The sequence below is a fragment of the Pseudochaenichthys georgianus genome, chromosome 21 (assembly GCF_902827115.2).
Source record: "Pseudochaenichthys georgianus chromosome 21, fPseGeo1.2, whole genome shotgun sequence".
Classification (NCBI taxonomy): domain Eukaryota; kingdom Metazoa; phylum Chordata; class Actinopteri; order Perciformes; family Channichthyidae; genus Pseudochaenichthys; species Pseudochaenichthys georgianus.
Genome location: NC_047523.1, coordinates 6324445 through 6459895, shown reverse-complemented (window position 1 = coordinate 6459895; position 135451 = coordinate 6324445). Strand labels below are relative to the sequence as shown.

Below are 135451 nucleotides of genomic sequence, written 5' to 3'. Positions count from 1 at the left end.
TCCACAAGTCAACAGCTGGTTTTCGGTCGAAAGTCTATGTTGTCATCTTAGACAAGTGGATGTAATCAAATAAGTATATGTGAACATAACCAATAATCAATAGCCAATAACAAATGAATGTAACTTATTTTATTTGTGTTGTTCATTCATATCTTATTTTACCTTAACATTGATTTATTTATGCATTTCTTTTTTATCTCTCCAGTTTTAAAAGGATATTTTTGGTTACTGTCCTATAGTATACATTGGAATGATTTCAAACCTGTTTATCCCAATAATTATAAAGGAGTGCCTTGGAAATATGTGTTTACATAAATTGTGACCAAACCGTTTGAACTTAGACTAAAGTGAACTATCTAAACACTCAAGAGTCCTTTACCTCACTGAGCTGTAGTTATCAGCCTCTCAGTCTGACTGGAGAGGACTCTCCCTCCACATTATTGTAGAAACATCTTCTTCTTATATCTGAAGTTACCTACTGTAACTCCAGCTTCTATGAGTATAGGCGTAGCCCTCTAGGGCTATCGCTATTGGGTAATCCCCTGCACACTCGTGCAGCACTGAAACACTTGTAGTCCACGCCCACCCACGAGGTGGGCCCCACCCTCGGGCTCCCTTCCGGTATAAATAGGAAGGAGGCCCGACAATCTGCTCCCACACAAACAACTTTTCTTCAGCTATTCGTAGAGCCAGTGGGGCCCAGCACTTAGAGGGCTACGCCTATACTCATAGAAGCTGGGTTGCAGTAGGTAACTTCAGTTCTATTTCGTATATGGCTTCGCCCTCTAAGGCTATCGCTATTGGGTTAAGGGCGAAGCAAGATATAGTCTGCGCCCCACTGGGTCTGCCCGGTACTACAAGCACAGACACACCTGCTCAGATAATAACCCATGCCTACTGCGCCATGCGAATGGCTCATCACAGTCCCTGGAATATAGCATAACACGAATATTTTCCATGAGGGGACGAAGGCTGGGAACAATACAAGTCTGCCGCTGTGAAAAAGTAGAGACGAAGGTCACACTTTGCCCAGCGACAAAAAGAGGGGGAACAAGGGCAGCTCTCTGCGTGTAGACAGGCAGGAGAGCGCACAGCTGGATCCCTGACATCACTCACTCTGAAAAGACACTCAGTACAGGGTGTGTCAGAGAGGAAAGTGAGACATCCCTCAAATAAAATTGAAAAAATGAACAGGGGGAAGACCAAGATGCAGCAGTGCAAATGTCTTCCACTGACATTCCTCCGTGCAGAGGAAATTCCTCTGGTGGAGTGTGCACTGATGTTCCCCGGGTGATCCACCCCAGAGGAGACATATGCCTGCAACACAGCCTCACACAGCCAGTGGGACAGCCGTTGTGCAGACAGAGGCTGCCCGATGGAGCGCTCTCTATAATGCACAAACAGGCGCTGAGAACGGCACAAGGCAGCCGTGCGCGCCACATAGCAGGACAGCGCGCGCACAGGACAGAGGAGATGAGATGTGGCTTCTTCCTCCGACCTGTGAGGAGGGGGAAAGAAGCCATCAAAGGTGATCACTCTTGACCTAAAAGAGCACAGGTCTGAGTCTCCGTACTCCTCGCATAAAACGGCTGGGTGGCTGCTGATCGCTCCCTCCGCCTGGGAGAGAGCGTCCCCACGCCACGGAATTTTCCCCACGGCCCCATGCCTGACAGCATACGCTGTAGGCATGGAAACCAGGACGCTCCCGTGCGCTCCGGGGTGAGGGAATGCTCCAGTTTTGGGACAAAATTAACATGGGATCACTCCGGTCATTGTACCTACTTTGTCTCACTGGAATATCAGTGTGAGAAAAAGTTTTTAGAGAGTACTTGTCCATGGACAAGTGAGTTTGGCAATTTACTTGTCCGAATACATTCTTCACTTGTCCAGAATGGACAAAAATTGGGGCCACTGGAATCTTCTTCTTCGTCATCGTATTTTACACTTTCCCACGGTTTTTACAACACCGCTAACGTAAGTGAGCGGTAAGATGTTACTGCATCACATATAGGGTTGGTTATCGTTTGGATTTTAACGATTCCGGTTCTGCTTTTCGATTCCGGTTATTTTCGGTTCTCGATTCCGGTTCTTTGAGAGGGTAAAAGTAAGTCCCATGACAAACTGGGAGAAAAATATATTTATGAAAACATTAAGTCAAATCTGTATTCCTATTTACAAATCACTTCATATTGTTTAATTTCTTACGGTTATTGAATACAATTATTTAAAAATAATCTCTGCATTGTTTAGTTAGTTCTAAGTGGTGCAGTTTGAGAATGTACAACTGGCCCAGTGTCCTCTGATATAACACTGCAACCTGCCTGTGAGACAGAGTCCAACCACACATGTCCAACACATAGGCCTAATAATAATAATAATAATAATAATAATAATAATAATAATACATTATTATTATCTCAAAAAGAGAGATGCTAACAAATAATCTAGGAAGTTTAACCACTTGGATAAAACCGGAGGTGACAAGTCTCAGTGTCATCCTGGACTCAGATTTGAACTTCAACGCCCATTTAAACAAAGTGACCAAAATAGCTTTCTTTCATCTCAGAAACATAGCGAAGTTAAGACCATTCATAAATCAAAATGATGCAGAGAAGCTAATTCATGCTTTTATATCTAGCCGACTAGACTACTGCAATGCACTATTCACTGGTCTCCCCAAGAAAGCTAGACTCCAGCTCATTCAAAACTCTGCAGCTAGACTACTAACGAATACCAAAAGGAGGGAACACGTTAGTCCTGTTTTAGCTACTCTACACTGGCTTCCTGTAACTTTTAGAATTGATTTTAAGGTGCTTCTCCTCATATACAAAGCTCTAAATGGACAAGGACCAGCTACATTGCTGACTCTCTAATGAACTACACACCCACCAGAACACTGCGATCATCAGATGCAGGTCTATTAGAGGTCACCAGAAAGAGTCATAAGAAGATCGGTGATGCAGCCTTTGTAAACCACGTTACCCAACAATATTAGGGAAGCCAATACATTAGGCATTTTTAAAAGGCAGCTTAAAACCTATCTCTTTACCAAAGCATTTTTACACTATTATACTGCTCTATTCTCTGTGATTGACATTGCACTATTTCACTGTTTTATTCCCCATGTTTTTATTTTTAATTATTTTATCCCACTTTATGCTTTGCTCTTGCTGCTTGTTTTACACTGATTGTATGTCTTGTTTTTTACTGATGTAAAGCACTGTGAACTGCAATCCCCTGCATGAAAGGTGCTATACAAATAAAGTTATTATTATTATTATTATTATATTTATAGCCTATAGGCCTAGCGCTTTTCTACAACTCAAAAACGCTTGCACATGTCCTGCAATACACCTGCTGCAGCTGCCCAGCTGCTCACTGTTTGTAAAAGTAAATAAATAGTATTTTCATTTCAATAATGTACTTTCTATACCCTGCTTCATAAACAATACTAACATGACATCCCTGTGCTCCTCCGAGTCTGGGGGTCCGGGGATGTGAGGACAGCGCGAGGACACAGACAGGGAGGCTGCTTTACTTCATAAAGGAAATGGCGGTCAATATTAACGACACAGGAGCTAAAACGCTTAATAACCTTCATTATGTGTTAGAGAAAGAACATAAGAAAGTTTGACAAAGATGAGGCTGTCAAACAGGCAGCGGATCCGCTGTGTGTAGAAAGAGAGAGAGAGATAGACGCTGAGCTGCACCGTGCAGCGATCAGCTGACACGGAGCATAGAGAGAGAGCGCTGCGGTCCGCGGGGCTCGGCCTCGCCTCCTGTCCTCACTACTCTTAATCCTGGGACCGGACAATTGTTATTTTTTCCTTCCTACTCGGAACCGAGTTTTGCTTCCCAACCCTGCCACTGTGCTACACTTCCCGCCCCGCCCCCGTCTAACTGTACAGAAAGCGGCGAGATGCATTTCCTTAGGAATCGACAAGCAGAACCGAAACTAACATTTCTAAACGAACAATGGCGGACACGGACAATTTGCGAATGAGTTCTGCCTTTTGTAAACTGAATGTATCAATAATTTGTCAATAAATCGGGGCGAAAAACATCACTTGTCCACCGGACAAGTCAATTGAAAGATCTACTTGTCCGATATTATAAATAACACGTCCCGGACGGTGGGACGTGTACTTTTTCGCACACTGAATATTAAGGGTCAGATTGAATAGAACATCAACCACATTTCTCCGGCCAATGACGGGAGAGTTTTGAAAGTGACAAAACACTGTTCCACACATTTAAAAACAATTAAACAATGTTTAACCAGGATTCAGGCACCTTCCCTGGCTTGTAAAATGTGGTGATGCGCCCTGGAGGTATCAGACTATTTAAAACATGCATACCCAGGATTCAATCACTTTTCCTGGCTTGTAAAGTGCTGGAGCAGCCTGTTCTCTGGGTAAACTCTCTTTGCATTGTAATCACTATTTCTGCTATCACTATCACCACTTTTCCCCACGTTTCAAACACTTATTCCTGGGTAGAAAAGCCATGTGCTGCATGGTGCTCTCTGGGTAAAATCTCCTCCTATTTACAACACTTTTCCCCGCGTTTCAAACACTTATTCCTGGGTAGAAAATCCATTTGCTGCATGGTGCTCTCTGGGTACACTCTCCCTCTATTCACACCACTTTCCCCCACCTTTCAAACACTTATTCCTGGGTAGAAAAGCCATGTTCTAACTGGCACTGCTTCTAACAATACTTTAGCCCACATCAGAGCCCTGTTCCCTGGGTAATAGAGGGCGGGTGATGTGCCCTGGGTGTCTGTGTCTGGTCTTCTGGGTGATTTTGTCAGTTTATAGAGCTTTGGTCACAAATCCTGGCCGAATTTGGGTGCTCATAGGCGGCCTGCCATGCGCACCCACCCGTGGAAAGAAGAAAAAAGTAAAGAAAACGGTCAATTATATCTTAAAATAATCAAAAATGAAGTTTTAAAAGTTGCACGACTGAGTGCCAAATGGAGAAGGGGCTCGAAAAAGCTCAACCCTTTTGCGCTTCGAGCCGAAGCCCTGGACACTTTTCCACTTCTCCGTCGCAACTTACAACGGAGAGGGGAAAGAAAGTTTCCCCTTCTCCGTCGAAAAAATTAATTCAGCCATTTCAGACTACTGCATGAAATTGGAAACCCGGTTTTTTGAGAGGACTCAGGAAAAAAACGGCTGTCTGATGTCCTGGAGGAATGTATCCGCTCCATGTGCACTCTGGCTCGGATAGATGTGTTGCCTGGAGACCCCCCAGCCTGGTTCATACCAAACTTTAAGTTTGCAAACTGGTCTCTGGATGAATGGAAGGGGAGCTTGAGGGGACTGTGAAATGCCCCCCTGTGTAGCGCCTTTGTTGTCTAATCCTTTGATGTGAGGGTTGAGGTGTTATAACAGGCAGGTGTGATTTCACACCAGCGTGTTATAAGCCTCTGATGTTAATCTAGGTGTTGATTAAGGCAGTCTCTTTGAAGTTGTGCGTGAGACTGTCTCGCCCCCGTCCCCTCACAGCCCTTTGTTGCCTGGTTGTCAAAAAACTTTAAGTTTCCAAATGTGACTCTGGATGCATGTCAGGGATGTGATATTCAAGTTGTTGAATTTCAGTTTAGTTTGACAGTATTTTGTTTTCTTATGCGCCGGTTCATCTGACATGTTTGCAAGTTTATCTATCTAGGTCAGTGCTTCTCAAAGTGTGGTCCGTGTGTATATTGGTAACATTTCATATTGGAAATAAATGTATTTATTTAAGCTTTCCGCACTCTCGCGGGAATATCTCCACAATAGAGAACCGCAGTGACGCGTCCTAAAACCCGGAAGTAAGTTAGCATTTTTAGCACTTCCGGTTCCTTCGTCAAAAAGCAATGCATTTTCTCCCTAGGATTTTGGAAAATAGCTCGAAATAAGGTCTGTGGTTGACACAAATTGAAGAGATAAATCACGTTTTGTTCTATGACATTAAATACATCAGCACTGCTGATCTTTGAAGAGTTTACATGTCTGAAAAACGATGGTTGTTACCGAGTGGCTGAATAGGACAACAGAAATTGTCGCGGCCGTTGTACTTCATTACGCCTGTGACGACCCCTCCCCCCTTCTGCCTGGCTGTGCTCCCTGCCTTGCTGTCTTCTGGCAGGTACTGGGAGTGTCGTCATGTTTGTGCCCGCCCATCTAGAGGCGGAGCCACCAGAAGGCATAAAGTTTTCCCAGCTGCAAGGATCAAGCTCTCTGATTCAGATCCTGGCATGCTGCAGCAACCTCAGCCTACAGCCTGTGTTAGGTTTGATGCACCCTCCAACATGCTACAACACCCTTCCACACACTCACACACTGCTCACACTACTGACAGTCTGATTCTTACCACATTATACATCAGAGGTGTTCTTCAACAATCTGTTAACTTCCGGTGCTGGATAAAGGACATGGTGACCTATTTCAGTCAGGGAGTGTTCACACAGCTGGTTGGTTGACTCTGAGTTTTGTAGGGGAAAATAGGTCAGGTTGATCTTACTGTCTAAGTAACTGGTCTTACTCACAGTTGTGTTTCTGTCCAAGGCAAGCTATGTTTTCCGGTATTGCTGTTTTGTGTTAAAGGCTGTCAAATGTTTGGAACCCTTATTCCTGTTAGGTATAAGCAATGAGAGACACAAGCTGTCTCCATTGAACCTTTTTTTGTTTTTGTTTGTTATTATTGTGTAGTAAGTGGCTAGAGCATTTGCTCGGGTGCACTCCATGACTGCCTAGGTGATTTTCAATTGCTGAGAATTAACCGGGTCACTGGGCTTTTGTGCTTAAAATCCTACCACAATTCTACACGAAGACTAGGGGTGAGTGAGTCAGTAAGCATTTGGTAAGGCAGTTAGCCAGAGGAGTGGGGTCTCCATATGTAAAACTGTCTTTCACTATCAGTACTGCTGGAAAAACCTTGCCTTGGTCGGTAAACAGTTAAATGGCTTCTATTGAAGATTTTGTTGAGTCCCCAAATGAGGATTTGTTGGGTACTTATAAAAAAGATCAGCTTTTGAGAGTGGCTGACCATTACGGTCTTGAACTTCCCAAAAAGTTGAATAAAGAGGAGTTGTTGGTAGAAATAAAGGCACAGTTAGTGGAAAAAAGTATTTTGTCTGTCTTTCTGGGGCCTACCTCCCAACAGTCAATTGAGTCAGGTAATGTTTCAGGTGTGGCTCCAGTCCTGTCTGGACTTGGGGTTGGACTGTCATTTAAAGAACAGAAGGAGCTTCTCATGCTACACTTGGAACGTGATGTGGAGATAGAAAAGTTGAGACAAAATGCCCGTCTTCAGGAAGCAGAGATCGCTCAAGTTCAGGTTAGACAAAAACTAGACTTGGAGCGCTACAGATTGGAGCTGATGAGTGAAGGTAAGCTTCCAGCTGAGACCAGGAGAGCTGCAGAGACTGCAAATCAAGCATTTGATATTGCTGTTAATTTGAGGATAGTTCCGAGGTTCAACGAAAAGGACCCAGACATTTTCTTTGTGTTATTTGAGCGTCTAGCTGAGGCACGAGACTGGTCTGATGTTGAGCGCACCCTTCTGCTGCAGTGTGTCTTCACTGGAAAGGCCCAGGAGGCTTTCGCTGCCATGACTGCTGAAGACAGTAGCAATTACCAGTTGGTGAAAGCTGCTGTACTTCAGGCATTTGAGTTAGTACCTGAAGCATATCGACAGCGTTTTAGGTTACTCAGAAAAGAGAAGCAGTCACATATGGAGTTTGCTCGTGATTTAACCACTAGTTTCAACCGTTGGTGTGTTTCCTCACAAGTAAAAACTCTGGAAGATCTGCAGGAGCTTATCTTGCTTGAGCAATTCAAAGGTACCTTGCCTGACCGTGTTGTTACCTACATTAATGAACAGAAAGTAAACTTAGTTTCAGAGGCAGCCAAGCTGGCAGATGAGTTTACTCTGACCCATAAGGTGTTTTTTGGCGACAGCCGTAGTCGTGGAGATGCAGGATACAAAGAGAGTAGTGCGGGGGCTCACTTCAGTAAAGGTGTTTCAGAAGGAAAAGATAAGTTTCCAGCTAGTATTGACCATGGGAATCGGGGTAAGTTTGACCCCAATCGTGTCTGTAATTACTGTTTTAATAAAGGACACTGGAGAAACGATTGTCCTGAGTGGAAGAGAAAGTCCAGGCCTGGGCCTGTGTCAGCAAAAGCGTCTGGGGCTGTAGCATCGTTACGTGCAGTAGAAAGGGAAAATGTCATTGTGGCTGTGCGGAAACACACTCAGTCCTCCTTATCTGAATCGGTAATTCAGGCTCTTGTCAGTGAACATGAGGAGATAGACCCTGGTTATAAAGCTTTTGTGTCTGATGGTTTTGTTTCACTGGTCGGGAGTAAAGAGAAAGTACCGGTAAAGATATTAAGGGACTCAGGGGCGTTGGACTCGTTTATTGTTGGTTCTGTGTTACCTTTCTCTCCTAAAACAGACACCGGTTCCAGTGTTGAGGTCCGGGGGATGGGATTAACCGTCTTCTCTGCTCCACAGCATAAACTAACATTAGTCTCCAGTCTGCTGCAAGGGGAAGTGGTCATGGGAGTGCGTCCTTCTCTACCTATGGGGGGCATACAGATCATCTTGGGAAATGACCTGGCTGGTGATCGGGTATGGCCTGAGTCTCCAATCTCCCAGGTAGAAGGTGCCAAGTTCCCCAAAACCACTTCTGTGATGCCTGCCAGCGGCGCAGTAACACGTGCTGCCAGCCGTATTGTTTGTGACCTTACAAAAGATAAGAAAAAACAATCTGTATTTCCTGTGCCTACCTTTCCTTTGCCTTTGTCTTGTAGCGACCTTGGGAAAGAGCAAAAGAACGATCCCACCCTGCAGGCTCTGTACAGCCAAGTTCTACCGGATGAGGAGTTCAGAAGTGCAGCCCGTGGTTATTTTCTCCAGGACGGTTTGTTGGTGAGAAAGTGGGTTCCCCAGGGAGATTGTTTTATGGGTGAGGAAGTTGTGCAAGTTGTGTTACCCAGTAAGTTAAGACTCACTGTGCTTCAGACTGCTCATGATGGCATTGCAGGTCATCTCGGTGTGAAGAAAACATATAATCGGGTTGGCCGTTATTTTTACTGGCCACTTCTGAAGAAAGACATTGCTGCTTTCATTAAAACTTGCAACACTTGTCAGTTGACTGGCAAACCGAATCAGGTCATTAAACCTGCGCCTCTGTATCCAATTCCAGTTGTTGGTAATCCATTTGAGCATCTGATTGTAGATTGTGTTGGACCATTACCACGCTCCAAAGCAGGGAACAACTTTTTGCTTACAGTCATGTGTCAGGCTACACGTTATCCTGCTGCCTATCCCCTTAGGAATATCACCACCAGGTCAGTTGTAAAAGCGCTGACACAATTTATAACTATTTTTGGTCTCCCGAAGATCATCCAGTCAGATCAGGGGACTAACTTCACTTCGAAGTTGTTTGCCGAGGTGTTACAGCAGTTGAATATCAAACATTCACAGTCAAGTGCCTATCATCCTCAGAGCCAGGGAGCACTTGAGAGGTTCCACCAATCCTTGAAGTCTCTCCTCCGTTCATATTGTACGGAGTTGGAAGGTGACTGGGAAGAAGGGTTACCCTGGTTGATGCTGGTGGCAAGGGAGGTTTCACAGGGGAGTTTGGGTTTTAGCCCTAATGACCTGGTTTTTGGTCACAATGTAAGGGGCCCGTTGGCCACCCTACACGAGTATTGGCAAGCCAAGAAGGCCCCGTCAAGTTTGATAGACTATGTCCATGGTTTCAAACACCGCTTGTATCGGGCTAATCAAATGGCAAGAGAAAAGCTACAGTCTGCTCAAACTAAAATGAAAAGCCTCTATGATCGACGTGCAGAACTTTGTGAGTTGAGTCCTGGGGATCAGGTTTTAGCACTGCTGCCTGTAGTTGGCTCCCCGTTTCAGGCCAAGTTCTCTGGCCCTTATACAGTGTCCAAGAAGTTGTCAGACCTCAACTATTTGATAGCGACCCCTGACCGGAAGAAGTCGGTGCAGTTTTGCCATATAAACTTGCTAAAACCGTAAACCCGTGCCAGGTGTGGTTTGTTCTGTTTCCTCAGATGCTGCAGTGGTGACAGTGGGTCACCCGTCACCATCTCTGGATGTGGGGGCAGGGGTTAAGGTTGAAGAGGAGTATTCCCCAGATGATGGTCTGTTGAGAGGACGGCTTAAGAATTCGGAGTCACTGGCTAATCTGGGTGGAATGCTGGGTCATTTAACCGAACCGCGGCGCACAGAGTTGGTCGATCTAGTTAAAAACTACCCATGCCTGTTTGGAGACACTCCATCTCGCACCCACCTTATAGAACACGATATTGAGGTGGGTGATGCTAAACCGGTACGACAGCGTTTTTAGCGCATGTCTCCGGACAAACGAGAGCACTTAGAGGCAGAAGTTAAGTATATGCTGGAGAATAACATTGCTGAGCCGTGTGCTTCTAGTTGGTCTTCTCCTTGTTTGCTGGTTACGAAACCAGATGGTACATTTAGACCATGTATCGATCTCCGCAAGGTGAATTTAGTGACCAAACCTGACTCGTTTCCACTCCCTCGCATGGAGGACTGTGTGGACCAGGTCGGTTCTGCTAAGTTTGTCAGTAAATTTGACCTGCTAAAGGGTTACTGGCAGGTCCCGTTAACGGCAAGAGCTAGGGAGATCGCCTCATTTATCACGTCCAGTGGGTTGTACTCATACACCGTAATACCATTTGGGTTACGAAAGGCCCCAGCCACGTTTCAACGCCTGATGAACCAGGTGGTGTCAGGTCTTGCTGGCTGTGCTGTGTATCTGGATGATGTTGTGGTATACAGTGACACTTGGAAGGAACATCTCCAACACATTAATGCGCTGTTTGAACGTCTTGCCTGGGCTTGTCTGACCGTTAACTTGGCAAAGTGTGAGTTTGCTAAGGCAACGGTCACCTACCTGGGTAAAGTAGTTGGCCAAGGACAGGTTAAGCCAGTGAGGGCAAAGGTGCTGGCAATTGACCGGTTCCCTGTTCCCACAACCAGAAAAGAAATCTCTCGTTTTCTGGGCATGGTGGGGTACTATCGTGGGTTCTGTCAGAATTTATCTACGGTGGTTGCGCCCCTCACCTCTCTTCTCAGTCCTAAGGTCAAGTTTGAATGGTCTCCTCGATGTCAACAGGCTTTTGAGGCTGCGAAAACTGTGTTGTGCTCGGCTCCTGTCCTAGCAGCACCCCAGATGGACCAGCCCTTCATTCTTCATGTGGATGCTAGTAAGGTTGGAGCTGGGGCTGTACTCGCGCAGGTTGATGAGAGCGGCTCCGAATGCCCGGTAAGTTTCTTCTCTAAGAAATGTAACTCTCATCAATTAAACTATTCTATCATTGAAAAGGAGGCACTGGCACTCATCTGGGCGTTAAAGCATTTTGAGGTGTATGTTGGGAGTGGAGTTGGGCCCTTGGTGGTCTATACAGATCATAACCCCCTAACCTTTCTGCACTCGCTCCAGAATCCAAATCAACGCCTTATGCGTTGGTGTCTCTTCCTCCAGCCTTTTCATCTGGACATTAGGCATGTCAAAGGTGTGGATAATACAGTGGCTGATGCCATGTCCAGGGCTATAACCTCCTAGGTTAACTAGTGTTTTTCTCCCTGCAGGGGTGTCTGTTTTTTCTGTTTTGCCCTCTCTTAAAATGCTTCTTAGGTACCAAAGTTGCTGAGGGGTTGAGCAAGAGGCTACAGATGTGCTTGCAGGTTGTACGAACATTTGAAGGTTAACTTTTGTTGTGTCTATTGTGTTTGGTGGTTGTGTTTTTGTGCCTCAGGTTGGAGAATCCTAGTGGGTCCTCCATTTGAAGGGAGGGGGTGTGACGACCCCTCCCCCCTTCTGCCTGGCTGTGCTCCCTGCCTTGCTGTCTTCTGGCAGGTACTGGGAGTGTCGTCCTGTTTGTGCCCGCCCATCTAGAGGCGGAGCCACCAGAAGGCATAAAGTTTTCCCAGCTGCAAGGATCAAGCTCTCTGATTCAGATCCTGGCATGCTGCAGCAACCTCAGCCTACAGCCTGTGTTAGGTTTGATGCACCCTCCAACATGCTACAACACCCTTCCACACACTCACACACTGCTCACACTACTGACAGTCTGATTCTTACCACATTATACATCAGAGGTGTTCTTCAACAATCTGTTAAATAAATATATATTTGGCATTAAACTCTGTGTGGCCTCCCTGTTTGTTCCAGCCTTTGGAAGGTTGTAACACGCCGAACACGTAAACACTCCCGCTAAGTTTGTTTCCCCCTGTGTTCTGCTTGAAAGCAAGTACCTGCCTATCTTTAGTATCTGTATATCTATATCTGACCATTAGAATCTGTATTTTTGAAATTGTCATTTTTAACACTAGTTTTACAAATTATAGAATAATTAATTTTCAGTGTTTTCCAATTTTACTCGGCAGTTCGTTTCGTTGGCTAACGTTAGCTAAAGCTAGCGCTACTAGTTAGCTACGCAATGGTTTTTTGCTTTGCAGCCACAGGTCTTCGCATGAAACGTGCTCGTTCTATCGTTTCCCAGCCAATGTTTTCCAAAGGAGAGTCTGGATTCGTGCTATGAGGTAAGCTCACGTTACATTTTTGTCCATGTCACGGTGAAATTTAAATGATGGGTAGTGACTGTCTCCCCGTTTTTGAGATGGCGCTGCTGAAAAGACCGCAACATAAGTAAAGATAATGAATAAATCCTGTTAAAACCTGTGTGGCTTATATGATAAGTCTAATTAGTACAAGCAGCATAACGTTTCACCATGTAACTAAAGATTGTATTCAGGGAAATCAGTTTGACATATTGAACTAATAACAAATCACCTCTGGCGGCAGAGAACTCTCTGCTCCATAGCTTCTCTTGGACGTAAAATCACATGTACATTTTACATTTATATTCAATTTAATAATTAATATTCCATCCCTCACATACTTTTGTATATATAATAACTTATATTTAATTTTTCTTGTTATGCTGCTGCAACACAAACATTTCCCAAATTGGGATCAATACAGTAATATATTATCTTAATTAAGAAATATAACTATTATAATTAGTGTAGCAGCTGACACCTATTTTCAATATGGATTAATCTACCATTTATTTCTTTAGTTCAATTTTGATCTATAAAAATGTCAAAATAGTGAAAATGTTCACGAGACTTATCAAAGTGCAAGGTTATATCTTTAGATGTTTTGTTTTAGCCTGTGTACTGTATGTCTTAATGCTCTTATTTGTGACGGTGTGACTTCCATGAAACTAATATTTTATATCTTCCCAACAGACGAGCTGACAGGAAGCCCAATGCCTGTTCCTGCATCTGCAGCTGTCATTTTCTTTTACAAAAGAGAAAAAGGCCTGTTTCATTTGAAGCACAGAATGTAGAAGAGCATTCCTACTGTCTGAGAGGGGTAATTGATGGAATGGAGGAAGAAGCTGCGTGTCTAATGACTGAGGAGGAAGCAGGTCCATCAACACTGGCGGCTGCTAATGAAGATCCTCAACCACTATCTGAGAATGCAGAGGAGCAAGCGACCACAGTAGAAGAAAAACTTCAATATCAGCAAAGACACATAATGAAGCTAGAGATCCAGCTAGAGGAGTCCAAGGCAAAGCAGAGTTACTGCCGTGACAAGTATTCTGCCTCTCAGCTGAGTGAAAAGGTTATTCGGATGGAGACATGATTGCCAGATAGACACATTCAGTGCTGTGTGTGAATATGTTGCTCGTTTTTAGGGTTCCATTACATACCCAGAAGGTTGGTTCCCCAAAGCACTGAGTCTTGAAGACCAAGTTGTCATGACCCTCATGAAACTGCGTATTACACACACCTTCATCTGGCTGCACTCTTTCACTGCGGTGAAAGCACTGTCATACATGTGATTGTAACATTTATAGAGGTTCTCCACAAATTACTTTTTAAGGACATAATGAGTACTGTTCCTAGCTTGCCTTCTTCATTTCGGCACATCCAAAACTGCAGAATGATAGTGGATTGTACGGACATCAAAATTGCTATCCCCAAGCAAATGGATATCCAGAAAGAGACCTACTCTACTAACCGTGGCATGCACTCCTTCAAACTACTGCTCGGGGTAGCACCAAATGCTGTGATCACATACTGCAGCAAACTATACCCAAGATCAACAAGTGACAAAGAAATAGTACGGGATTCTGGTGTTCTTCAGCATTTCAAACATTCTTCCTGAAGGAATCACTGTCAACATTCCCCCATTCCTCTGTCATGGCCAACTGACACACAGCGAAGCACAGGCTACAAAGCTTATCGCACAAAATAGGATTCACGTCGAGAGAGCAAATGCTCGTTTGAAAGAATTTAGGATCCTAAAGTTCATTCCATCTCACCTGAGGCCCTTCGCAGCTAAACTGGTGCAGGAATGTTGCGCACTAGTGAACTTCCAACGTCCTCTCATAAAAGAGGTGGCAGAAAGATAGTGTCTTTTCACATCTAAACACATATGTTTCATACACATCTTTTCAACTCTGTAAGCTCCCCTCTCAATCAACTTCCTCTTGACTGACTTTTCTGTTTATTTTACTATATTTATTTGTTTGCCTGTCCTTGTTTGTCTACCCTCCCTCATACTATAAAGCGTCTTTGAGTTGTAGAAAAGCGCTATACAAATAAAATGTATTTGTAGGAGCCGCATTTAAGTTTATTTTGTTTTGATTTATTTGGAACCTTTATTAATGCATTCTTCTGTTTCAGTGAGAGGTGTGCTTTGCTCAGGTGAAGGGGGCGGGGCTAAGGCTTTAAGTTGGAGGTGCGGTGTGTGACGGGAGAGCAGCAGGCAGCAGCAATACCGTCATTGACACGCAGACGCAACCTTATACTTAGTCAAATACAGATTATTAGGATCTGCTGTTTAAGTTTATGTTAAATATTGTTTTCGTATTTTGTTTATGTTTTGCTGGAAATAAACGTTGAAAAGCAACTGAAACGTCCAGTGGATTGTGTACTGCGAGTCTGACACTGCTTCCGAGGCCCAAGCTCTACATGTGGCCAAGAACAATAACTTTTGAGGTGAAGGTTACAAGACAAACTTTTTGGGATTTTGGCCACTACAGTTAGTCAATGACGAGCTGTGATTGTTAACACGAGGACTATTGGAGGATCAAAGGGATCGTAGGAATCTAAGACAAAGGAAACGCCGGCCCGACGCGTGGCGGACCAAACAAAGAAACACTTCGGAGGAGGTATGCGCTTTCAGATCAAACATCACTGAAGGATTATTCATTTGAAAGAAATACCTGAAGTGTTTAGAAACAGATTTCACCGCTGATATTTGTGTTTATGGGCAGTGAATCTTTTATTTGTCAATCTTTTATTTGTCAACTTTTCTGTGACGAAGAAAAAGAGAGCAGCGGTGAAATACAGCCTCTTATAAATGAACGTATGAAGTAACCTGAGTTAAGTGTTGAAAATACAAGGATAACGGAGCCACAAGAACTGTTTCTAAACATTTTGAAGACTTTTTGGAAGTTTATATTGGATTAAAATGGCGAGTTCTGATGAGGCGGAATCGCCACCTGTTAAAGACATGGATGAGGCTGCGGCGCCAACACATCCTCACTCCCAGGTCGGCCTATGTTGACGTTATGTCAAGTCCCCTGCCGGCTTTTTCCAACGCAAGGGGGGGGGCCTTAGCGTCCATTTTCAACGCAAGGGGGGGGGCCTTAGCGTCCATTTTCAACGCAAGGGGGGGGCCCTTAGCGTCCATTTTCAGCTTTCCGGGATGTCCATGTGCTTCTATGGACGCTCATGGAAGCATGGCATTTGATTGTGTCAACTGCCCTTAAAGGCAATGAAGACACTACACTACCCAGAATCCCCAGCTATCGTTTGGACTACACCATGTGCTCTGTTTGACAAACCCGTGATAGTCCTCAAGCTCTGTGATTGGAGAGTGTGCTCCGAGGGTTACCGAGCCTCGAACAGCACTTGAAATGGGATGGAACCACGGCAGACTGTTCAAAACTGGATTTGAACGGGTCCACCAATATAAAAGTGAGCCGAATTAGTGTTGATACGGCAAAGAGACGTATTGTGTGAAAAGAAATGTAAGATGTTGTTTAATGGCTGATATATTTATGATCCACGTCACGTTTTCAGTTCCTCATGTTTGTCTTCTCATCAGGGCTCTATAAATACAGAACTACGGCAGATATGTAATATTTAATGCAGCCGAACCGTGTATTACAATGCCGTTATGTGATGACTTTCAAAGAGAAAAGCAAGCACACTCGGAATAAGGTATTATTTTATTTTCTTTAAACGTTTTCGGTCTGTTTCCGGTATTTGTTAATGACGATGTGCTGTGAGATGTGAGACTGGAATTGCACAGGGGGAAATAACGTATCTTTAGATGCGGATTTTGTTAACTAATATGTTTGCGCTGTGGACCAACACTATACATTGACGGGGAAGGGGGTAGCAATAAAGATAACACCATTAAACAGTTACACAACATAACAGAAATAATATCGATAGCAGCGTCCCTAGCAACCACCTTGGTAACAATGAAAACGTTGGACGCAATTTCCTGAAGTAATCTTCGTAATAACTAGCAAACTAAAGATCATGGACATCCACTGCACACATAATCTGAAATAACAACTCATATTTCTCGCATCAAATGACATCAAAACGCATTTTAGTGGCCAAACTAACTTTAAAATAGGCATTTTACACCCAGAATAAAACGAAGTTCGGCCATGTTTTCTTTTTCTGCAGGGAGAAATGATAGCTGGGGATTCTGGGTAGTGTAGTGTCTTCTGCCATCATTTACTCCGAAAAAAGATTTGTTTCTCCGAATCGAAGGGGAAAAATACAAAAGCATTGCACACAATTTAAACCAATCAATGTTGTGTAATTAACAAGGATAATCTGGTGTTTTTTAGTCGATGAGTAGTGCAGATATCACTGTAAAATCAATCGTCAGTAAGGGGAATATTTACTTCCGGGTGTACAATTCTCCGCTATCCAATGAGAATGGACGCTCACATTGCCTTTAAGGGCAGTCGACACAAATGAATGCCGTGCTTCCATGAGCGTCCATAGAAGCACATGGACATCCCGGAAAGCTGAAAATGGACGCTAAGGCCCCCCCCCTTGCGTTGAAAATGGACGCTAAGGCCCCCCCCCTTGCGTTGGAAAAAGCCGGCAGGGGACTTGACATAACGTCAACATAGGCCGACCTGGGAGTGAGGATGTGTTGGCGGCGCAGCTGCGCTCATCAAGATCAGGAAAAGCTTCGCATTTAACACGGAGAATGAACATTGTGAACAACCTAATGACCGATAAGGAATATCTGGATGAAGTCAAAGGGAACATGTTCAAGTTTAACGAACTTTCGGTTGATTTTAAAGCCTTGCATGTCTCATATGCGCAAATGTTGGATGAGAGCGCAAGAAAAGAGGACGATGAGAAATGGTATCAGCCAGAGATGTTCACAAGTCTTTTTTTGCAAGTCCAAGTCAAGTCTCAAGTCTTTGGTCACGAGTCCAAGTCAAGTCTCAAGTCTTTGTGGGGTGAGACTTGATCAAGTCTCAAGTCTTTGGCCACGAGTCCAAGTCAAGTCTCAAGTCTCTAAAAAAATAAAAGTCTCATGTCTCTTCTGGTTGTAATAAGCCTTCTATTGTCTGCTGCTATCCAGTCTGTTAAGAATACTGCACAGCTATATCTAAGACATGCAAAGCATTTACTGTGTTATTATACACTGGGTCTCTAATGACATATTTTAAGTCTACTATTAATAAACATATTCCTCTATCCTCTCACTCAAAGCCAGTGTCATGGTAACCTGATAAACCTGTAACATTAACGTTACGTGGTCAACAATAAACCTGTAACCTGCCTATAAACCCACAGATGTATTTATGTATGTAACTATGTATTTGTCTACGTTTAACGTTAGTCAGTAGATGGTGGCAGCGGGTAATGATTAACGTTACCGACCGATGTCAAGAGTTGGATGTCAACGCCACTCAACTCAAACAAGTGTGACAAGCAAACATTCACTCATCTTTTCAAATGTTACAAAGCCAGTAGCGAGCTAAGTTAACATTACATAGCTGATGCTGAGCTAAACATGTTTGCTAACCGTCCATATGCGTTAATGTGACTGACCTCTCCGGGTGACTTTTCAAGTGCCTGATGAAATCCGACGTTGTTGCGCCAGCATCCTTGATTTTGATATTGCAGACTTTGCAGTGTGCGCTCCTTTTGTTGGTGCCGCCAGCGTTTTGTTCGAAGTTTTTGTAGTTGAACCTAATTACAAGCGGTACAGCCGCAGGTGTGCCGCCGGTCGCCATGGTGTTACTACGAGGTAGTAACAGAGGCGCGCACGTCTGCGTAATGAGCCCGGCTAAAGTAACTGGATGGCCTACCTGCCTGTCAGCCTTCCATCTGGGCACAAATTTATCTCGTGCCCTCATTGGTCATGTGCGCGTTCGTGTGTGTTGGAGGAGGCGGGCTCTATAAGGAAGTAGCAGCCTCTAGCAGATTATCTCCGGTTGTGTATTTTCAAATTCTAGCGATCTCGAGCCGGTTTCTCTCAAATGTACCTACCCCACCTTTAATACGCCAAAAATAGAAAACACAATGATTGTTCACGAGTCCCAACACATGAGTCCAAGTCGAGTCTGAAGTCTTTTGGTCACGAGTCCAAATCAAGTCTCAAGTCTCTGTGTGTGCGACTTAAGTGCGACTCGAATCCGAGTCGCAGACTCGAGTCCCCATCTCTGGTATCAGCCGAGATGTACGCACATAAACTCATTCCTTGCCAAAGTTACGAAATGGATAACTGACATAGAAAATGTTGATTCACTCAACTTGACTCAAATGGAAGGTCTGCCAACTGAAGAAGGTGCATATGCAAATGAAGACGGCGGTCTGAGCAAGGTGGATACACACTCAACGAGGTCCATAACATCCAGCCACTCTTCCTCCTCCTCACTACGCATCAATGCTGAGGCAGAGAGAGCAGCCTTATTGGCCAAAGCTTCTATGTTACAAGAAAAACATGCCATTGAAGAATAGGAACAAATATTACAAAAAAGAAGAGAAACACTAGAATTACACACAGAAATAGCAGCCAACGCAGCCAAAATTAATTATCTTAAAGACAATGAATTAGCTAGGCTTGGCCCTGTACAGGCTGAAGCAGCAGCTACCACACTGATGGATACAAAGCCAGATATTTCAGCTCATCCTTATGACAGAGGTGCTCCAGTTGTTAGGAGCAAGGCAGGCGCCACGCTTCACTTTCCCTTTTTGAATGTCCGTGAAGATAACGCACACAGTTTGCCTGATATTCATCATGAAGACAGCATTAATGATCAGCATCAGCCACAACCAACCTCAGTGCACAATATTCCACCTGTCATACCCCAAAGCACACAGCCAACTCTGCCACAAGGGCAAACCCCCCTACGCCCAGCACAGCAAAGAATGACCACATGTTTCAAATACTGGAGAATCAAAGCTTGACGAGGATACTTGTGAAACAACAACTTCTCTCGAAGCTGCCGCAAGGAAATATTCCACCCTTTGATGGACAAATTCTGGTGTACAAGTCCTTTAATCACTCCTTTGAACATTGTATTGAAAACAAAACAGACAACAACAGAGACAGGTTGCAGTTCCTTATACAGTTCACCAGAGGCCAAGCTCAGCGGCTAGTCAAAAGCTATGAATACATGTCTCCAGACAGAGGCTATCAGAAAGCAAAACGTTTACTGAAGGAAAACTTTGGGAACGAATACAAACTCTCTTGTGCTTACCTGGAAAAAGCTCTATCCTGGCCCCTAGTTAAATCTGAAGATTCAAGGTCGCTGCAGGATTACGCCATGTTTCTAAGGAGTTGCTGCAACACTATGGAGGAAATGGAGTACTTGGAGGAACTAGACACAGTGTCCAACATGAGAAGCATTGTGCTTAAGCTTCCATACAAGCTCAGGGAGAGATGGCGCAGCAAAGCTTACGCACTGCAAGAGGAGCGCAGTCGTAGGGTCAGGATTTTAGACCTTGTCTATTTCATTGAAAGGCAAGCTCGCATAGCAGCAGACCCAGTTTTTGGTGACCTTCAAGACAAGTCAGCTGCCAAAGGAAAGGTGGCTGTAAAGACTAGATTTCCTGTTAAGTCGCAGATCTCAAAGGTGTATGACAGCAGTTTTGCCACAGGTGTCATTTCCCCAAAAGAAACAGAGCCTGAACCCTCCTGTCCCTTCTGTAGGTGCAAGCACACATTGGAACTGTGCAAACGGTTCTTTGAAGAAACGCATAGGAACAAGCTGAACTTTGTAAAGATCAAGGGCATATGCTTTGTCTCTCTATAGGCCACATTAGTAGAGACTGTAAACAACGCCTCATCTGTAGAGTTTGCAAGCAAGCCCACCCAAGTGCCCTGCACATCTATGTTAAAGATGGTCCGACTAAACAGACTGAAAGGCCCTCTGGTGTAGCAGGCAGAACCACAGCAGAGTTATGTGGCCACATAGGGGCCGGAGAACAACAGAATGTGCTGTCCATTGTCCCAGTGCAAGTTAAGGCAGCAAAAGGCAGTCAAGTCTTTCAAGTCTATGCCCTCCTGGACCCTGGTTCCACCGCTACCTTCTGCTCCGAAGCGCTGATGTCTAAACTCAATCTGAAAGGCAGAAAAACACATATTCTGTTAAGCACAATGAATCAGAAAAAACTGGTGCCATCTCATGTCATACCTGGAATTGAAGTTTCAGCACTGGACAGCGACAACTTCTTACCTCTTCCTGACGTTTTCACCCAGAGAGAAATGCCAGTCACCTCCAGTAGCATTCCCAACCAGAATGACTTAACGCAGTGGCGTACCTGAATAAAGTCAAACTTCCCAGTATCAGTGCTAAAGTGGAATTATTAGTTGGCACGAATGCTCCAAAGCTGTTAGAGCCATGGGAGGTTATTAATAGCCAAGGTGAGGGCCCCTACGCAGTAAAAACTCTATTGGGGTGGGTTGTAAATGGGCCACTCAGAAATGGCGATGAGGGCAGTACGGCGAGAGTGACTGTGAATAGGATATCTGCCACAAGTTTGGAAGAACTTCTAATGTCACAGTACAACCAGGACTTCAACGAAGTGTCATCTGAGGAAAAGCCAGAGATGTCAGTTGAGGACAAAATGTTTTTGAAAGTAGCCAGTGAGGCTACCCTGCAAAACGGACACTACAGTCTAAAGTTGCCTTTCAGGAAAGCCAATGTCAGCAAGCCTAACAACCGCCAAATTGCAGAACAGCGCCTGCAGGGCTTAAAAAGGAAGATGAAGAGGGACCGGCACTACAAGCAGGAATACGTTGCATTCCTCAACGACATCTTGGAGAACAACTATGCAGAGGAGGTCCCACAGGAAGATCTGACACAGTCACCCGGACACAAATGGTACATACCACACCATGGGGTGTACAACCTCAAAAAGAAAAAGCTTAGAGTGGTTTTTGACTGTGCAGCCTCTTACCAAGGCATGTCCCTGAACACAGAGCTACTGCAGGGACCTGATCTGAATAATTCTCTTGTGGGAGTCATTGTGAGATTTCGCAAAGAGCCAATTGGATTTATGGCCGACATAAAATCAATGTTCCATCAGGTCAGAATGGATAAATCTCATGTGGACTACTTGCGGTTTCTGTGGTGGCCATAAGGTGATACCAGTAAGCCCCCAAAAGAATACTGCATGCTGGTGCACATTTGTGGTGCTGTGTCCTCCACAAGCTGTGCAATTTTTGCTCTACAGAAAACGGCTGAAGACAATGAACATGGGTTCCCACCTCAAGTAGCTGAAACTGTCCGAAGCAACTTTTATGTTGACGACTGTGTAAAGTCAGTCGCAAAAGAAACTGAAGCCATCCAGCTAGTAAAGGACCTCACTGCATTATGCAGGAGAGGCGGGTTTCAGCTGACCCAGTGGGTTAGCAACAGCAGAGCAGTTCTGGCCTCCATCCCCACAGAGCAAAGGGCAAAGGATGTTAGGACTTTGGATCTCGACAAAGACAGTCTCCCCATTGAAAGAACATTGGGTTTGCAGTGGGGTGTGGACTCTGACAATTTTCAGTTTAACATCCATCTCAACCAGAAGCCACATACACGAAGAGGAATACTTCCAGTTGTAAGTTCAATCTTTGATCCACTCGGCTTTCTGGCTCCTCTGATTCTCCCAGCCAAGCAGTTGCTACAAGACCTCTGCCAGAGAGGTTTTGGGTGGGACGAACCTGTGCCCCAGAGTATATCAGATAAATGGATCGAATGGATAGCAAGTCTGGAGAGGATAAAACACTTCCAAGTGCCTCGCTGTCTGAAGCCAAAGAGCTATGGAACAAAAAGTTTGCACAGCTGCATCACTTCTCAGACGCCAGTGAGAATGGCTATGTCTCAGTAAGCTACATTAGGCAGGTTAACATTCAGGATGTTGTTCATGTTGCCTTTGTCCTAGGGAAATCCAGAGTCCTTCCTTTAAAGCACATCACAGTACCGCGGCTGGAGTTGGCAGCTGCAACACTGTTGGTGAAGGTGGACAAAATGCTGAAGAAAGAACTACACATGGACTTAAACCCCTCAGTCTTCTGGACGGATAGCCAAACAGTACTCAAGTACATTGGTAATAACTATACTAGGTTTAAGACATATGTTGCCAACAGAGTGTCACTGATTCGTGACAATAGCGAACGGTCTCAATGGAGATATGTAAGCAGCAAGGTAAATCCTGCTGATGACGCCTTGAGAGGAATGAGTGCAGTCAAATTCATGCAGCAAAAAAGGTGGATACATGCCCCAGAGTTGCTATGGGAGCCAAAGGAAAGTTGGCCTGTGGAAAAATCATTGACCTCCGAGCCATTGTTGCAAAATGACCCAGAGGTCAGGAAAAACGCTGCTGTATTCATAACAGTGGCACGCATTGAAACTCCCACAGACCGCCTTATTTCATACTTCTCTGATTGGAAGAGGCTACTTAAAGCAGTGGCATGGTATCTCAAGGTGAAGAATGCTCTGATGTTGACCGTCAAAAAGCGTAAAGAGCTTTCCTCAGGTCCCATCACCACCCGCTCGAGCAGCCAAAAGGTGAGCACTGAGCTAAGCGCTTTCAGGTCCACACTTGGTGGACAGCTCCTCACAGTGGAAGACCTCTCACAGGCAGAGAGGTCAGTCATCACCTATGTTCAAAAGCAATCCTTCCCAGTGGAAATGGCAGCGCTGGAAACCGCTCCATTTACAGTGCAGAAGAGCAGTAAGATCTGTAGGCTCGATCCTATACTGGATGAAGGCATCATGAGAGTAGGCGGCCGCCTACACAGATCTGCAATGCCTGATGAGACCAAGCACCCTTATATTCTGCCCAAAGATGCTCACACTTCAGATCTCCTACTACGACACATCCACGAACGCTCTGGACACAGTGGGAGAAACTACATGCTTTCAGAGCTCCGTAAAAAGTACTGGGTTTTAAAGGGAAACTCAGCAGCAAGGAAAATAGTTCTTCCTTAAACATCAATAAGGGATGTAATGTATATACTTTTAGTATAGTCAAAGTCATTATTTGTTGGTCGTTTTAGAAATATTATTTTGTAAATATGTTATTCTCTGTAGTCAGAAACCTAACACTCTAACAACCACAACATTGCAAAGGTGAGTAAATGTAAATTTAAAAACGATTCACAATTTCTTAAAAGTACTATATTTGAAAATGATAGATTTATGATATTTTTCATCGAACATATGAACGACTCAAACAAGGATCGCAGCAGCTACAAGAAAGATCTTGAAAGGGGAACCATAACATCCTGAAGATGAGTTTTCGCTAAAAAAATTATTTAATTTTAACAGCAGTGCTCTCTGAACTCAGAACAAGTAAATGAATATGCCTTTTTGTTTTTCTGTCTTTTTTAGAAAATAACCACAACAGTGACAAAGGTGATTATTCCGGCAGTGCCAGCTTTGGAAGCATGTGGGCCTTGAAAAAGTCCTCAAGAGCCAACAGGTTAGGCTGCCAATTGTCATCTCGGGCTATCGGAATGATGACGACACTGTCTTTCGTAGTCCAGACCACAAAGTAGCAAGTCTCTCTTGCAGTGAGGTGAAGCTGACCTTGCACTTGGTGCCAGTAAGGATGCTCCTCACGCAGGCTGAATGTTTCTTCTTCCTTACTGACACAGAAGCCCTTGATTTGCAATGCTTCACTAATTGTCATTTCCCTGGCTCCGTGGGGACACTTTACCGCCAGCACAGCGGAAGACCCTACCAGACCATCTGGAGATGCCCCCAACAATCCAGATTGGGAGAGCCACAAACCTGACTCATGGACCTGCATCTGGGTTGCAGTGGTGAATGCCCTGACTCCCTCACATTCATTCATAGTCCCCCACTGTACAGACAAAACACCATCAAGGGCCTGTTGTTGCCCTAGCGCCCTGGCACTAAGGGAAGCAGTCACACGCTTTGACCTCAGGACAGCTCCAAAGTTGCTGGCAATATCAAGCCACAATTATTGCTTTTATTTTAAATCGTATAATTTTGGACTTTTGTTGCCGTCTGTGAGGAAAATAAATGGGGCTCAAAGCCTCAGGATACTGAAATCTGTATTTTTAAATATTTTTTCCTTCTAATTTGTTATTCTTTTCAAAATAACACACTGTTATTTACTCACCAATAACACACAATTATCCTTGGTTTTATTTATTGGTTTAATTCCATAATCTCGGGCTTTTTTGGCGTCCGTCAGGAACTGAATTTCAAAATAAAAATAACCGGAAACAGACGTAGGCCTATAAGGGACATTTCGAGCATCATTGCGATTGTCAACATTTCTGAGTTTAGGATGGCCGAAGACACTACCCATAATCCCCAGCTATCGTTTAGGACTACAGTCCCCGTAAGGTTACGCAGAGCGTCAAACAGCTGTGTGAAATGGAACGAAACCACGCCAGACTATCCAAAACTGGAATCGAACACCCCCCAGAACTACACATGCTGGCTATTGTGTTTCGCAAAATGTTCTATGGGACGTCTCTACTGAACGTTTTCGTTTTTCCCACAATTAGAAGTTGCCAGTATTAAACACATTGGTGTTATCAAATGTAAATCATATAATTAATAAATGGGTGAAAATCACTTGTGTCCATAATGCGCAGCATTATATTAATGCCGTATACCCACATGACAGCTCATTGCTACTTTTTAATTCTACTCCACTACAATTCAGAGGTTAACCTGGTATTTTTACTCCACTGCATTTATTTGAGTTACTTTGCAGATTCTGATTAATTATGTGAAATATAAACAACCCTTAAATCAGACTTTAGTTACACCTGAGTAAAATTCAGGTAAGGTGATTGTCAAGTGCCAACAATCAGGAGAGATATTTGATAGTTGGTGCTTGAGAAGACTAAACATGTATCTGCAATTGACATGAATGGAAACAAGTAATAAAGTATATTCATTACTCGTTATTCTCTACTAATAGTTAATTAAAGACTGTATATTATGGCTATTTTGCACATCCCTTTCAAGATTTTCAAAGGTTTATTGACATATCATACACAACTACGGTGTAGTTATGCAATGAATGAAACACTTGGGTCACAGGTTCCTCAACAGTGCATTACAAGACATCTATCAATATGTGTGTACCTCCACCATTAAACTGTCATATTCTGCACATTTCTTATTCTATCTACATACATAAGAGTATAATTAATGTGTATAATATCAGTTAAAATAAGTGCTTCAACATAGTTAACATTGCAGGAAAGCAATATATTAGACGTTAATTACTTTGTCAGGCATAATATTTAATATTTAATGTTTAAATAAAGGTTAATCCGTTTTTCTGTTTTGCACCTCCTCCTATTAATATCTGTGTACATCCTGCACTAAACTGTTGTATTGTAGAGATCACTTATAGTATCTTCTTGATTTTTTATATTCTATATTTCTATATTTATACTTTCCCCCTATGAAAGTATGTACTCTTAATATTTTTTTAATCAAATATAACACATAAAAACAATAATTCAATAACGTGCTTTAACCACTAGGAGGTGCACACAAGGTGCACACAGCCATAATAACTTTGTATTATTAGTGTGTATGTACAACATCTGAAGATGTATAGTTTTATGCATGCTTTCAGATCATTTTACAGCATATTGCTATACTATTTCAGACTCAGTATTTACATTCTTACATTCAAAGAAAATCAGTAATATCTTTAAAAACTACAGTCCTTTTCTATCAGCTGTGCACCGTTATGGTGTAAATATAACCTATCTATGAATTAGATCAAATGTAAAAGTCAGCCGAATTAGTGTTGATACTGCAAGGAGACGTATTGTGTGAAGAGAAATTGAAGATGTTGTTTAATTGTTGATATATTTATGATCCACGTCAAGTATTCAGTTTCGGCGCCATTTCTTCCAGTTCTTCCAAAGGTCTTCTCATCAGGGCTCTCTAAATAAAGAACTACGGCAGATCTGTAATATGTAATGCAGCCGAACCGTGTATTACAATGCCGTTATGTGATGACTTTCAAAGAGAAAAGCAAGAGCACTCGGAATTAAGTATTATTTTATACTTTTAAAATGTTTTCCGGATTTCATATAATATAAACACCAAATCCCAGCATGCATTGCGGCTAACACATCCAATCAGCGATCTTAAAACCATAGCTGAGGATCTTGGGTAATCGCTCGAAATGCCTACGTCTGTTTCCGGTTATATTTATTTTGAAATTCAGTTCCTGACGGACGCCAAAAAAGCCCGAGATTATGGAATTAAACCAATAAATAAAAGCAAGGATAATTGTGTGTTATTGGTGAGTAAATAACAGTGTGTTATTTTGAAAAGAATAACAAATTAGAAGGAAAAAAAGATTTAAAAAATACAGATTTCAGTATCCTGAGATTCTGAGGCCCATTTATTTTCCTCACAGACGACAACAAAAGTCCGAAATTATACGATTTAAAATAAAAGCAATAATTGTGGCTTGATATTGAGTAAGAACATGTTTTTATGAACCACACAGCTTCCGGTCTTCCACGACCCGACCGGAGAAAAAGACGTGCTGCAGCCTGCAGGCACGAAACACATTAGGCTTGTTTGAGACAAGCAAGACCTGCGCAGTTGCGATCAACGTCTTGCTAGTGCGTTGCATGATGGTTAGTCATTTTTGTCCGACTTGCTCTGGAGGCTCGCCCACATGAGACTTTGAAATCTCGCGGGACAAAGACGCCCGCAGCCTTGAGAGCGAGGCGAGGCGAGTTGGCGCAGTTGCTCTCCACGAGCTGCGGAAGCGAAATGCTTGATGGGAAACGGCTCGCTGGTATCTCGAGCTGAGCGCTCATTGGTGGTTTTTACCACGTGCTGCTGATGAAGCTCTCCAATTGGCTGGCAAAAGTTTGTTGTTGTTTTGTGTCAGTTTTACGTCGCCACATCCATTCCCATTTTTCATCATTGTTCCACAATGTTTATCATCATGAAATTAATATCTATATATTTTATACTATACTGCTTTTCCCGTTTTCATACTTTATATATCTTAGCATATTCAGACACACTGTTCATACTGCTCACAGGCTGATATCTAGTGTATTCATACCCCACTGTTTATTCATCATTCAATTCATTCTATGTTATTCTGTAGATTGTGTACATTACTTTCCACTTCACTGCGTGTTGCACCTGGTTAGAAGCTAAACTGCATTTCATTGTCTCAGTACCTGTAATATGTGCAATAACAATAAAGTTTCTTTTTAAGTTAAACCAAATCATTAAAATAAAATATATTGTAATGTAATGATTTGGTTTAACCTTATTTATTGAATACATCATTTAAAATTGCAAGATTAAATCAAATTACATCCATGTTGTACACATCATAAAGCTTAAAGTGGCAGCTAAAGAATAAACACAGCAGCAGGTCTGTTCAATTCATGCTCATGAAGCTTCATGTGTGCGGATCTGAAGGGACTGATCATTTGTAGCCTGTCCACCTATCAGTTTTGCAAACATTAAGAGGGAGGAGCATTTCTAATTATGGAACCCATGGTGTGGTTCATCATCATGACTGAATTAACAAACCTATATAAAGCAATGGAGATCACCTTTGTCTACAGTGGGTAAAATGGAATTTCCGCCATTGCAAACCCAGCCAGTCAAGCCGACTCCGAGTCCGAGCTGTCCGACTTAAGACGATCTTTTTGACACCTCCCCCGGCTGCGATCGGCTACTCTCGTCTACTTTCGAGGCGAGCCGCAATGTGTCTCAAACAAGCCTATTACCAGTAGAAATACATTGCTTTTAAAATCGTGCTGTGCAACACGAAAAAAAGGGGCAAATCGTGATGGTGAACACGAATCAATAGATTAAAAATCGTGTTGGTGAACACGAAATGCCGTGAGACTGGGTTGTGTGATTGGTTGTTTTTGCTGCCAGTCAAGAAATGACGCTTCGTGATTGGTCAACACCCGACAGCGAAATATGTCCCAACCATGGTCCCACAACGTATGGTCCCAACACATCAGCCGTTAGCACACACTCAGATCTCACAGCTCCTCATATCTGTTCAGAAACTGGACAAAAGTTAAACATGTACAAACCACAGACTGTCTATGTCATGGCGAATACAGTCGCTGCTTTATTTATGTCTGTATGATGTTGTTGTGTGGACGGAGCAGCTACAGGTTAGTTTAGCCTGATGAATCCGATTCAGAAAACACGCATTTTAAAAGCTTTTCGCCTGCCGTCTTGTCTGCAGACTTGTCAAAGCGTTAATTCATGGTTTTTACTAACTGCTATCAGTATGTAGTTACTTCGGCATCACTTTGAAACGTGTATTACAATTAAATCACGGTCAAATATGTTCATTTTGTTGTAGGATTTACATGGAGATACGCCCCGTCACCTCTGCAGCGCCTCTTGTTTGAATGACAGCATTGACAGGAGCAAACACAGCTGACAGCCGCGGTGAAACTCGAGCGATTAGAGCGATGCGAATATTGGGTGGTCTACCATAGTATTTACATGGAGATAAGCCCCTTACAAACCATGAGTTAATAAAGCATTGATTCTGTATTTACTCCTGTCATTCAAACAAGACGCTGGAGAGGGGGCGGGCCGTATCTCCATGTAAATCCTATCGGAATCGGATCCATCAGGCTAAACTAACCATTAGCTGCTCCGTCCACGCTCACAACAACGTCATACAGACATAAATAAAGCAGCGACTGTATTCACCATGACATAGACAGTCTGTGGTTTGTACATGTTTAACTTTTGTCCAGTTTCTGAACAGATATGAGGAGCTGTGAGCTCTGAGTGTGTGCTAACAGCTGAGCTAACGGCTGATGTGTTGGGCTAATCACAAGCGTCATTTCTTGACTGGCAGCAAAAACAACCAATCACAGCAGTGCTTCTCTGGCTGGCTCTGTCCAATCACAAACAAGAAGTGTTCTCCCTAAAGGAATACCCTTTCCGTCCAATGTGAAATGCTGTGGCGTTTTCTGAAATGCTGTAGTGTTTTGTGAAATGCTGTAGTGTTTTGTGAAATGCTGTGGTGTTTTCTGAAATGCTGTAGTGTTTTGTGAAACGCTGTAGTGTTTTGTGAAATGCTGTGGTGTTTTCTGAAATGCTGTGGTGTTTTGTGAAATGCTGTAGTGTTTTGTGAAATGCTGTGGTGTTTTGTGAAATGCTGTGGTGTTTTCTGAAATGCTGTGGTGTTTTGTGAAATGCTGTAGTGTTTTGTGAAATGCTGTGGTGTTTTCTGAAATGCTGTGGTGTTTTGTGAAATGCTGTAGTGTTTTGTGAAATGCTGTAGTGTTTTGTGAAATGCTGTGGTGTTTTGTGAAATGCTGTAGTGTTTTGTGAAATGCTGTGGTGTTTTCTGAAATGCTGTGGTGTTTTCTGAAATGCTGTGATGTTTTGTGAAATGCTGTGGTGTTTTCTGAAATGCTGTGGTGTCTTGCACTTCAGGGCCACCGTACAAATCCGTATCTGATTCTTTCCCAAGTTCCAGCCTCTGCAGCATTTTTTTCTGTCATCGACCTCTCAAATGCATTTTTCAGTGTCCCTGTACACAAAGACAGCCAATTCTGGTTTGCATTTGAATATGACGGTAAACCTTACACTTTTAGATGCCTGTGTCAAGGTTATTGTGAATCACCTACTGTGTACAACCAGGCATTGTGTACAAGTTTGGCCTCTCTCCAAGTTTCTAAAGGCACTGCTCTGATCCAGTATGTAGATGACCTCATGATTTGCGCACCTACAGCAGACCAGTGTGAGACTGATACTATTGCTTTGTTAATGCACCTCGCAGCCGAAGGCCATAAGGCCAGTTTGTCTAAACTCCAATATGTACAAAGAACAGTTACATTCTTGGGTCATGTCATTTCAGGAGAGGGGAAAACGCTTTCAGATAAGCGTATTGCATCATTGGCTGCTCTGCCAAAACCTGTCACTAAGCGACAGATGATGTCATTTTTGGGTTTTTGTTCATACTGCAGGTCATTCATTCCAAACTATTCTCCAATCGAGTTACCACTGCGTACTATCACATACGTCACTGGTTAGAAACCTACAGATCATCTTATATGGACACCGGAAGCCGACGAAGCCTTCATTAATATGAAGCTGGCTCTCCAATCCCCACCGACTCTAAGTCTACCTGATCACACTAAACCTTTCACTCAGGCAGTGGATGAACGACATGGGTGTATGACCTCAGTTCTACTGCAAGATCATGGAGGAAAACAGAGGCCTGTGGCCTATTTCTCCTCCAAGCTAGATCCTGTAGCTGCTGGCCTGCCTAAATGTCTCCGTGCAGTGGCTGCTGCTGAGAAAGCGCTCAACTCCTCACGTGACATTGTGGGATATGCACCTTTGACCCTGTTAGTTCCACATGCTGTTTCACTCATCCTCCTTGAACAGAGAACATCACACCTCTCTGCTGCACGTTACCTCAGGTATCACACATGCCTGTTAGACATGCCTAATGTTTATGTCAAGCGATGTAACACTCTGAATCCAGCGTCTCTTATGCCTTTGCCTGAAGACGGTGAGGAACACGACTGTGTTGCCGTACTTTCCATTGTGTGCACACCTAGACCGGACTTAAAAGACATTCCTCTGACCAACGCTGACCTCATTTTGTATGTTGATGGGTCTGCCTCTCGCGACCAAGGGGGCACTAATCGGGTGGGTTTTTCTGTTGTTTCAGATTCTGCTGTACTCCGTTCTGGACCGCTTCCATGTCACCTATCAGCACAGGCAGCAGAGCTCATCGCACTAACTGAAGCCTGCACGTTTGCAGAAGGCAAAACCGTGACTATTTACACTGACTCACGATATGCTTTCGGGGTAGTACACGATTTTGGGGCTATTTGGAAGTGTAGACAATTCCTGAAATCTGATGGCAAACCAGTACTTAACCATGCACTGGTTGCAGGCTTACTAGACGCCATTCTGCTCCCATCTGAGGTTGCAGTCTGTAAATGTGCCGCACACGCAAGCAGTACAGACCCAGTTTCCCTAGGAAATGCGTCTGCTGACTCAGCCGCAAAGGTAGCTGCCCTGATTCCTCTCGCACCTCACGCACACTCATTTGTTAAAATCCCTGTCCCCTCCTTCACTGACAAAATGTCATCACTGACTTCCATGCAGCAGCTAGCTACACCAGTTGAGAAGGCTCAATGGAAGGCTGCTGGGGCTGTTTTTGACCCAACCTCCAGCACCTGGGTTGGCCCAAATTCCAATCCATGTCTTCCCAGACATTTTTTCCCTCATTTCGCTAAGTTGACACATGGGTGGGATCATGTGTCAAAAGGGGGGATGTTAGAGTCTATTAATCAGGAGTGGTTCACAAGGGGGTTCACAGTAACAGCTCAAAAGCTCTGTGAAGCATGCCTAATCTGCATTATGCAAAATTCTGGTAGACCAGTAAAGGTTACAGGACCCGGAGCACATCCACCTCCCACCAGGCCATTTGAGCACCTAATGCTGGATTTCATTGAGCTTAGCCCATCAGAGGGTAAGAAGCACTGTCTGGTGGTGGTCGACATGTGGTCCAAATGGGTTGAAGCTTTCCCAGTAAAAGCACAGACAGCAAATGCTGTGGCAAAGGCACTACTGAGGGAAATCATTCCTAGATGGGGACTACCAGACAAAATTTCTAGTGACAACGGTTCACATTTTGCTAATGAGGCCATTACGCAGATAGGAGAATACATGGGCATGGACATCAGAAAGCATTGTGCTTATCACCCGCAGAGTGGGGGTGGGGTGGAAAGAGAGAACGGCACAATCAAACACAAACTAGCAAAATGCTGTGCAGACACAGGTCTGTCATGGACACAAGCTCTGCCCATTGTGCTGATGTACATGAGGATGCGGAAAAGAACACGGAGTCAACTCAGCCCATTTGAAATCCTTTTTGGGGCTCCTCCACAGATTGGACTCAAGGCTCCAGGATGTCCTCTTCCCTCCACAACTTTGTGTGAGGATGCTATGTTGTCATATTGTGTTAACCTATCATCCACTTTAGCAGACATCCGACGTCAGGTAGCCGCAGCCTTGCCTACCCCTGCCACTGGTCCGCTTCACCGCCTTCAACCCGGCGACTTCGTGCTGATCAAGGATTTCCGGAGAAAGAGCTGGAAATCCAATCGTTGGCAAGGTCCCTACCAGGTGCTTCTCGTCACCCAGACAGCGGTCAAGGTCGCCGAGAGAGCTACATGGGTCCACGCCAGCCACTGCAAGGTCGTAGTCACAGGAAAGGAGAAACGGTAGAAGGAGACGACAACAAGTGACATGTCCAAGTCACCAATAGAAACAGATGACAACAAGTGACGTGTCCAAGTCACCAATAGAAAGAGATTACAACAAGTGACGTGTCCAAGTCACCAACAGATGACAACAAGTGACGTGTCCAAGTCACCAACAGATGACAACAAGTGACGTGTCCAAGTCACCAATAGAAAGAGATGACAACAAGTGACGTGTCCAAGTCACCAACAGATGACAACAAGTGACGTGTCCAAGTCACCAATAGAAAGAGATGACAACAAGTGACGTGTCCAAGTCACCAACAGATGACAACAAGTGACGTGTCCAAGTCACCAACAGAGATGACAACAAGTGACGTGTCCTAGTCACCAACAGAGATGACAACAAGTGACGTGTCCTAGTCACCAACAGAGATGACAACAAGTGACGTGTCCTAGTCACCAACAGAGATGACAACAAGTGACGTGTCCTAGTCACCACCAGCACCACACTTGCACTACATACACCAAAACACACTACACACAAGGTGTCACGAGCGAGTGCCAGCTGAGCGGTTCCATATGCTCTCTGGTTCCTCGTTTGTGTTATCGGTGTGCGGAGTCTGACGGTCCGTGTCACGAAATCGAGCGAGAGAATACACTCACACACACCATGGAACATTTCCCCCTCGTGATGAGGGCTCGCCTGGAGAGACGACAACGCAACCGTGAGCAATGTGAATACTACTGGAGAGCCTGGACAATCATAGAATGGTTCCTCTGCATACTTGCCATGATAGTTGTGTTAGGACTAGTCCTATATTTTATGTATCCAGGGTCAGCACACAGCATGTCAGCCAAAATCGAGGTATCTAAGAGGTACATGGGGAAAGGAGGGCGAACCATATGGGTCGAGGGGCTGGGGAAAGCAGGGCGAACCACATGGGTCGAGGGGCTGGTCAAGACAGGGATTGGTAACATTACTCTAAGGGATGGGGAAGATAGCGCAGTGCAGTTAGACCCGTGCAACTACATGCATTGCCCCGACCCTAAGAAACTGGGGGGGGCAGACGCCTACATTTGCTATGTCGAGAGTGACAGTCACACCGCCACTCACTGCTCTGGGGGCTGGACTTTTGTTTTATGGACCACCGCGCACACCGATTGGGGTTATACCTTATGGGACGACAAAACAAACATCAAAGGGAGATTGTCTATCTCCAAGGTCAATTCATCGAGCCCCGTTATCCTGTTGCAACTACAGGCTGCCCAGATATCAGACAAGGGTTATTTTGTTGTCTGTATGTATGTATCCGGCGCCGACCCGTGTGGCACATTTTACATAGACATCGCGCCCAAAACTCAGACCCCGGAAAAGCGTAAGCAACCTTTGACGCCACTGTTGACATCCATAGGTACATCTACATTTAATCTATACATAGGCGATAACGACCATAGCAACATTGATGTGGGTCAGACCAGTAATGGGATCACCGGTAACGTCTGGTGGCACACTCTGAGATCATTCTTGCAGGCCGCAGGACAAAATGGGTCATGTTATGCATGCACCCTTTTACCCCAAGACTCATCAATGTCCGTGCCAGTTCGTCCGCGCTCTCTGACCCAGGTTGAACACCTCTGCGCGTTTATGGCTCTGACAAGGCCCATCAAGGGTGAAGACAGCGTAACCGAGTGGCGTTATGCTAGGCAGCTTCCCCCACCATGCAGTAATCGGTCTAACTCCTCTTTACGTGCATCTACGTTTGATACCACATACGCAAAGTACCAACCCGTCAGCCATGTGCACCCCAGTCATTTGAGAGGGATGAAACACAGCCTATGCATCCAGAGAGTGTACCACAAAACGTCTCTTACACCACCTTATTTTTTCCTAGGCACTACTACTGGTTGTACTCGTATCCTACGGAACACATGCAGTTACGGTGCTTACAAAATCTCGTATTGTCACATATCCGGTGCCCCTGAAAGAATCCTTTATATAACGTAGCATTCCCTGATGTTAAACATATTTCCCTCCAACTGGCGTGGCCCAGTGATGCTGGGTTTAGCGCGCCACAAGAGTTCCAACACCCCGACCACCACAAGGTAAAAAGAGATCTGACGTCCGCTGGAGCTAAATTCATGGGTGGCCTGTTCCCATGGTGGGGTACAGTAAACAATGCCCATAAAATAGATACCTTACACGTCCGGCTAGAGAATCTCACTTACGAGACGACGCAAGGCTTCCAGGCATTGCCCCCATTCATAATAGCCTCTAGGAACATGCTCATGCAGCACCAATTTGCTCTTGACCTTTTGTTCGCCTCAAAGAGTGGCCTGTGTCATGTGATCGGTGACTCCTGTTGCACTTACATTCCCGACGCCACCAAGAACATCACTGACACCGTGCTGCATCTTAACAACCTGTTAGCCGACATGAAAGCTGATGACATATCCAACGCAGGTGGCTGGGACTGGTGGTCCTGGCTTACATCAGGCGGGTGGGAAGCATGGCTGGCTAGGATAGTTACACCCCTGGCGATCATTTTTGGCCTATTAATCAGTTGTACCTGTTTGATTATCCCATTACTGAAGAAATGCGTTTCCAGTATGGTATCCTCAGCTTTCGTTCAGTATACTACTATTCCATTACACGACAATCCTTTGCGCCACAGTGAGATAGACCAGCTAGAATCAGAAGAGTCTGATTCCGACACTACAATATAATCATGTGTGTATCTCCTCTCTTATGCTTACATTATATTGGAGTCTGTCCTCCACAAAAACAGCCAGTTTTCTATGATATATTTGTGATGTGTTTACTTAAACCAGCGATGGAGTGTATTCATTGATGTGTTATATCAGTCTATCCTGTCATTTGTTTTTTTATTGATCAAGTATGATCAAAAGGGGAGAATGTAGTGGACATTTTTATTATATCCTTATATGCTTAAACCAAATGCTTCTTATTTCCTGAGATGTGCTTTATTATTATCATTCTACTCTCCGTTGGGTTTATTCCCAGGCGCTGCAAGGCCACAGCTGCTTTGGCCTACTGGGAGACTCACACACAGTCACACAAGAACCGTTATGCTATTTGCTCAAGGCCAGAAGGTGTCTAATAACAATGTGACCGTGTGAACACAAGAGTTATAACATTCCCACTCTTTTCATATATAACCTCTGCTTTTTCATTGTACTGCACACACTCGGGCAGACTATCCTATACTCTGTTCGACTCCTGTCTATATTTAATTATTGTATCGTGTATTTGAAGCTTCAAATAAATAACCAAAAGACAGCTTTTCTCGATTCACCATTTATTTGTTTTGATCACTTTGACTTGTACTCTCCAGCCGTGTTGGGTCCTAGATTTCCATAACACCTTCCCAAACCTGAGCCTCACGCGCCGCCTATGCGTATAGCAGCAGATCCAGAGATCCAGCAGACTCGTCGTCATGCAGCAGACTGAGATTCGCAAAATAACCCTTTTTTTGTGATCAACATGTTTTATTAAAGCAAAATACACTGTGTAGCAGAAGTTAATATAACGTCAGTTTAATATGTTCGTGAAATGCAACAAGTTTTCAGTTTCACCGATAGGATTTCTACGGTCTTGGTGATGCTGACTCAAATGACTCGTGTCCGGATCTCTTCAATGACTGACTCAGAAGACCCTGAGTCCGTAAAAGGATCCGGATTTGCTATCTCTAGTGTGTGTGTCTATTTTTTCATTTGTGTGTATTGTGTTTGTTTCCCGGGGAAAACACTCAAGAGAAACACCGGCTGTTGTTATGCCTGCTGTGACATCAAGTTACTCCGTTCTCCGCTTGTATTTATGCCGTTACAAGCTTCAAAGCTGTATTTATCATCTGCATTTGCCGAAACAAGTTTAATATTCTGAAAGCCAAGACTTTGTTTATTTGAAATCAGATGAAAACAAACTGTCCCGGACCCTGCCGTGTTATCTATTACCTCATTCACACCAACGGTGTTTCGGGGCCGGTTCGGAGCTGGAGCTTGAAAAGCACCGGGTTTTCGTCTTCACACCGCAGCGGAGCAGCCTCTTAGCCCCGGAATCCGGTTTGTTTCAAGCACCAAAAAATTGTCCGGCCAGAGCAAAAGCACCACATACGTCACGCTTATGTCGAGGCGGGGGGAAGGGCCGGGGCGGGATCAACTCCTGAACAACAACAAAAAGCCAGCGTTTTATCCAGTTTGTACACAACGATGGAGAAACTTAACAAGCAGCAGTGGTCCACTGAAGAGACCAGGGTCCTATACTACGAACCTGGTTCAACCTAACCTGGATATGTTTGAGTTAGCCGGTTGGCCTAATCCAAAACATACGCGCTCTCGCTAAACTGTACTACGACGCTGGTTATCAAGTGGATCGCTCAAGCCAGCCGTGTCCTATCTAGTTAGGTGCGCGTTCACATGAAAGGGGTGGCATTTGGAGCATTCGACCAATCACAAACATGGAGAAGCGTACTGACAGCGCAGCGTCATACTTCCTGAATAAAAAGTGAACTTTAATACTAGTCAAAAATGAAGAAGTTAAACTTTAAACATCCATGACTTAAACACTTTATCCAGGATCAAAGCCACATAGCTGCACCTGCAAGGTGAACACAGCTGGGAACAGAAGACGTGTTTGAATGCGTACATTAACAGGTTTATGATATCACTGCCCCGTCTAAAACACGATCTGACTTCAATTACATTTGTCTCGAGTGTTTCGTCAACTTAATGTGTTGCTTAAAATAATACTTCTGCATTCAGTATGTGACACTGTGAGTGTTGCACGGCCAGATACGGCTCAGCTGACTCAGATAAGGAGATATATGATACATTATGAAGTGATATGCCGCGGACTGTACTTAATGTACTCTGATCCGGTTACTTATGTTGTGGCCGATATTTAAGTAAGCTTTCTTAACGCTAATGTTATAATAGTCAGATTGCTCTGAAGATGGAGGTGATATTCTATTCATGTTCACGTTCACACAGTCGGTGATTTTTGCCGGCCGTCTTTCCTGTGACGGCAGTTTTTCTGTATTTCCTTTCTCCTGTAATATGACTTGATCACTTTAAACTCCGCACACTGAGCTCTGATTGGTCAGCAGGCGGTGCTTTCACTGAGTTGAGCTCTTAGCCTGCAACCTAACCTGGTCCCGACCAGGTTAGCTGCTTAGCATATATTACCATGGAGATCTAGCCTGCTAAAAAGAGAACCAGCTTCGGATGACCGGAAAGCCGGAGTTTTCCCTGAATTTAGCCGGCTAAGCGAAAATCCTGCTTCGCAGTATACCCCCCAGCTACCTACTGGGAATCTGGTCTTCCGAAGAGGTACAGAGGAAGCTGGAGCACAATCGGCCATTGTTGTTGTTGTCGGTGTCCAGTGGCGTTTATATGTACAAAAGTGGTGGGGCACAAAAAAGTTAGATGTCTATAGCTTCTGCAGTGAAGTTCGTGGCTGGTGATGCACTGGCACTGACTCTTCAGGTTTACAAATATTATATTTTGACCTAAATCAAAATATAATATTATTTTCAAAAACTTTTTTTGTCTGATGCTTCAATTAATTTTAAACAGACAGTTCAACAAAAGGATACCCAAAAAAGATGTAATTTTATCATTTAAATATTGAATTGTTCTCTCTTAGTAAGATCCCATTTTCAATTAAATTGCAGTCTTACCTTGACTTGAAGATGAAGTCCATTTGCCTATCCTTCTGGACAAAAATCTCTATTACTTTTTTGTAAAAGTCCTCCTTATGTTCTTGTAGTTTCAAAAGTCTATCATAAATCTAATCTAATCAATAGATTTATGATTCGAAAATTATAAAAGTAGGGTAGACATGTGGATATTATCCGGCTGAACAAAACGTGCATTTATCTAACAGGTTTGTTTCCCACAGATCTTATTTGGAGCTATTTTCTAAAATCCTATGGAGAAATCTCATTGCTTTTTTGTCGAGGGAAGCCATGCGCAGCTTACTTCCTGGTTTTAGGACGCCTCACTGCAGCTCTCTCGTCTCCTCTTCACACACCACACTTTTCGCGGCACACGTACTTACAGCCAATCAACTCTGAATTATGTGAGATGACGTATGATGGGGATGGCATTTTTGCCACACACATTAAATAGGAAAATACCCTGAGCATGCGCAGTGTAGTTTTTACAGTCACCGTTCACTTAGACAGTGAGAGGGAGGGGCAGGATCGGGTTTTGTCCCACATGGCTCTAAAAAGCTCAATAGGCACACACTGTAGACACTAATTAGAAGAACACAGACTAAAACAGCAATGTACAGACGAATCAGATGATTAAACATGATCTTAAAATATATTTTATATATTTTTTAATTTATTTTTTGCATTTTGTTGTAATCATTATTTGTAATACTTTCTGCTGACACTAGGTGGGGCTGTGCCGATCTGTTCATCTATCAGTCACTGATCATACACTCAATAACTATGTTGTTATTAGCATCTGGTTAGCTAGCTATGCTAACAAATATAAGAAGCTTTTTCTACAACCAGTGAGGTAAAGGCACATCTTTATATTCATTTCATTTCATTTCAAACCTTTATTTAACCAGATTGGTCCCATTGAGATCATAGATCTCTTTTTCAAGGGAGACCTGCAGCATATAGGTTCCACATGAAACATAAAACAATAAAGGACATTATACATTATATTTACAGGATACATAGTTATAGACATTTACAAGTGATATGATCATTATAGTTATAAGAGAATAAAGTAAACAGCTATAAAATACTATATGACAGTAAAAAAAAGTTGTTATTAATAAACAAGAATACAGTTTAAAAGGGGAGTGATTTGTAAAATATCCATAAAGAAAAAGAAAATCTGCTTACAGTTCTGTTTCATATGGGTGTTGAGAGATGTATCCACAGATCTCCTAATGTTGCTCTCAAAGTGCACCAGATTGATGCTTTTAACTTCAACATTTAAAAAAAAAAATCTTCACATATCTTGTGTCCATATCTTTCTGTTTTGGTGGTCATGCCACAACTGTGCACGTGAATGCATGCGTGAGTCATGGTGAGATATCTGGATTAAGAGGTTGCTTTTTCTTTGCACAGCATGAAAGAAAGGCGAAATGAATGGGCCGTGATTTTAGTATTTTTAAGCAGAGGTCAATAATTGTACGGCCCTCGGAGGGAGGATGTTGAAAAAAAAATATTGAAATGGCCCTTGAGTAAAAATGTTCTATTTCGTATATGGCTTCGCCCTCTAAGGTTATCGCTATTGGGTAATCCCCCTGCGCCCCCGCGCAGCACTGAAACACTTGTAGTCCACGCCCACCCGCAAGGTGGGCCCCACCCTCGGGCTTCCTTCCGGTATAAATAGGAAGGAGGCCCGACAACCTGCTTCCTCTTTTCTTCAGCAAACCAACACGGTTACTGAAGCACAGAAATTGAGTCATGAGCAACAACTGCGTCCGTGATTGTACCTCATGTAAAACGGGTTATATCATGAGCTATGACCTACACGCGATATGCGAATCCTGACTGGGGCCAGAGCACGCGGACGCGGCTCTCAGCCAGCAGGTCGCTTGTTCGCATTGTGCCCGTCTCCCATCAGCCGACAGGAAGCGAAGAGCGGACACTCTAGCTGCTGCGGCCGAGGAGGACGATTGGCCCATCCAGGAGCACAGGGACGGCAGCATGTCCCTGGAGCCGAGTGCTGGGCAGGAGTTGGACGACTCCTACCCCATCTCCCTCCATGGCTCACAATGCGGCTCTCCCCTTCCCCCCGGACGGGGGGCGGGTGTGGCGGCCGAGCACGCGGTCCCCTTCTCTGTTGCCACGGCGCTGCCGGCGTTGGGTGGCATCATGCTGGAGCTGCCAGAGAACATCGGCAAGGCGGCAGCCGGCAGAGGTCTCCCCGTTCCCCTAGGATGGGAGAGGGTGGCTCTGGACGACATCGCCGGAGTTTTTCCCCGGGTTCAGACGGGCAGGAGTGACCCGGTCTGGCCGCGCTTCCCTGCCATTAGGGGGTACCAGGAGGGGGCGGCGGCGAACCCGAGGACCTTGAGGGCTCCGGTGGCCACCTTTGTTCCCTTCACTAAGGTGGAGGGATTCACGGAGGATGGTTTCCCAACCACCCCCGCTCTGGAACTAAAGTTAACATATATTGTTCTAAACTGTATTAAAGTAAACATGTATTATTTTAATCTGTATTGAAGTGAACATGTATTATTTGGGACTGTTTTCAAGTAATCCTATATATATAACCTTCTCACTTACACACACTGACCCAGATACCAGCACACACACATATTCTTTTCAAGGTTCTTTCTGGGGCCAATATAATCTTAGGCACCAATATATCTGTGTACAATGTTTGATTGTCTGGGAAAGAATAGTTTGTGTGAAATATTCCTTGGGAAAGTAAAGGAGTGAATTCAGGTGCAAGATAAAGATTGACTCTGTCCTTGTTTACTTCCGAAGCTGTCACGCTCTGTTCAGAAGTAAAATAATTTTTCCCAGAACTCTGATTCGCTGTATTGGGCCCGACCCGAAGTGAATCCAACCAGTAAGAACACCTAGAGGAGTGAGCAACCAACACAACCCCTCCCCACGTACTCTCTGATTAGCTTAGGAGTGAAATCGACCAATTCGAGATTTGGGGGGGGCAGAGAAACCGACACAACTCTGCCCCCAAATATGTCTATGTATACTGATGTTTATTCATGCACGATGCCCCCTGTTTCTGACTGGCTGGTCCCAATATCTGTATCGCACAGCAGTAGAACTGGGAGTCCAGAGTACTCTGTAACTTGTATTGGTGTTTTTTACCATTAAAATCAGATTATTGTTATAACTTTTATTCCGGTGTTTTGAACTCCTTCTTTTATTAATCTGACCAGGCTCATCTAACGGACGGCGCGGAGTGGAGGTGGGCTTTAAGCCACCACCACTGTGTTTGCTCCAACAGAACCGAGCCTGACGGTGTTCTTTGGGGTTAGGCAGGCCAACTTGATCGCCGGACGGCGCCTTACATTGGCCTCCCCCAAGGACCAGTATGTCGGACGATATCCGCCAGCATGTTGGCTGGCTCCAGCCTGTGGCGAAGCCTCAGCGGCACCAGCGCCCGCAGCAGCAGCAGTGGCCAACCCGGCCACAGCGGCAGGCGGAGAGACACCCACAGCAACAGAGGCGTCAGACTCGTCCGTCGGCGACGGCAGGGGCACCGACCCGCGCCTCGGCCCCCCCTCCGGGGGTCAACGGGGAGTGAGGTATTCCCGCTCGTCGTCTGCTCCACGAGAGCCGCCGAGGAAGCAGAGCTGGCCTTGACGCTTTGGGGGGGATTGTGAGGGAAATAAAGAGGAAGAAAGCTCATTTCCCAACCTTTTGTCTGAGTCATCAGTTTCAAATGTGTCTCACATATCCCCCACTCCGGGTGAACCAGCTGCCTATGACCTATCGGTTAATAGCCAGCAGGGTTCGTTACAAAAGCCTGCAGGTTTTAATCAATCAGTTAATAAACTGCCTCCAATCTGTTGATTAGTAGGCAGCAGGGTTAGCTGCAGAGGCCTGGTGGTTATAACTTTTCGGTTATTAAACCACAGAGCTCGCGGCATTCCTCTGTCCGAGATACGCCACATACACACTGTCACAATAAGCCCATGAGCGCCGTGGTAACGCCTCATGTGGACGTCACTGCACACACCTCCACTCATCCTCTGAGCGTGTACGCGCCTCATGATGAGAGTCGGAGCGAAACGCAGCGTGTGGAGGCCTAATATGTTTTAACAAATAACCATTAGTTGATCTCACTTATCAAATCAAAACCAGCTTGCAGTTTAAAGATTTACTTCAAGGCAATCACTAGTCAAAAGCATTTTTAAACTCAGGACCATAAGAGATCCAGTTAAGGTATACATTTCACAGTTGTGATTTGATCAATCTGTAATCTGCAAAATTGCAGTGTCTTCAATTTTAGGATTACTTTACGTTTACATCATTACATATTAAATCAAAAGACTATGGCATGATAACATAATTACATTACTTCAACTATCAATCAATGTCATTTCATAATCTGAAGGGGAAATTAAACAATTCTCAAAATGTTTAACAATCTGAAAAGGAAGGTTTAAACGTTTAAAACATAATTTTAGGTCTGTCTGTGCATGGGTAATACGTTGAAGAGTAGTGTTGTTAAGCCTGATTGCTGGACAATTAAGGATAGTAACATTATCTGTTATAATATTAGAAATATCTTATTGTTCAATACCTTATAATCTGAAAATATCAATTAATTTATTTTGTTTAGTGTGAAAGTGTAATCTGATCTGACAAAATATATTTATCACCACTATTTAACACATGTCTGTTCATCGGAAATATAAGAACAATCATTAATTGTACATCTGTAAACATCTGGTCATTCAATTCAAATGTTATCTTTGTACAAGAGCTGGAAGAACGTGTCCTCCTGACTCGTTCTCCTCCTCTCTTTATGACACAGAATGTCTGGTGTGTAAAGGCATCCTGATACTGTAGATTAGCACTGAGGTGCTGATTGGCTCAAAACTCTTCTTCATCAGAGCACCATATTTCAACCCCCCCAATTGCTCTGCTTTTGTGTGGCTCATTCAGTGAGCACTGTAGTTGATCCCCCCAGTGAAATGGAGGCTAATCTGCCTGCATTCCTTCTGCTATCTGCTTGAGAGCAGAGCAACTGCCTATTCCAAGTGGCACATCCAGATGCCCCCCCGTGAAGGGAGAGGTTAGGAAGACATCTGCTCCTCCAAGAAACATGGAACCTTGTATTATAGAAGCCTCTGAAGCCCTCGCTCGTCCTGCAGGGTTGTCTGCTTGAGCCCACCGAGCAGAAATATGAAGAAGCATCCCATCACATCAGAAAGTTGAAGATTAGAATCCTCTCATCTCGAACGACCTCGTGCCTCCTTGCCCGTGGCTGGGGTGCTCTCTGCAGCCGGAGAGTGTGACCCTCTCTCTCTGACCCTTGGCCTTCAGAGCTGTCCTAGTTATTGGGTTAACACTTGATAGGGATGTTTTCCTGAGTGCAGACAACTCAAAGTAATGGATTAGCACATTATCATTCAATTACAAAAATAGGATAGGCCCCTCAGAATTATTTGGGAGCCTTCCTGACACATGCACATGCATACATGTAAGGTTTGTGTTAGTCATTTAACATGCAAGAATCATATACTCATCAGTCCAAAGCAGAGAAATGTTATTTTAAGTTAAAGGTGAGCTAGTCCCTGTGGATATAACCCCTTCTCAATGATTCTAAATGTTATATTAATTCACCATTTACCGTTTGATAAAAGATTAGTTTATCAGAAATACATTTTCTCTTCCATAAAACATAGGTTTGAGAAATAAATGTTCCAATATAAAATCAATTACTCAATATAATTGACTCTCCCCTCCCTTTTCTTACATATGTCATATGTAATAACAACGTAGGAGTCTATTTAAACATGGTATCGTCTATAAGCTATTAATCGAGAAGACGCAGTATCAGTATGCAACTTGCAAATATCTCTTCTCTTTCCTATCCCTCTCTTTCCTATCCCTCTCTTCCCTCTTCTCTCTTCCACATCTCTCTCTCATCCTCATCTCCCTCTTTCCTCTTCATCTCCCTCTTTCCTCTTCTCTCTTCCTCATCCCACTCTCTTCTCACTTACCCATCTCTTTCCTCTCTCACTTCTGTTAGATATGAAATAAAACATACAAGACCATGTAAGCATGGTATAGATCATAATCCATTACTCGAGAAGGCTCAGTATCACCTGTGCGCAGCTAACAAAAAACAATTGTGAGAAACATATATTATGCAGGAAATGCACACCTTTGTTAAAAAAAAAAGCATAGCCGATTTGGGAGGAAAAGCTTCAACCCCTTTAACATCTGATTTACCACTGAAGGCATAGCATGAATGATAGTGGGCGTCTGAGGGTGTCATTACTGAGAAATGTCAAACAAATTCAAAACCTTACATTTGAAAACAGGTTTGCATTCCTCCACTTAAGGTGACGTTATCATTGGAAACAATAAAAACGAACTGTTTTGATGTAGAATCTATAAATTGAATCGTTAGAGCAGAACAGAATGGTTGTATTGTAGCCTGAGTTTCGTGCTGCCTCTAGTTTTACCAGGTGGAAACATGGTCCATATAATGTGAATACATGCAGAATTAGACAGTAAGAGGCCCCTGACATCAGGCCTATACTAAACATAGTAGGGGCTTTTCACAGCTTGCCAATCTTACAGGCATCCTCTGCATAGCAGTATGAATAGCCTTAAAAAACAAACAAACCACTCCGTGGTAACGAGAGTCATATTTCTGACCCAAATGCCCTAAGTGAAGCCGTTAGTCTCATCTGACTGACCCAAGGGTTGGTGCTGGTGTGACAGGGGAGGCTTCCAAGTGTTCAAAGCAGATGTCAAGCTTTCAGTTCATGGCTCGGTGGGGGAGCAGACCCATGTGAGACAGTATCAACGGCTGTAATGTTCAGTTTGAGGAGCGTCATTCTCTCTGGGAGCAGGAAATGGTGTCCATTCTCAGACCAGACCATTAATGTCATGTAGAGCAGCCATAGCATCTCTGTGACTGCACTCAGCCGGACTGTAGCAGGGCAGAACTGGGTGACTCTTAGTGAAGCTGACTGCTTTTCTGTTGTGTTTTGTCTCTTTTTGTTTTTGTTTTGTTTGTCTACCCTCCCTCCCAAATGTAAAGCGTCTTTGGGTTCAGAAAAGCGCTATATAAAACTAATATATTATTATTATTATTGAAGCTGTCCAAGGCCATAGACAGAATGGAACCACGTACTAACAAAAAGGACACAGGGTCATCAATGTCTCTCTTTACCATTGGCCTAATCATAAAACAAATTAGTGGGAAATATGTGGAACACTAATCCATCATGTGAAATGTTGAGTTAATTTAAATAATTACTTATGGGTTGAAATCAAATTAACATTAACATTAGAACTAAAGTCAGTTAAAATTGGACTTGCACGGATCAGAATCTAATCAATACATGATTTTCCCAGCTCTGTAATGAAAGGGATAACAAGACTAGGTACATTACAGGAGTGTTAAAATACCCAAACATGCACACGTATGTTATTCTAGTAGAGATGAGAGGAGAAGGTCTAATGTTGTGAATGAAGTGATCAAGTCAAAGTTTCAGTATTGTATCTTATGTAGCACATTTAATTAAATAATTAATCTTGAATTACTAATAACTCTAAAGAAGGCAACAGTGTACAAAGTGGATAAGGCAAATACTCATCCAAAGTGTGTGTGTGTGTGTGTGTGTGTGTGTGTGTGTGTGTGTGTGTGTGTGTGTGTGTGTGTGTGTGTGTGTGTGTGTGTGTGTGTGTGTGTGTGTGTGTGTGTGTGTGTGTGTGTGTGTGTGTGTGTGTGTGTGTGTGTGTGAGCAGCTTGTCTGCCCAAGGTTTAAAACCAGCAGTGAGAATGTTTATGAGAAACAATTCGTAGCTTAGACTGAACTCGAAGGAAACTAGACTGGATTTTTTTTTTTTTTTTAAGAAATCAAAACAGCTGGGTGAATACTCTCTTTATGGTATTTAAATTGGGCCAAGTAGAACCCCTTCATGGATTTGTGATACTGATCTCTGTCTGTTAGGATTTGGAAGTCTCATGATTTATTGTGTGGGCCTGTGAAGGGGCTGCGGTGGTTTGTTGATACATGTCGTCTTCTTCTGTTTGCTTTAATCGAGGCTGCGTAGTTATGCAGCGCCCCCATGGTCAGTAAATGGAAGTACTACAAAGAACCCCGTTTAGTGCAGTTATTTCACAAGTTTTGTTATATACACAGCTCGGAAAATGTTACCGAGGTCCGGACCTCGGTGACCTCAATGGTAGATATGGCCATGTAAGCAGAAGCCTGTTGTATAACTACCAAAATTCTGCATAGGTAGAATAGGACTGTTAGAACTGTGAGTGTTGGTGGATGAACAGAGGAGGTAATGTAACATATATGAGATAACTGAAGTGTGGGGGGAGCAAGGGATATATTTCTGATAAGTGTGCACATGGTTTAGGTGTCCGGAACCTATGACAAGAATTAAAAATTAACATAAGAGTTTGGTACCTATGTTAAGAATTGAATATAAACATAAGAGTTTGGTACCTATGTTAAGAATTAGTGATCAACATAAGAGTCTGGGACCTATGTTAAGAGTTAAAGATAAGAGTCTGGGACCTTATAGAATTAAAGATAAGAGTCAGGGACCTTATAGATTAATTAAAGATAAGAGTCTGGGACCTTATCAGAAAAGAGATTAAATCCTCCGCCGTGAGGCTCCACCGCCGTGTGGAGGCTGTGGGTTGGGGGAAACGAAGAATAGGGCAAGTGATTGGATTTAAAGTAAGATATTTATAGTAAGTGAAGACTTTTTACGGAGAGCCCGTCAAGACGGCATAGGTTTAAAAGGGTGATTACGTTAGGTGAGTGACGACAGCTTAATTGTCTCATTCCTTCCTATGAACTTACTATATTATCCTAAAATGGTGGCAGGGACAGCTTAGGGCATTTCAACAGAAAAATATAGCATTTGGTTGTTAAAATGCTAAGATTTGTACGTTGTTTTGGTGTAAAAGAACAGATAAAATAGATGAGAAAGTTTGGAAAAAGCTTATGTGAAAAGGAAAAAGAAAAGAAGGTATTTGTGGCTGAAGTGAAGCTCATTCCTGGTCAGGTGCTGCCATCTGGTGGCCAACATGGTGTGGCACAAAAGAAAGAGAGATTAATTATAAATTAAGGTTTGGCTCCATCTGCCGGACATATTGTATATTATTTTAGTCAGAACTAGAACCACTGTGTTCAAATTTAGAACTATTACATTTAACACATATTTGTATATTTAAAGCATTACACAGAAATAATAATTTATTTATCAGAAGTAAAAAAAGGATTAGTAATTAATCCATAATAATTTAAAGAATCTTTCGAGTGTAAACAGATGTTTACACTCAAAACAATTTGCATGTCTGGATTATGGACAGGGCATTTAGATAATGCGAATAAGTGTTCACTAAAAGTGATAATATTAATAATTATAATAGAAAGAAAACATAGGCCTACTCTTGAGTCAATTTACATTGTTGTGATCTGTTAGTATGCTCTCTGCTGGTTTGTACTGTTGTTCTAAGTAACAGATTTAAAATATTGGAGAATATGTGGGGATTTTCTTCTTGTGTGAAATATATGGAGCTTGAAATATGTGAGTATTTCATTTTATAGGAGAAAATGGTTTCCTGAAAAAGTTGTTTTGAGTAAATATGTTACAAATGGTTGAAATAAGTTTTTTAAAGGATTTCTGTAATATCATTAGGAGACATTCATGCTGTTGTTAAGATGGCATTTAACAACCAAGACAGAGATAGTATGATTAGAAAAAGATAGAGTGGAAACGGTTGGATTTATTTAACCTCAGTGTGCTAGACTTCCCAAAGGTAATACGTCCCGAGACCTGGACTCTCTCTCTCTGCCTGTCAGACGGCTAAGACCCCGACCCGCCTGAGCAAACAAAGACCCACCCTACCTACACCCCTACTTAACACATACACATGTACATTCAAAGTAGTACTTTCACTGCAGTGTGAGAAAAAGTTTTTAGAGAGTACTTGTCCATGGACAAGTGAGTTTGGCAATTTACTTGTCCGAATACATTTTTCACTTGTCCAGAATGGACAAAAATTGAGGCCACTGGAATCTTCTTCTTCGTCATCGTATTTTACATTTTCCCACGGTTTTTATGATACCGCTAACGTAAGTGAGCGGTAAGATTTTACTGCATCACACAAAGGGTTGGGTATCGTTTGGATTTTAACGATTCCGGTTCTGCTTTTCGATTCCGGTTATTTTCGGTTCTCAGTTCCAGTTCTTTGAGAGGGTAAAAATAAGTCCCATGACAAACTGGGAGAAAAATATATTTATGAAAACATTAAGTCCTAATCTGTATTCCTATTTACAAATCACTTCATACTGTTGAATTTCTTATGGTTATTGAATACAATTATATAAAAATAATCTTTGCATTGTTTAGTTAGTTCTAAGTGGTGCAGTTTGAGAATGTACAATTGGCCCAGTGTCCTCTGATGTTACACTGCAACCTGCCTGTGAGACAGAGTCCAACCACACATGTCCAACACATAGGACATACATAACCTAATAATAATAATAATAATACATTATATTTATAGCCTATAGGCCTAGCGCTTTTCTACAACTCAAAGACCCTTGCACGCATTTATTTACTTTTACAAACACATGAGCTAAAACGCTTAATAACCTTCATTACGTGTTAGAGAAAGAACATAAGAAAGTTTGACAAAGATGAGGCTGTTAAACGGGCAGCGGATCTGCTGTGTGTAGAGAGAGAGAGAGAGAGAGAGACGCTGAGCTGCACCGTGCAGCGATCAGCTGATACGGAGCATATGAGAGAGCTGCAGTCCGCGGGGCTCGGCCTCGCTTCCTGTCCTCACAACTCTTAGTAATCCCGGTACCGGACAATTGTTATTTGTTCCTACTCGGAACCGAGTTTTGCTTCCCAACCCGGCCACTGTGCTACACTTCCCGCTCCGCTCCGCCCGCCCCGTTAACTGTACAGAAAGCGGCGAGATGCATTTCCTTAGGAATCGACAAGCAGAACCGAAACTACATTTCTAAACGAACAATGGCGGACACGTACAATTTGCGAATGAGTTCTGCCTTTTGTAAACTGAATTTATCAATAATTTGTCAATAAATCAGGGCGAAAAACGTCACTTGTCCGGCGGACAAGTCAATTGAAAGATCTACTTGTCCGATATTATAACACGTCCCGGACGGTGGGACGTGTACTTTTTCGCACACTGGGGTGGGCCGGATGCTGTCACCGTTCCACTTCCTGCCCGACATTACCTTACGGCTGTGTCGCATCGAAAAATAGACTTCAATCCTATTTCGAGCGGAGTCCAGCGGCGAGACGCTTCTGGGACGCTTCTGAGCCGTAATGCGGCGCATCTGGTGGAATAGCACCCATTGACTAGAGTGGCCGCGATCTTTGCGGACGCCGCGGCGCAGCCGCAACGCGCCCGTAACGCACCGCAGACGGACCCGGTGGAAACTAGGGGTTAGTGATTAGAGTGAGTCTGACAGTTTAGTGGCATGGCTTCACTTTTACTCCAATTTATTTTATATCCTGAAAATAAGCAAAATTCTCTAATAACTTCTAGCACCTTAGGTATAGAGTTTAGCGGGTCAACTATTGTTAAAAGGATATCATCAGCGTATACGTTTATCTTGAACTGATGTCCGAACTTAGGGATAGACATAATTCCTGGATTTTCCAGGATGGCACAAGCCAAGGTTTCAAGAGCTAAAATGAATATTAGAGGGGATATTGGACATCCCTGCCATGTTCCCCGATGCAGGGGGAAAGGATCAGAAAGTATGTTCTTGCTTCTGACTGAGGAGACTGGCTTATTGTAAAGAGCTTTAAACCATCTCATACAGACAGGCAGTGGCGGTTCTACGGGGTGGCACGGGGTGGCAGCTGCCACCTCAGAAAATGCCTTGCCACCCCAGCTGCCACCCCAGTTGGCAGCTTTGTTTTGAAAGAAAAATTGTGGCTCATCGGACATTTATGAGAGAAAATCTCTAATGTCCGAGTGTAAGTGAATGCAGCACAAGACCCGAGCCTTGTAACCCCTCACCCTCTGGCGCAAGCATGGAAATATGATTGGCGGCGATTTCATTTGGGGACAGCGCAAACCGAGAAGCATTTCGGATCCAAGTAGACGGAAGGAATGAGGTATTTGCGGTCAGGGTATGGCTGGGGTAGGCTACAGCCGTACCAAGAAATGGCTTAGCCCCACCATGAACAATGATGTTAAAGTAAGCTAAATGAAGTCCGCCAACTCGCGGAGTAAATTGCACAGACAGCAGTTAGTAAGATTGATTTCAGTAGCCACTTCTCTGGAAATAGAAGAATAGAAACGGTTTTGAAAACTTTTGTCACGTAGTGATTGTCTTCTCAATAGAACATCTTTGATAATGTCTTCTGGCCAATCAGAATCACGATAACGGCGTGATGTTGTTGCAGAAGTCCAGACGGAGAATAGCCTCTTCTCTCTGTGAGGAGCAGCAGGTTCAGCTTTCAGAACAAAGTAACAAAAAACTAAAATGGCATTCATTTTTTAAATATGTCTTGTAGTAATAGATTTGTTTATTTTTCTTCTCAAGAGAGTACCAGAATGTATATTTTATGTTAGTATTTCAAAAAATCTCCTGGGGGAGAATCCCTCCAGACCCCCCTGCAGGGGTTGGGTTTTCAGCATGTCAACTCTTTCACTTGTGGGTAAATTGCAGGATTGGCTCCAGGTCACCCTTTTTATTTACTACAAGACAAATGTGCCTTTTTATTTCATACAGTTCAATTTGCATTGAGACAGGGAAATCATCTAAACCTCACGCGTGGCGTTTCACTGTCAAGGGGAGCGTGTATGTAATTGCATTGCAAATACTGACTTGAGCCCCAGCACTGTATGGGTTAGCCCTACCATAGATTACCCAACACAAATACTCTGGCGCCGCCACTGTTTGCGGTCTACAATGACAGAGAAGAGCCTGTCAAGTTTGGCTGTACTCAGCATTGAATCAAAACACATCATAGCTTTAAATCTTAATAAGTTTGTGAGGCGTTTTGCTGATCAAGATGGTAATCACCACATTCAGCTGTATGCACGCCATGCCAACTTGATGCTCTGCTCACGGATGACTCGATGAGCATAATAAACTGTTAAGATGATGACCTTTCGTGTGTAAATATATTTTTCTTCTTTGTAGGGGTCAGCCCCCAAAAAACAGTTTCAAGTCCTGAGAAAGTCAAATAAGACGTGTGTGTAAAACTACACTGCCCAGCCAAAAAAAAGTAACCACTTTGATTTAGGCCAGTAGGTAAGGGCTTTCCACTGGATATAACTGTAGCGATGTTTATGTTTTTTGCTGAATACACGTTTTTTTTAACCCTAATTGATGCAGTTAGTCACTTCTTTAATGTTTGTTCTTTCTGATGTAAAGTCGAGTGTTTGCAATGAAGTTGTGGGGCGCTGAACTGTTCTTTTGATTATTTTGATTTATGATAATTACTTGTCTTTCAAATTTGAAGGAGGGTGAGCAAGCATCTTGAGGAACGTTCATCATTAACTCCTTCAAAAAATATAGTTTATTTAATAATAACACTGAATATGTGAATCATAACAGTGATTGACAGCTGATAGGAATAATATGATTGTTAATATTGTCATATTCATACTGACGCACATCGATGAGACAGTTAATTAATACTTATTGCAGCAGTCTGCATAGATGTGGTACCCCTGCTGGTCTAAGAGTGAAACCAACTCATTCAGTTAAAATGCATTAATGTTGTCTGGCACCTTATATATTTATATGTAAGGCTTTACTGATGTGCCACAATAATGTCACCTAATGTTATTGAGTTAAAATATCAATATTGTGGCTTTCCAAGTTAACATTGATTGATATGACTGCGATTAAATATACTTCTGCCAGGGGATGCCACCCCTGAAATTCTCCTACCACCCCATGAATATTTGTCTAGATCCACCCCTGCAGACAGGGCCAAATCCAAATGTTGATAGAACATTACATAAATATGGCCATCCTGTTCTGTCAAAGGCTTTCTCTGCATCCAGTGATATTGCCATTGCTGGGAGATGGAGGGAGTTAGCGCTAAATATAACCTGGAGCAGCCTGCTCATGTTATTAGCTGACTGGCGTCCAGCTACAAATACTTGGTCTAGATTCATTAGGGATGGGATAACGTCCTCCAGGCGAAGGGCTAGGATTTTTGCAAACACTTTGTAATCATTGTTAAGAAGACTTAGGGGTCGCTAGTTGCTCATGTATTGATGATCTTTCCCAGGTTTTGGAAGTAGATAATAAGATATTATATGTGGGTATTCAAGAGGAGATACGCAACTTTCAAAATCAATTTGAAACGAACGGATTTCGCAAACTCTTGCTGTGGGGTAGATCTGAACGGCTAAACCTGACGATAAAGGATTTTTGTGGTTTGGGATTAAACTCCGTGTGAGGGTCGCATCTCTAAAGAGAGGTGTCGAAGCGCCCTCAAGGCCGTAATTATCTGTTGAAATAATACATCGCACAAAAAAAGCCGGACAGAATGTATAAGGGAATAAACTCTGTGTGATTTTTTACGTCGAATCTGTGTAATAATTGAGAGGAAAGAGCAGAAGTATCATTTAGTGTCGACAGGAGACAAAGTTTGCAGAGCTGAGAGCTTCATCAGACAGAGGAAGCTCATTCGTGATAGGCTGCTGCCCTCTGGTGGCCAACAGGGTGTGTAACAATATTCTGTGTTTCACGCTGGAAACTTTGAATTTTGGATTCAGACTGTGTGTGCACAGGACAGGGCATTCAAATAAATAGAATAAGGACATTAAGAGTAACGGCAATAATTGTCCAGTATATTAATAAATACAAGTGAACACATATCAACCTAGTCAGATAATAGATACGATTACGAAGTCAATCATGGAAGGAGAGTTTGAAAAGAGTGATTTAGGCGTTCCAATTCCCGGAAGCTTCCGCGAACAATGGGAACAGACTGAGAGATTGATTCTCAGTGGAATCAAACAGAGACACAAGAAAAAGGCTTGTGCAGATCTGAGGTTCCTAAAAAATAAAATGATGGAAGAGATAAGACTTTAGGAAGTTTAAGCTCAGCGCTAAATGTTTATGAGCGACAGCTTGTAAAGAATCTTGGAAACCTAAACGGGCAAAAGCCCAGATTATTTGGCCGTAAGAAACTAAACAAAGAGAAAGAGGCGGTAGATAAATTAAGGAGGATTTGCCATAACGCAGCACTCGCCATGAAAGGAGCAACTATTACTCCCCTCCCAGCCAAAAACCCCCCAATCATGATAGCAGCCCAAACACAGGGAGGGGAGTTTCAACGCTCTAGTGATGTTGGCACTCTCCTGTTCCCTCAGGACATTAAAGGAACACCAGTGTCAACACATGCACCTACGGAGGGAGAAATATTTGACTTTATTGCAAAACACGTCAAAATGTTTAGGGATATAAATAAAGATGAAACCTCTGCCTCTGATAGAGAAGACATAGGGAGGCAAACTATCCGCAGTGCTGTAAATGAGGAGTGCACGGCACAGAAGGCTAGCTCAGAGGAGAGGTCTCCAGCAGGACCTATAGGGGACCCGTCTGCTCCCATCTTGTCTACCCTCATTTACCCGGACCTGGCCGATCTATCTAAGAACCCACCCCCTTATTCTCTCCCTACCCCAAGCGCGCCACCCGTGACTAATTTACAAATGATGGTAGCAGGCACATCATCCGATTCAGAACAGGAAATAGCTGCTATAAGAGGGGGACATTTTAAAATAGTGGGAAATGTAGCATTGACTCCTTTAAGGAACACTCCCACTACAAAGACAAGATCAGAAGGTAAGAGGAACTCTGCCTCACTTGGAGGGAATGAAGAACAAAGGGAGGAAATACATGAAACCCTACAGACAGCTTGCACCACCACAGAACAGATACTCTTTTCCTCCTCTGAGGAAAGCCCATCGGACAAAAGAAAGGCAGATAGAGAGAGGGAGCGGTTTGTTTCCATTCTGGAAAATATTACAAGAAGCCACGCAGACCTCACACAGGAAGAAGTACTCCACATGGCAGAAAAACTAGAAGAAAGACAACACAAGCAGGATTATGAAGAACAAGGGAGGCAAATTAGATAAAAACAGGGAAGCGACAGACAGAGAGGGAAGCCCTGGAGCAATAGCTTATATAAAAGCCTGTGAACAAATAGGAGGAATGGAGGGTGCTGAGAGGGAGCCAGTGAATCAGAGGAGAAGCATAGATAGACAAGACAGCCAGGGCAGAACAGAAGACGGATGCTCTGAGGGGGGGGGGGGGGGGGGGGGGGGGGGGGGGGTCAAGTGACCCTTTCAGAAGTAGAGGAGCCCAGACCCACTATTACCCAGTCAGTACAGGAGGAGCAGCTGGAGATGAAAGTGATAAGTGTTACTCTGAAGCAGAAGACACAGGACACAGAGATAGCTATCAGGACACTGTTCAGCAAGGGCTAATAGAACAGGAAGAGGACAACTGCAGAAAGCGTAGGAACAAGGTAAGAATATATCTCTGACAGGAACAATCACTGAACTGCCTGAAGAACAGGTTCTTACACTCCCCTGTAGGATGTGAAGATCCCAACACACCTCAGAAAACCCCACGTCTCATGCCTTTATGTGTCCAGCATTACAGGCGCCTTTAGTGGTTCTCCCCAGTGGGAATATCGCTTACGACCCCTTCACACTAGGAGACATACATGCTATAGTTGACAAAATGCCCCTACCTACTGAGGGAGGGAGACATTGGATGAGTAAGTTTGCTGATATGGCAGTAGGACAAGCAATCTGCCTTGGAGATTTCAGGAGGATATTAGCACAACAGACTTCCCACTATGAGGTAGAAAGAGTTGAGAAAATAGCAGGAACAGAAAAAATGAATGATGACAAGCCCATCTCTTCCAACAACATACACAGCTTGCTAAGCATGGCAATGAGAGAACATTTCCCGCAGACAGGAGGAGGTTACGGTTCACTGTCCTTCACATTCACACCTGGAGAGGCCGCAGCAACCATGTTGCTCAGGTCACGCCAAGAATACACAGTGGCCACTGACTGTAGTCCCGATAATAATGACCAACATGTGCAGATGTTCCGTAAAGCAATAATGGCAGCAATACCTGCCGAGATTAAATCTCTCATGGAGGACAACCCAGAAGCAGATCACATAAACACACAGACATGCAGCGTCATTTGGCCCATCATTTAGGCAAATTTAACAAACAACTCACAAAGAATAAAACCGAGGAAGAAGAGTTGAGAGTGAAACTACTCCGTACTCAGCTAGAAATAGCCCGTAAAACAGTTCAGAATGAGAAAAAGAGTGTCAAACAGCTGATTGTTCATCCGATGGCGCCAGCAGAGCAAGCACCGGGGCCGCAAAACCCAATATCCAAAAAAAAGATTGCCCACAGGGACCCCCAGCGGAGAGAGGGACGGGTAAAAGGGGGACAGAGAGGGCGTGGACAAGGGAACCGATCAGACATGCAATATTTCCAGAAGCACCATGAGGCAGCCCCACAGGCCCAACACCAAGACCAAGGTCACGTGGCACCCAACGCGATGGCCGCCCCCTATGGCCAGTTTGTCCAGAACGAACAAGACTATAACCCACCACAATGAGGTCGCCCAGAGAACTCTGAATGTATGGGCTTAGCGGATCCGTACATGGACATGACTGTAAAAAACTCGAAGCTACCATTCCTTGTTGATTCAGGAGCTAGATATTCAACTATCAACTCCCCCATCTTCAACACGTGCATTTCGAGGAATACAGTCTCAGTCATAGGGTTTTCGGGAGAAATAGAGCAAGTACCGCTCACTACGCCATTACACACCAGAATAGCAGGCCAGATATTTTTCCATCAGTACATTCTGGCACCCCAAAGCCCGGCTAACCTCATGGGAAGGGATGTTCTTGTCAAAGCTAATGCCTCCATCCTCTGTTCCCCCGACGGACTAATAATATCGTTCCCAGATGGCACTCGCCTCAATTGTTCATTATTCAACATAAAGTCAGGTTCTCAAATGATGTTGGCCCAATCCACTGAAGCAGAAGCAACTCAGTATGCCACTATGTACTGGGGGTTTCTCGACCGGCCCCGAGATAATATACCAGGACTATTTTCCATTTTTTCATTGTTTTTTTCATCAACAATGAAGCCGTGGATTAACCTCCTCAGGCCTTATGGTTCCCCTCCAGACCCTCCCCATTTGACGCTAAACTATGATAGAAAAGACGACCAAAGTTATGAATATGCGTATGAGACAGAGGTGTCTATGTCCGTTTGGGATGTAACCACAACCAATTTATTTGTGGGACAAGCGGGGGTGGCTGCATCTGCTGACCTCACTGATGAACAACTCTATTGGTACCGTATGTCAGCTGAAGCTGCACCACACATTTCATTAGCTATCAGAAAGGGCTATGAAGCTAAAGAACTTGGTCCAATGGTCAAAACACTGCTAGAAGTCGAGGATTGCGAACCAACTCAGATAGCAGCACTCACATACTCTCCCTCAAGCTTATGCTCTAAAAATCTGTACTCAAGAATGCATCTTCATGGAAAGACACGAAGGCGATAGGCATTAAGGTAGGGAGAAGACTGACCATTCATTCACTGATGACATGTTGCGTGACCTCCCGCCTGACCTGTGGTCATCTGACTCTCATGACGTGGGTTTCTGCTCAAAGGCTGCACCAATAACATTTGAGGTGAGCAGCTCTATGCCTGTAAACCTATCACAGTACCCTGTTAAACCACAGGCCAAAGGGGGTATCAGCAAGGCAGTTGAGGGACTAAAGAGAGCGGGGGTGTTGGAACCCTCACAAAGCGAGTGGAACACTCCAATACTCCCGGTATCAAAACCTAGCGGGGAGTACAGAATGGCTCATGATTTGAGGACCATTAATGCTATCACCACTACAGCTCTGATACCAGTTCCTAACCCATACACAGCTATCTGTAATATCTCACCTGAACATACATGGTTCACCTGTATTGACCTGGCCAACGCTTTCTTCTGCATACCTCTAGCAGAGAGTATGAGACCTATTTTTTCATTTACAATGGGCGGGGGAAAACTGCAGTACACAAGGCTTCAGTCTGTCTCCAGGAATATTTAACAAAATACTCAGGGAACAGCTAGATGGCGTTCCATTGCCAGAGGGGGTGGTATTGATACAGTATGTAGATGACCTTCTCATTGCAGCACCCTCCGCAGCCTCTTGTTTAGAGGCCACCAGGAACCTACTGGTTCGCCTCCACGCAACAGGGTTCAAAGTCTCTAAGAAAAAGCTACAATGCACCCGTAAAGAGGTGACATTTTTGAGCAGAGTAATCTCTCCAGCAGGTACAGGCATGTCAGCAGCACATCAAGAAAGCATATTACATCACCCCAAACAGTCAAGAACATGCCATCTTTTCTGGGGCTCACAGGCTACAGCAGACACTACATCCCAGAGTATAACCCAAGAACAGCTGAACTCAGAACACTGATCAATGAGAAGGGCATGCGCAATCTCACTGCCACACTGAACTGGACACAAGCTGTAGAAGCTGCGTTCATGTCTCTCAAACAATCCATGTCCCAGGTCACCTCTCTCGCCGCTACATCCTATGCATTGCCATTTTTCCTTGATATTTATGAAAGTGAAAACACAGTAAATGGTATTCTATTTCAGAAAAGGGGGGATGTAGATCAATACTTATGTACATTAGTATCACACTGGACAGAGTGGAGAACAGAGAACCTCCATGCACGATACATGCAGCAGGTACAGCACGTATCTTAAACAAGATTTCACACATTGTGATGAGACACCCTTTGACATTACTGACAACACATAGCATTGTCTCTTTTGTGAACTCAAGTGCATTCACAATGACTTCCACCAGACAGACCAGGTTAGAGCACACATCACCTACACACATGAAGGAGTTAATAGCGCAGACACCATGGTTAGCGGAGAACCCCATAGGTGTGAGGAAAGAATCATCCAGGATGTGAAGATAAGAATAGATCTCAGAGACGAGCCTATGCCACATGCAGAAAACCTGTTCACAGACGGCTGTTGTTTTAGACACCCCACCAACGGGCTCCAAGCGGCCTACGCAGTGGTGGGTCAAACAGCTGAGGGACAGTTTGAGGAAAGAGCAGCAGGAAAAGTAACATGGAAAGTCTCAGCACAGTTGGCAGAAGTAATGGGAGTCATTGCAGCATTAGAGCTATCAAAAGAAAAAGAGATAAATATCTATACTGACTCAGCATATGTTCATGGTGTCATACATGTGGAAATGCGCCAGTGGATGAGAGCAGGATTTGTAACATCCACCAATACCCCCATCAAACACGAGAAAGAGATCAAAAGGCTTGCAGAAACAGTAATGTTACCCAACAAGCTAGCTTTACTCAAGTGCAAAGGTCACAGCACGGCAGACAACTACTTGACTTGGGGTAACAATGCAGCAGACAAAGCAGCTAAAGCCAAAGCAGGCTATACACCCTGGTTTCAAATGGTTGTTGCAAAATCTGCTGACTTACTGCCCGCAGTAACAGATGATACTCTCAAAGAAGCTCAAGCAGCAGGGTCGCCTCAAGATAAAACAGTATGGTTAGACAGAGGAGCTACCAACAAAGATGGGATATGGTACTCCCCAGATGGGAGACCAGTGATACCCCCAGGATGGGTAAGATCAATGCTTAAAGAAGCACACGGCCCAACACATTGCGGTAAAACTCAAATGAGCAGACACCTGACTCACTGGTGGCACCCTTACCTACCTGACATGATAGCTAATCACCTGGAAGAATGTGTAATTTGCTTAACCCACAACATCAGAGCTACTGTAAAATCACACCAGGGACAGTTCCCTTTACCTAAGATGGCAGGAGAAGAAATCATCATTGACTACACTGACATGATTGACAAAGTAAGAGGGTTCAGGTACTTACTAGTTGTGGTAGATGCATACACAGGTTGGCCAGAAGCTGTGCCATGCAGGAGAGAGGATGCGGACTCAGTGATCAAATTGCTAGTCACACATTACATTCCACTACATGGGTTTCCTAGGAAAGTGAGGTCAGACAATGGCAACCATTTCAAGAACCATGACCTACGCACAGTAGAACAGTCCTTAGGACTAAGACACAGTTTTGGAGCAGTCTACCATCCACAGTCACAGGGAAAGGTAGAAAGAATGAACCAGAACATCAAACAGAAACTCAGCAAAGCATGTGAGGAGACAGGCATGAACTGGCTAGATGCCTTGCCTCTAGCCCTCATGTCAATCAGAAGCTCCATTAACAGAGGGACAGGTTTCTCCCCATTTGAGCTGACACATGGCCACCAATTCCCGGGCCCAGGAGCCTTGAGCGTAGGAAAGGAAATAGAGGTCATGTGTTCAAAACCATACTACCGGCAACTTAAGGGCTTGGTATCAGATTTCTCCACACAGTTTACGGATGCCAAATGGGGACCCGAGAAGCACAAGGCCAACACAGCAGAGTTCGTCTGGCTGAAAGTCATCAGGCCTAAGTAGCTCAACCCCAGGTTTTCCGGCGCCTACCGAGTGACCCAGAGGACATCCCATGCCGTCCGCCTAGAAGGAAAGGGGGACAACTGGTACCACTGGAGCCAGTGTGCGGTCGGGAAAACACCTGCGAGGACCCTAGATGACATCAGGACAGACCTGGCCCTCGTCAAGAAAATCGACCCGGGAGGCGCCATCAGCGGGCCGGAGGAGGAGGATCGGGAGGACATCTCTAGCGGGCCGGAGGATCGGGAGGACATCTCTCCAGCAGTCGACCCGGGAGGCGTCATCAGCGGGCCGAAGGAGGAGGATCGGGAAGACATCTCTCCAGCATCGACCCGGAAGCCGCCATCAGCGGGCCGGAGGAGAAGGATCCAGAAGACATCTCTATAGCAGGCAGCCCAGAAGCCGCCGTCAGTGGATCGGGGGGACAAAGACACGGCAAGCCAAGACGGCACAGGGGACTCCACTCTCCGCTGAAACAAGTTGATATAGCCGGTGTGGAGTTTGTTTTAATATCCCATTTTATGAGGAACTTTGTTTTAATAACCCATTATTTGAGGGAGTTTGTTTTAATAACCCATTTTTTGAGGGACTTTGTTTAATATCCCATTATTTGAGGGAGTTTGTTTTAATAACCCATTATTTGAGGGACTTTGGAGCCCGAACCATGGCTGTGTGGGCCGGTTCTGTAGCCAGAACCATGGCTGCTGGGCACGGAACCGGAACACAGATCCATGGCTGTGTGGGATGGTACTGGAGCACGGAACCATGGCTGTGTGGGCCGGTACTGGAGCATGGAGCCATGGCTGCTGGGGCTCGGGCTGCTAGCCTGGCCTTGCGACTCCTTCTCTTAGCAGCCGCCTGAATACTCCGTGGACCTCCATAAGCCAGACGAGTTCCAGAATACGACTCCTAGCCAGGAGCAGGAACTGGGGCAGAAGCATGGGTTGACTTCAGACGGAACCCACCGAGGCGTATGGTACCAGGTTGGGAATTGGGAGCCAGGGAGCTAGCATGCCTGGGGCTAGCAGGCCGGGAATCACACACCGGGAGGATCTTTGAAATCCAGCCAGGTAAGAATTTCACCAAACCTGGTTTCTCTCTAGCCATCTGGCGCGCCTCTGATAACACAGCCTCTCGCTGCTGAACTCCAGGTGCTCTCTTCCATCGATCCGAGCAGTTAGCCAAAAAAAAGGAAAAATTCAATAATTCGAACGGATCTGCTGGGCCCATTTCTTGGTTGGTGCTTTCTGATACGCAGAGTGAGGCAGGTAGGACCCAAACGCAGATAGCACTTGATAACACCTTTATTTCAAGGACTTAATTATACTTGGACAGACAAAACACTCTACGGTGAACTAGGTCACAAATAAAAGAAGCACCAACACTGAACACAGGAAGAGACAAGACTAAATACAGGGAGGGGTAATCACAAGACGAGAAACAGCCGGGCAGGGGAGGAGAAACACAAAGGCGACAGGTGAACACAATCAGACAACTAGACACACCAGGGAAACTAACGACAGGAGTAAAAACACAGGGAAAAGGACCAGACAATAACCCAGGAGGAAAACATGACAGAGAGAAAATCAAAAACACCCAAACCTAGACATAAAAATGTGACATGACATGAGAATCGTGACAGTCCGCCGCCATGCGAGTATAGTCCAGGCCCAACTGGACGGCACCGATGACGACTCTGGAGAGGCAATCTGCCACCAGGTTCGACTTGCCAGCCACGTGCTTAATGTCCGTAGTGAACTCTGATATGTAGGACAGCTGCCGCTGCTGACGTGCCGACCAAGGCTCGGCCACCTTTGACATGGCGAAGATGAGCAGCTTGTGGTCGACAAACGCTGTAAATTCACGGCCTTCCAGCATGAAACGGAAGTGACGCACGGCCAAATAAAGTCCAAGGAGCTCTCGGTCAAAGGCGCTGTATCTGCGTTCTCTGGGCGTCAGCTGGCGGCTGAAAAAGGCGAGCGGCTGCCAAGCGCCCTCCACCCACTGCTCGTGCACCGCACCGACCGCGTAGTCCGATGCGTCCGTTGTGATGGAGATGGGAGCCGCAGATGATGGGTGTGCCAGCAAAGCCACCTGAGCCAACACGGTTTTGACCTCAACAAAAGCGGCGTCCGCCTCTGCTGTCCAGTCGATCGCCTGGACGGGGGTCTTGCCTTTCAACGCTTCATACAGCGGCCGCATGATGTGTGCGGCCCAGGCGATGAAACAGTGGTAGAAGGTCACCATCCCCAGAAACTCACGGAGCGACCGGGCTGTGAGCGGGCGCGGAAAAGCCGCAACAGCCTCCACCTTCGCTGGCAGAGGTGCCGCACCGCCCTTGGTGAAGCGGTGCCCCAGGAAATATATGTCAGACACCCCGAACTGGCACTTTGCAGGATTGATGATTAATCCGTGTTCGTTGAGCCGCATAAAAAGGGCTCTGAGGTGGGACAGGTGCTCCTGCACTGAAGCGCTGGCGACGAGTATGTCGTCGAGGTAGACAAACACAAACGGCAGGTCCCGTAGCACCGAATCCATCAGGCGCTGGAACGTCTGAACGGCATTCTTGAGTCCAAAAGGCATCCGCAGGAACTCAAAAAGTCCAAAAGGCGTTATCACTGCTGTCTTATATAGAAATGTATTCATTGGGATAAACCCCTTGAGATGCACCATCTCGTTTTCAAGGGGGTCCTGACAATAGCAACAACTTACAGACATACATAAACAAAAAGACAAAATGCAAAAAATGACACACAAGACAAACCACATACAGTCTGAAGTGAAATTCAAGCAATGCACACAATCATTACAATTTGAGACACTCAAGCAAATCAGTTTCATCAATATCAGTTATAACAAGTACAGACCAGTTGAAAGTGAGATAACAATGCATGTTTGAATATACCCAATGATGCAAGAGATCTAATAGCAGCAGGTAAAGTATTCCAGTCAGTTGGGGCTTTAAACATGAACGCTCTTCTGCCAATCAATTTTTTTGCAGAGGGGACAGAGAAATAAATCTGAACAGAATGTCTAACTTGATGAATTGGTGAGTAGGGTACAAAATACTGCTTTAAATAAGGGGGATAGTTAAGATAAATGCATTTAAATATCAGCTGAAGCCAATGCATGTGTCTTCTTACATTTGAAGAAGGCCATTTAAGTTGGTTATACATTGTGCAGTGATGTATACGAAAAGGATAACCAAGAACAAATCTGCATAGTCTGTTGTAGGCTATGTTGAGTGGAGCAAAATCAGATTTATGTGCATTTTGGTAGACAACGTCACAATAGTCCATAATCGGAAGAATAAGTTGAGAAGCAATTCTCTTTCGGACACTGAGCGTAAAACAATTGCGAGAGCGGTGTAAAACACTGATTCCGTAATTGACTTTTTGTATTACATGCTTTATATGTAGTTTAAATTAAAGTTCAGAGTCTAGCCATACACCAATATATTTAAAGCTATCAACTTTATGCAGAGAAGTGCCATCCTTACATGTTATTACTACATTAGGTTTGGATTTGAGCTTCTGCCTGGTACCAAAGACCATGGTATAAGATTGTGTTTTGTTAAGCAGTAGTTTATTGTGTGATAGCAGGTCCTGTAAGATATTAAATTCCGATTGAAGAGAGATCTGAATTTGTGAAAAATCTTATTTGGATGTATATATGACAGTGTCATCAGCATAAAGGTGAGTACAACAATTAATGAGACAAGAAGATAAATAATTTATGTAAATAGAGAACATAAGTGGGCCCAGAGTTGATCCTTGGGGTACACCCTTTTGTTGGATCAACAGGTCAGACTGTTTTCCATTAACAACCACACATTGCTTTCTACTGTGAAGGTACGAGTTAAACCATAACACTGTATTATTAGAAAGGCCAATGCCGTGAAGTTTATCCAAGAGCAGATATCGATCAACGAAATCAAAGGCTTTTGTCAAGTCAATAAAAATGGCCCCTGTGAGTTCACCATCATCTGCAGCAGAGTACAAGTCATTTGTAAATTTAAGTAGGGCAGTTGTTGTGGAGGGATTAGGCCTGAAACCAGATTAAACCGGAGATAAAATATTATAAGTATTGAGATAATGTGACAGTTGATTATAAATTATTTTCTCCAAAACTTTGGAAATAGAACAGATTATAGAAATTGGTCTACAATTATTTGTATCAAGTAAATCACCACCTTTATGCAGTGGAATGATGCGTGCACATTTCCAAATATTCAGCAACTCACAGGTGGACAAAGACAGGTTGAACAAATCAGCAAGTGGGTACATGAGAATATGGGATGCCAATTTTATGATCCTGTTTTCTATACCATCGAGTCCTGCACTGCCATCCACTTTTAATTCTGTGATAGCATTATGACCTTCGTGTGGTAGAATCTTCTTAAAAGAAAAAGAACTGTTGCAGTATGAGTTACTATTAGAAATACCAGTCGTCAAATAGGAGTCAGATAGTAGTGTGGAACATACATTAGCGAAATGCTAATTAAATATTTGGGCAATGGATAATGGGTCATGAATTATTGTATCAGCAGTTCTTATTTTATTAATAGAATGTTTACCTGATTTATTTAAAATAGATTTAATTTTAGTCCAAAATTGCTTGGGATTCCAAGTCCGATGTGAGAGATTCTTTATAATAGTTCGATTTAGCATTTCATGTTTTGGTTTTACTCAGATTTCGAAGATGCCTGTATACTTCCCAATCGGCTATAGTTCTTGAATGACGATATATCGACCATGCTTTATCCCTTTCCCTAAAGAGACTGTTGAGTTCAGAATTGATCCAAGGGAGATGTTGACCTTTGACCTTAACCGTTCTCACAGGTGCATGTTTGTTCATGACATCAGTGAGCTCTTTATGCAGAAAATCCACCCACAAACTCTCGGGTCCGGGTTGCAACACACACTATAAGCCACAGTGAATTATGTCCCGTAACTATCACCACACTGTATACATTTAAATAATCATAAAATCATAAGAAAATGGCCATAACCAATAACATACCATATCCAATATTTAATTTTTTTTAAAGTTGTTTATTTATTTTTGTTAGTTGTGAGTGTGTCTGGGCTCCTGAATCAGCCTCACCTGTCTCCCCCCTGCTCCTCTTTGAGGCAGCAGCAAAGACTAGTTTTAGCTCTCAACAAGTTTTAAAAGTTTATCTTACCTTTTTTCACCTATTTAATTTCTTTTTCTTTTTATTCATGCATATTTTACTAATCACTCACCCAGGGCCGGCCCTGACCAATTTGCTGCCCTAGGCAATATTTTAGCCCCCCCCCCCCCAAATGCAGACACTCACTATGACTCGCGCATGCATGCACGGTTGTGGCATGACCACCAAAACAGAAAGTTATGGACACAAGATATGTGCAAATGTATTTAGTATTCTATCCATTTGAACATGACTTAAGTGGGGGGTGGACCTAACCTCCTCTTGGGGGGTCCGGGGGCATGCTCCCCCGGGAATATATATATATTTTAAATATTGAAGTTAAAAGCATCAATCTGGTGCACTTTGAGAGCAACATTAAGAGATCTATGGATACATCTCTCAACACCCATTTGAAACAGAACTGTAAGCCGATTTTATATTTATTTATGGATATTTTACAAATCACTCCCCTTTTAAACTGTATTCTAGTTTATTAATAACAACTTTTTTTACTGTCATATAGTATTTTATACTATAAGACAGGGGTGCCCAACCTTTTTTGAACCGAGAGCTACTTTTAAAGTTGCCAGTCTGCCGAGATCTACCAGTCCAAATAGAGAGGCGTAGCCATTACTGACAGCCTACACTACTTGTATAAAACTGACCTTTGTACGAGTAATACTTCATAAAATACTGCAGATCCTTTATCTTACCTCTTTCTAATCTAAACACATAGAAGTATTTAACTGAAGTTACACAACAGTGTTGTTGATACAGAGTTGGAGTTTATTCACACGTCACATACTACAGTGGGTAATGTTTTCAAGAAACATTGAACAGTGTTGCCACATATGACACAGGGAAAAAAGAAAAGACTCTGAACCCTTTCTTTGCCATTATATAAAAATAGTGTTGCTACAAAAGTATAAATTAGGCTTACTAATAAGACAACTCAGATCTGAAGCTACACAAGAATCTGCTGCCAAAGTGCAATAAAAGAGACAAAATGAATAGAATCAAACCCTGTTTTTCCCTTGCTCTTGTTGTTGGGCCTGGTGAAAATTGACTGCTGTGCATTTAGCTGTCCTTTCAGGTCCCTCCCCTTTTGGGAGCGTAGGGCAGAATTAGGAGGGGATTCCGTCTCGTAGCGTTTGTGCACTGTTTTGAAATGCCGCTCCTAAATTACCCTTCTTCGATAAAGTCACGCTCGCATTGCAGATGAGACAGATGGACTTTGAATTGGAATAGATAAAAAAATAATCATCCTCCCTCTCGGAGTGAAAATTATATATTTTGGGCTTTTTAGCTTCTGCCATAATTGCGGTCTTGTGTGTGTGCGGACTGTCACTCCGGTTGACACGGAGAACGTCAGCGAAATAGTGCCCACTGCCCACCAGCCACGCCCCGACACATGGGGTCACGCCGGCCAATCACAAAGCTTTGGTGCGTTCAAGTGCATTATTCTGGCACGGGAAGATTATGTTATAGGACATTAACGATAAAACAGAATGTTGTTGTTCTATTTTTAGACACATCTCGCGATCGACTGGGAATCTCCCCGCGATCGACTGGTTGGGCACCCCTGCTATAAGAGAATAGATGAAAATCTATTCTCTTATTTTTTTATAACTATAATGATCATAATACAAAATTAAAACCTATAATTGCACACTAAAACCATTATTTCAAAAAAAGAACTATTTCACATAAACCTCTGGTTTTTACTGGGGCTGGGGCAGTTCAACTTGATTTGGGGGGGGGTGCACCATAGTTTATGGACGCTGTACGCAATATAGACGTAGTTCTGTTAGTACAGTATAAGATAATAATATGTACTTTGTTGATCCAAAATTGGGAAATTGTGTTAAAAAAGAAAAAAATCTTTTTAATTTGTAACTTTTTTTCTTCTTTTTTTCGGCGCCCCCCATTGATTGATGCGCCCTTAGCATTCACCTATACTGCCTATGCCAAGGGCCGGCCCTGCACTCACCCCTCAAATGGAAATTATGTATTTACATGAATGGTGACCAAACCGTTTGAGACCCACTGAGATAACTTAGACTAATGGCGCTTTTCCACTGTAGGACCTAGCTCGGCTTAGTACGGTATGGCTAGGCCTCGTTAGGCCAGGCTCACATTATGCTACGTTTCTATTACAGTTTAGGAACTGGGGTAGTAACTATAGTAACGCAGTGTAGGCGGAGCCATGACGTCATCTTCAATGCGAAACACAAAACCAACATCAGCCTCATATCTGTTCAGAAACTAGACAAACGTTAAACAAGTACAAACCACAGACTGTCTGTGTCATGGCGAATACAGTCGCTGGTTTATTTATGTCTGTATAGACCGTTGTTGTGAGTGTGGACGGTCGGAGCATATACTGTGTTAGCTTAGCCAATCTCCATTCACTAAACACACATTTAAAAAGGTTTTTCGCCTGCCGTCTTGTCTGCACACTTGTCAAAGCATTAATTCATGGTTTTTACTAACTGGGATCAGTATGTTGTTACTTCGGTATCATTTTTGAAACGTGTATTACAATTAAATCACGGAGAAATATGTTCATTTTGTTGCCAGCGATTCTCTCACTAGTTTAGCATACTCAGCCCGGTTGTTGGCCCGGAAAGAACCTCGATTTTGGAGAGCGAGAAAACTGTGAACAAGTACCTGCTAGCCGGAACTAAGCCTAGTGGAAACGCAACCAAAAACGGGCCTGGCACGGCACGCTTAAACCGCGCTGTAGTGGAAATGCGCCATAAATTAACTATCTAAACACTCAGAGTCCACTCCTTTACCTCACCTGAGCTATAGTTATCTCTCTCAGTCTGACAGCAGAGGACTCTCCCTCCACCTTGTTGTTGAAACAGCTCCTTATATCTGTTAGAGCAGCTAGCTAAAAAAAAATCTTATAACAGGTTAAACTACCTAGCTGTATATAAAGTTATCAAAAACCCCACCTTTACCAAGTGCAACATCGAAGTGATGAACATCAACTATTATAATAAAAAAGAAAGAAATATACATTGAAAGATTAAGAATTAATATATATCATTTTAAAATCGACCAATCTGTATAATGAATAATTCTGGTATTTTAAGGAAATTACTGCAAATACTTTTGGACTTTTACTGGAATAACATTTTTATTGGAGGTCTTTTACTTTTAACTGAGTATATTTACACTGCAGTATCGCTTATTTACTTAAGTTAAAGTAGCAATACTACGACACTGTGTGTATACACCAATATAAAGTCCATGAATCCATTTGACAATACTTAAACAAATCTGAAGCACGCATAACATACTGTTGTTTTCCACAATCACTGTTTTCTTTATTGTGTTACAAAATACAAAAACTTCATCTGAATACAACAATATCATTATTTTGGACCACATTAAAGATGTAAACAAACTTGTAAATGTGTCTGACACGCTGCAACATTCATCTGTGTGCATTTTTATCACAAACTGTATTCAAACTTCTCAATTACAGCTGATGCAATGTGAAATGGAAGTCTCTCCTGCTAATGACTTAAGAACAGCTCCCTTTTGGATCAAGTAGGTCAAATGTTTTGTCAGGTTCATACTTCTTTGTTTTTTTAAATCGGTGAATAGGTGAAAAGCAAACATGTTGGTAGGTGATTTTATTTTTGCAATGTTTGTTGTTGTAATATTAATTCCGGCCACAAGAGGCTAAAATACGGTACAACATGTCAGTTCTCAATAGGAACGAGGGCATTCATAATTACTTTGGAAAACACTGTCTTTGCAAATCCTTTTTTCCCACATGTTCTTATTTAATAAATAAGGAAAGAAAAACTATTTAGATCAGGCTTAGAAAATGTTTTTGTCATTTGCTTCTAAGGGCTTCTATACTGTATATCGCACGCTGGTGTGATGTTGCAGATTGGAGGGCAGGAATTTCACAGGAAGACAAGTTAGAATCTTTCTAAACCAACATGTCATATGACAGTCATGTTACAGTTTCAAAGCCACAACTTTGTGCAATACTGTGGGCTTTTCTTCTGCAAATTGAATCACCAAAAGACACAACTTAAAGACAGAAATAAAACACATTAAATCATAAAATGTAGTGGTTTTTCATCAACACATTTCCAGGTGTTGGACAGTTTCTTGCATAATTGAATACTTCGTATAAAAAATGTAGTGGCTATTGTTATATGGAAAGTACATATAGGGAACTCCAAATGCCTCAACATGATTACTTCCTGTTTTCTTTTTGAAGGAAAAATGCCGCCCCAAAACAACATTTAAATACCATTTAGGGGTTTGAAGTGTTGGCTAACATTGTCAATCTTGTGTGTCATTGTAATATGCACCACTACAATATTCTAATAGTAAAAAGAACATCTGCATTTAACAAAAAACAATGTAAAAGGGTGAAATATGAGAAAAAAAGAGAGATTATCAAATTAAAGAAAAAAAAAACTCTTGGATAATCAGAGGTTTCCTAAAGGAATATTTCCATATTTTTACCTAGAATGTCCCTTGATACCGTTGCATCATTGTAAGAATATGTGAACATGGCTTTTATTCCCGAACCATTCATGTTTTCTCTCTAATTGCATAACCTAAATCCGCAGGATCTCTAGAGCTCATCATGTCCATAAATGTTATACTCCTTGGCACTGATGTGGCCGTCGCTGTCCTGATCACTCTTGCGGAAAATATCTGCCATAATCTTCTCATAGAAAGCGGCGTTGCGTGGTTTCCCACTCTTTTCATACTCCAGCTGCAAGTATTGCTTTACCTGAAGAGAAAAATAATCCTTCAGTATAAATAACAGACATTTATTGTAATATTACAACACTGCTTTTACATAACACACCCCTGTTATGATCTCAAGCAACACACTTATATGGGTGATAAATAAAACTGTAAATGGTATCAACAGCAGAACGTCCTCTTCTTCTTCAATGTGCAATAAACAACCCAGATAACATCTTGACTGTTATGGATGTAAATAATCTTATTTATATGCCAGCAGGCTATTATAATGTTGATAAAGTCAATTCTGGTCTTCTTGTAAGCATGTGCTTTGGGGTCGAGCTACATTTTTGATCTCTTTCAAATATTATATTTCCTGGTGGTTTGTAGTACTGACATTGTCATTATATTTTTGCTTTTACAATGCTGTTTTAAAGAGAGCAAATGCAGTAAATAAATTAAATGTAGTATTTATAGCCTGACAATAATCAATGTCTTTTTTTATGATGTGAGATAATAAGAGGACAAAGACAACGCCTTTATTCTTTATGAGGCAACTAAGCGAGGTGACTTAAGGTTGGATGTTTCATAAACTTATACAAAGCCTGTTAATACATTTAAAAAAAATAATAATAATTTGTTTAATTTGTTTTCTTTTTTTAAATTTAATTTGGAGCAACTTCCACAAAACCCAATTCCCCCCCCGGGATAAATAAAGTATTCTGACTCCCATTTGAAGTGGCATCTATTTCAGATAAGGGCTAACCATGAAAGGAGAACATTCTTATAGATAAATCTCATCACAAGCCAGTTATTACCCAGACTCCTGAGCTGGTTAATCCCACCATGGTTGGTTATTAGAACCTTTTCAGTCTGAGCTACTTCCATGATAATCACCAGTTTGTGAATTATAGTCACCTCTTCCTTTGTGAGACTTTTGTCTTCATCCAGGTCCATCATTTTGAAGGCCTCCATGCTGCGGGGCCCCCTGGATACAGAGTACACCTCCACCTCAAAGACCACCGTGGCATTGGGCGGCACCGGGTCTATTTGATCAGGAGGAGGAAACAGCACACGGAGAATTAGGAAGCAGGAATGAAGCCATAATTATCACTCAGAATAACTGATCATCATTGAGTGGGATTGGGAATTTCAGGAAGAATGGGAGCCGGTGGTTCTGTACATTTTCAGACTTTGTGATGAATTTAACAGAATTCTTACCAACTAAATAAATGATAAATGGATAACATCGTATTGATTTGTTTCAAAGAGCTACAAAATGTAAAGACCCATAAGAGATGTGGCGTTGATCCAGCAAGAGAGGAACATAATGCTACTAGAGCAACATGCAGTTAAAGCTGTTATTATTTAATAAGAAAAAGACAAGAACATGAAGCCCCCCCACAGCTGTTTTCAGCCTTGGATAGGTTTACATGTCATGCAGATTGGTGCAGAACCATTGAAAACAAACTAAAAGCCAAAAAGTTAAATCAAGTGATAGTAGAATCCCAGAAAGCGGAACCAGATTAAACCAGAGGGCATTTATGAATACTAACATTTGTAGGAAATGAACTAGGTAAAACACTGATAAGCTGTTGTGATGCATGCAAGACAGAACGAGAGGAAGAAGAGACCTTTAAACCTTGGTGCATGCTTACAGTAACATGCCATGTGGGGATGAGTAGCAAACACTGAGAGGGATGTGATGCCCTTTCAACTAAAGAGCTGTAAAAAAGACAAGACAGAATGAAGGCAGCTCATCCAGCACAAACATATAACCACAGAGATCCGTTTGAAGGACTGTGTTGGGGCTATATATTCATTTATTTATGAGTTAAAAATGTATTCTCTGTTTATTGTAAATGTACCTTTTTATTCATTGTAATTTAAGAGTAGTTGTTTTATTTTGAAAGTAGTTTTGGACACCTGGTGATTGTGTACTGTATATATTGGAGACAGGTGGTGGTGGGATAAGCGCACCAGTATATGCACATGTTTTTTTTACCAGGGTGAAACAAGCATGCCATAGGATAGCTACAGGACAATAAAGGTGAAACCATAGTTTAATGTACTTTTTTACATCTTGCCTGGACTTGGATCATTTCCCCTGCTTTTTAACAATGTTTTAGTGGAAACAACAACATTTACAGTGTTTTTTCTTTAAGCTTTATTCCTTTGTTCGGCAATGTATAGAGGATTTTGTACAGGTTCAACACCTAAACAAGAATATTGTCGTTGTAATTTTTGATTCAGTCATTATGGTGCCAACATTTTTGGTGTTGTCATTTTATTGCTTGAATATATTTATGTGTTAAAGGTGGGGTGGGTAATTTTGGAGAAACCAGCTCGAGTGCGCTAGAATTTGAAAATACACAACCGGAAAAAATCTGCCACTTCCTTACAGAGCCCCTCCTCCAACACACACGAACGTGCACATGACCAATGAGGGCACGAGATAAGTTTGTGCACAGATGGAAGGCTGACAGGCAGGTAGGCCATCCAGTTATTTTAGCCGGGCCGGCTAAAATGATTAGTCGTGCTTTTTACAGTACTACGGCTTCCACAGATGACATTTTTTTATGGATTTGTTGTCGAAGCACTTAAGATATTCATTGCTATCGGGATGTTAAGAGCATTCCATGGAATATAACAAAAAGTGTATCTCGAACCGGTTTCTCAAACTTACTTATTATTTTCTTTGTAGTATCTTAATGGTACAACATACTGATATTGGTCTAGGTATTGTATCGAAGTTAGACATTCCAGTATCATCACAACACTGTTATCTGGAAACACGTTGTTGTTGTTGTTGTTGTTGTTGTTGTTGTTGTTGTTGTTGTTGTTGGGAAGTGTTGTTAAGATTCTGAACTTTACTAGGGACTAAAAAACCCTGCATATGTACTGTATTTTGAGTAAATCTACGGTTTAGCAGTGGTTAATATAAACCCTCTGCTGATCCTTGGTTTAATCACTGTGTGCTGCATTCACTCACCTTTGCCTTTCTCTCCAAAGGCCAGGCCGGGTGGGACAGTTATTTTTCGTTTCTCTCCAGGACACATATCTTCCATCCCTAGGTCCAGGCCCTTAATGACCTGTCCCACACCCAGGACGAACCACTGGGGGTGCCCAGTTTTGTCTGACCGACTAAAGGAGAAAGAGTACGAAAAGAAACAACATCCTGTCAATCAATCAGCCTTCACATCAATCCAATGTGCATGAACAGATCTGAACGCACATGAACAGATTTTCATATCGGTTTGGGACCTGAGCATGACATTTTGTGTTGCTGTAAATAAGTAAGATGAAGCCCCCTCCCTGCCCTAATATTTGTCATACTGTCCCTAACACTCCAGGTGATGACTGCTTAAGGCCTTAAAGCAGGACTACACAATTAACAATGAAATAAATGGCATACAATTGTACAACACACATACAATAGATCTAGAATAGTGCATACCTGTATGGAGCAATCACCACCCCCTTTTAGACAATTTGAAGCTACACAATGTATAATTATCTATAATACAGTAATAAGGTGCCTGTTGATGTGCATATTAACTTTCAAAGCATCCAATAAGCTTGTACAGACAATATCTATCAACTGTAAAGTTTTCCTCTAACCACCAACCTGCAGTAGAACTGAGAACCATCTTTGGCGAGGAAGCCATCGTAGTGGACGTTTATCAGATCTCCTCTTTTGCTCTTCTGAGTGCACTCCTCGGGTTTGTACACGACTTCTATCTTCACTTCTCCATCCAGCTCAACTGCTGAGGCCCACACACACCATAGAGATAGCTGAGCAGAGACCAAGAGGCACAGTGTGCAGTTTACTAACCTCCACATCATGCCGCTGTCTGTGTAGTCGTGGCAACTTGTGAAAGTGACGCTTGAACACAAAGTGGGACGTGGAGAGCTGCTGCACACTTTATGGGAGTTTTCTGCCCTGAACTTTAACTGTCAGGGATTTCTGCTTCCTGGCTCGTTAACTCCCGCCTTATTCACTGTAACTGCCCCAGGCCCAATGCCGGGACCACAGTCTGTATGGCCGGGCCCTCCTTTGGCTTTCGCTCATTGGAGAGGCTGGCTGGGGGAGTGGGGGAGTTACACCACCTGAGTGTAAACCTGCCTTAAAGACTGTACTGAGGGCCATAAAACACAAGCCTCTCAATATTATTCCCATACAGTTATATTATTGTTTAATGCAACAAAAGATGAATAGTAATCACTATAAGAAGGAAAATTAATTATTCATTAACACTTACTTTTAACATTCAGTATTTGCAAATACCTTTGCGATGATCAAATATCGTAACAATATTATGATATGATAAAGGGGTAAAGGAACACAAGATTGTATTATAAAATATAGAACTGAGAAGACAATTTAATATCTGTGATCTGTTTGTTTCATAAAGTTATGTCTGATAGTATTTTCTATTTGAATACTTTCATCTGTATATTGAATCTATACAATCTTACTATGTATTTACTTATATACTATGTATGTTGGCCCATTTGCCATTTTTTTTTTTTTTTTTTTTTTACCATATCTTAAAAGGACATATCTGTGAGCAGAGCGACTTGAATCGAAGAAGCTGCAGGAGACCGACTACGTCTAATGCTGCACGTTTTGGGAGCTTGTCTAAGGAGAATGCAGGATGAGCAATGCAAGTGAATTACAGAGATCACCATCTATTCTACAGGTCCGTATTTATTTTTGCCATACTTATCTTACTCTGGATGCACTATAATTCAGTCCCCACAAATGGCAATTATCTGCCAATCTATAGAGGTGAGTCGAAATGACACCATTGGACCACACAAGGGGCCCTCAGGTCACAGACAACAACAGGGGACATACCTGCATTAAATATGAAGTGCACATTATCTTAACTTTTAAGAAAGACTATAACTATTTTCTTCCAGCTACAACAGTCAGTGTGATATGTGCCCTCTCACCTAAGTAAAACAAGATGACAGAGTGAGCCACAGTGCTGTTTAACCTTAATATCTAAGGGGAATAAAATAAGAATCCTACCATGTGTTGCTTGAATAAGGGGAGCACATCAATAATTCCCTTAAACATTCCACGACGTTTATAATCAGAGTGAAATGTGCAAAGCGATTCAATCACCCTACTGTAAAAAAAAGAGAAATTGATAGACACGAGGACACTCCAATAATGAGCGCAAATCTTCATTTATTATCTCAGGGCGTAGACATCGTGTCATTTCAACCAATAGGAGCCGAGGGGGCGTGAACGTATTCTTGTGTTTATTTTTGGACGCCGGTGTTTCTGAGTCATCGCCCCTCAGACAGTCAGCGAGCGTGGTTGGAGACATTTTTCAACGACTACTCGGTTGCTACCGGATATACATTAGGAACCACGACTTTGTCTGACAGGATTGAAATGTTACATTTTAGGTGTTCGACAGTGCTGAAGGAGTTCTTTGAAGTCACCCTCAAGCGTCCCCTGTCCGGCTCCAGACAGAAGAGCTGGTTACCGACCCGCTGCTCCTCCGTTGATGCTTCTCTTCGACTGAAGGTCCTCCATGCCGCTCCGCACCGCCCTGGGCTCCGCACCGCGCCCTGCGCCGCCCCGTTCCGCTCATACTGCACGAAAACCGAAGGGGCCGTAGAGCCGGACGAACAGCTAAAGAAGGATGGTGTCAGCAGAGAAGCATCCATTGACAAGTAGGTTATAAGTACTTCTTTGCTGAATAAACTGTATGACACCATGGTAGCTTTTCATGACGCAGAAAGGCTCGAGCGGATGTTAACGCTAAGTCACAAACGCTGTATTAAAAACCATTTGATTAGCGCCCAAAAACGTGCTTACTAAAATCTAAGATATAGGCGTTGAGCTCATACAAAGCAAGACAAAAAAAACATTCACACGTGTACATGTATAATATATTATAGCCGGCTAACTGTAACGGCCTCACATCAGCAGCTTTCGAGCCATGTGAGACTTGAATGCCGGGGCTTGTCTTTAACGTTGGGTTTGTTATCTGTCCCTGTGAAGGTAACACGATGCACTGTGCGGCAGGTTTTGAAAGTGAAACAGCATTAGCTCCGTTACAGTCAGAGATGAAGTGGGGGATAAGAAAATCCACATTCTAGTACATTCTTGAAAACACACATGTGTACACTGTATTCATTCAACAATACAACAACGACCTTCACATTATTGCGACTCAACCCCTTTTAAGAATATACTTTTACTTTGCTTTGTTTACTGTTTATAATGACTGCTGGCTGGCTGTGTGAACCGGTTTGGTAGCTTCTTGTAATTTATGCTGTGAACTCCTACTGTCAGTCAAGTGGCAGCTGGCGGGCTCCAAACTGACGGTATCTGCTGTACTGAACAGCATGACTGTGGGTTGTTTGAAAGTGGAACAGTTGAGTGGCTCTAACTGCTTCATGTGACAGTAATGCATACAAAAACATATTAATACATGTAATGTTAACATTTCACAATTCTAAGTTGTTTCCATGTAGCAAATTGCATGGAAATCATTTGTGCATATTTGCAGTTCTTATCATTCCCTGACATATTTAGTTTTTTTTATTGTCTGGAGAAGTACTGTAGGCATAATTCCTAAGCCCTCTTGCTTTGTAAGTCACTACCCTGTGTCCAAACTGTACTCTTTTCCTAGTCTTTGTGGTCATGTCTCAATATTAATCAGTTATTTTTGTCCTAACTGCATTTGCCCTTTGTATTTACAGATTAACAGTCAAGTAGAAGGATCAAGATAATTATTAAGCTCAAAGCTATTTCTATGGAATAAACAATGACAAATATTAAGTGCAACACTTTCTAGAATATACATTATATCTTCAAAATACACAGACTTTTTACCATATTATCATATGTATCTATCAATACAACAACACATGTTTTCATGGTATTTGCAGAGCTGTATGGTTGAACAGTGAGGTGCACTCTCCCATGACACAACTGTACAACTTGTTCTCAGCTCGAAGCCCATTACTGTCAGCTTTCCATGTTGTAGAGACTTCAGGAACAAACAAAGTCGCTGAGAGGCTGAGGTCAGGCCTGGTTGCCTATTCAGACATGCTATCAAAAATGAATGCTGAGAACCAAAAATGCGTAGAACAAAATCTTACTTTAAATCAACTTATTATAACTTGCGGAAACATATTTTCCGAATAATCCAGCAATGAAAAGTACAGCGACCCTCTCTTCCACACACATCTCACACAGGTGAACAGGTGATTATATTTACTATAAGTGCAGCCCATACCCATGTGACCCAACTAATCCAACCCATAATTGATTACAAAATAAGAAGTCATAATATTATAATCAAAGTCCAATGCCAAAATAAACAATATAGAAACATTTATAAATATACAACAGAAATCCTGGCTCCTCCTATAAATAAAGTGAAATCTATATCAAGGCGAATTCGTGTCATTGTGTTTTAGTTTGGCAAAGCTCTTCATTCAGATTTAATAGTGTAATTTTTTATCCAATTCTGTTTTGTTAACATTTTTGGAATATAGAAGTATTTATTGTCAGTATACAAGTACAACGAGAAGAGTAAAGCTACTCATTTTATGGTGCCATCAAAACATTCATAATAGACAACATACAACAAAGACACGCAGCATTCCTACATACATAAAATAAAGTGCAGGAAATAATCAAATTTAATATAGCATAATACTTTGTGTTTGTATAATATTGCACATATATGTGTTATTGCACAGGGAGGAAGACTAAGCGTTAATAGTGCACGATTTCAATGCCATGATTGCTCTGGGGACGAATCTGTCTTTGAGTCTGTTTGTTAGTCTGTTTTTTAAATTGCCACGTTGTTCAATAATCCATATTCCCAATATTTAGGGAACTGAAGCCATTAAGAATGAGCTTGATAACTGTAAAATACAGCAGAAACCCAAGGGAGAAGCCTAGGTTTCATATTACAGCTTTGTAAGTTCAGTAGAAAAATGGAATGGCCAGGGTAAGAAAGTTAGTGTCCTTACATGAAACCAAATTGAGGCATCTGAATCTGTGCACATGTGCAAACTGACCCAATATTTTAGTCTTTGATTCATATTTTTGTGGTTAGCAGCAGCACAAAAAGGCATGTTGATGCACATTAATGATGATGCCTCACAAGATAAACTTCTGAAACAAAAAGCTAGTCATGACTTGCATTCCATTCAGTGCATTGAGAAACAATCCCAGCTCTGTGATTTCTTTTTTTTCAAATGGAACAAAATGAGAACTGAGCTTTAGGCTAGCAGTAAATGAATGAGGAAAAGTCAAACCATTGAAGCTGTTGTCTGGTATAACTGACACTGCTACTTGTTATTACCTTATTAAGGCCTTGTGTTGTACAGTAACCTTGTCCTTGGCTCACTGCCAATTCTCTGACTACTTATGGGATTGGTTACAGTTTAAGTGGGTGGATATGGATAGGATTAAAAGATATCAAAAATGACAAATGACTGATGTGAAACTCATGACACAAACAGAAACTGAAAGACATACAGTATTTGGCACTGCTTATGGAAACGTGTTGGGTCACTGATATGACCCTGCTTAGGATATGTTCTCCAGTCAGATAATTGAATTTTACAGCCAGATTTATATGCATCTTTAACATTGAGTTCAGGACATCTCCATTTCACATTTTCCGATCACATACATTTTTCTTAAAAAACAACAACTACCATTCAGGATGTATATCTAGTGGTGAATGGCCCTCATCCGGACAACTAATCTGTATATCTTCAGGAATTAAGGCCCCGACCACACGATGACGATAACGGTAAAACGCATACGCAATCGCAATCGCAAAAAAGGCTTCCGTCCACACGCAATAGACACCAGAAAGTTTCTGTCCACACGAGACAGCTCCGTTTAGCTCCAACCGCTGGAGAAGCTGCAGTACATATGACTCTACGTGACGCTGTAACATCCTCCACAAAAGCAGCGAAGAAGCATGGTTGTCATGGTTGCCCTTCTGTTTATTCTCCGCGGTGGGGGCCGAGGGAACCGGGCAGTTTTTCGCCAGTCAACATGTATTAAAGTTTAAATCTTCCGGACAAAATTATAAAAGTGCCGGTCAAAGGTCTTTGTTATTTATTGAGCTTTAAAACAAATGAATAACGAATCTATATACTATAATAATAAAATTAGGGCTGTCAAGTTAACGAGTTAACGCAAAAAAAAATTAACGCCACTAGGCGGGGGCTATTGCCTCATCATTATCAGAAAATGATCGTATAGGGCGTACACACCGAGCCGTTTGACCCCCCAGAGCGTTGCGTATGCCGTTCTATACACCTTGGGACCCGTTATTACTAGGGCTGTCAAGTTAACGCGTTAATAATAATTAGTGGCGTTAAGATAATTAGTGGCGTTAATTTTTTTTTAACGCGATTAACGCATGTGTATTTTTTTCCTTGGCCGCCCCGTAGTTTCAGAGCGCATCGAGTTTAAAATACCATCTACAAGCTGATGCTGATAGCCCCGCTCCTGCTGCCCGCTTGCAGCAGACCACACTTCCACGCTCACCGGCAGGCACCGACTGGCCATCGGGAGGACCGGGAGGGTGTGTGTTTGTGTGGCCCGAGTGAGCGAGAGAGAGACCTTACGTGCATTGTTGTTGTTAGCATCTGGTGCTAGCTAGCTGTGCTAACGGATATAAGGAGCTGTTTAAATGAAAACCGAGGAGCGACATTTGGCCACAACTGCGCCGAGCACTTGACTTGATGCAGGAAGCAGACAGCGGGACATTGTAGGAGAAGTCAGCACACTCAGTTAGTGTTAATGCGCGCAACATGATCGCAGCGTCCAGGCAGCTCCCGTTCGAGCATATGCCTTGAGTTGCACATAGCTCCAACGATCCATCACACACACACACACACACACACACACACACACACACACACACACACACACACACACACACACACACACACACACACACACACACACACCAGGGTTTCCGCTAGGATTTTTTCTCGCCGGTCAAATGTCCGGGCAGAATTTATTTTACCGGACTAATTTGAAACGTACCGGTCATATTTCAATAATAATAATAAGAGTTGTGTAGCAGAGTTTCCGTTAGCAGGTAATTACCGGACTATGAGCAGATATGCTTCAGTTTAAAACTCAGTTCACCGGGCTCATTTTTATATTGCTTCAGTTTATAATCGTAACAGATCGAAAAATTCAGATACATTTTTCAATAAATGATTCCACAAACAACAAACAACATAATTATTACATTCAAACAAACGACTTGTAGTAGATAACGTACATTATTCAGAAGTTTACATCAACTTTGAATAATAACACGGGAGAAACGGATCCTCTCTTTTCCCCTCACTCTCCCTCCCTCTCTCTCTCTCTCCTGACAGCACGTCAGTTTCTCAAGCAGCTCCTGCAGCTCGCTAAACAGAGGGCGGGGCTTCAGGTGATTATGCAGAGCTGCGTGTCTCGGTCAGACTCAGCAGCTGATCTGATCTCTCTCTCGCTTCCGGTTACACTTCACTCGCGTTTATGTCCATATCGATCAGATCCAGCTCTCCTCGATCGGAGCCTCCCTAATTATTACCAGACATTTTGACCGTCAGGTTTTGAATTTACCGGTTTTTTATAAATTTTACCAGCTAAAAACCGGTAATTACCGGCTAACGGAAACCCTGACACACACACACACACTCTTTGTATTGTATGAGAGAGGTTCCAGGTTGTTGTGTTTAATATTCATGAGAATATTTGTCATTGTTCAAATGAAGATGAAGAAGATGAACTTTTATTAATCCCTCATGGGGAAATTATTTCTCTGCATTTGACCCAGTGTTAGGAGCAGTGTGCTGCCATTTTGAACGGCGCCCGGGGAGCAATGTGGGGAACGGTGCCTTGCTCAGGGACACCACGGTAGCACTTGGTCTTGCCGGGACTTGAACTGGTGACCTTCCAGTTCCCAAGCCAAGTCCCTATCGACTTCGCCACCACCACCCATGATAATGATAATAAACATTAGCATAAAGCATATTTGTCCACTCATATGTTGATAAGAGTATTACAAACTTGAAAAATATTCCTCTAAGGAACATTTAGAACAGATCAAAAATGTGCGATTAATCGCGATTAACTATGGACAATCATGCGATTAATCGCGATTAAATATTTTAATCGACTGACAGCCCTAGTTATTACATTACATTACATTGCATTTAGCTGACGCTTTTACAATTACTTACTTACAATAAGTGCGTTCGACCAACAAAATACAAACTTGAAGAAAACAGAATCATATAAGTACATCAGGCTTCATAGAGCAAAAACATTTCAAGTGCTACTCAACTGGCTTTAGATAAGCCAGCCCTTTATTAGTATATAAGTGCTTTGTTAATAGTTCTATAGCTCGAAGTGGAGTCGAAAGAGATGAGTTTTCAGTCTGCGCCGGAAGGTGTGTAAGCTATCTGCTGTCCTGATGTCAATGGGGAGCTCATTCCACCATTTTGGAGCCAGGATAGCAAACCCACGTGTTTTTGCTGATGGGAACTTGGGTCCCCTTCGCAGCGAGCCGTTTGGTTGATGCAGAGCGGAGTGCACGTGCTGGGGTGTACGGTTTAACCATGTCCTGGATGTAGGAAGGGCCAGATCCATTCGCAGCATGGTACGCAAGTACCATTGTCTTGAAGTGGATTCTAGCAGTTATCGGAAGCCAGTGGAGGGAGCGGAGGAGCGGCGTGGTGTGGGAGAATTTAGGAAGATTGAACACCAGCCGAGCAGCTGCATTCTGGATGAGCTGCAGAGGTCGGATGGCACATGCAGGTAGACCAGCCAGGAGGGAGTTGCAGTAGTCTAGGCGTGATATGACGAGAGCCTGGACCAGAACCTGCGTCGCTTTCTGGGCCAGCTGGGGACGCATCCTCCTGATGTTGTAAAGCGTGTATCTGCAGCAGCGGGTTGTAGCAGCGATGTTTGCAGTGAAGGACAGGTTGTTATCTAGGGTCACACCCAGTTTCCTTGCAGTCGGAGTCGGGGAAACAACAGAGGTGCCAATGTTGATTGTTAGGTCAAGAGTGAGACAATCTTTTCCCGGAAGGAAAAGCAGTTCAGTCTTGTCAAGGTTGAGCTTGAGGTGATGATCAGACATCCACTGAGAGATGTCAGCTAGACAAGCAGAGATGCGTGCGACGACCTGGGTCTCTGAGCGGGGAAAGGACAGAATTAATTGGGTGTCGTCAGCGTAGCAGTGGTATGAAAAACCATGCGGGCTAATGACTGATCCGAGCGAGTTTGTGTACAAGGAAAAGAGGAGGGGACCAAGAACAGAGCCCTGAGGGACCCCTGTAGTTAATTGACAAGGGTCGGACTCTCTCCAAGTAACCCTGTAGGTGCGGTCTTTGAGGTATGAGGTGAGGAGGGAAAGTGCAGAGCCTGAAACTCCAAGTTCTTGGAGAGTGCGAAGGAGGATCTGATGGTTCACCGTGTCGAATGCAGCAGACGGGTCCAAAAGGATGATGACAGAGGAGAGGGAGGCTGCTTTAGCAGTGTGCAGTTCCTTAGTGACAGCAAGGAGGGCAGTTTCTGTGGAGTGACTTGCCTTGAAACCAGACTGGTGCGGATCCAGAAGGATGATGGAGATGGCAGGAGAGTTGTCTAAAGACAGCGCGTTCAAGTGTTTTAGATGGGAACGGGAGGAGAGAGACGGGCCTGTAGTTTATAACATCTGATGGGTTGAGAGTGGGTTTCTTTAGGAGAGGGTTTACTCTTGCCTCCTTGAGACTGTTTGGAAAGTGACCAGAAGTTAGAGAAGTGTTGATGAAATGGGTGAGAAACGGTAGAATATCAGGAGCGATAGTCTGAAGGAGGTTTGAAGGGATAGGGTCCAGAGGACAGGTGGTAGGGCGGGCAGAGTTAATGAGGGTAAGAACCTCACTTGGAGAGAGAGGGGAAAAAGAGGTCAGTGTGTGTGGGTGAAAGGAGGGTCTGGTGACCCTGCGGTGAGTAGAGGTGAGTCAGAAAAAGAAGAGCGAATATCATTAACCTTTTTTTCAAAGTAGTTAACAAAGTCGCTTGACAGAAGGGAGGAGGGGGGGGGGGGGTCCAGGAGGGAGGAGAAGATGGAAAATAGTTTTTTGGGATTTGAATAGGAAGATTGGATCTTATCTTGAAAGAAAGTGCTTTTTGCCTGAGAGATCGAAGCAGAGAAAGAGGAGAGGAGAGCCTGATAGGTTAGGAGGTCGTCACGGTGTTTGGATTTCCACCATTTCCGCTCTGCTGCCCGAAGGATGGTTCTATTAGCACGCAGTGCATCATTTAGCCAGGGAGCAGGAGGGGACTGACGAGCCTGCCGAGATGTGAGAGGACAGAGAGAGTCCAGAGAGGATGAGAGAGTAGAGAGGAGAGTTTCTGCAGCAGAGTTTGGAGGCAGCAATTGGAACGAGTAACGTTATCGTTGCCGTATTCTGTCGTCCTAGTGTGGCCGAATGGTCTATATGACGCAAAACGGTAACGGAAACGACCGTTATCGTCCTCGTGTGGCCGGGGCCTAAGACTCTAATGTCTAATATTGTAAGTCAGTGCTGTTAATTGAATTATGGAATTGTGTTTGACCAAACCAAAACGCCTTCAGAGTAGGGCTGAACGATTAATCAATTTTAAATCGAAATCGGGATTTGAAATGATGCGATTATCAAATCGCAAAGCCTGCGATTTTTCGAAACTTTTTTTCTAACTTTTTTTTTTCTTTTTCTTGTGTGTCAGTCATCCACACCAATCAGAAGTGCTGAAGTGCTGTGCTCCACATGTGTACCAGCCATTGTTAATCAATCAGAAGCACCCCCATGATAGAAGGTGATGGCAGGTGATTGGATCAATCTGTCTAAGTGCTTTTGAAAGTGCCTGCCCTTTCCAAATGGCTTCCAATGGAGCTTTCCTAGATGGTTTGGTGAAACAAACCATCTTCTATTACAGGGTGAATCTTAAACTGAAGCTTGACTTTAAAGCAACCCAACGGAAGCTTCATGTAAGTTTAGTTCTTTCACTCGTAGCTCGGGCTGCGGGGGTGCTAGAGACGGGAGTACGTCGATACGACCTTCCTAGCCGGAGTTATGGCCGCATTTTACAATAAACTTCCGTTGGGTCGCTTAAAAACAAAAATCGCAATATTTGTCAGAAAAATCGCAATTCGATTTTTTTTTTTCCCCCCAAAATCGTGCAGCCCTACTTCAGAGCATAAAGACTTTTCAAAATCACAACGTAATCTTTACGTGGTATCCAGGAAACTGTGAAAGTGTCCTGCTTACACCAATGAGCAGTCATCCAGATGCAAATGTCCTGAGCCATCTGCCTGTGAAGAGGAAGAGGATTACCAATATAGAGAAACTGGTTGTTTTTATTCCTGATTGTGTTTGCGCAGTTCAAACAGCCTTTGGCTTTGAACATGTAGTTCAGTTCATGTCGGCTAACAAACACACGCTCCATGTGATATGAAAACGTGCTCCCTCTTGTTGAAGTACTGAAGGACTGGCTTATCAAGTTGAGTAGCACTTGAAATGTTTTTGCTCTATGAAACCTGATTCTGTTTTCTTCAAGTTTGTATTTTGTTGGTCGAACGCACTTATTGTAAGTCGCTTTGGATAAAAGCGTCAGCTCAATGTAATGTAATGTAAAGTAAGCTGTCGGTCACTATTTATGGCATTTTTAGAAACATTTTTCATGTCTTTCTGTTTCATATTAGATTCTCTGCTTGGCTAAATAACAGAGCTAACAGCTAACATTAACAAAGCTGGAGTGATGGTCCATTGAGAGACATTATGATGCATTCAAGCTCTAGGCATAAACACAAAAAAACATGATGCAAATTGTACTAAATGTAAATGAGTGTATGTCAACACTCGGTGATACATTGACATTTATTTTACAGAACTCACGGTAGAATATTTGGAATATTTTATTACTTATCGGATCTGCACAAACAAGATATCAAATGAAAGCTGAGATTCCACAGATTCTAGAGGTATACGTATTAGGGATGGGAACGATTATTTGAAATTATTCAGGTATGAGAATATGAGTTATGAATATTTTTATATATAAAACGTTTAAAAAAATAATTTGTGGGAGGGGTGCCTAAGTTGATTACATAATATCAAATGGAATAATTCAATGTATACGACAGTGCCATAGCTAAATGTGTTAGGTCTAAAGGTGTGTTTTGCTCCGCTCACCGGTCCCTCACAGCGGGCAGAGTTGCAGGTGCTGATCTCTCTCTCGCGTCCGGTTATACTTCACTCGCGTTTATGTCCAAATCCATCAGAACATTCCTCAAGCGGGTGCAGTGATAATTCTTCAGGGTTTTCTGAGCGATGTGTTGTGTCTTTCTCCTGTTTTGATTCCTCTTGCCGCTTGTCCTTGGCAGAGGGAACAGATTGATGACGCAGGCAGTTGAATATGTTAGAGATAAACAATTTCACTCCTGACTTGTTCAGGCAAACTCCATTTGCCTTGAAAAGATGTCTGCGGTCCCAGAAAAAGTTACAATTTCTCAATAAAATGGACAGAATGGTCAGTACAGGCAGTTGAAAGCCAGGTGTTCAGTGCAAACAATCTGCTGAATCTCTCCACTCCTCTTCTGACTGGCGGTAGAGGGCCACTGATGAACACAATTCTGCATTTAGAGAACTGACAGTTTCCAACAAACATTTAAAGTCTTCTTTCATCACTTCTGACTGTTGTTTCACAACATAATTTGTTCCAATGTGTAGTACCACATTATTCACAGTCAGATGTTCAGCCCCAATATGCAGGATCTTCTCAGCCAAGCCAGAGACCACATCCTTGGGAAAACAGAGTACTTTGGTGTTGTTCTTATTACACAGACCTTTTACATCTCTTACAGCAGAGTCACCCACAATCAGAGTTTCAGGCCCAGTCGTTAGCTTTCCCTCTAGCCTTTTGGAGTAGCTATTGGTCCTTACCCTGCTATGTGAAGAGGACGGGTTATCCAGGTCATCAGAAAGAGATCTCCGGCTCTCGGTCAGCGGAGCATATCTGTTCTGGATTGGCACACTTGGTGGTTTAGGAGGATTGTTTGTAATTCTCCCTTTAGCAGCTGTCAACGGTTTTTTTAAATATTTTTGAGATTTGGTTGAGCAGGGTATACTTGTACTTTTACTAGTCCTTTATTAGAGATTTGTTTGTGTTTGTTTTTAGTGTCAGGATGGAACCCTTGTATTTTTCTCTGCAAACAGAATCTACCTACGGGTACAAATAAATAACCTGAACCTGAACCTGTTTAGGGGTTGAAGAGGCGCTCTTCCTGGGTGATAACAATGCAGACCAGCCGGTCGCATCACAGATTTCTGAGCGCTGGGCTCTGCCTGTTATCCGTCCTCCCAAATCCCATGAAAATGATTTACTCTTAGGCTTTGCACCCAGAGAGTTCCAGGGAGGACTACCACTTGTAGATTTATTACCCGGTACACTGTACAGCCCTCCTGTTCCTTGGAATCCTTGTAGCTGCTAACTAGCTGTGAGTTAGCATACCCTTTTTCATTATTTTGCAACACTGGTAAAGTGGTGTCATTCCCACGACATAGTCCATTCACTTCCACGTTAACTTCCAACCGTTGCATTTTCATTTCCAACACAGCCATCTTCTGTAGAAGTTTGTGGAAGTCATCTGTAGAGAACAGAGGCATTTTGCTACCAACTAGCTTAAGCTAAATAGCACGCAGTAGCCTACCAGGCTTTAGCTGTTGCTAGGCCACGCTACTGTAAGACTGAGGTCTTCGTAAAAATGTTGAAATATGGCTGAAACCCTCCGTCTATTTACGAAGATGAACTGTCCCAGTGATAAGTTAATGTCCAGGAGCTGCTGCTCGAAGTTTTCAGAGAATAAGAATAGGAAAATCAGCATAAAAAGTAAGCAGAGGCAAGAGCAAGCAGAAAAGCGTCTGCACTGTAAGAAAGATAAGCAGCACACCTAGTACCTAGGCAGGCCGCCATCTAGTTTAACATTTGGGCTGTCAACTTGTATCGATCTAGAAAACAGTGAATCATACATTCGTATAACAGCACCATTTTCATTAGACTCTCCTATGCTTGGTACTGTTAAGGCCTTGATTTTTACTCCTTTGTTTCTGTGAATAATGAGTTATTCCCTAGTCCAAGCTGAGAAACTTTGATGACAAAACACATAGTTAACAAAGCTCCCCTAGAGCCCCAGTAGCCTTTTTAATCATCCACATACTTCCTTATTTGCCCATATGTTTTCTGCACAGTTTTCTGTCGCTGCACAAAGTGCCACTTGCCCCTTTCACGTTTCACAGTAGAATGCACACTGTAGAAACACATACTCTCTCCCCCTGCTAAACAGTGTGTTGGTGTTTCTCAGTCCCACTTGCAAAAGAAAACACTCAAGTGTGGTTGCACTACAGCTTGTTTGTAAAAGTCAGGGAAACCATCCTTGCACTCGTGCACACCAGTTTTCCTTGTGAATGCACTGCACCTGTTGACTGCTGTATGGAAAGGCTATTGGCGAAATAGATGTGAGCTCAATAACACTCCCTTTGAATTAAGCATGCCTGACAGACAGCGTTTTAGTGCTCTTGGTTTGTTTGCACATTTTCAGACGCAGTTACCGTGGCTGTATGTGGAGTGTTTACTCTGGAGACCAGAGGATATGCTAAAATGAGAAGAAATAATGGCAGGGAGGAGGAGGAGGAGGAGGAGGAGCAGATGTGGCCGATATGCTGCACGGCTACTTCACTGTTGGATCAGAAGCATTGGCTTTTAATGGAAAATGACTTGCGCTCAAGGTTGTATTGAACAGCATTATGATTTCTTTAATGGGATGCCCAATATTTTGAAACAGGATGTCCGAGTGGGACTGTAGACCATACAGAATCAAGCCGAAGAGCTGCTGCAAGTTATCCAGAGACAATGATTTTATACTAATACTTGAAAACACTGATTCTGTACAAAGCTGCTCATGTGATTTAAAAAAAAGTTGTATTTATTGAAAAAGTATTAAAATACACATACATTGCAGACATGCATGTAATAATTATGTTGTTTGTGGAAGCGCCAGTGAATGAGCCCCATTAACTGAGTTTTAAACATCACTTTAAATTGAAGATCCCCATAGGCCCCGCCCACTTGATCGGATCGGTATCGGCCGATACTGATTCCGGCGATCGGCCCCAAAATCGATCGGAGCATCCCTAATTATATTGATAATGAAAATGCTCTTACCCTGCTTCCTCGACCTTGACATCTTAGTCCTGCTTAGTACCACCTTGCTTGGAGGAGACTCAAACTCAAAGTCTATACTTCTAGAGGAAAAGACAGTTATTGAATGAAACGAGTGATAAAATACTTTCTTAGTTTTAGACACTAGAATCCTACACTTTATAAAACCAACGTTCCTATACGAAAAGCATGATTAATCACTCACTCCTCTGTGACGTGTCTATTGGGTGGAGGCTCTGTCTTTGCATCTCCTTCATCCTCACCGGCAAACAGAAGTGGAGACACAGCTCGGTCTTTTTCAATGTCGAGCGCTTTGACAGCCATATTTGTTTCAATAGGGCTGGATATCTTCGCTGGCATATGTGCTTCGAATGGGATGTCCTGATCTGTAACAACAACATCAGGATACGTGAAGAGACAGAATAGGTGCGGAGGAGAAGAGTTGGTTTGAGTCTCTTACCGATGACTAGTTTAGGACTGGGTGACCTTGAGGGGTGTATTTCATCTCCTTTGGGACCCTAAAAAGGTTATGAAACATATATTACATTTGTCGACACAAAGGGACTCTTTGACTCATCATTAGAAACTTTTTAATGATTTACAATTACTCACAATCACTTTGCATTAGGTTTTTATGAATGTTCTTTATTTTACCTGCTGCTAGAAAGACTAAAAGAGGACATTGTTGCACTGAAATAGCTTCAAAATAACGAAGTGCCATTAAGAGTCACATTCTTAACAAAATATACTAAAACAAAGTACTCCAGTGTTTCCCCTTCCATTGTCTTGGAGGGACGCTGCACCCCGCCAACGGAGCCCCGCGCCCCCCCTAAAATTCAAGGTGTTTACATTTAAAAAAAAATTGAACCAAATTGCAACTAATCTATATCTACTGTCACTTTTCACATTGAACATGTGCTCTTTTATTAAATAAACTAAACGCTTTCATTTGAAGTTGTGAGTTTAGTGTTTTTGACCTTAAGAAACACTGATGCATTAATCAATAACAATAATCCACAGCTCCTCTCTCTGCTCCAGAGGTTTTTAAAAAAAAAAATATCCCAATGCCACCCCCCCAAAGCAGTAAACCTAGGGGAAACACTGCACATCATCGTGGTTTATACAAACAGGAATATGAATTTATCTAAATAAATACCAAAAGTAGAATTGGGAAGAATAAACTCACTTGTATGTTCATAGTTGTAAAGAGTTAACCGTTCAGTTGAAGGTTGTATTACATTTTCTGTGTTTTATAACAGGGGTTCCCAACATTTATTGTGCCAAGGACCGGCAGATCCATTCAAAAAAAATCGCGGACCGGTTGTCAATTTTAACTGATTTTAATATTTACTCACCAGCAGCAGGTAGCAACAGAGGCTAATTGTATGTAACAGCCTGAACAAATACTAGAACAATATGCATCCAAAACATATCAACAACGTTTAAAAAAGAACCGGTGTCGTTTTTTGGTTTTTCGGAAAACCAAAAAACCGACGTTGTTCAGTTTTTAAACCAAAACGGGAAAACAGATAAATCAACGTTTTGGTTTTGTTTGTATGATTTACGGATAATCCAGTGAATGCTGGGAAAACGAGGAGAAGGTGTGTGTGTGTGTGTGTGTGTGTGTGTGTGTGTGTGTGTGTGTGTGTGTGTGTGTGTGTGTGTGTGTGTGTGTGTGTGTGTGTGTGTGTGTGTGTGTGTGTGTGTGTGTGTGTGTGTGTGTGTGTGTGTGTGTGTGTGTGTGTGTGTGTGTGTGTGTGTGTGTGTGTGTGTGTGTGTGTGTGTGTGTGTGTGTGTGTGTGTGTGTGTGTGTGTGTGTGTGTGTGTGTGTGTGTGTGTGTGTGTGTGTGTGTGTGTGTGTGTGTGTGTGTGTGTGTGTGTGTGTGTGTGTGTGTGTGTGTGTGTGTGTGTGTGTGTGTGTGTGTGTGTGTGTGTGTGTGTGTGTGTGTGAGAGGCAGGCAGGCAGGCAGGCAGGCAGGCAGGCAGGCAGGCAGGCAGGCAGGCAGGCAGGCAGGCAGGCAGGCAGGCAGGCAGGCAGGCAGGCAGGCAGGCAGGCAGGCAGGCAGGCAGGCAGGCAGGCAGGCAGGCAGGCAGGCAGGCAGGCAGGCAGGCAGGCAGGCAGGCAGGCAGGCAGGCAGGCAGGCATTTGTGTGGCATTTGTTTTCAGAAGATATTATATGATAGTGACGTTCGTTCCGGTGCACTAGCTCTGACAGCATTTAGCACTACATCGAGATTAAGATCAAACTAACTTCTTATGGGAACACCCGTATACAGGCTACCTATGGAGTTAGCCAGATCTGTGTAAGTTACTGTTCATGGTCATTTGAAAACAAATGCTGGTGTCGGACAGAAACAAACACACCGAGCTAAGCTGAGCAGAGCACATACACACACACATCATGCGCCTTGGTGACCGGACATCTCCTTCATAAAACTAATAAAAGGGGGAGTAATCGGGCAGTTCGATGTGTGTAGAGGTGTGTGTGGTTAACACGTAGCAGCCTGCAGTCACTCGCTGTTCTGATGAAGGTAAACACAGCGAAGGCGGTGCGTAAAAAGGCACAGCTCTCGGCGCGCTGGTGCTGCACATCTCAGAGGCGGAGTACACGTCCCGCTGCCTCCTGATGCTGCAGCCATTTCATGAAGTGAAGGAGGTTTTCCTTCTATAAAACAGCTGCGGGCAGCAGATACCGTGAGAGTCCCGGACATGAATGCATAGATCAAGGCAGACTGGTTTACAGACTCCTGTTTTGCCAATCCGGTGCTTAATCAAATAGCTCTACACCCCTGGCCGACATGTCCTTAAAAGGAAGTCTGAGTTTGAAAAATATCTCAAATAATGTATGCACTGCCATTTCCCCACATAAACATAACAGTCTGCAATTAAACGGTTGTCTCCTGTGCGCTCCTCTTCCTACTTGGCGCACCGGTAACTTTCTCGTGCGCACAAGAGGCTGAGACGCCGAATCCCTCGGAACATCATAAAAGCCATTTTCAATGGTTTTCTGGTGGAAGATTAACTATGAAATACTATGACTGGTATAGGTGCGAAAATTAAAAAAAGATATGATACATTTTTTGATATATTTATAATTCCGCAAATATTACGATAAACTCACAGCTATTTCGCGGCCCGGCAGTAACACCTCCGCAGCCCGGTACCGATCCGCGGACCGGGGGTTGGGAACCCCTGTTTTATAAGTTAAAGTAATAAAGTTGGGGGTGTCATGATCTATTTATGTATTTTTACAAAATATATAGCCTATTCTTTAATTTAAATCGAAAATGAATTGAGGTAATGAATGGTAACATAAATGTGTTAAATGCACTGCTCTAAGTGAGCTCCACTGCAGAGCCTGCTGCTGTGTCATGGCCAGCATGTGAACGGGCCACAATGTTGGCTTTATTAATCCAAGAGCGACAGAGGGCTGGGCGGAGCTAAAGAATGGAGAATTCCTGGAATTTTGGCCTGCTATAACACTGATCCAGACACTACGTGAGGCAGTGCACACGTAACTGCATTATGTTTGTATCATCTACATATTAAAGATGCAGCAAAGAACTGCATACCTGATGGTAGGTTTCACTGTTGAGTACTGTCTACATTGAAACCACTCACACACTGTATCTTTATAACCCACTGTTCATTGAGACATCTTTTCTTTTGTACATCTGCTTATGACTAATATCCACACATTTTAGGAAACATTACTACAGTATATACATTTGGTTTATCTTATTCTATCTTACATATTATGTGTTTCTTATTCCTGCAAATACTCCTTGCATCATTATGTCTACTGCACTATTTTATTGCAAGTCTTATTGTATGTTGCATTGTTAGAGGGACCCTAGACTACACATACAAAAAACAAATGTGTATGCTTTTTATTATTATCTTCTTTTGTTAAATGTACTACCTGCAGGTGCAAAAGATGTTGGCACTGCATTCTAACACTGTTATGAGCGAGTGAAGGTATTAGTGAGGTAAACAAATGTATAGAAACAAATAGTTTAAATGAGTTATACATACCCTCACCTCATGGTGTGCGACCAGTAAACAGGTGCTTGGGGTGAAGGAGAGGTTGCTGTGACATCTTGCTTGTTGACACACCTCTAAAGTGTGAAAACAGCAGGCTGCAGCTGAGAGCATGCATTCCATTATAATGCCGAAACACACCTGCAGGCACCTGACATTCCTCTTCATTGACGATACGCAAACCAGCACATAGCTCTGATGGGAAACCGATGCAGAAGAGCTGAGAAGCAGGCTGTATTACTGAGTGCAAAGCTCTGTAGCCTTCATGCATGTTGTTCACTGTTTGAATGCAGGGCTGTTTTTTCTTAGAAGAACATTTAGATTATGTGGAACAGTAGCTCATCTCAGATTTCATTCTGTGATGTGAGCCAAAAGTGAAATGTGAGTGTTTTGTCCTACTTGACATCTAAGATGTGCCACCTTTGCACATTCTTTTGGAATATGATCATTGGGTTTTGGGTTTAACACTACACTGAGAAGCCCATTGTTGAAGCGCAACAATGAAAAAGAGTCAGTTGTGGGACTTGTTATTTACTATATTCAATATGACACAACTCTTTTCAGGATCACTCTTATTTATGGAGCCAGTCCAGCTTTCGCTCCGTCGTCATATCCTGATTTCCAGCTTTGACACCTTGTGTTATTCGTAAGGGATCACCGGTAACATGAAACCTTCAGTAGTGTTCTGCTGCACAATTAAGGCTTTGATCTCTATGCTCTAACAACAGACACACATGCCTGTGTGGCTTTTGCTGGCACTTGGATTGCATTATTCCAGTATATATCGCTCAAATCCCTCACTAATGTGATAAGACTGTATATCAACAGCCTCAGATAAGCTCTGTGTTTGCACTGGCAGGACAGGTGGGAACAGGCTCTGTGGCGCAGTGGATTAGTGCGTTGGTGTTGGGATCAGGGGGCACAGGTTCAAACCCCACTGCAGTCAGCATGTCGTTGTGTCCCTGAGACACTTCACCCCAAATTGCTCCTGTGGGGATTGCCCACAGTATTCAGTATGTGAGTCGCTTTGGATAAAAGCGTCTAACAAGTGATTACATGTAATGTAATGTATAATGGTCTGTGCTTAAAGGCAGTCCTGCTGCATATCAACCTAGCTGCCACAGCAGTGCTGTTCTTTTAACTTGCATATAAAACAAATGCCCATGTTAATCCTCTCTCTTCAGCTATCCTGTGTATTTTACTACGGGTTTGATGCTAACATTGAGTACTTTCACATTGCTTGAAGTCTTATACATGTGTTTTTTCCCCGTCTTCTTAGGAGAAGAAATGCTGGCATTCTCCCTAGTTTGGAGGACTTGCTCTTCTACACAGTCGCAGAAGGTCAAGAGACAATTCCTGCTCATAAATTTCTCACAGTAAGTCCTTCAAATTCAGTTCAATGTGATGCTGGGAGCTAAAGTTAAGTGTATGCAAATCGCTTTGGGTAAAAGCATCTAATAAGTAACAATGTAAGGTAATGTCCCAGCATTGATACGTGCATTACAAAGTTATCTCTGTACTTGTGATTGCTTCCTGTACATTCTTTCTATTCAGAAGCGTTTCCAATTCCTCCATTTTAGGCACTTAAAACGACTGGGCTCCGATCTGGGGATCCCAGACTGAAGGAATGCATGGACACTCTGAAAGAAACTCTGAGGAACTCATCAGACGGCGTTACACTCGACAGGCACCAGTTTAAGAAGTAAGGCGTGTTGTGTCTTGTCCCGTGTTTAATCCCCATCATGTACATCTACAATCGTGGCACTTTTTATCGCCTTTCCCAATAACTTTCTACTATTCTTGGCACAAAAAAGGCATGTATGTTTGTTTTTTTAGCACATTCAAACATGCTTGATTGTTTACATGTAACAATTAAAAAGCATTTGGGCTATTCTAATTTTGTGTGAATTGTGCACGTTCATTACAATAGATTAGAATGATATCAATGTATTTAATGTAAGGTTATGCAACATTGCATTTATTGGTGGTTTGTTAAAGATATTTAAATAAGATCCAAATACGTGTTATACCCCACGTGAGACATGAAGAGCTTTACATCCTAATATAACAAAGAATTTAAGATACTGTAGTCCACTAGCAGGCTTTTGGTGTCTATGGTACAGAAGTAGCTCTCTTCACCACTGGAAGGTTTCCAGAAAGGCGTACCTGGTTATGACCTCCTAGAGGACCGAGAGTAACGGTTTGGGGGGGAAACAGCCAGCATAACTGAATGCCTATATAATCATAAAATGCCCTATACTGGGTTTTCCATTCGATACTTAGTCAAGTAAATCTATTGACAGCAGTCAGTGGGGAAACTCCCAATGTCCTTCCCTTTTCACAGTAGAAATGATTCTGTTTATGAAATGTTAAGCTCTCAGTATTTACTTTCCCTTCTTCAAGTATACATTTAAGTGCAAGGCTGGCAAAGGATTGTTTAATGAGTAACACATTTAGGCTTAAGGAGAAGTTAGTTTAAATGTGAGCATCCAAGCGTCCCTGAAACCTTCTGATAATGTCACTACACTATGATGGTTTCCTTCAGTCTGTGGATTGATCATTGATATAGTGATCATTAATCACTATATTAACAATGTAACTGATCAATATGTTGTGTTGAAACTTCTTCATCAGCCACTTTGCATAGAAGTTTGTCACACTTCAGGTTGCAAACTTGATTGACAAACTTTTCCTCCGATTGCATGCAGTCACTGTGTTTGAGCATGCTATCTGTGGTTTATTTATCAGGTGTGTCCAGAGCAACATTGTCCTGCTCACTCAGGCCTTCCGCAAGAAGTTCATCATTCCAGACTTCCAGTCCTTCACCTCCCATATTGATGAGCTGTATGAGAGTGCCAAACCTCTCAATGAAGGACAGGTGTGTCCTTTCATCTATGACTCATTATTTTCTTTTTTGTTTCTGTCGGAGCATCATAATACAGATTCATTTCTTCCTGGGTTCAGTCTGCATTCAGCTGGTGTTAAAGATATCGGATGTGTAATCAGTCCTTGATTATACATCCGCAGTACTCTGATCTGATTTAAACCAATGTGATGGCACGCTTCCATCTTACACCTGCAGGAAAAAGCCACCTCAGAACATGTTAAAAGGGTGATAGTTGTGTTCCCACCTGCTATTTTCACCAGTGGTGCTTGGTTGTTTTTGTCACCACTTTTTTGTGTGTTGTCAAGTTATTCTAAGTGCTAGTTTCGAACAGGTTTAGATATTTAAAAACACAGTTCTCAGTTAGAAAGCATCCGTTGTCTTCATAAATATTTTGGTGCACCAGTTAATTTTGTAATTTACTCACGGCTTTCACAAGTCAAAGGAACATGGTCTACTGGCAAATAACTATACTGTACCACCATGCACATTAACCTGGTGGATTCCGACCCATAGTTTTTAATGATATTTGACGGTCACAGTTAATCATGTGTGATCAACTTGGTGAAATTGAAAAAGAACCTTAACGGAGACAGTTCGAGGCGGGGTCACGCCATAATTTTCCCAAAGCTTTGTTCAGCTTCCCCAGCACGGCCTGCATTTGTTCATCCACTTTTTTCTCAGCGTTCAAAAATAGTTTTGAGTTCAAGAATAAAAAAGCGGCAGCTTAGTGTGGAGCAGTGTCAATAATAAGGGGAGCATTGTCCTTTTTTCGTAGCGTTGAAACACGTCTCTGGGGTTTGTCAAAAGGCTTCCTGGAAAAAGGCGGAAGAGTTGTTGCTATCGTGGTAATGTAAGATAAAAGACAAAAGTAAACAAACTGTCATTTCCTGTTAATGAGCCTCTCGGGTGGAATTCTCTTGTCAACGCATGAGGATGTGTGCGGTCAGTCGTTATTGGCGTTAGGTCTCCATTGAACCCTGAGCTCCAGTAGACGTGAGAGGTGGAAGGTGAGCCTCTGCTGCGTCCACACTCTTTCATCTTCCTCCCCGCTCTTTCAGGTTGCAGACTACATTCCTCAGCTCGCCAAATTCAGCCCTGACCTGTGGGCCGTCTCCCTGTGCACAGTGGACGGACAGAGGTGAGACACGAGTCCTGCGCCACTATTAAAGGGACACCGTCATGTTTCTCAAATGTTTTCATATTGTTTGTAGGATGTTTATCGGTCATCATCATAATGGCAGCTCTGTGCTCTGAGTGAAATCACTGACTCCATTGGCTAAATAATAACCAAATGGTATCCAGTAAGGAATGTAAACAAGCCCCTCCTGATTTTAGTTTTACTGCAGTTTCAGAACCATTCCTTAGTTTCTAACTGTGAAATCAAATCCCCCTTGAGTTTAGAAAAGTGCCACTTATTGCTCATTAATGAGGTTGGGTGAAATACAAAATAAAATCCTCTTCCTTGAAGGCAGTGTAAAACATATTCTTAGTAAAGCCCAATATCTGTTCGTTGATTCAAGTCAATACAGTACGATATATTTTATAGTCCATACAGGTCGTTTGTTTTGGACACAGTTCCACAAAAGACAACAATAATAGTGAAAGATATAATACTTTAACGTGGTAACACATGACTTGTGTACAAATACACAGCTTGCATACACAAATCACAGACACACCTACTGACAAAAGCGACCTATTGCACAACCGTCATGGCTCACAATACTTGCGAGTGTTGAGAAGCTTAATGAAATGTATGGTTAGATTTATTGCAGGACATTTCATTATATTGTGTTGTGTGTGTTTAACAGTAAAAACGAAACCAGTATAAGGAAATGTACCAAAGAGTAGTATAATGATATCAGCAGGTGTTTTGATCCGTTCGGCAGTTGTAAAATTCCATAGGTGTGTATATTAGTTGTGTTTTTGTAAGCGAGGAAGTCATAGAGATAACATGGCACTGGTGGACAGATTGCGTTATCATGCTGTCACTGAAGGTTATGGTTTTCCCCGAACAGCATTCTATGAAATGATATCTTCTTAATAAGAACATTTCCCTTCGATTGTGTCGTCTGTTCATGGTTCTCTAAACATGTTGTTTTCTACTCACTGACTTTGCAGCTGCTTTGCACGCTTAGATAACTTGTGTCTTCTGTCTTGTAGACACACAGTAGGAGACACTAAGGTCCCCTTCTGTCTGCAGTCCTGTGTCAAGCCCCTGAAGTACGCCATCGCTGTCCACGACCACGGCACCGAGTACGTGCACAGTTTTATTGGGAAGGAGCCCAGTGGCCTGCGCTTTAATAAACTCTTCCTCGATGATGATGGTGAGACCATACACTTTTCCTTTTTCTCTAGTTCGTTCCTTCAGTTCATGGCATATGTTTCCTTTCCTACACACTGTCGACCCTGACAGAAGAGTGTACACATGTAGCCTCTATTCTGCCAGGGCATGACGCACAAGGGAGAACATGGAGGTGCTGCACTTAAATGCTTTTAGAGCTCTAAGGGGGGAAGACTGTGTGTCCTCTCGTCATTACATTTCCACAGCACGACTAGAACTAAAGAGGAAGAGAGCTCATTACATGGAGCAGCTTATGGAGATAGACTAAACTAATTCTTAGTTTTACTTAGTTTTAGGAATATGTCAGAAGTCACCTGACCTCCAGCTGACGAATGATTAACACGAGAGCAAGACTTTCTATATCCTAATTTTCTTTTTACATTAAAACATTTTTAATGATTTGATTTAAATAAATGTCTTCAGTTAAACAGTAGTCGATTAGCTTTGACTCGTTGTTGCTTAGTGGCATCTATCCAGCTCCACTCAGTTGAAACACGACCCTTCATCTTCGCAGCTCTGTTTCTATTATTCAAACATGAACCCATCTTCATAGATCATCAAATTAATCATGCTTTTAAACATGTTATTATTATTTAAACATGTGTTATTTATTGTAGTATACATTTATTTAGTATATTGTAGTGCAATGCACATGTTTCTTCATACTTTTAGAAATGTGTTACTTTGTATAATTAATTTATATTTCTAAATATTTCTATTCTAGACTAGGAGCAACCCTCCCAGAAATCACTCCAGTATTTCTCATTCCGATAGCTGAGCATGGCAGAGTTGAAATGAGAGCAACCTTCCACACAGACTTGCTCAGTGTTCCAAGCTTTGTGTGTGCCAACATCCACAATCTCATGTCATCAAAACTGGCTACATGCCAAAGTAACATTTGAAAACCTCATTCTGCTGCTATTTTGTATATACTCTATTAAAACACATATTTATTTGTCGTATCGTCACTCAATGTGTGCTCTCCATGTGTTTGTTCTGTCTATATACAGAGCCCTCAGGTGAGTGTTTACACTTTGATCCTCTGCAGCATGCTAACTGAGCATTTTTTTTTCTGCAGATAAGCCCCACAACCCCATGGTGAACGCTGGCGCTATTGTTTGCACTTCACTGATAGAGGTAAACGCAGACACACTGTTCCGCTCCTTCATTTCTGTTTTCATGTTCAGCCTGTGCGTTTCCACTGTCACTTAGAGATACAGCTCTGTGTGTGGTGGGTGTGTCGGTGAGCTGCTTATCAGGCTAATACCATGAGGATAACATACAGTTAATATTAGCAGATAATGTTGACTGTTTAACAATGAGCCAAGTACATCTTTAATTTCAAACAATGCTAGGAAGACTCACAGTCATGCACCTAGTTCATTTCTTATCATGTTTTAAGATGATGGTGTTCTTAGTTAAGACCCAAATACACTGAAAACAATAACAAACTAAAAACCGCTCCGTATTTGACGTGCACCAGTTGATGCTCCTATTGCATACAGTCATCACGTGTACATGCCATTTGTTATTTCAACCAGTGAAACTACACTTCTGTTATTAATATAACTAAAGAACACGCTCTGGGGAAGAATACTAGCTTGTGTTCCTTTCTAGCTCTCTGCAAAAGAAACCGTAACACTGCCTCCAGTGCGTGTTCAGCTATTAAAGACAATGGGCGTATCTCAACGTCACATTCAGTTCATTTGTACCTTTACTCGGTGCAAACACCCAGTTTGCTCAGATATGTATGACTTTTGACTCGGCTGGAATCATTTCTAGGTCACCACCTTAGTCCACTGCCATGTGTCCTGTTGTGGCCATTAAGTCTTGTGTAAATCCTTCCGGAAGGCACTCAGCCAGCCCCAGCACACAAACATACTCTGTTATCGTCCCTACTGAAAATAACCTGGAAGTGGAGCTAGTCAAGTGCAGTGCACGCAAACCAGCACATGATGAGAGACAGGAAGTGAGTCAGTACTGACCTGTCAGAGCCTCTATCGTTTCACCACAGTTTAGTGTGACCCGGTCAGGATTTCTCTGCAGTGTGAAGACAGATAACTGACAGTGACTTCAGAAATGAATCACTTGTCATGTGAGCTGCAGCTCACAGTTTCACACATAACAAAGGAGAGGTGAGACATGGCTTTAACACCATATGTTTTAAGCTCTTTACAGTGTTAACAATCATTTTCTGGTTTGCCTTCACAGGGGCTCTTTACATAATTGTGCTGGCACTGCATAATTAGCACGTGCACAGACACGTTCAGAAAAGAGCTTTCTATAAATAGCTGCAAGACTAAATCACAGATGTTTTCTTTTGAATATCTTGGACTGAGCTGCAGAACACATCCTCTGCTCTCTGCTCCAGCATGCTCAGTCAAAGATCTGACTGTAGGTTTTTGTGGAGAGGACCTTATGTTGGGCCAACCTTTTGTCCCAAACAATTAGACTTGGAACTGAATTTGTGTTCACTAATAATATGAATATTTGTTGTTGTTGATGTTGTAAGAAACAATATGATACCAAAGCTTGGGAATCTGATTATTAGTGTGGCTTTCTTTACTCGAGGGGAAGCAGTATATAAAGGGAATGAAATCAAATCACCACCTATGTATGAACAAGCATGCTGAAGCATGTTTGATTTTCCTTTGGTTTTGGACCTCTTGTACTCTTTGTCAGAAGTCTCAGGGTCTGGAACCCGTTTGTTTTCCGTTTCCACATGTTCAAAACACATTCCCATTTCAAAATTCATCTGTGCTTGGTGTTTATCAGTTTACAAATATAATCCCATTTAACTTAAATACATCACGTTCTTGCATATGTCACTCGAAGTTGAGACAATGGTAGTATTATCAAACATGGAGCTGTATTTTACAGTGGATATCTGACAATGGCCCAAGATATACCTTTGTAGTTTATTGTGCAATAAAAGCAAAGTTGACAACATAATTGTCATAGTTAGTCATTCTACAATGGCATGTTTATGAATGTGGTGCCATAAAGTACATTTTTAAACCGAGTAGTACTGTTTCTTAACATTTTTACTTTCGGGGCAAAAGAACAATGAATATTAATTTGAAGACCAGTTATAGTACACTGAGGAAAATGATTACATTTGTTATGTTAACACTTTAATTGAACACAAAGGCTGCTTGAGGAAACATTGGACCTTTAATTTCTAACTTGTCAGCAGTATTTATGAATTGGATCTGATGTGTCACAGCAATGTTTAAAAGCTTTTTATCGTTTAACATAATGAACAAACACAAGACACAACAGATGCCATTAAAACACCTTTCCATTTGTGTGACTGTTGTGTCGTCACAGTTGTCGAACAGAAGTAGAATTTAGATTAAAATGGTAATCTAAAATTCAAAGAAGATATCTTTCACAGCGATGGGTAACTTGGTTTTTAGTAGTTGCAATAGTTCAGCATTTTCTTGTGAGAGTAAGATGATATGAAAGCCAATAACCTAAAGCTATTTACCATTAGTTCATAGAAACCAAAAACAGCTGACAGAATACTAAGTTGAAATTCCATGTTTTTTTAACTTCATTTTTTTTAACAGTTGGGTTAACTGATTTACCGCCGGCACCAAGTGGCTAAAACATGAGTAAATGCATCTACTAAGCAATTAACTAAGTACCAATTTGAAAGCTTAAAATAGCTAGTTTAGACAAAAGCCTTAAGGGAAACGTCTAACCAGGAATGATGTAGGATATTGTGAGCACTAACAATAACGACTAACAGCAGCAGACCCGACAGCCTCTCTGAGATACCAGACTCTGAGAATTAGCTGTCGTTTGCCCAAAGAGAATTCCCCATAAATAGTGCCAACAAATTCTCTTCATATTAATTAACAAATGTTTGTAAATGAGTGAGATTTAGTGTTGGTTGGTGTGCTTTTGAACACGCCAAGCTGTCTTCATGCTAAACTAGCTAAACACGTCCATGACATTATTCATCTCACTCTCCAAGGGAAAGGGCTTACATGTTGAAATAACTCTTAAACATTTCCAACAGTGGTGTAAGCAGATAAGTTGAAACATTAGAAGAGCACCAACTGTACTTTTTAATCCTCTATTAGATTAAATCTGTTCGGTCTGTTATTTTTCTTCCAAGTAAGGTCCTTTGTAATATTATCACTGTCTCTGTACTCCTCATTATATAAGCAAATCCACCAGTTAAAACACCTTCCTCATTTAGATGTTATAATACATGTTAGATGGTTGACGTGGCAGAACTGTTGTTACATGGTGCTTGAAGGCTACATGTTGTTGCTGTTTTTACAGACATAGGAACTGTGGGAAATAGTGACTGCTGCTGCAGGTCAAATGACGTTGGTAATTTTTTCTTCCTTTTCCATATCTTTCTCCTCCCAATCCCCAGACCCCAGACCCCTACCCCACTCTTCTCTCCTTCTCCTCCAATCAGATCTGTAGAACTCCCATGTAGTGACTCTTTAACACCTCCATCAGTGTCACTTACTTTTTCTTCTGCACAGTAAAGTGTAGAATCTTTGATATGTACTGTCGCACATAATGCATTTGTCTTTTTAAATGTAATGTTAAAAATATGCGCACACCATCCTTTATATTTGCAACTAATGCTCCAGAACTATAAATGTGCATGCATGTCCATTTGTACTTTTGCTGTGTTTTCTGCAGTGCGATAGGCAACATAATAAGCTTCAAGAAGGTACACAAACTGTGTATTCTATTCTCAGAGGGAAAGCATTCCTCCCTTTGTATCCTGCCCGTTGTTTTGTCCGACAGTCTCTTGACACATGACACATGTTGACATATCATCCTCAAACACATGCACCTGCTTTACAGTAACCTGTAATGCAAACCTAGCTGCAGACACTTACATGTACTTGGATAGTAACACACAGTCACAGCTGTTTCAGCTTACAAGAAAAACAACACATTTACCTTTTTACTGATTAGAGAATATTGAGCCCCCTATTTGGAATCAGTGAGACATAATGGTGGGCGGGGCATGTGTTTCTTTAACTGACTTAGGTCTGCTCATGCACATGTCTACTAAATCTCCCTTTGTTAAGTCTAAAGATCTTCCACTGTGTAATCAAGTCTCATCAAATCCTATTGATATTTGTTATCGATTTTTAGAATTATTGGCAAAAGTCATGTGATTCTTATTTTTTTTTTTTTACATAAACATCCACAAATGTATTTTCTAATTCAGTAGTTTCATTTGGTCAGCATTCATATTTTAGTCTGATCTATAATGATGCTGTCCTCTGCAAACAAATCCCTCGTGAATGAATCGTACTAACTGCTGATTATTCTCTTCTCTCACAGCAAGGTGCAAGCAACGCAGAAAGATTTGATTATGTAAGTATTAGAAGTCATACCGGGTAAAAAGTATCGATTCACTTTGATGTACCTTATGAAGAGTCCCCTAGGATGAGTCGATGCTGTTTTATTATTGTGTATTTAATTGACCTCTTTAGACTGTCTAATAAAGCTTATGCTAAATGCCTTACTACACAGTAACTCTGAGTAGATGTTGAGTACATAGTGTTTACTCTAGAGAAAGGACACAATGAAGTGTGATTATGCATACTAACAAGTGTGCTGCTATACGACCATGCAGTATACAAGAAAATGTAGTAACTGTTGCTGCTCACAGCTAGACATTAAAGGGGCTGTAATGCCTTCAAAAGAATGTAAATAACAATGTATCAACTTTCACTCTGCTTTCCCCCAGGTCATGAACTTTCTGAAACGTATGGCGGGAAACGAGTATGTGGGTTTCAGCAACGCCACGTAAGTCCCTCTAAATCATGAGTTGATGTTATCAAAGTTATCGTCCTCCACTCACCACACAAAGCAGAACACTTGCTTTCATTTCAAACCTTTATTTACCCAGGTGTATCCCTTGAGATCATTGATCTCTTTTTCAAGGGAGACCTGCTCAAGTAGGTTCCACGTGAAACATAAAAACACAAAACAACAGAACAACAAAAAGGACATCATACAGCATCATTACAGAGATTTACAATAACTATCCACATAAACAGGTACCAACAGCATCCTATTGAGTAGCATCCAACCGAGCTTTAGAAACATTTAGTGGCACCAGATTGCTCAGTTTCCATTTAATTTGCAGACTATTCCAAGACAGAGGAGCTGCGCATCTAAAAGCTGTCTTCCCTAAGACAGTCCTAGCAGTTGGCACATTCAATAAAACCACAGCGTGCGATCTCAGGCAGTAGCCACTTACAATTCTCCGTGAGATCAGGGAGCAGATGCTACTCTGTATGGCTCAAAACGTTGTAGCGTGTGGAGCCTTTAACCCCCACCATTGGTCACCTCTCGGCAGGTGTCTTTAATCAGCTCTTAGATAACGAGCTCGAAAGGCCAATTAGCTCAGTGACGGATTAAAAACACAAACAAAATGCAATGCATGTCAACAGCGTCACTAACAGTAATGACTGGAGGATCTGTGTATCATCACTCATCAGGCATGTTGTGCTCAATGCAATGGAAAGTGTTGTATTTCCACAGCCAACTTGTGTAGGTTGTCTGAACGTGAAATATGAATATGTCACGTGCATTATGAAATATGGTCCATGGTCACAGACATGCAGAAGGGCCTGCCATCTCCCCTACACAGGCGCAAGACACACACGGTTAGTTGTGTGTCCTTTTGTAGCTCTTTTGTACGTTTGTGTCTCTTACTGTAGTAGTCGATTTGGGTCTTTATGGTGTTTTATTCTTTCCTCCATTGTTTTGTGTCTTGCTGAGGTCGTTTGTGCCTCTTAGTAGTGACTTTATGTATCTTTCTAATCATTTTTATGTCTTTTTGTAGTCATTTTGTGTCACTTGATATGTTTTTACCTTATTCATAGTCGTTCAGAAGTCTCTTTGTGTATCTCTTTATAGTTATTTTGGTCTCTTAGGCAATTAGCAAATTGGTCAGAAAGGTATAGGTTGGAAGTCGGCAGTTATTTGATATTACTTACATTCATTAGGTGATGTGTTATTTATGACTGACGAAATGCTGTCTGTATTGTAGAGTCTGTCTGTATCCCGCAGGCAATAAGACTGTTAACCAACTGAACTGCTGAAACAATTTCACAACATTCATCTGCTACTTAGTAATTATTTATCTCTCATCTAATATCATTGCAATAACTTGTATATAGACTCGTATTGCACTATTCCACTTCTCACTTTTTTAAAACAATTTTTCTTTCGTATTACTTTTAATATAATATACTTTAATATTGCTTTAATATTGTCTGCTTATCTGTATTATTGTGTTGCATTGTTGGAGAAGCCTGTGACCGTTGATTTTCAATGACATAATTACTCTGTAGCTATGTTAGTTTGACAATAAAGAACCTTGAACCTTGAACCTTAAAAGGTCACTAGCATGATTTATGATGGCGCCATATGCTAACAATGTGTACAGAAAAGAGAAAGCACAGAGAGACTCATGTTGCAGTGCATCATCACATGATAGATAGCATAAGCACTTTGGTTGTACTGTAGACATGAGTGGAGGGGGGCCAGAATTTCAACACTCGAGTGCAAATGCACACACGCACGCGCGCACGTATTTCCTTCCCCTATTTAATGGGAGTGCTCTGATCTTTGTGTGACAGATTCCAGTCGGAGCGTGAGTCAGGGGACAGGAACTTTGCCATCGGCTACTACCTGAAGGAGAAAAAGGTTTGAGCTTGGATGAGTCATAGGGCGTTGCTGACTTTGTATACTTCTGTCATTCTGTTGATATCTATCTGCCCTGCAAAGCTGAAGAACAGTAATTGTAAGACTGAACAAAATAAAGTAAGACCAGGTGTGATTTACGGCCCGTCCACACGGCGGCGTGCGTTGAAGCTTCAACGCTTCTGCCCATTCACTTTGAATGGGGTGACGTCACACTTTGCCGAACTGCATTGTGGGAGCTTCGGTTTGTTCGAGTTGCTCGCTTCAAAAGTGGAGCAATGTTCAACTTTTGAAGCTTCGACGGAAGCGTCAGCTAATAAAATCATATGCCAGTACAAGCTCTAGCCAACCAAACCGCTGCTTGTGTGTCCGGGTCGGGAGATTCATGTGATTGGTTGTTGGTCGAGCTTCAAACACGCCCGCCGGCAAGCTTCAACGCACGACGCCGTGTGTATATGTCCCCCAATTAAATATAATAATCTTTTTAGTTTGCATGTGCCTATTTGGAATCTGCTTTTATAGACATACCTGTTAGTCTCAGTAATAAGTGTGTGACATGGAAATTCACAGTGTTTGAGGAACGTTCCTTTGATTGTTTCTCTGCAGTGTTTCCCAGACGGGACAGACATGACATCTGTTCTGGACTTCTACTTTCAAGTAAGTTTAGCCTTGGTTTCTTTTCCATTTTCTTTCAATTCAGTATCAATATCAAGTCCTATTTTTATTTATTTTTTTGGATGACTATCAAAAATGTTGTTTGCCTGCTCTTCCTACTCTATTGATTCCAGCTGTCAGGGTCAGAGATCCTGGATGGATCGACTTTCTGCTTCTCTACCATATTTAGCGCCATATCACTTTCTTTCTGTCAAACTCTCTGTTCTCATCATGTTAACTTCCCCATAAACTACTAGCTATTAAACACTGTTCCTGCAATAAACAGTACATCGATTTGGTTTCAGAGGGGTCTGAAACTTTAAATGAGGGCGGAATACCATTCTACACTTTATTTTCTGTGTTTTTATTGAGAGAATCGAGCCAATTTAAACCGGTTGCTGTGAGGGACATACAGTAGCTTTTGATTACATTTTCATCAAAACCTTAAAGGTCCCACGTCATTCTCATTCCTGCTCGCCTGTCCCCCCACCACCAAGTTACCATGTGGCGTGACGCAAAAGGCGCTCTGCAGTGTAAGAAAATGTTGATGGAGAAATTCTACAAATTGTCCTTATGTGTGAACCTGCAGCTCTGCTCCATTGAGGTGACCTGTGAGAGCGCCAGTGTCATGGCGGCCACTCTGGCTAACGGCGGCATCTGTCCCATCACGGGGGAACGTGTGCTGAGCCCCGAGGCGGTGAGGAACACGTTGAGTCTGATGCACTCCTGCGGCATGTACGACTTCTCAGGACAGTTTGCTTTCCATGTAAGTAAAAGGATAGGATCACAAGTATCGTATGAGACATATGTTTTGTTTAAAATGGCCAAGGAGTCAAACCTTTTGAAGTCTGGCCGTGTTTTAAGCATTACTATTTGTACTTTATAATTTAGTCACCGTCTTAAAAAGTATTTAGTTTTAGTTTTTGAAACTGTTTTATAAATCCTTCCAAATATGTGTTTGCAGGCTACAATCCAGACATAGAAACGAAAGCTACTAATTATTATTATTATTATTATTATTATTATTATTATCATAATTGTGGGTGATGGCAGGGTTGGTCCTGTGTAAAAAAAAAAGCTGTAAACTGAATGTGAGTGTTTTGGACATAATGAGAGTTTATTAACTACAGTTGTGTTTACCTGTAGCCTTGTCTGTTTTAGGCTCACATAGTTCCTCTGCTTTTTTGTGATTATATCTGCTATGTCCTGACATGCCAAAATACACACACATGTTCGGTAAATGACAAATGCTGGTGAAGCAGGTTTGCAACGGGTATAGAATGAAACTAGTTTAAGCTGGTAAACAGGATTGCCCCAGTAATGACTCAGGGTTACACCCAACAGGCATCAACAACATGGCAACAAGCATCCGTTACTGCACTAATATCTGTGAGACTTTACCTAGGAAAAATACATTACTTAATAAAAATGGTAATTCAGTAGTAAGTGTTAGGAGATATAAATGTTAATTAGGCCGCATTTCCAAATCTCCTCGCGTCCCTACACGAGCCATTATCTTACAGGAAGGAAACCCAGAACCTACAAGTAACCGTTTAACAATAATCCACTTTAATGGTAATATACAATGCAATACAATCAAGTACAATCAATACAGTACAAATTACATACAGTTCTGTGGGATCCCACATTTACCTGATACTCACGTGAGCCAGCCAGCCAGCCAGCCAGCCAGCCAGAGAAGAAAGAGACCGAACACAGCGGGGTTTCTGTCTATATCCCTCGCTGACCCAAGGTGCGCCTCCCTTCCAGACCAGTGATTGGCTGCCCAAATTATCATCAACACCCCACATCTTAAGTCCCCAATCCCAGTGGCTCAGCTTCCTTATCACAGGGATCTGAGATGACTGTATGTCAACTCCACACCTTCCCCCTCTTCCTTTGTCCTCACAAAACCAAATGTTCCCAGGCTCCAAACACAGTTCACAGTTTTCTCACCCAAATCATTTTCCCTTTTTAAGCATCTTGATAGTTTACTAACCTGAATACATACAAATATTTCTTTACATAAGGTAAGTATAAAATATACTTTTACAGTAGAGCATAATGCAATGTATATGCAGCTTGGATGACCTCAGGACTGAGTACAGCGGCCACACCAGAGCTTCCTGTAAGGACTAACCGGTCATCTGTAACTTTCACAGTGAGCTCGACACATCATCACAGTGAAGCAATAAACAAACTGTTATGACACTAAAAAAGATGAAGACAATAAAATAAATATAAATACATATACATAAATAAAAAACATATCAATATCTGCTCCATTATGTGAAAAGATGTTTTACAGATATATTGTTTTTATTGACAAATGCTTATTATATAGTACTGTATATACCATTTTATAGTGTGCATCTAAAAATAAATGATTTAGCTTTTCCAATAATTAGTATCCTTATTAATGCTAATTTAAATGTTTCTTAGCAGTCAAATAACTGTTGATTTATTATATTATAATTTAATGTACTATCAATGTATTACTTGATGATTATTAGGTTTTTTGTTATAGTATATTGTACCTCTATAATTAAAAATAGCGTTATGGCAGAACAGTTGTATTGGACTGTTCTGTACAGGAATATGTAATGAAGTAGAAACAAGAGTGTGCATAATGTAAATAGTGTGAACAATCAAATATCCCAATTGTGGTTGTTTCCATACCGTTCCTTAAAAACATATACCTGATTTACTGCTTTTCAGACTTTCCTGATTTAAATTATAATGTCCTTCAAGATGATGAATGTCATTGTATTTTACACCTGTTTTTTTTCTATTACATGCATGTATGCTTGTATTTAACTGCTCTTCAGTGTAGCATAGCTGTCATATCACATGGTCTGCCCGATCCGAGGTGTTGGGGCTGATGGGATGGCACATTTTAATTAGACCGCTCCTGGTGCCAAAGAAGTAGAGAGTGGGAGCAATGTGTGAAAATATGTTTCTATTCTCATCGTGATTTCAAGCAGTTAGTTTTGACAATAACAACAGTAACATCTACTCTTTATTGATATCCCTCTTTGCATATTTTGTCTATGATGTCACTTCCTAACCTGTTAAGCCCGGGACCCCCGCCCCCGGGGCAACAAGCAACATCTTGCAAGAAACAGCTTCTCAATTCAATTCAAAACCTTTATTTATCCAGGTAAAATCCCATTGAGATCAATGATCTCTTTTCCAAGGGAGACCTGCAGCAGTAGGTTCCACAAGAAGACATAAAAACATTAACAACAGAACAACAAAAGGACATCATACAGCACAATGTACAGGGATTACAATTTACATATCTAACCACATGTACAGGTACCAACAGCATCTGATTTTGTAGCATCTTCTGAGGGCTTCTTAACATTTAACAAACTATGAATGTGTCATACCCACTTAACGGGAAGAAACTCAGCTACCTGATGATATGAATTTTTTTACGGAAACACAACTCTAACGCCGAGCCTCTGAATTAGCACTAAGCGAAAGAGTGCTAACGCACTTAGCACATAACTCACGGTAGAAATATGTTATGCTTCATCGGATCTGCTCGCTGAGATTCCACAGATTCCAATGGTGTAAGTATCATCACTGAGCGACTAAAACTCACGGCAGCGAAAGCCAGCAAAGACAACACACAACTTCACTTTACGTGGCCAAAACGGCAAATGCGTTTCGAATACTCGTTCCGAACAACAAACAAACCCTCTCCTCTTCCAGCCAAATATACACCCGGCTGCGGTTCTGTTGTGTAACTCTTCTCCCTGTTGTAGGTCGGTCTGCCAGCCAAGTCTGGAGTAGCGGGGGGGATCCTGCTGGTTGTTCCCAATGTGATGGGCATCATGTGCTGGTCTCCTCCTCTGGACAAGATGGGGAACTCAGTGAGAGGAATCCAGTTCTGCACGGTATGTGAGGGCGGGACCGGACAGTAGATCACTGCACAACACATACTTCTATGTTTACATACCAGCGCATTACTGTATGACAAAGAGGCATTCTGGAGTAATTGTATTTCAAACATCTTCAGTCACTTGCCTTATTGCAGAATGCACACAAAGTCTTCAAATGGCTTTCTCCAGACCTACAATAATTATAGATTCAATGTCATTTTGGACTTTGACAATATAACTTTTTAAGCAACTTTTAGATTAGTGAATAGCAACACAAAGGTAACATGTTGCGTGTGTGCATTTGCACTTGAGTGTTGGAATTCTGGCCCCCCTCCACTCATGTCTACAGTACAAAGTGCTTATGCTATCTATCATGTGATGATGCACTGCAACATGAAAGGTAACACCAAACTTAATTAAGAAATGGATTGAAAGAAATTCATAATTAATTTAGCTTTAGTCAGTGAACAATGCATGTAATCAGATAACAGCTAGTGCTGTTTCTTAACTGAAAGTATTGGTATTTAGAAACAGAATTACATTTCATATTGTTTTCATCCTTTCAAATGTATCGATCTGCCTTTTCATTCCAGGACCTGGTGGAGCTCTTTAACTTCCACAACTACGACAACCTGAAACACTTTGCCAAGAAGCACGACCCCCGCAGAGAAGGAGGGGACCAGCGGGTAAGGACACACAGCGGCATCACGTTGTGAGGAACACACCCACAAAGTTGCACCCATTTCCTTCCTCACACACACAGAGTTTGTCCTTCTCTCCAAGAATGCTTAGCGTGCTGGAGGTCACATTGAACAGCTCATTGCGTCTGTTTTGTTGCGGTTTGCTTACATTTTGATTGGCATAACTGTACAAAAAGTACATCTTTATCGGAAAACAACATGTCAATTGATATAGACAGTGAAACGGGATTTTCCTCTGTCTTAACCTGTGCTACCTCTCTTTTAATTCCCATGGAGATTGCTGCAACGAAGCATATTTCTGAGTTTGGTCACTGGGTACCATTCAGTTTGCTTTGCATAGGGTTCAGCACGGAATATAAGCATCTTAGTTAACCAAGTGTGTATGACAAAGCTGTGTATGACAAAGCTGGCTATTTATACCTCGGTTAAAAAATACAGAGAGGCCCACACAGCTAAAAAAACTGAAGCCTGCTTTAGATCCTGCCGTTCCTAAAGCTAAATAAAGAAACCTCTTAAACCTTAAATGGGGATTCAGTAGGTATTTCAAAAGATTTATCAGCAAACTAAATGCCATTTACACACCACAAACATTTTATTTATATATATATAAAAATGTATACACACACAAAGAACACAAAAACAGTAGGAGCCAGACTAATTTGTTATTCGTGTCAATTGAAACAGCAGTTCTTCTTCGGACCCATGGATTACGAGAGCCTCCAGCAGGAGCTAGCTCTGAAAGCCCCCCTTTGGAAAAAGGTGGCCCCCACCGAGTCGCACCAGGACAGCTCCACCACTGTAGTCTATAGGATGGACAAAGTCGCCGAATGAGATAAAAACGTAAAAAGGAGGCGTGCCTGTCCCCCACATAGACTGATCTCTCACCACAACACCACCACCACTGTTACCTTGCCCTCGAATATTTATACATAAATAATGTGGAGGATTATTTATAACTACGAATGGTTACTGTGTGGGAAGGTTCTTCTGTTTTTATGTGTGATGGGGGAAATGGGATTCTGCTTTTGAAGTTAACTCTAAATTGCAAATGAACTCTAGTGGCCTTAGTGTTTAGGATCGGCTGTACTGAACGGGTTAGACTCTATCACCCCCTTTATTAGATTTGATCAGAAATCCAAGCTAAGAGTTATCAGACTAGGGGTTCATTTGAAATTCACTTTTATTTTAACCAAAAGGAAACAAAGTGGTGCGTGTGGGGAGTTTCACTACAGCCGGCTTTGAGACCAACAGACTTTTAATATTTACATTCTGACTTATTTGATGGTGTTTGCTACTGCAGCACACACCGAGGCCTCTGACTGCTGATAACAACAATACAGGTGCAGGATGTGCCATAGTACACTATGAAAACAGCTGAACGGAACGGAATGGGTTTCTGGATTTTATTTATGGGAATGTGTGGGTCAAAGGAGAATATTGTTAACATGAAGGTTAGCTGTAAATACTTGGACTGGAGTGCAGCAGTGTTGTCTTTTTTGTTGTTGTATTGAGCTGTGAAGTCTGAAGGGATTTTTGGTATACAGGTTTTTTTTTTCTTTTTTAATGTCCACATGCTGGACCCTGAAAAGACAAATCACCCCAAAAACTGAAAGCTCAGCTTTCTGGTCAGTTTTAGCGAGCTGATTGGTTAGCTTCTGATGCCAGCTGGTAGCTTAAAGAGCCTGTGACACGAGTTTCCCCCCATCATCCAAACCCATCAATTTGAGTAAATATTGTCCCCTTGAAAACCGTTACTGAACTGATTTTGGATATTTGTACTTTGATAACCATTAGTCTGCCTTCAATGTTGACCATTTTTTGGATCTTCTCGGGGATTCTTCAAGTCCCGCCAAATGATGTGTGACGTAATTACGGGCACAGCGCTCCAGCTACACCGTTCAGGATCCCAGCTTCTGCATGTAAACGCACGACGGCGCACACAGCAGAAAGCTCAGACAGCGATGACAGGTTAATGTTGAACGTGTCTGAGAGCTCATATGAGGCTGAAGGATCGGTTTATGTTGTATCTGTTAGAAGTTTAGGAATGAGGTGCGTCAATATGGGCGATCATACGGTCATGTAGCCAGTGGTGGACTGGGACTAAAAATCATCCCGGGACTCTCGACCGGCCCACTTCGGTACCGCTGGGTAAATTGTCAACGGGGGGAGTGGGGATGTGCTAGTGACTTATCCGACCGGCCCACTTTGGTACCGGACCATCGGGATTTGTCCCGATGGCCAGTCCGCCACTGCACCCAGCCCAGCCCACGTAAACTGTCAACGGGGGGAGGCTAGTGTCCCGATCGGAGTGGGAATAATAATCCGTGCATTTTATCCATTAATTTCCCCAACATTGTGGTAAAAAACCACACGTTTAATCCATGTTGGTGTACTACAACTACAAAAAGCATCGGTTTGTTTTCTCATCAGGAAATGCAGACCGGCTCAAACAAACGATTTTTAATCATCATCCTCACGATCATTTAATCTATATATGTTCCCCGAATTGACATGAAAGCACTAATAAATGTAGTTTCATCCACTTGAGTTTACAACCACAAAAATAATCGATTTGTTTTTATATCACATCCCACGAGAGGAAATTCAGCAGCTCTCACTCCCGACTTTTAATCCGAATGTAATCATCATCTTCACCACGATCATTTATGTTTATGTCGCCGAATTGACATGAAAGCACTGACAAATATGAATATACTGTAGTCGACTTCATTAAAACGTTATTAACGTGCCTAAACTCAGTAATTCACCATTTCTACGCATGACAACACACTTTGTCCGTGTTTGGCTCTCTCGCCGCGCAGTGAAGCGTTCCCGCATTGACGTCACTTCCGGCTTCCCCCAAAACTTCAGAATGAGTCGATGGAATTTCTCCTCGATGTTCGAAATTATTGATATTTATCGGAACGGTATCGCACCTTCTTTTTAAACTGACGCTTCGAGATGACTAGTAGCCCAATATTTCATTGCACAACAGTTGTTGGGAGGCTGTCACAGGCTCTTTAATGTTAGCATGGACATTTCTCTGCATAATATGCATGCACCTGCACCATCTTTCTGTAGCTGGTTCAGCTCAGACAGACATTAAAGTTGCCTACAGATTTCTGGAATAGAATAATTTATACAGACATTTGTGAAATGAGATTATCTGGTCACAAAAATTACATTAGATTTTTTTTTTTATTACTTAAAATATAGCATCATGTGTGCCTCCCTTCAAACCCTTAACAAAAAGACACACTAATTTGACAGCTGAGAAACGGTAGATATTGCATATTGAAAAGATAAACCACACGTATAAAGGACTTGATTTTAACTTGTGACTGTAAACCGTTGGGTGATGATATAATAATGTTGGTATGGTAAATAGTTTTCTCAGGAGAGGGCTGACGTGACTTATACAACGAGCGGTTGTTCCTGCAGAGCAGACACTCACTTATCTTGATTGTCCTTGTCCCCTTTGGAGTGTGTGTGTGTGTGTGTGTGTGTGTGTGTGTGTGTGTGTGTGTGTGTGTGTGTGTGTGTGTGTGTGTGTGTGTGTGTGTGTGTGTGTGTGTGTGTGTGTGTGTGTGTGTGTGTGTGTGTGTGTGTGTGTGTGTGTGTGTGTGTGTGTGTGTGTGTGTGTGTGTGTGTGTGTGTGTGTGTGTGTGTGTGTGTGTGTGTGTGTGTGTGTGTGTGTGTGTGTGTGTGTGTGTGTGTGTGTGTGTGTGTGTGTGTGTGTGTGTGTGTGTGTGTGTGTGTGTGTGTGGGGCCAGTTAGTAAGGGAAGTTACTCAGTACCACGTTGGCAGAGGGGGAGTTGGTTCGTCACTGCGACCTTCAGTTAAAGCCCTTTCCAGCCTTTCACCTGGGCTGCATTCCAAACCGTAACTGTGTGTTTGCACTTTGTTCACTAAAATATGTTGAAACAAGTTGTCTTAGTCTAGAAATAATGCTACTTTCCACAGAAACATAATGAAACAGAAATTGAGGATTCATTTGATGAACGGTTTTTCTTTAAAGGCCCCCTATTAAACTATTTTTCAACAATATATTATCGGTCTCAGATATATACACAAAACATGTCTCTAAAGTGTTTGGCTGAAATACCAAACGGATCATTGTAGCATCCCATAATCCTCTCTGTTTCAGCCCTGTTCAGAAATGGCTGATTATGTATCTGTAGCTTTAAATGCTAATGAGCCGCCACGCCCTCTATGGAAGTGATTGGTTGTTTTTTTTAAAAATTTAAAAAAATTGTGCTCTAGGAGGAGATTCAGGTGATAAGGTGGGCGGGTGTTACCTTGGTTGATCAATGGTAACACCCAAAAAACATTGTGACATCACAAAGTTGCCAAAATGCTCATTTTCAGACAGGTTTTATATAGATGGATCAGGACAAAAAGAGAGAGGATCTTTGTTCCTGAAATTTTCCCAATCTCACATATTTATGTTTAAAAGACCTTTTTAAGGAGAAACATGCAGCAGTTGAAGGTGATATTACTCATTCCTATCTTCCTTTTTTTGTGGATAATACACCTTCAGAAGGGAAAAAAATAGTATATCAATTTGAAGTAATCAAATTGAGTTAGATGCTGCAAAATCTGTTTTTTTATATTCTGCGAACACACACGGCACATATTCAGTGTTCTCAAAGAAAAGTTCTCAAACTCTTAATCCGTAAATTATCCTACTTTCTTTCCATATTCATGATTTCCTGTACTTCAGAATGTGTGTTGTGGCCGCTGTACATAGCTCTCAGGTGCGTCTGTCGCAGAGCAGGATGTGTGTTTAATACACTTCAGACGTTCCGTATTTATAATAGTGCCTCCTACGGGAGATAGAGAAACTTGCACATAATGTCAGCAGCTGCCTCAGATCTACTGTGACTGGTAGGGCGGGAGTTACTCTGATTCTTGAAACTGTACACACTGTGTGGTGTTTGACCTGAGCTCAGTCATAGCTGCCTAATTCCATGACGCCGTGTTACTTCTCTCTCATGGTTTGTGAAGGGTTTTCTTTTATTGTTATGTCATAGACTTCTGTCTTGTTTCTGATTTGCTCATGATACAAAGCATTCTGTCATCAGTAACATACAGTAAGGGGAGATGTTGGTCTGTTTAAGACTGTTTTCTACAGCACTTAAGTTGGGTCTGTTTTTGCAGTGGACTAAATCTCTCAACTCATCGATTCCTTATCTAGTAGCTGTTTTTTTTTATGTACACATGCACAAGAATCTTCAGGAAATAGTGCATGTATGTACTTGATTAAATTAAGAGGACAATGAGCTTGCATGAAAGTTGTGCATATGTCACATAATGGCATAATCCAGTTGTTTCCAGCATTTTGAAGAAATGTTTGACGGTACAAAAATAGTTCCAACAAACTATAAATGGACATAGAAGAAGGGCGCGTGCAGACTTTGCCTTGTCGTTTAATTAATTAAAAAAACTGGCTGTGTGATCACCCAGTTTTTTCTCTTATCCACAGGTGGATTAAGAATGGCACTTTAAAATGTAGACATTCCATATTATGTGATCAAATGCTGCACAAGCTGAGTGTTTCCAAAGGCAGTCTTCTTCATTTTCATCATTATATATAGCCTGCTTCGTTGTGGATCAGTTATCTGATCATGAATAGGTCATAGAGATGAGTATTTGAGAACGGGTCCAAGAGTAGCTCTTTGTTCACTCTCACTCGCCTCGGGAGAAGTTGTAACCTTTGTTTTCTTTGTGTCCTGACCTTCTTTCTGTGATTTTAAGACCATCAGTCGTGTAGGTTCCCTGGTTTTGCTGCTGCAGTACAAAGTCATTATCACAACATCTAAAACACACGGACTAATTGAACCATATTTGATCCAATCACGGCTGATTATCTGCCCTCTAAATCAGAAGCGTAGAGCAGCCTGATGCTGCTTTGCAACCAATCTTATTACTTGACGTTTTGAATGTCTCACTCCTCAAACTGTGATTATTCCTCTGTACAATCAAACTCATGACAGAAGGCTTTTGAATGCGGTTTCCAGTATTTCCATTGAAATCCTCAGATTGTTATGGTTCACGACATGTATTTAATGTTTCTTTTTTTCTCTCACTTTTCACTCTCCCTCTTGCATGCATATTTTGTATGATTTGATGAATGTGTTGTCAATACCCTGTAATCATTGCGGTTTAAGTTCATTTGATTACCTTCCACATGTCTTTATTTATGTTGACTTGTGTCAGAGACATACATTTTTACTTGTGACATGGAAATTGCATAATTTATAAACTACCATTGCAATTTGGTGACTTTGGAATAGTTAATCCTCTAATATTTATATCTAAATATTTGTAAAACTGCATATTTATAAATATTTAAATATAAATATTAGAGGATTAACAATTAACAAAAGTGGATCCTATGCCAAAGACAAATTCCTGAAAAATATTCTAAGAAATAGGAATTTAGAAAATGTGAAAGTTGTTCTATGGGTTTTAGTAATTTCCTGAAAAGTAGAAGTGGAAGAGGCCGCACAGTTCCAAGCTCATTTTGTCAAACATGTTCTGTTTTGATTTCTTTTCACAGTCCACATGGTTGTAATTGTTTGTGTAAAGTCTCCATAAACTCCATGAACTGTCCTGTCTGCTGAGGAAGAGACATGGGGTGTTTCTCAATGTCGAGGACGCTTGCTTGGTAGCACATGTCTTCCGAGTCACTTGCTTCAGAAGCGAGGCAAGAATCCCTCCTAGCCTCGGAAAACGAAGAATTGTGGAACAGGCTAACAGATGTGCGCCATATGCGAGGCCTCGCCTTAAATGGAGCGCGATTTCCGCCATAGATTTGGAAATTGGTCAGTGTGCAAAGCATTGTGGGGATTTTAAGACCGCAGAGTCTACACATGTGCAGCCTCGAACTTTCTCACTACGAAGTACGCCGGCCTCGGTAGAATTCCAAGTATGCTGGACATTGGAACAGTCCTTCAGCGGCACTCAATGACGTAGTATGCTTGAAATAGTGGCTCTGGAGCATCCTTCCTCGACATTGAGAAACACCCATGAACTCCCTTCACGGTTTCTTTCAGTGAGATCAACCAGCAGACATGACGGGGAACATGGGCTTTTCAAGACTTGGTGTCCCTTGTATACAATCTAATAATAAAACATTATTAAATATAATTTCTGTGTGCCGTTACTGATCTTGAACATCAGCAAACATTGTCGCTGTCTGTAGTTGGACACTTGTAGTTACAAACAAACTGAATCATAGCATCAGCAGGGGTTTATTTTGTGATCAGTGTTACCAGAAAAAACGACCAAATCAAAGGCAGCTGTGTGCCACTTAGAAACAGGCTTTTTTCCTGCCTTACATTAAGCTAGTCTATAGAACATGTAAGCACCGTACCAGCTGGTGCTAACCAGCTGTTTCCTGTCCAGTGGTTTTACATGACCATCCACTCGTCTCTGTTCCATTCTGCAGACACAACATGTTTCTAAGTTTCTGCTAACTCACTTTTGCTTGGTACATTTTGTTTTTACAGATGCGTGTCACAAACTATGTATGACATGTAAAACCTTAAGTAATTGCAATACTTTTAAATGTTTTAAGGGGATCAATAGTTTTGACTCTGCTCAGTCACTGTAGTTGTGAAAAAAAAAACATGTCTCAGGAATGATTATATGCAACGTGGCTATACCGTGCACATATTGATTCTACGGACAGTTTAAAAAAATAAATAAAAGACCACCTAATACATAAAGACACATGGAGTGCAAGAATTCTGACTAAGTCAGCCAAAACTCCTGATAGAGTTCACAGAGCACCTAGATGACCAAACAATGAAATATGTCAGTTTAGATACTTTTAATATATAGTATGTTGTTATAACTGTAAACAGTTGGTAAAAATGAAGAGTTTAAACATGATGTAAAGCTGCAACCAAATAAAAAAACAGGCCCTTTTTATGACATGTCTATAATGCATCATAAATATACCTATAATGCATTATAATTTGTTAAGAGCCCTCTATCATTACGGTTACTGGCACTCATGTTCATTATGCTTTATAACAACCATAAAACATTGTATAATGACTCGTATGATTCAAGTATCATAATACTTTATAATCATCATAATGCAATACACTCATGGTTATAATGCATTGGAATCATCAGTTTTTTTAATTAATTATAATATAATTACAAAGTACATCAAGTGGTCCTTGTTGCTTCAAAGTAAAAATTCATTTATGAATTTCTTCCATAATACATTTCAGTTTTAAGACAAACGCAATAAGCACATAAGATAACTTAACCCTACTCGCCTCCCTCAACAGCCTGGCCCCCCTCAAAAGGAAAAAATTCACTTTTAAAATCTCCTCACCCTGATTCACCCCTGCACTCCGTAAGCTGAAGCAAACCGGCCGCCAGCTTGAACGCTTAACCAAGAAATCATCCCTCACAGTTCACCATGAATCCTACAAACTCCATCTCACTACCTACAGAGACGCCCTCACTGCCGCAAAAACTGCTTACCTCTCCACCATCTTTACCGACCCCTCTCATAACCCCAGGACCCTCTTCTCCACCGTCAACAAGCTCCTCAAACCCCGTGCTGACACCCTTCCTTCCTCCACTTCCACTTTATGCAGTTAATTCCTCCAGTTTTTCTCTGACAAAATCACTGTCATTAATCTCTCCCTATCCGCTGCATCTGACACACATACATCTCCCCCAACATCCACCGCCACAATTTCTCCCTGGACCTCCCGAGCCTCCTCCCCACGGCCGCCTCTCCCAGTTCACTCTGGTTACCCCCCCTGAAATACTCAAACTGATCAGCTCCTCCAAACCCACAACCTGCTCCCTTGACCCTCTACCCACCCCTCTACTGAAGTCCTGTCTCCCCGTCCTCTGCCCCTACCTTGTCAACCTTTTCAACTCCTCTCTGTCCCAAGGAACCGTTCCCTCTGCCTTGAAAACTGCTGCTGTCACTCCCATCCTCAAGAAACCCGGTCTGGATCCCTCCTCCCTCAGTAACTACCGTCCCATCTCCAACCTCCCCTTTCTCTCTCAAAACAATAGAACGCATTATCTCCAAACAACTCCACCGCCATCTCCAAACCAACCAGCTTTTTGAACCCCTTCAGTCTGCTTTTCGTCCCCACCACAGCACAGAAACGGCCCTCATCAAAGTCCTCAATGACCTCCTCACCTCTGCTGACACCGGTTCCCTCAACATCCTCATCTTCCTCGACCTGAGTGCAGCCTTCGATACCGTGAGCCACACCATCCTGCTTACCCGACTCCAGGACATCGGTATCGAAGGTACTGCACTCAGGTGGCTCCAGTCCTACCTCTCCGACAGATCCCACTTCATCTCCCTCAACAACCACTCCTCTGCTACAGCTTCAGTCACCCAAGGTGTTCCCCAAGGTTCAGTACTCGGCCCCCTCCTCTTCATCATCTACATCCTCCCCCTTGGTCAGATTCTCCGCCAATACAACCTGGACTTTCACTGCTATGCCGACGACACCCAGATTTACCTGAGCACCAAATCCCCCAACAACCCCCCCCTCACCCACATCGAATCCTGTGTGACTGCAATACAATCCTGGATGCAACACAACTTCCTCAAACTCAACAGCAATACAACTGTACTCCTCCTCATCGGCTCCGAATCCACCCTCAGCAAAACCCCCAACCTGACAGTCACCATTGATGGCACCCCTGTTTCCCCCTCCACCCAGGCACGCAACCTGGCGTTATATTTGACCCCACCCTCTCCCTCGAGCCCCACATCCGTCAAGTTGTAAAAACCTCATTTTTCCACCTCCGCAATATTGCCAAACTCCGTCCCTCTCTCACCCGCCCTGCAGCTGAGCGACTCATTCACGCCTTCATCTCCTCCTGCCTTGACTATTGCAACTCACTCCTCTACGGCATCAGCACTACATCCCTCAATAGACTCCAGCGTGTCCAGAACGCAGCCGCCAGACTCCTCACCCCACCTCTTCAACTCTGTATCCATAAGCCCCCCCCCCCTCTCAACCAACTTCCTCCTGACTGCCTTTCTGTTTTGTTTTTTTGTTTCTTTTTGGCACCCTCCCTCCCAAATGTAAAGTGTCTTTGGATTCAAGAAAAGCGCTATAGAAATAAAATGTATTATTATGATCACATGTAACATTACACGTGAGTATGTAAAAAAAAAAAAAAAAATTGATTAAAAGAAATGACCTTAAGATGACACTGTTATAAAGTGTTGTGGTGCTTCTTGTGAAGTGTGTACCTGTGTGTACCATCGGTGCAGAACACACTACTTCATTTCAAAGTGTGTCACCGTGGGGTTCACATCTGATCATAAAAACTCTTTATAATATCAATTATTAAGTTAATTCTCATTTCCTTTCATATTAAACCATAATATTACACTCTAATAATGTATCAATACTCACATGTATGTTTCCTCATGTTTTCAACTCAAGTGTTGCTTGTAGGAAATGTTTCCTGTTATATGGTAAGTCTTCATGATGCAGGGATGTTGTGCAGAGCTGTAACTGTGTGTGTGTGTGTTTTCTAATAATGAAGTAGTTGTAGCTTTGTTTGCAAGGGTAGTCAGCTGAGGGGAATTCTCTTTCATAAAAGCTTCAATTTTGATCAGCATCAACAAATCCCTTTAAAAACACCAACAAACTCATTGATTCTGCTTGCGAGTATTGTGTGTGTAAATACTGTAATAAATGAGCCAAATGTTGCATTAGATGACATAACTAAATCACATTCTCCAACTGGCTAATGAAAATACTCATGAGTACCGAATGTAGTTCTAAAAAAGGGTATGGTCAGAGACTCTGACATTTCTGAAATATATATTTTTTCATGAGATTTGTTGATAATAATAAAAATAGCCTCCTTAAAGTTTAGTACGAGAATAAATCACACTGAAACTGAATTCCCCTCAATGCTGCTAAGAAATTAGATGTTTAACATTAGTCACATGAAAACAGAAGTATAGTGTGTAGTGTTTCCATCAGTGACTGTCTGACGTCCCTGTAATCGTCCTCTGTGTCTCTGCAGGTGAAGTCTGTCATCAACCTGCTGTTTGCTGCCTACACCGGGGACGTCGCTGCCATGAGGAGGTGAACAGCTCCCTCTCTTTACATTTACTCACTTCCCCTTAATAGCCTAGTGGAGTCCATTCCAAACTATTTCTATAGATGTTTTCGTAATGCTCACAAAGAAAGAAAGATGGAGATAATCCTCCCAGAGAGGACATCTTGCCTCTACTACCTGGAAGAATTACTCAGATATTTGACTTAAAGGGCCATATTCTGCTGATGTTCAGGTGTATATCAGTATGTAGTATGTAGCTCTTTATTTTTCTCATACTGCCTGTGCTGCAGCACCTCTTTTCACCCTCGGTCTGAAACCAGAGCCCAGTCTGCTCTGATTGGTTAGCTGGCTGGCTCTGTTGTGGTCAACCGCTTAGAGATGTCCCGCCCCTTAACCTTAGTCGCGTTCAATGTGTCGGAGCGCTAGCCAATGGAAGTGTTACATAGTGATGTCACTATGTTACAGATGTAAACAAAGGAGTCCAATGGAGACGTTTCACGCAGGGGGGGGGGGGGGGTGTAGGGGAGAAACTCCCTCTGGAGGGAACACAGGGATCTTAGCCTTTGCAGACCATTTACATGCACAGAAACCTATAACACACTATACGAAAGAGAAGACCCCAAAAGTATAATATGGCCTCTTTAAATGTCCTTACAGGGTAAATAATAGAACTTTTGTGTGTAGGTTTGCGCTGTCGTCTGTAGACATGGAGCAGAGAGACTACGACTCGAGGACGGCCCTGCATGTGGCAGCAGCTGAAGGTACGGAGAGTCAACATTTTCACAAACACCGATGTACAGCGTGCATTAACATCTGACACTGACAACAGTATGTCAACATATTTTCTTTAGTTTTAGTCTGTGGGCAAGTGAGAACAAATCTAAATAGTTTCCCCCCTTTCGTATATAACTTCAGGACAGGTCTAAGACCTTGCAAGGTAAAAGAAAGAGTGTTTTTCTAGGATCATTTTGAAATGTGGAAAAAGATTTAGCAGGTGTCATTATTCAGCATATTTTGTTAGTGTGAGACTAGATTAAGCCACAATGACCGCACCACTATCGGATACAGGTTAGTTTTAATGTCTCCATGCACAAAATAGGTGTGGTGTTTTGGCAACATGTGGTAAAATGACTGACATGTCTTTAAGGTTCTTTGTATAATGCGGGGCAGTGGTGCAGTTCAGCCTCTTGTGGCCAATATTAGTATTACAACAATAATAGTACAAAAATAAACAATCCTGACAAAACCCAACACCTTTTTGTTGGTACTTATTATTATGTGAAAACATAGGGGAGGAAACTGTTCAAATCCGATTCAGGGAACTGATTATCAGAAATCATCAGGCCATGGCATTGTATCCAAATATGAGAAATGTAATTGCTACTGCATACATTTATATGTTATTCTTGGACAATGCAGTGTCTTGTGGTGTCAGTTTTGGTGAAAGGACCTTAGCTGTTTCAACACGACAGAAAAGTAATGTTCAGTCATCGCGTATACTGTAACACTTGGCTGTCCTCATCATTACTTTCAGAGAGGTTATATAATATGTAGTATTTCATATTCTGTCTTCTGCTGTGCTTCAGGACACACAGAGGTGGTGCGCTTCCTCCTGGAGGCCTGCAAGGTGAACCCCGTCTCCAGAGACAGGTGAGTGCTGACCCCCAATCTCTAAGAACCTTCCGTTGGATAATCACTGCAGTGATGAATATGTTTCAGCTGGAACATGTTGTGTAACCCCAGCTGATGTGATGAGTCGCTTCTCATTTCTTAAACATGTCAAAAGACATGTCCTGTGATCGGGGGAAAGGATGTTCATCAGTTTCAGAAGGGTAAAATGATTGGCCTGCATCAAGCAAAGAAAATAACTAAGGATATTGCTGAAACTACTAAGATCTGATTTAAGAACTGTCCAACGCATTATTAAAACCAAATCAATGAATCCATATTGACCCTGTTCCAGAGTGATGGGCACACCAGGGTCAGAAGAGAAGTAATGTACCCATCATGCCTTGTGCCTAGGGGTGCTGCAGTTAGTCAGGTCTAGGTTCAGCTACGTTCCCAAAGAATGAAGTCAGCTGACCTCCTGAATATACTGAACGACCAGGTCTTTCCATCAATGGAGTGTTTCTTCCCTGATGGCACGGACATATTCCAAGATGACAATGCCAGGATTCATGGGGCTCACATTGTGTTGAGTGGTTCAGGAAGCAGGAAACACCCTTTACACATGGATCGGCCTCCAGAGTCCAGACCTCAGCCCCATTGAGAGTCTTTGGGATGTTTTGGAGAAAACTTAGCGCAGCGGTGCGACTCTCCCATCGTCTATAAAGATCATGGTGGGAAATTAATGCAACTCTGGACAGAAATACATTTTGTGACATATAAGCTTATCGAAATGATGCCACGGCGACTGAGTGCCGTACTCAAAGCTAAAGGCGGTCCAACCAAATATTATAGTGTGCAACTTGTTTTTGGACGGGCAGTGTATGCAAAATAGTATGTCGACATTTCAGAAGAAAAGACATAGTATAGTATTTATAAAAATGAAATGGTATAGAGACGTATTTACCCGGAAGTAAGCTGCGCATGACAAAAAAGCTATGGGATTTCTCCATAGGATTTTGGAAAATAGCTCGAAATAAGGTCTGGCACGTTTTGTTCAGCCGGATAATCTCCACATGTCTACCCTACTTTTATAATTTTCAAATCATAAATCTAATCGCCAGAAGCAAAATGCTAACGTTATGCTATAAACGAACTACAGCAGGGTCGCACAACTTCAACGTCACGCCAACTTAAGATCGATATTCAAAAATACAGATTCAAAATTGTACAAGTTGAAGCATTTGTTTTAAGAGTTTGCAGGAGGCAGGGACTTGCTTTCAAGCAGAACAGGGGCAAACAAACTTAGCGTGTTCGGCGTAATGACCTACAACTTCTGTAGTCCTATTCAGCCACTTGTTAACAACCATCGTTTTTCAGACACGTAAACTCTTCAAGAATCTCCAGTGGGGTCACTGCTGATGTATTTAATGTCATACATAGAACAAAACCTGACCCGTCTCTTAAATGTCTGTCTACCACAGACCTTATTTCCAGCTATTTTCCAAAATCCTATGGAGAAATCCCATTGGCTCTGAGACGAGGGAACCGGTAGTGGTAAAATGCTAACTCACTTTCGGGTTTTAAGACTCGTCACTGCACCACTCTATGGTATGACGAAATTATCAGAAAAAACACATATTATAGTATGTCGGTAATAGTAGCCCAACATTTTCTGAAGTACAATACTTGAGTAAATGTACTTCACTAGATTACACCACTGCCAATGACAAATGAAGTGTGTGTGTGTGAACATGGTTGTGTTTTGGATCCACTAATGTGTCTCTACTCAGGTGGGGGAACACGCCGCTGGAGGGAGCCGTGCTCTTCGGCCACCACGATGTGGTCGCCATCCTGCAGAGCTACTGCGACAAAGACAGCCCGCCTGCTGGGGCCGACGAGAAGCAGAGCGCCGAGCAGAGCCTGGACAGCCTGCTGTAGTCTGCACCTCCACAGCTTGTACATTTGTGACCATATTTTTTAAACGTGTGATGAGTTGGTTCTTGCTGTTGTCCCGTCTGGTGTGCATTTGCTTTCCGTACACATCTGCTTCATATCCATCCCTTACAAATGCAGTGTGTATTATGCAGAGGTGTGGACTCGAGTCACATGACTTGGACTCGAGTCACCAATTTGATGACTTGAGACTCGACTTGACAAAATCACAAAACACTTGCGACTCGACTTGAACACCAATGACTCGGGACTTGACTTGGACTTGAGCCTTCTGACTTGAGGTGACTTGATACTTTAATTCCGAGGTCTCCAACACGCCGATCGCGAGCTGCCGCTAGAAGAGAAGACTCCCATTGGAATCTCCAGCCGCTCCTACTCTTGCTGAGAATCCTTGCAGGCAGGGGCGGGACTTTATTTAGCATGCGGCCAATCATATGCGAGGACACACTAGGATCATACCATTATGTGAAAGAAGGGTGGGGGGCACAGCAGGTGTAGTGGTATAGGCCAGCTGCACAGAGCGACGGGGAGACGGATTTAAATGCAAGCGCTTCGGAAATTAGCGAAAACCGAAAAATAAGCAGCGTCTGGCTGCTTTTCAATGATATTGGAAAAAGCAAAGCTGAGTGCAGGATTTGTAAAATTAAATTAAACTTTTTTGGTTACTTTTTTTTTGGTAACCACTCAGGATTTATTGTCAGGTGGGAGAAGTTCAGATCTTGTACCCGAGTAAAAGTACCAGAGTGTAGGGATACTCGGTTACAATAAAAAGTCCTGCATTCAAAATGTTACTCAAGTAAAAGTATTGGCATCAAAATATAGTTAAAGTACCACCTGCAGAGGGATCTAGATGCAGGTGTTCTTTTCCCCATAGAGCCCGCTCGCTGCACATTATCCCTTGCATAAAGATAGATTGTGGGTCCCTTACAACATGTTGTACACAGTGGAAATACACATTCTGGTTACCTCAACATCAGGGATGTTATACATTAAACTCCTTCTGAATCAAACCGTCACGGTAGCCTTACCTTACCGATCCCTCTTAAATTAGAAAAAAACACGTTACTTTACAAGCAGAGAGAAAATGGATTATTAAATTATTAATGTGACTAATAAAGAGCAGTTTGATTAAGTATTATTCTGTTGATCAATGTCATTACATTTGGTGAAAAGCACAATGACTTGTTTATGACTCGTTTTGTCAAAGTTTAGGACTTGGACTTGACTTGAACTTGCCCATCCTGACTTGAGACTTGACTCGGACTTGAGCGCAAAGACTTGACTCGGATTTGCAAAACAATGACTTGGTCCCACCTCTGGTATTATGTATGTATGTGTGAGCGGTTTATCATTACGGTTCAAACAAACAATACAGTATCTGGATATCTGTATTCAATACTAACAGCATTTGGATATAGATTGTTTTAAAGTTTATTGGTTTAGTTATGGATATACTATACTCTACCTGGACCTTGGATAATACTGCGACTGTACTAGTTTTGTGAGCTATGTAGAAATGATGATATAAATGTTGACATGTCTCTGATTGTATGGAGGCCCACAGGCGTTAGTGCCCGTTTGGTCTCGGCTGCGTCTCTTCTCAGATTGTTTTTATGAAGCTTCACCTCCTCTGAGGTCAGTGACAGATTGTACTCCAAATGTATTTTTTCAGCGGCATCACTTGCAATAGAAGCACTATGTATCTATTCAGAGAGACTTTTTAAGCAAAAAATAAATGTAAAGATGTAAGATTGTTTCATTTTTGCTGCATCTGTGATAAAGCCAGGTTGGGTTTCTATTTTATTTGTTGTCATAGCTTACATTACATTGCATTTAGCTGACGCTTTTATCCAAAGTGACTTACGGCCCGTCCACACAGCGGCGTGCGTTGAAAGCTTCACCATTCACTTTGAATGGGGTGACGTCACTTTCACCGAACTGCATTGCGGGAAGCGACGCGGAGCTTTGCTGGCGTGGCTCACTGCAAAAGTTGAGCAATGTTCAACTTTTGAAGCCTCGGTAGAAGCGTCAGCCAATCGAATCATATGCCAGTACAAGCTCTAGCCAATCAAACCGCTGCTTGTGTGTCAGGGGCGGGAGATTCATGTGATTGGTTGTTGGTCGAATTTCAGACCCGCCGGCAAGCGTCAACGCACGCCGCTGTGTGGATGGGCCCTTACAATAAGTACATTCGACCAGGAAGACACAACCTTGAAGAAAACAGAATCATATAAGTACATCAGGTTTCATAGAGCCAAACATTTCAAGTGCCACTCAACTGGCTTTAGATAAGCCAGTCCTTTATTAGTATATAAGTGCTCTGTTAGCAGTTCTATCGCTCGAAGTGGAGTTGAAAGAGATGAGTTTTCAGTCTGCGCCGGAAGGTGTGTAAGCTATCTGCTGTCCTGATTTCAATGGGGAGCTCATTCCACCATTTTGGAGCCAGGATAGCAAACCCACGTGTTTTTGCTGATGGGAACTTGGGTCCCCTTCGCAGCGAGGGTGCAGCGAGTCGTTTGGTTGATGCAGAGCGGAGTGCACGCGGTGGGATGTACAGTTTAACCATGTCCTGGATGTAGGAAGGGCCAGATTCATTCGCAGCATGGTACGCAAGTACCATTGTCTTGAAGTGGATTCTAGCAGTTACCGGAAGCCAGTGAAGTGAGAACATCAGAACACGGCGTGGTGTGGGAACATTTTGGAAGGTTGAAGACCAGACGAGCCGCTGCATTCTGGATGAGCTGCAGAGGTCGGATGGCACATGCAGGTCGACCAGCCAGGAGGGAGTTGCAGTAGTCTAGGCGTGAGATGACGAGAGCCTGGACCAGAACCTGTGTCGCTTTCTGGGTCAGCTGGGGACGTATCCTCCTGATGTTGTAAAGCGTGTATCTGCAGCAGCGGGTTGTAGCAGCTATGTTTGCAGTGAAGGACAGGTTGTTATCTAGGTCACACCCAAATTCCTTGCAGTCTGAGTCGGGGAAACAACAGAGGTGCCGATGTTGATTGTCAGGTCAAGAGTGGGACAATCTTTTCCAGGAAGGAAAAGCAGTTCAGTCTTGTCAAGGTTGAGCTTGAGGTGATGAGCAGACATCCACTGAGAGATGTCAGCTAGACAAGCAGAGATGCGTGCGACGACCTGGGTCTCTGAGCGGGGAAAGGACAGAATTAATTGGGTGTCGTCAGCGGTATGAAAAACCATGCAGGCTAATGACAGATCCGAGCGAGTTTGTGTACAGGGAGAAGAGGAGGGGACCAAGAACAGAGCCCTGAGGGACCCCTGTAGTTAATTGACAAGGGTCGGACTCTGACCCTCTCCAAGTTACCCTGTAGGTACGGTCTTTGAGGTATGAGGTGATGAGGGAAAGTGCAGAGCCTGAAACTCCAAGTTCTTGGAGAGTGCGAAGGAGGATCTGATGATTCACCGTGTCGAATGCAGCAGACAGGTCCAACAGGATGAGGACAGAGGAGAGGGAGGCTGCTTTAGCAGTGTGCAGTTCCTCAGTGACAGCAAGGAGGGCTGTTTCTGTGGAGTGACCTGCCTTGAAACCAGACTGGTGCGGATCCAGAAGGTTGTTCTGATAGAGATAACAGGAGAGTTGTTTAAAGACAGCGCGTTCAAGTGTTTTAGACAGGAACGAGAGGAGAGAGACAGGCCTGTAGTTTATTACATCAGACGGGTTGAGAGTGGGTTTATTTAGGAGAGGGTTTACTCTAGGAGGCAAGAGCCTAATTGAGACTGTTTGGAAAGTGACCAGAAGTTAGAGAAGTGTTGATGAAATGAATGGTGAGAAACGGTAGAATATCAGGAGCGATAGTCTGAAGGAGCTTTGAAGGGATAGGGTCCAGAGGACAGGTGGTACCTGTCCCTCATTACCTCTGCCTACCCGGCAGAGGTAATGAGGGTAAGAACCTCACTTGGAGAGAGAGGGGACAAGGAGGTTAGTGTGGGTGAAAGGTGGGTCTGGTGACCCAGCGGTGAGTCAGAAAAAGAGCGAATATCAACCTTTTTTTCAAAGTGGTTAACAAAGTCGCTTGACAGAAGGGAGGAGGGGGAAGGGGCTTTGGGAGGGTCCAAGAGGGTGGAAAAGATTGAAAATAGTTTTTTGGGATTGGATCTTATCTTGAAAGAAAGTGCTTTTTGCCTGGGAGATCGAAGCAGAGAAAGAGGAGAGGAGAGCCTGATAGGTTAGGAGGTCGTCATGGTGTTTGGATTTCCACTGTTTCCGCTCTGCTGCCCGAAGGATGGTTCTGTTAGCACGCAGTGCGTCATTTAGCCAGGGAGCAGGAGGGGACTGACGAGCCTGCCGGGATGTGAGAGGACAGAGAGAGTCCAGAGAGGATGAGAGAGTAGAGAGGAGAGTTTCTGCAGCAGAGTTTGGAGGCAGGAGTTGGAACGAGTCAGAGGAAGGGAGGGCTGAGAGCACCGATGAGGCAAAGGTAGAGGGGGAGAGGGAACAAAGGTTACGGCGGACAAGTGCAGGATGAGAAGAGATTAGTTTGTTTGGAAAGGGGTAGAGAAAATGAAATGAAGAAGTGATCGGATGTGTGGAGCTGGTTTACCGAGAGGTTAGAAGTAGCGCAGTTACTTGAGAATATGAGATCAAGGACATTGCCAGCTGTATGAGTTGGTGGGGAAGGAGACAGTGAGAAAGCAAAGGCGGTTAACAGAGATGTTAGTTCGTCTATCTTCCCTGTCTGGAGGTTAAAGTCTCCGAGAAGTACAGCGGGAGGACCAGTTTCAGGGATGTGTGAGAGGAGATGATCTAATTCCTCCAAGAAGTCCCCCAAGGCGCCTGGTGGACGGTAGAGAACCACAATGGTTAATTGTATAGGACGGGTTACTGTGACGGCATGGAATTCAAAGGTGGAAGGAGTGAAGTTAGGTAGCTTGAAGAGGGAAAAGCTCCATTTGGGAGAGAGCAGGAGACCAGTGCCACCTCCTCTGCCAGTGGGTCTGGGTGTATGGGAGAAGGAATATGCTGTGGAGAGAGCTGTTGGGGTGGATGTGTTGGATGGAGTAATCCAGGTCTCAGTGAGAGCAAGGAAATCCAGAGTCTGCAGGGAGGCGGAGCCAGAGATGAAGTCAGCCTTAGGAACAGCTGACTGGCAGTTCCACAGGCCGCCTGAAACTAGATGTTGATCTCAGTGGAGCACGTGGGATAGACGAGAGCAGGGCGGTTATATCGATTGGGAGATACACGGGGCCAGTGATAATTGCGAGAAGACACATGAACGGAGAAAATACACATGATTATAGCATGAGGGGCTAAAAAAACAAAGAAAAGAAAACGCCAGCGATACTTAGCTCAATCAGAGTAGGATTTGTCTCCTCTTGCCTGATTGCTGAGTTCTCACAGCTGTGGGGCCACGCCCCTATAATTAGTTAACTCTCTACAGCTGATGGGCGACAGCAGAGTGTTCCTGCCTATTGTAATGCAGGGTTGAGACGCGTGACCCACTGAGACCGGTGTAACAGGTTCAGTTGAGCAGATCTGAGATTTAAAATCTCTCAAAAGCGCCGTTTTGACTACAATAACTACAGAACAGTAATTGTAAGATTAGTATTCTGACGTTAACTATGCACTACACAGTTATTTCAGAGTTGCTCTTCAACACAGATTTAATCCAAACCAAAGTCTATAACTGCTGTAAGAATGCATCACATTTCTCTTCGTATATACATATAAACAATGTATACTATGACCTGAACCAAACAAACACTGTGTCCGTACAGGGTTCATTCCAGCCTGTCCTCCTACAAAAAACGACCATATAGGTCGATTCAGAGCTATTTAATAGAAGAGTTACGACATCTCCGTTCACTCCAATGGACCACAGCAATGGCGGATCGTGGAGCCTCTCAATCGTTCCCCGGAAGTTAGCGCCAAGGCTGGCAGAGCTGTGGAGTTGCAGCATAATACACCGTTCGTGACGGACTTTTAAAGGTAAGAAGAAGTTTAAAGATGTATATTGCGGATATTATCAGTACATCTGATTCAAATGAACATGTGTATTAAAGGATGTCAGTGGATTATCCCTAAATTAGTAGATTTAGGGAACGTTTACAGATAACAGATTAAGCTAGCATACCGAAGCAAGTTAGCAACACACGTTGAACAGCCTTTTAATTGTAAATTCCGTTCTCTCTGTCATTTCGTCCAACATGTTGAATTAGAGAAGAGGGGCTTCTAAACGGGATTGTATGCGGGGGTGGAGGGAGTTAAATATTAGATAAATATAACTTTGGTGCGTGTAAGAGTGAGTGTTTTTAGCAGAGCCATATTGTGTCCTTGTGATTCTGTTGATTATTACCTGTCTGTATAATGTAGCAGCCCAGCTGATTTTGGATTGATGGCAAAGGGAGAGGGACTTAAGTGAGAGTGAAAACACAAGGTACGTTTAATACTACTGTTTTATATAAGTAAACACGTTATCTCCCCAAGGCAATAGGTGTGCTATATAGGTGTGTATAACCCTTTCTCCTGTCTGTTGCGCCCTCTCTCAGCACAAGAACCAGAGGGGGGTTCAATGGAGCCTGAATACCTGCACTGAGACCCTCACCCTGCACCCTGAGTCTCAACTCTCAGTGTTTTTCAAGCCTTTCCCTGTTTTTTTGTATTAAACAAAACATTAAGCTTTCCCAATGGTGTGGTTTTCATTTTGTGAAAAAGTGCAAATGCAGTGTTTGTATATAAATCACATATTTTGTTGCTGTTGGTCGTGAAATTGCTCCTGCTGACTTGAGCCAGCCATTTTTTCCTCCGCTCTGTGTCAGTGGGGAAGCCGTACATTCGTACTCCTTTCTCTGAGCGATTTGAGCATCCCCAGGCAGCACATCAAACCACGGTGGCGACTAGGAGGCAGCACAGCAAACCAGGACAACACGGAGGAAAAGGCACCGACAAACTGCATGATATGCTCTTCTATGTTTATTGAATTCCATGTATTTGCAATGGATGTTCCTAAAGCAACACATTTAAGATCATCATCATCATATCCTGTCGGTCTCCTGTCCTTTCTGAAAGCCATAAAGACGACATTAGTCATTTAGATAACTTGTGTCCTCAATTACCAGGGGATTACTGAAACTACCATGAATTTAAGAAAATGGTAGAAATGAATCCAATCTGAATTTTAAAGCATTACTTTAGATCCCCTCCCTCTAAATGTATCAATAAACATTAGAAAGTGATGCTCCTGACTACCATACAAGTTTAAGAAGATAATATTGGTTTGAAATAATTCAAAGCTATAAATAAACAGCAACAGGCTCTTTAACCAAGGCACTGTTAGTAACATGTAAACTAGTTGTTCACACTAATCCTAATATTATCACTTAATATTAGCAAATTCGATTTTATTTTTAAAAACATATTGATGTAAATACATACACATATCGATTTGTTGTATAAATATTGCAAATCAAAACCTTTATTCACTAATAATTACCAAAAATCGTAGTTCTATCTCCTGTTATCAATGCATTCACATTGCCCGCCATGAACTTCCGGGGAACGATCCCTCGTCGACATGTGTCACTACCCGATCCGTCACCCTGCCCGATCGGTTCTGCGCATGTGCGAGAGGGTCCGCCATGTTGGACAACTCCGGACGGCAACTCCAGATGGACATTTGACACAGTGGCTTTTAGCAAAGCTCAAAAAGAAAACTCGAGAGAGAGATGAGTTATTGTTATTACAACGTGACTTCACTATTATTTAACAACTCTTTTTATTGGGTTCTTTTATTTGGGGTTAAGTACATTGTCAGAATAAGTGAGGAATGAATTTAACTTCTGTTAGACAGCCATATGCCATACATTTTTGCATACATTCACAGTAAATATTTATTCAGTATGATAGCTGTCTAACAGAAGTTAAATCTATTTCTCACTTATTCTGACAATGTACTTAACCCCAAATAAAAGAACCCAATAAAAAGAGTTGTTAAATAATAGTGAAGTCACGTTGTAATAACAATAACTCATCTCTCTCGGTTTTTCTTTTTGAGCTTTGCTAAAAGCCACTGTGTCAAGTGTCCATCTTGGGTTGCCGTCCGGACTTCCGGACCATCTCGCACATGCGCAGAACCGATCGGGTAGGGTGACGGATCGGGTAGTCATTGCAATCATAGATATATATAAACACTAGATGGCTCATGGGAGATTTTCCAGCGTAGCTGACCGGCCGCCATCTTGCTACAGTCAACAGTTACTCTGATTCGCGTTATGGTAGCTGTTGTAAGGTGAGTGATCTGCACAAAAATACTCTTAACTCACTGAAATCTTGACTGATTTACAAACGGTTTGGTTTATTAGAAACATGATTAGCATGGCTATGATACAGGATGCTTGGACATGTTGAAATTGCAGCTTTTCTTTGTGTATGTGGTTGTATTTATTAGCTGGCTAATAACAAGAGGCTGTCAGTGAGACCTGGTATTACAAAGTTGACCCACAACTCCACCAGTGGGAGAGGCAGAACTGCTCTTTCTTTCAACACAACTTAAGTTACACATGATTTCTTCCAAGTGGTTGGCTTGTTAAAAACATCTTGCATTATGATACAGGAATTTGCTGGCTTTGTGTTTACAGAAGTACCTGACTATGCCGGACTTTTGTGCAGCCTACGGATGCTCTAATCACCGCAGTCTGGAAACAAGAACCCGTGGGATCACCTTTCACGTGTAAGATATGACAATATTATGACTACAATTAGGATAATCGTTAATTACTTAGTGGATGTATGTACATTACAAGTCCTGCTACACAGGATCAGTGGGGCTATGTGAGATAATAGTATTGCAAGATTGTTGTTGACCCAGCCTCTTTAGAATATGTTGTTACCATTTCTTTACACAATTATTTAATGTTTCTATTGGACACCTTTTTTATTACTCTTAGTGTGGTTGTCTTATTCTTAAAGTAGGCTATACATACATGCATACATACCAAAAATATGATAATTTCGGTGTGTATTTTTGTCCTACCCTTAATGTTAAAGGAAAGAAGGGAGGAACATGTTGACAATAATTTATATATCTGGCTACCTTTCTCATGTTTTTAAGGTTTCCCAAAACCAAAGGGAGGAGGAGGCAGTGGGAACTCGCCCAAAGAAGGGACGGTTTTGTTTCCTGTGACAGGACACTGCTCTGCAGTGAGCACTTCAGGAGTGAGGAATTTGACCGGACAGGAGACGCAGCACTATGTTCCCCACATATGTTTATGTTTGCTCAGTCTAATAAACCCATAACATGGTTGTAAAAGAATACCAAAGCTGAGGCTGGACGGTGATTGATTGTTGGTGTGCCATGTGTTCTTCTTAATAATAATAATACATTTATTTTGGGGGGCCGCCTTTCATAACACCCAAGGACACATAGGATAGTTTATCTTTAAATTGTTCCCTATATTGCATAGGGGCAATATAGGGAACAATTTAAACAGTGGATTTTGTGATATATCAGCCGGGGTGAGACAAGACAAACCACAAATGGACTACAGAAGGACACATGGTACAGATTATTCTTGGTCTTTTTTCAATAACATATTTCAAAGGTTCTGGATTTGTTTACAAATCTAGAAACTAAATACAAAACTAGGATGATATGAAGATCTCATGTCAAAAATAATTGTGATAAATTAGACAGAACTGGCCTGTCTGTGAGCACATTTTATGTTGGTTTGGTTCTTCTGATAAAGGTGTGAATATCTAAATAATATACCAACATATGCTATTATCATTAGTTGTGTCCCTGTTCTTAAAGCTAAGGCATTGCTAAATTAACAACTCTTGGCTTACAGAGTGGTAACATGAGACCGATTTTTATATATAAAATATAAATGTATTTTAATTTTATAATTTATTTGAAATATTAACAATATAATAAAATAAATGGAAATATATACACCGGCAAATATTTAATATAAATACCTTGTGTGTGTGTGTGTATAGCTATTGCTTTATCTGATTAATGTTATTTTCATATGAAAGTCCATGATTATAATGTATGTAGTATGCAGTATCATAACTACATCTTTGATGTTTATAAAAAACCAAACCGTTTGAAAATTGGTTGAAAATTGAGCAAGCTATGGTTATTTAAATAGTAAACCATAATGTTATGAATGAGAGAACTGCCTGTAGCAAGATGGCGGCCAAGTGGCAACGTCGGTCTCAATTGGCCAGCAGCGCGGGTGAGTCATCTAGTGTTTATATATATCTATGGTGACAATGACAACATGAACCACGTGACGATAACCGTTTTTGGACTTCCGGTGTCGTACCTCTTCTATTAAATAGCTCTGGGTCGATTGTTCAGCAGCTAAATACGACCCAGAGACACG

The 135451-nt window shown here is 42.5% G+C and overlaps 2 protein-coding genes and 2 long non-coding RNA genes across 5 annotated transcripts; 3 read left to right on the top strand and 1 right to left on the bottom strand.

Annotated features, from left to right (window-relative positions):
- Window positions 1-68555: 68555 nt before the first annotated feature.
- Window positions 68556-73856, bottom strand: fkbp7 (FKBP prolyl isomerase 7). The gene is made up of 4 exons (XM_034109922.1): window positions 73610-73856; window positions 72974-73125; window positions 70900-71027; window positions 68556-70024 (listed from the first exon to the last, which is right to left on the bottom strand). Exons 1-4 carry the CDS (start codon window positions 73825-73827, stop codon window positions 69863-69865), a joined length of 660 nt encoding a protein of 219 aa, XP_033965813.1. The 5' UTR covers window positions 73828-73856; the 3' UTR covers window positions 68556-69862.
- Window positions 73857-75272: 1416 nt separating this feature from the next.
- On the top strand, window positions 75273-126909 carry LOC117466575 (glutaminase kidney isoform, mitochondrial-like). 2 transcript variants are annotated; one of them, XM_034109904.2, is made up of 18 exons: window positions 75273-75675; window positions 93559-93655; window positions 93860-93981; window positions 95028-95157; window positions 96225-96304; window positions 97330-97493; window positions 98589-98647; window positions 102839-102871; window positions 103248-103306; window positions 105151-105217; window positions 105821-105871; window positions 106458-106634; window positions 109642-109773; window positions 110352-110444; window positions 121510-121571; window positions 122230-122306; window positions 123132-123195; window positions 124944-126909. In XM_034109904.2, the coding sequence occupies exons 1-18, from the start codon at window positions 75392-75394 to the stop codon at window positions 125089-125091; spliced, it is 1899 nt and encodes a 632-aa protein (XP_033965795.1). In that variant the 5' UTR covers window positions 75273-75391; the 3' UTR covers window positions 125092-126909. The 2 variants fall into 2 exon arrangements, with proteins under 2 accessions (XP_033965795.1, XP_033965796.1); XM_034109905.2 differs by lacking the exons at window positions 121510-121571; window positions 122230-122306; window positions 123132-123195; window positions 124944-126909 and adding an exon at window positions 111144-113997.
- A 4035-nt stretch (window positions 126910-130944) lies between these two features.
- LOC139435982 (uncharacterized) lies at window positions 130945-131678 on the top strand. The gene is made up of 3 exons (XR_011645190.1): window positions 130945-131051; window positions 131439-131499; window positions 131612-131678. It is a non-coding gene; the product is annotated as an uncharacterized lncRNA (long non-coding RNA).
- Window positions 131679-133184: 1506 nt separating this feature from the next.
- LOC139435951 (uncharacterized) lies at window positions 133185-134380 on the top strand. The gene is made up of 3 exons (XR_011645157.1): window positions 133185-133350; window positions 133700-133791; window positions 134173-134380. It is a non-coding gene; the product is annotated as an uncharacterized lncRNA (long non-coding RNA).
- The last annotated feature ends 1071 nt before the right edge of the window (window positions 134381-135451 follow it).

Bases quoted from the DNA above. Each gene is read 5' to 3' on its own strand.
- fkbp7 (XM_034109922.1), bottom strand. From the start codon at position 73,827: ATGATGTGGAGGTTAGTAAACTGCACACTGTGCCTCTTGGTCTCTGCT. The intron at 73,126-73,609 runs GTTGGTGGTTAG...TTTCTCCTTTAG, and splicing joins GGTTCTCAGTTCTACTGCAG to TCGGTCAGACAAAACTGGGC. The intron at 70,025-70,899 runs GTGACTATAATT...TTTTCTCTTCAG, and splicing joins AAAGTCTCACAAAGGAAGAG to GTAAAGCAATACTTGCAGCT.
- LOC117466575 (XM_034109904.2), top strand. From the start codon at position 75,392: ATGTTACATTTTAGGTGTTCGACAGTGCTGAAGGAGTTCTTTGAAGTC. The intron at 98,648-102,838 runs GTAAACGCAGAC...CTTCTCTCACAG, and splicing joins TTTGCACTTCACTGATAGAG to CAAGGTGCAAGCAACGCAGA. The intron at 102,872-103,247 runs GTAAGTATTAGA...GCTTTCCCCCAG, and splicing joins ACGCAGAAAGATTTGATTAT to GTCATGAACTTTCTGAAACG.